This window comes from Bombina bombina, chromosome 6, assembly GCF_027579735.1.
Source record: "Bombina bombina isolate aBomBom1 chromosome 6, aBomBom1.pri, whole genome shotgun sequence".
NCBI classification, from domain to species: domain Eukaryota; kingdom Metazoa; phylum Chordata; class Amphibia; order Anura; family Bombinatoridae; genus Bombina; species Bombina bombina.
The window spans coordinates 802,426,112-802,570,290 of record NC_069504.1 but is presented as its reverse complement, the minus strand read 5'-3'; the positions used below and the strand labels follow the sequence as shown (position 1 = coordinate 802,570,290).

General features: G+C 38.3%; 1 protein-coding gene across 1 annotated transcript; it reads right to left on the bottom strand.

Moving 5' to 3' along the window:
* Window positions 1–51,491: 51,491 nt before the first annotated feature.
* Window positions 51,492–115,438, bottom strand: RETSAT (retinol saturase). Its single transcript, XM_053718132.1, has 11 exons — window positions 115,223–115,438; window positions 108,244–108,426; window positions 107,867–108,108; window positions 104,387–104,588; window positions 80,740–80,937; window positions 79,995–80,117; window positions 74,951–75,089; window positions 63,581–63,690; window positions 61,961–62,127; window positions 54,928–55,087; window positions 51,492–52,057 (listed from the first exon to the last, which is right to left on the bottom strand). The coding sequence occupies exons 1-11, from the start codon at window positions 115,377–115,379 to the stop codon at window positions 51,912–51,914; spliced, it is 1,827 nt and encodes a 608-aa protein (XP_053574107.1). The 5' UTR covers window positions 115,380–115,438; the 3' UTR covers window positions 51,492–51,911.
* Window positions 115,439–144,179: the final 28,741 nt, after the last annotated feature.

The following is a 144,179-nucleotide window of genomic DNA, read 5'->3' as shown; positions in this document are numbered from 1 at the left end:
TCAGCTGATTACTTCACCTGTGCACTGATTCAGCAATAATGAAAACCTGGCCTGTTGGGGGTACTTGAGGACCATTGTTGAGAAACACGACACTAAAGCACCAGCTCATCGGAAATGTATTGATTACCTGGAGAATAAAGCACACATACTCTGCTCACTGACACCCACACACACTCTGCTCACATACACACTCACACAATTCTATGGCACAGTGCCAGTTACTAAGCAATTAGAATGATACACAATCTCTTCTCTACTCACTACTGTCTTGTAAAAATAGAAATAATTTACCATACAAGTTTTACACAAAGGACAAGTTATCAATACTGCCAACACATCTGCTGCAATATGGTGTTCAAGAAACGCACGTGCACATCCCACTTAGGTATGCTCTTAAACAAAGGACACCAAAGGATACCAGAAGAATGAAGTACATAATAATAAAAGTAAAATAGAAAGTTTATTTATTTATTTTTTGTGTGCAATTTCTATCTGAATGATGGAAATGTAATTATGACTTTCATGTTCCTTTCAAAAACTGATTTGCTGACATGGGGCCAGTAACAGTTGATGCTAATTCTCAAAATATAAATAACTAGAAAAGTCTATTAAAATAGCATGCTCTACCTCAATCATGAAAGTTTAATTTTAAATCTCTCCCTTTGACTATGTGTTTAACCGGTTACTTTACAGTGGCATTATTTCTAAAAACATTTAACTGCAATAATTACATATATTTTCTAAATGACTCATTATCTCCTTTTATTAATATAAACTTGTATAAAAGCAGCACATATTAAAAACACAATGCAACAGCTTTCAATTGATTTGTGAATTACAAGTTAACAGCAGTCTTTAAATAAATGGAGACACAGAGAAAAATAAAATAGATACTGCATCCTCTGACTGAACAGACATAACATATATGGAGTTTGTACCTAATTAAATCAAATAACCATGAAAAAGGGAGGCTTAGCAATATTCAATGTCAAAAACTTTAATTTAAATAATGTGGACACTGCACACAACTTCAAACTCTGGGTTTTAAATTATGGATTTAAATTTGAATTGACCCTTTGACTTCCTGTCAGTATTGGGTTATGCTCACTTACTGTCTCCCCCTGTTAATGAGCTGTATCTGAACACAAATTGTGAATCACAAGAGATGTAGAATACTACTTTACTCTTCTGCTTGGTGTCATCTTTTCTTAGGTTACCTCAGCTTCCAGTTGTGTCACATGACCCTGCTCACTGCATCCTCCTTCTGATTAATCTATATATCCTTCACTTGCTAGGAGGCATCAAGAGGGGTGCCTCCTGTTGGTCCCAATTTTTGCTGCTAATATATTGACAGAACACAGGTGGTGCTACAGCACAGCTTTTCCTTTGACCCATGTACTGCAATGGAGAGAAGCGTTCCTGTACCTGCCTCTCCATAGCATTACATAGGGCTTAATTAAGCTTTGGCCACATATGGCAGGGTAGGCACTGCCTCCCCTGCCTCCTATGAGTGCACGTCCCATGACTGCATTTCATAGATTTGAAAATATAACTATCTATAACAGTTGCAATAAATGTATATTATAATATTCCAAATTCTTACATCTTAATTAATAAACACTAATAGAATTCACTTGATTCAACATATATTTAGTTTAAAACAATTTTCACATGGTGAGGCCTGATGACGTTAACTAATCAAATGCAAGATAATCTCAGTACTATTGGCAATCAAAAATCTGATAAAAAGTCAAAATGGATAGGAAAAAAATAAGTATTTCTTTTATATAAAATTTCTAAATTATTATAATTATATTCTCTGTGAAAAAAAATTATTATTTTCTCAAAGTATTGATGGCTAGAATTTTTTAAAGGGATATGAAACCCAATTTTTTTCTTTCATAATTCAGACAGAGCAGGCAATTTTAAGCAACTTTCTAATTTACTCCTATTATCAATTTTTCTTCGTTCTCTTGGTAACTTTATTTTAAAAAGCAGGAATGTAAGCTTAGCAGCTGGCCCGTTTCTGGTTCAGCACCCTAGGTAGTGCTTGCTGATTGGTAGCTCCATTAAGCCACCAATCAGCAAGCACTACCCAAGGGATGAATAAAAAATGGGCCGGCTCCTAAGCTTATATTTCTGCTTTTAAATAAAGATACCAAGAGAATTAAGCAAATTTAAAATAGGAGTAAATTAGAAAGTTTCTTCAAATTTCTCTCTCTGAACAATGAAACAAATCAAAATTGGGTTTCATATCCCTTTTAGCGTTGTTTTTAATAGTTTTATTCACAATAAAATGTATCAAAATGTAAATTTGGAACAGATTAAATAACAATGTTGTATGTGGGCTACAAGCTCATGTAATGAACTCTTTCCACTTTTCATGGGGTGTTGTCTCTCACCCCAATGATCTATAGGGTTGATACAGCTTCTCTGATGGCTTAAGCAGGTGTCCCCTTTTTCTTTTACAGATACTTTCTCCATCATGCTTTATGATCCTCCTATAAGGTAAGTAATCCGTGGTAAGGTGGAATATCATCCCTAGATTGCAATGAAATAAGCTCCCCTGCTAGAAACTCCAAATTATTCAAAGTCCAATGTACGAGAAACGTAGGGTAGTCAAGCTCCAAGTCTACAGACACATCCAAGTTAGGCGCCATATCGCAATGCGCTTCTTTTGTCATTTATTACAACATTGTTATTAATCTCAGTTTGATTATTTGTTGCTTAGTATCTCTTTGTACTAATGCACATAAAGATTATTTCTACCATGAACAAATCCTTCTTTAGTTCCTATCATAGATAAGCTGATAGTTTTGCATCTAATTACTTAGCCTTATCAGGCCTACACCATGCGCTGTATTGATTCTATGACACTTTTTTATTTTTTTAGAAGACTATAAAGTTTTATTAAAATTCTTAAATCTTAGAATTGTGTAATATACAAATAGTGCAAATGTATTTGAATTACAATACTTAAAACAAATTACACTGATATTTTCAATATGTCTCTGTAATAACAAAGTCCATAACTCAATTCAAAATGACTCAACAGATAAAAAAATTTTTTTCCAAACGATGCATTAACAGTAAAAAAGGGTTAATTTATCTACCACAAATAGCCACATTAAAAAACAGAATTTATGTCTTACCTGATAAATTCCTTTCTCCTACGGTGTGTCCGGTCCACGGCTTCATCCTTACTTGTGGGATATTCTCTTCCCTAACAGGAAATGGCAAAGAGGCACACAGCAAAAGCTGTCCATATAGCCCCTCCTCTGGCTCCGCCCCCCAGTCATTCGACCGACGGTTAGGAGAAAAAGGAGAAACCATAGGGTGCCGTGGTGACTGTAGTGTATAGATATAAAAAATATTAAACCTGACAAAAAGCCAGGGCGGGCCATGGACCGGACACACCGTAGGAGAAAGGAATTTATCAGGTAAGACATAAATTCTGTTTTCTCCTACATTGGTGTGTCCGGTCCACGGCTTCATCCTTACTTGTGGGAACCAATACCAAAGCTTTAGGACACGGATGAAGGGAGGGAACAAGTCAGGTAACCTAAACGGAAGGCACCACGGCTTGCAAAACCTTTCTCCCAAAAACAGCCTCCGAAGAAGCAAAAGTATCGAATTTGTAAAATTTGGTAAAAGTGTGCAGTGAAGACCAAGTCGCTGCCTTACAGATCTGATCAACAGAAGCCTCGTTCTTGAAGGCCCATGTGGAAGCCACAGCCCTAGTAGAGTGAGCTGTAATTCGTTCAGGAGACTGCCGTCCGGCAGTCTCATAAGCCAATCGGATGATGCTTTTCAGCCAAAAGGAAAGAGAGGTAGCAGTAGCTTTCTGCCCTCTCCTCTTACCAGAATAAACGACAAACAAGGATGATGTCTGTTTGAAATCCTTAGTTGCTTCTAAATAGAATTTTAAAGCACGGACCACATCTAGGTTGTGTAATAAACGTTCCTTCTTCGAAACTGGATTCGGACACAAAGAAGGAACAACTATTTCCTGGTTAATATTCCTGTTGGAAACCACTTTTGGAAGAAAACCAGGCTTGGTACGTAAAACTACCTTATCTGTATGGAATACCAGATAGGGTGAAGTACACTGCAAAGCAGACAATTCAGAAACTCTTCTAGCAGAAGAAATAGCAACCAAAAACAGAACTTTCCAAGATAGTAACTTAATATCTATGGAATGTAAGGGTTCAAACGGAACCCCTTGAAGAACTGAAAGGACTAAGTTTAGACTCCATGGAGGAGTCATAGGTCTGTAGACAGGCTTGATTCTAACTAACGCCTGTACAAACACCTGCACATCTGGCACGGCTGCCAGACGTTTGTGCAAAAAAACAGACAGAGCAGATATCCGTCCTTTTAAAGAACTAGCTGACAAACCTTTATCCAAACCCTCTTGGAGAAAGGAAAGTATTCTAGGAATTTTGAGTTTACTCCAAGAAAATCCCTTGGATTCGCACCAACGGATATATTTTAGCCATATCTTATGGTAAATTTTCCTAGTCACCGGTTTTCTGGCTTGAACCAGAGTATCTATAACTGAGTCTGAAAACCCACGCTTAGATAGAATCAAGCGTTCAATTTCCAAGCAGTCAGTTGTAGAGAGACTAGATTTGGATGTTTGAATGGACCTTGCACTAGAAGATCCTGCCTCAAAGGTAGCTTCCATGGTGGAACAGTTGACATATTCACCAGGTCTGCATACCAAGTCCTGCTTGGCCATGCAGGAGCTATTAGAATCACCGAGGCCTTCTCCTGCTTGATCATGGCTGCAAGCCTGGGAAGGAGAGGGAACGGTGGAAACACATAAGCCAGATTGAACGACCAGGGCGCCACCAATGCATCCACTAGTGTCGCCCTTGGATCCCTGGATCTGGACCCGTAGCGAGGAACCTTGGAGTTCTGATGGGACGCCATCAGATCCATATCTGGAGTGCCCCATAGTTGGGTTAACTGGGCAAAAACCTCCGGGTGAAGTTCCCACTCCCCCGGATGGAAAGTCTGACGACTCAGATAATCCGCCTCCCAGTTGTCTACTCCTGGGATGTGAATTGCAGATAGATGGCAGGAGTGATCCTCCGCCCATTTGATGATCTTGGATACCTCTCTCATCGCCAAGGAACTCTTTGTTCCCCCCTGATGATTGATGTACGCTACAGTCGTCATGTTGTCCGACTGAAATCTTATAAACCTGGCCTTCGCTAGTTGAGGCCAAGCCAGGAGCGCATTGAATATCGCTCTCAGTTCCAAAATGTTTATCGGGAGAAGAGACTCTTCCCGAGACCATAGACCCTGAGCTTTCAGAGAGTCCCAGACCGCGCCCCAGCCCAAGAGACTGGCGTCGGTCGTGACAATGACCCACTCTGGTCTGCGGAAACTCATTCCCTGCGACAGGTGATCCTGAGTCAACCACCAGAGGAGTGAGTCTCTGGTTACCTGGTCTACTTGAATTTGGGAAGACAAATCTGCATAATCCCCATTCCACTGTTTGAGCATGCTCAGCTGCAATGGTCTTAAATGAATTCGAGCAAAAGGAACCACGTCCATTGCTGCAACCATTAGTCCTATAACTTCCATGCACTGAGCTATGGAAGGCTGAGGAATAGAATGAAGAACTCGACAAGGTTTTAGAAGTTTTAACTTTCTGGCCTCTGTCAGAGAAATCTTCATTTCCACAGAATCTATTATGGTTCCCAGAAAGGGAAACCTTGTGGACGGGGACAGGGAACTTTTTTCTATGTTCACCTTCCACCCGTGAGATCTTAGAAAGGCTAAAACAATGTCTGTATGAGCCCTTGCTTTGGAAAGAGACGACGCTTGGATTAGAATGTCGTCCAGGTAAGGTGCTACAGCAATGCCTAGTACCTTTGTGAAAATTCTGGGAGCAGTGGCTAAACCGAATGGAAGAGCCACAAACTGGTAATGTTTGTCCAGAAAGGCGAACCTTAGGAGCTGATGGGGATCTTTGTGGATAGGAATATGCAGGTACGCATCCTTTAAGTCCACGGTAGTCATATATTGACCCTCCTGGATTGTTGGTAAGATCGTTCGAATGGTTTCCATTTTGAATGATGGAACTCTGAGGAATTTGTTTAGTATTTTTAAATCCAGAATTGGCCTGAAAGTTCCCTCTTTTTTGGGAACTACAAACAGGTTTGAGTAAAAACCCAGACCTTGTTCCGCTGTTAGAACTGGGTGTATCACTCCCATCTTTAATAGGTCTCCTACGCAATGTAAGAATGCCTGTCTCTTTATCTGGTCTGAAGATAAGCGAGACATGTGGAACCTTCCCCTTGGAGGGAGTTCCTTGAACTCTAGAAGATACCCCTGAGAGACAATTTCTAGTGCCCAGGGATCCGGAACATCTCTTGCCCAAGCCTGAGCAAAGAGAGAAAGTCTGCCCCCTACTAGATCCGGTCCCGGATCGGGGGCTACCCTTTCATGCTGTCTTGGTAGCAGCAGCAGGCTTCTTGGCCTGTTTACCCTTGTTCCAGCCTTGCAATGGTTTCCATGCTGGTTTAGGCTGGGAAGCGTTACCATCTTGTCTAGAGGCTGCAGAGTTAGAAGCCGGTCCGTTCCTGAAATTGCGAAAGGAACGAAAATTAGACTTGTTCTTAGCCTTGAAAGGCCTATCCTGTGGGAGGGCATGGCCCTTTCCCCCAGTGATGTCAGAAATAATCTCCTTCAATTCTGGCCCGAAAAGGGTGTTACCTTTGAAAGGAATATTAAGTAATTTTGTTTTGGACGACACATCCGCCGACCAAGATTTTAGCCAAAGCGCCCTGCGCGCCACTATTGCAAAACCTGAGTTTTTTGCCGCTAATTTTGCTAATTGAAAAGCGGCATCCAAAATAAAGGAATTAGCCAACTTTAGTGCGTGAATTCTGTCCATGACTTCATCATATGGAGTCTCCTTTTGGAGCGAACTTTCTAGTTCCACGAACCAAAAAGACGCCGCCGAGGTGACAGGAATAATGCACGAAATTGGTTGAAGAAGGAAACCTTGCTGAACAAAAATCTTCTTAAGCAATCCTTCCAATTTTTCATCCATAGGATCTTTGAAAGCGCAACTGTCCTCTATAGGAATAGTTGTGCGCTTTGCTAACGTTGAAACTGCCCCCTCTACCTTAGGGACCGTCTGCCATGCGTCCCTTCTGGGGTCAACAATGGGGAACATTTTCTTAAATATAGGAGGTGGAACAAAAGGTATACCTGGCTTCTCCCACTCCTTATTCACTATGTCCGCTACCCTCTTGGGTATCGGAAAAGCATCAGCGTGCACTGGGATCTCTAAGAACTTGTCCATTTTGCACAACTTCTCTGGAATTACCAAAGAATCACAATCATCAAGAGTAGCTAGCACCTCCTTAAGCAGGGCGCGGAGATGTTCTAGCTTAAATTTAAATGCCACGATATCAGGTTCTGCCTGCTGAGAAATTTTTCCTGAATCTGAAATTTCTACCTCGGACAGACCCTCCCTCACTGCCAATTCAGATTGATGTGAGGCTATAACAGATAAATTATCGTCAGCGCCTGCTTGGTCATCCTCTGTATTTAAAACTGAGCAATCACGCTTTCTGGGAAATGCTGGCAGTTTGGATAAAAGATTTGCTATAGAATTATCCATGACTGCTGTTAATTGCTGCATAGAAATAAGCATTGGCGCGCTAGATGTACTAGGTATCGCCTGTGCGGGCAAAACTGGTGTTGACACAGAAGGAGAGGATGATGAACTATCCCCACTACCTTCATTTGAAGAATCATCTTGGGCAACCTTATTAAATGTGACAGTACTGTCCTTACTTTGTTTGGACGCCATGGCACAATTTGCACATACATTTAAAGGGGGAACCACCTTGGCCTCCATACACACAGAACATATGCTATCTGAAGGTACAGACATGTTTGGCAGATTTAGGCAGGATATTAATGCAATAAAAACGATTTTATACAAAAATGTTACTGTCTCTTTAAATAATAAAAGGAACACACTTTATTTCTGAATGTTCAAAAAACTATGAAGGAAATATCCGATCTTTATAAAATTTACACCCCAGTGTCTTAATGCTTTGAAAGTATTGCACACCAAATATGAAGTTTCTAGACCCTTAAATAAGCAAACCGGAGCTAATTGTTCAATTTAACTGGTTTGAACACACCACAGTCCCTGCCACAGCTTTGCTGCGGCTTTTACCTTCCTTAGGAGTTATTCACCACAGAAATAAGCCTTCCGGAGTCTGTTTCTCAGCCACAGGACCCTCTCACATGAAGCTGCATGCAGTGCCCTTGGAAGTAACTGCGCAACTGAGGCGCGAAAATGAGGCCTCCTCCCTCTGCATACCAGAGTGAAGGGGCCTTTCTGACTAGAATAGTCGTCTAAACCAATGCCAGGCATAATTAAAACGTTCCCAAAAGTGTTTCTAAGTTCATAAAAACACTCCATATGTCATAAGAATATGATATAAGCAAATCGATTTAGCCCACAATAGTGTCAACCAGTATAGAGCCCAATATATAAGCCTTTAATCTGTTACTCAGTCTAAGAAAATGGCTTACCGGTCCCATGAGGGAAAAAACTGACTGTCTTCTAGCATTACTATGTGTTGTTAGAAAAGAGACTGGTCATACCTGAAGCAGATAAGTCTGCAAACTGTTACCCCCAACTGAAGTTCTCTGGTTTCAACAGTCCTGCGTGGTAACAGCAATGGATTCTAGTTACTGGTGCTAAAATCATACTCCTCTTAACAGAACTCTTCATCACTTTCTGTTGTAGAGTAAATAGTACAAACCGGCACTATTTTAAAATAACAAACTCTTGATAGAAGAAATAAAACTACAACTAACACCACATACTCTTTACCATCCCCGTGGAGATGCTACTTGTTCAGAGCAGGCAAAGAGAATGACTGGGGGGCGGAGCCAGAGGAGGGGCTATATGGACAGCTTTTGCTGTGTGCCTCTTTGCCATTTCCTGTTAGGGAAGAGAATATCCCACAAGTAAGGATGAAGCCGTGGACCGGACACACCAATGTAGGAGAAATAGCCACATTAAATATATAATTTATGTTGCAAACACTATTTGGGGTATAGACAAATCTCAAATTCCAGCTGCTTACCTGGTTAACTAAATTAACGTTTTGGCCTTAAAGGGACACTGAACCCAATTTTTTTTTTCATGATTCAGATAGAGAGGCCTATTTATCATATGTCTGTCGGACCTGATCTGACACTGCGGATCAGGTCCGACAGACATCGCTGAATGCGGAGAGCAATACGCTCTTCGTATTCAGCATTGCACCAGCAGCTCACAAGAGCTGCTGGTGCAATGCCGCCCCTGCAGATTCGCGGCCAATGGGCCGCCAGCAGGGAGGTGTCAATCAACTCGATCGTACTCGATCGGGTTGAATTGCGGCGATTCCTGTCCGCCTGCTCAGAGCAGGCGGACAGGGTTATGGTGCAGCGGTCTTTAGACCGCTGCTCCATAACTTGTGTTTCTGGCGAGTCTGAAGACTCGCCAGAAACACAGGCCCTCAAGCTCCGTTCGGAGCTTGATAAATGGGCCTCAGAGCATGAAATTTTAAGCAACTTTCTAATTTACTCCTATTATCAAATTTTCTTCATTCTCTTGGTATCATTATTTGAAAAGCAAGAATGTAAGTTTAGATGCCGGCCCATTTTTGGGGAACAACCTGGGTTGTTCTTGCTGATTGATGGATAAATTCAACCCACCAATAAACAAGTGTGGTCCAGGGTCTGAACCAAAAATTGGCTGCCTCCTTAGCTTAGATACCTTCTTTTTCAAATAAAGATAGCAAGAGAACGAAGAAAAATTGATAATAGGAGTAAATTAGAAAGTTGCTTAAAATTGCATGCTCTATCTGAATCACAAAAGGAAAAAAATGGGTTCAGTGTCCCTTTAAGGCCAAAAGGTTAATTTAGTTAACCAGGTAGGCAGCTGGAATTTGAGATTTGTCGTCACCCCAAAATTTTACTGTCATACAGGAGATTATTCCACAATATAGAAAAAGGAAAACAGGTATCACAAACACCCTCAACAGCTTAGCCAGCTCTCTATTCCAAAGTGTTTCTCTCAAAGTGTTTTTTTCTTTTTCAAGAAAGTGTAGCGCATTTTTGTCTGCTAACTTAGCTCCTCCCTCTTTTTTAATCATCCACTGAAAACATTTTAGGTGTGAGCAACAGCTCTCATTGGTCACTGCTTTGCCCTCCTAGTGTTACTTAATTTCCTTAAGGTTATATTTATATATTTAGCAATTACAAAATTATAATTAATATTGGCAGCGGTTATATAATATTAATAGTTTTTAATGAGGACATTCTAATGGTATTATTTGATTTTTTATTTTATATATTGTATAAATATGTATTCATGTACTTGACTGCATTTCATAGATGTGAAAATGTAACTATCTATAACAGTTGCAATAAATGTATATCATAATAATCCAAATTCTTACATCTTAATTAATAAACACTAATAGAATTCACTTGATTCAACATATATTTAGTTTAAAACAATTTTCACATGGTGAGGCCTGATGACGTTAACTAATCAAATGCAAGATAATTTCAGTACTATTGGCAATCAAAAATCTGATAAAAAGTCAAAATGGATAGGAAAAAAATAAGTATTTCTTTTATAAATTTTTTTATAAATTATTCTAATTATATTCTCTGTGAAAAAAAATAATTATTTTCTCAAAGTATTGATGGCTAGAATAATTTAAAGGGATATGAAGCCCTTTTCTTTCATAATTCAGACAGAGCAGGCAATTTTAAGCAACTTTCTAATTTACTCCTATTATCAATTTTTCTTCGTTCTCTTGGTAACTTTATTTTAAAAAGCAGGAATGTAAGCTTAGCAGCTGGCCCGTTTCTGGTTCAGCACCCTAGGTAGTGCTTGCTGATTGGTAGCTCCATTAAGCCACCAATCAGCAAGCACTACCCAAGGGATGAATAAAAAATGGGCCGGCTCCTAAGCTTATATTTCTGCTTTTTAAATAAAGATACCAAGAGAATGAAGCAAAATTTAAAATAGGAGTAAATTAGAAAGTTTCTTAAAATTTCTCTATCTGAACAATGAAACAAAAAATTTGAATTTCATATCCCTTTTAGCGTTGTTTTTCATAGTTTTATTCACAATAAAATGTATAAAAATGTAAATTTGGAACAGATTAAATAACAATGTTGTATGTGGACTACAAGCTCATGTAATGAACTCTTTCCACCTTTCATGGGGTGTTGTCTCTCACCCCAATGATCTATAGGGTTTATACAGCTTCTCTGATGGCTTAAGCAGGTGTCCCCGTTTTCTTTTACAGATACTTTCTCCATCACGCTTTATGATCCTCCTATAAGGTAAGTAATCCGTGGTAAGGTGGAATATCATCCCTAGATTGCAATGAAATAAGCTCCCCTGCTAGAAACTCCAAATTATTCAAAGTCCAATGTACGAGAAATGTAGGGTAGTCAAGCTCCAAGTCTACAGACACATCCAAGTTAGGCGCCATATCGCAATGCGCTTCTTTTGTCATTTATTACAACATTGTTATTAATCTCAGTTTGATTATTTGTTGCTTAGTATCTCTTTGTACTAATGCACATAAAGATTATTTCTACCATGAACAAATCCTTCTTTAGTTCCTATCATAGATATGCTGATTGTTTTGCATCTAATTACTTAGCCTTATCAGGGCTACACCATGTGCTGTATTGATTCTATGACACTTTTTTTTATTTTTTTCAGAAAACTATAAAGTTTTATTAAAATTCTAAAATCTTAGAATTTTGTAATATACAAATAGTATTTGAATTACAATACTTAAAAAACAAATTACACTGATATTTTCAATATGTCTCTGTAATAACAAAGTCCATAACTCAATTCACGACTCAACAGATAAAAATGTTTTTTTCCAAAAGATGCATTAACAGTTAAAAAAATGGTTAATTAATCTACCACAGATAGCCACATTAAAAATAGCCACATTAAATATATATTTTATGTTTCAAACACTATTTGGGGTGAAGACAAATCTCAAATTCCAGCTGCCTACCTGGTTAACTAAATTAACCTTTTGGCCTTAAAGGGACACTGAACCCAATTTTTTATTTTGTGAATCAGATAGAGCATGCAATTTTATGCAACTTTCTAATTTACTCTTGTAATCAAATTTTCTTCATTCTCTTGGTATCTTTATGCTTTTCAAGAGAATGAAGAAAAAATGATAATAGCAGTAAATTAGAAAAGTTGCTTAAAATTGCATGCTCTATCTGAATCATTAAAGCAATTATTTGGGTTTAGTATCCCTTTAATAGCTTCTCTGATATATAGGGACTTGGTTACAGTATTGTTTTTCTACATACCTTATATCCATATTTCTTCAAAGCAGAATTTTCTTCTTACCTTACCTTATCTTTGAGATTTCTGACTACTGCTATCTGTGATCTTTATTCCTCCTAGATTCAAACTTACCATGTTTTGACCTGTCATTATAAGAAAGGATAACTTGATGAAATCTGTTATGTGTCTTTCTTTCTTTCTTTTTAATGACGAGTCCACGGATCATGGAGGCGGCAAAGAGCACCACAGCAAAGCTGTTAAATAGCTCCTCCCTTCCCTCCCACCCCAGTCATTCTCTTTGCCTACGTTAGTGATAGGAAGTGGTAAAGTGAGGTGTTAGAAAAAGATTCTTCAATCAAGAGTTTATTATTTTTAAAGTGGTGCAAGATTGTGCTGCTTTGTTCTAGGGTGTAGCCATAGTCCATATCAGTCTCATCAGTAGAGCAGTGGTGGCTTTAGAGCAATGGGAACTTGTGGGACATAATTCTCACTGCACCTCCCATATATTGTTGCTGCCCTTACCTTGAAAACCTGAGGGATCTTACTCAGGACTTTCATTTATTTACAGGTCCATGAGAGGGAGAAGACCTCTCAAACCTGGGAACTGCCTTGCTGCCAGGCAGAAGATGAGGTAAGTGCTGACTTTATTTCTGGGGGTTGAAGGAACTCAGAAAAAGTTTGGGCACTTTATTATTTTTATTCAGACCTCATTGAACTTGGGCTCTTGTTAATGGGTTACACAGATTCTCCTAGTGTATTAGGGGAGACCATGGCAGTTAGGACGCAGGCATTGGAACTGAATGTGGCATGTGACTCATCTCCCGGCGGTCTCATAACTAATAATAGCCGACTGGGAGATTACATATTGGGATTATTTATTGAGACTCCATTGAGTTGTTTGGCGGGAGCAAGCTCAGTGTGGATAAGTTCTGGCAATTGAACTAAGCAGCTGTTTAATCTGAAGCTGTTCAGTCTATTCCTTTGCTCCTGGTGACTGCACTTACATAATGGCGACCGGGAGATGCCTATTGAAACGCCCATGAGGGGCGGGGCTTGTGAATGGCGCCAATTTCGTTGCGCACCTACTTCCTAGCCCTGCCGGTTAACGGAAGGAGCGGAGAAATTTGAGTCTAAGAATTTACACTTAGCAGACAGATCCTCCTTCTTTACTCTTCCGGTTATCGGAAGGAACAAAGGAATTTATGTCTGCGTGTTTGCGCTTAAGACAGAACCAGTTGAGTCAGGATATTGAACAGAGAGGCTGACTGACACCTCAGCTGGGTTAAGCTGAGGTGTAGAGGAGTGTGATAGTATAAAAAGTTTTGTAGTACCCAAGTTCCTCATGTACATTTTCAGCCACCTCATAAAAAATAAAAAAGGTTACATTTTAACATTTAAAGAGACAGTAATGTTTGTTATATGTTAATTTTTGTTAACAAAGGGTTAAGACTTTTATTTAATTATTCTTCCATATGAGCGTCAGATTGATTAAGAAAGTGTCCATAAATTTTTATAGCCCACACATGCAGTGCCCTGCGGTTCCTCGCAAACTCCACCTGGAGTTACTTTGCAAGACATCGCTTCTTTAATGTCATGGCGATATCTGTTGCATTGTCTGCTTTTCCCATACTACAGGGAAAACCCCAGATGAAATGTATTTAATCAGATACAGTTATAGCTACTCCGAATGATTCTTCCCTGAGCCTGAAGAGGAAGATACTTCAGTAGTATATAAGGGGAAAGTCTCAGACTCTGTCTGGGAATTACCTTTATCTGATACTGAAGTTGTCTCTTTCAGTTTAATTTGAACACCTCCATTTGTTGTCTGAGGAGGTTCTAACTTTTCTGAATGGCTCCAACATTACTGCATAGGCAATCCTTATCAGTACAGTAAAATTAAACGTATTTTGATGTGTGCTCCATGGTGTACGTAATTTTGGGTACCAGAAATGGCTACAGAGAGTCTGGGTACCCCCTTTTCTCCATCTCCTAACGTTAATGGATACTTTTTGTGTCAGGCTCTATTGAAGAGTCTTGGCTGACGGTTCCCTAGGAGGTAAAATAATGTATGTTCACCAGGGTTTACAATGGCTACCTTCATTGTTATCTTCTCTAGTGTGGTAGTAAAAAAAAATAATTACTTAATGTGTTGTCTATTCCTATCGAATAGACACTCCCCTTAAAATGGCCTTTAAGTTATCCAACTTCCTTTCTGCTGATGCTCGCTTTCAGGGGGAGTTAAGATTTCAGGCAGAACGTTATGGTTAAGATCCTGATCTGCGGATGTCTCATCTAAGTCTAACCTTTTGGTGGGAGTTAAATCGGACATCAGAGTAATTTTATTTCCTTTCGAATTTTCAAGGAAAATCCTCCACTCCCTCTTCCAAGCGGGAGCAGTCCAAGCTTTCCTGGAGGACCCAATCGGTCTTGGAATAGGGGAATGCAATTCAAAAAGCCTGCTATTGAATCAAAGGCAGCAAGAAGAGTCTGCCCCCGATCCGGGACAGGATCTTGTGGGGGGCAGGTTTTCCTTCTTTGTTCAAACTTGGTTTTGAGATTCAAACTGGAGTTTAAGATCTTCCTCCTAAGGTTCTGTCTTCAAGATTTTCAGTAGACCAGACAGAAGGAGAGGCACTCTTACACTTGTAGGGAGCGATAGTTTCTATTCCTTTCTGTTCGTGGTCCCTGAGAAGGGAACTGTCAGACCAATATTATTCATGAGTCTAATCAAGATGGAAGCTATTCGTTCCATTCTTCCTTGGACCCAAGAGGGTCAATTCATGGCATGTAGGACGTGTACCTACATATTCCTATTCACTAGGATCATCACAAGTTTAAAGGGTTTGCCTTTCACTTCCAATTTGTGGCTCTTCCCTTCGGTCTTGCTACAGCTCCCAGAATTTTTCTACAAGGGTTTGGGGTTGCTGTTAGTAGTGCTCGGTTATGGGGCATTGCAGTGGCGCCCTATCGGGATGACATCCGGCTCCATGCGCCATCCTTTCAACAAGCCACATTTCCCACAGCAATGTTGTCTTCCTTTCTGCGATCTCACAGTCGGAAGGTGAATTTGGAAAAGAGCTGCTTAATTCCAAAAAGGCTATCTTTTTTAGGATCATTGTAGTTTTTTTCTGACAGAAGTCAGGAAATATAGGGTTTCGATTCTGGTCTAGTTCTGCAGTCCACTCCTTGGCCATCAGTGGCTCAGTGCATGGAGGTATCAGGCTGATGGTGACTGCAATGGACATCAACCCGTTTGTTCGGGTTCACCTCAGTCCTCTGCAGTTAAACATATTCAAACAATGGAATGGAGTTTATGCGGACTTGTCTCCTCAGATAATACTGGAGCAGGAGGCAAAGGTTTTTCTTCAATAGTGGCTGTCTTTCTGGCATAGCTTAGTGGCTAGCACAGCTGCTTGGAAAGCAGAAGGTTGGGAGTTCAAATCCACCCCCAGGTGCTGGTACTTTGAAATTGTGTCCAGATCATCTTCCCTAGGGATCCTGCTTTCATGGATCATCTTGGGTGATTGTGTCAACAATCGCCAGCCTTCTAGAATGGAGGCTGGGGATCTCTAAGGGCTTTGGGACTTTCGACTTAGTCAGAGTCTGTTCTTCCTATAAATATTCTAGAGCTGAGAGAAATCTTCAATGCTCTTCTGGCCTGGCCCCAGTGAGACTCGGTCCAGTTTATCTGGTTCCAATCGGACGATTACATCAATCGTCTGGGAGGAACGAGGAGTTCCTTAGCAAGGTTAGAGATAACCAAATTAATCCAGTGGGCGGAAACCCACCCCTGCTGTCTGTCAGGGATCCACATCCTAGGAGTGTTCTACTGGGAAGCGGACTTTCTGAGCAGACAGACCTGAGCAGGCAGATCCAGGGGCACCTTGGACTTTCAGTCTTGCTTACCTATTTCCTCCATTTGGTTTCTTCCTAGGGTCATTGCTTAGGCATCAGACAGGAGAGGGCCTAGGTGATCCCCTGTGCTCTGGCTTGGCCTTGCAGGATTTGGTATGCAGATCAGGTGGACATGTCATCTCTGCCACCCAGGAGTCTTACGTTGGGGAAGGGCCTTCTAAATTCAGGGGCCCTTCCTTCACCCAAATCTAGTTTCTCTGAAGCTGACTGCTTGGAGATTGAACGCTTAATTTTATCCAACCGGGGGTTTTCTGACTCGGTCTTAGAGACCATGATTCAGGCTTGTAAGCCTGTAACTAGAAAGGGTTTACCATTAGATATGGAGTAAATATCTCTACGGGTGTGAATCAAGGGTTTTTCATGGGGTAGAGTTAGGATTCCAAAAATGTTGTCCTTTTCCAAATGGGTTTGGATTAAGGATTTTCGACAAGTTCCCTAAAGGGTCAAGTCTCTACCTTATCTAACTTGTTACTCAAATTAGATATAGTAGAGCCCCATTGTTTTTGTTACTCAAATGTCTGACAGATGTTCCAGATGTACATTCATTTTGTCAGGCCTGGGTAAGGATCAGGCCTGTGTTCAAACCAGTTACTCTGCTTTGGAGTCTGAATTTATTTCTTAGAACTCTTCAAGGGGCTCAGTTTGGTTCTCTGCATTCCTTAGATATTAAATTGTTATCTTGGAAAATTTTATTTATTTTGCTATTAATTCTGCTCGCAGAGTGTCAGAGCTCTTGGCATTGCAGAATGAGCCTCCCTACCTTATTTTTCATTCTGGTAAGGTTGTTTTCGTACTAAATTAGGATTTCTTCCTGAGGTAGTTTCTGAACGAAATATTAATCAGGAGATTGTTGTTCTTTCTTTGTGTCCCAATCCTACTTCTCAGAAGGATCGACTTCTGCTCAATTTGAACATGGTTCGTGCCTTAAAGTTTTTTCTGCAGCCGCCTACGGGTTTCGTCAGTCTTCTGCATTGTTTGTAGTTTCTCAGGAAAACGTGAGGGGCAGAAAGTTACAGCTACTTCTTTTTCCCTTTGGCTGAAGAGTGTCATTCGTTTTGCATATGAGACTGCTGGACAGCAGCCTCCAGAGAGAGTTACGGCTCATTCCAAAAGGGCTGTTGCTTCATCTTGGGTATTCAAGAACGAAGCTTCGAGGGAACTGATTTGCAAGGCTGCAACTTGGTCCTCTCTTCACACTTTTTCAAAATTCTTCAAGTTTGACACTTTTCTCTCGGCTGAGGCCGTTTTTTTTGGGAGAAGGGTTCTACATGCAGTGGTGCCTTCTGTTTAGGTTCCCTGTCTTGTCCCTCCCGTATCATCTGTGTTCTCTAGCTTGGGTATTGAATCCCATTAGTAATTAAGATGATCCGTGGACTCATTGTGTCATTAAAAAGAAAAGAAAATTTATGCTTACCTGATAAATTTATTTCTTTTTTGACACGATGAGTCCAAGGCCCGCCCTGTTTTTGAAAGACAGGTTGTTGGTTATTATAACTTCAGACACCTCTACACCTTGGTTTTTCCTTTCTATCCTTAACTAAGGTCGAATGACTGGAGTGGGAGGGAAGGGAGGAGCTATTTAACAGCTTTGCTGTGGTGCTCTTTGCCGCCTCCTGCTGACCAGGAGGGGAATATCCCATTAGTAATTAAGATGATCCGTGAACTCATTGTGTCAAAAAAGAAATAAATTTATCAGGTAAGCATACATTTTCTTTTTTATCAGTGTATGTAATTGCTTTCTTTTTGTGTTATCAATTTGTTTAGTAAAGGGACACTAAACCCATTTTTTTTTTCTTTCCAGATAGATCATGCAATTTTAAGCAACTTTCTAAATTACTCCTTTTACCAATTTTTCTTTGTTCTCTTGCTATCTTTATTTAAAAAGCAGGAATGTAAAGCTTACCAGCTGATCCGTTTTAATTTCAGCACCATGGATAGCGCTTGCTTACACCAATAAGCAAGCATAACCCAGGTTCTCAACCATAAATGGGTGGGCTCCTAAGTTAAACATTCCTGCTTTTTAAATAAAGATAGCAAGAGAACAAAGAAAATTGATAATAGGAGTAAATTAGAAAGTTGCTTAAAGTTGACTGCTCCATCTGAATCAGGAAAGAAAAAATTTGGGTTTAGTTTCCCTTTAACTAAAGAAAAATACTAACCAGACACACTTTTAGACTATGGGCTTGATGATCAAAAAATGGTCTAGATGGAAAGAAATCACTGTTTTGAGCATTATATTATTATCATATGAAGAGAAAGTCTAGGGGTATGGGGTAACATATTTTCATTAATTTGATTTCAAAGATTTTAGAAATTATAGGAAATTATTATTGTGCACATCACAGGAAAAGTCAACTTAGTGTGAAAGAGATAAGATACTGATAGGAAAAGTGTAGGTTAGCATATGAGCCTACCAAGGTTTAGCCTTCCACAAAGAATACCAAGAGAACAAATCAAATTTGATGATAAAAGTAAATTGGAAAGTTGTTTAAAATGTCATGCTTTATCGGAATCATTCAATTTTAAGTTTGACTTGACTGTCCCTTTAAGGGCCATCATAGTAAAAAATATTACATATAATTTTAATCAACCCGCAAAGGGATTAAACGCACAGGGTTAGATTACAAGTATCACAAAACAAATAAATGTTCCGCTTGCATGCTAACTGTTCTTGTTAAAAATGTGGCACTCAGGCGCACTAACTTCAGGACTTTTAATATTGAGGCCATGCTAACTTCTTATCCTCATAGACTTCTATAGGACAGGCTGCAAAAGAAAACTTTCAGTTATCGCACACACTCTAACCCAAGATTGCACTAGAGCAACTGCGCTAAACCCAAAGTGAGTTAGGAATACTTTACATTCCTATGTTCTTCACTAGAAAAAAATATTCTTTTTATTTTAAAATAGATATTTCTATAGCTATGATTTTTTTTAATGTAATTTATACCTATATATCTATATGAATATATACACACATATATATGCATACACAACCCCAATTCTGAAAAAGTTGGGACAGCATGGAAAATGCAAAAACAAACAAACAGAAAGTATCATTTCAAAATGCAATTCCCCCTGTGCTATATTGAAAACACATTATTAACACATTATTTGATGTTTTACTGTGTGAATTTAATGCATTTTTTAAAATATACACTAATTTCAAATCTGATGACTGCAACACGTTCCAAAAAGTTGGGACAGTTCAGTTTGGGACTAATAGAGATGTGACAAGTTGAAATAAGATGGTCATGTGAAACAGGTGAGGCAATTGTGCAATCATAGTATACAAGAAGCCTCCAAAAAAGGCCTAGTCCTTCAAGAGCAAGTATGGGTTGAGGCTCGCCAATCTGCCAACAGATGCGTCAGCGAATAATCCAACACTTTGAGACCAACATTCCCCAAAGACAAATTGGTAGGATTTTGGGCATTTCACCTTCTACAGTGCACAATATAATTAAAAGATTCAAGGAATCCAGTCAAATCTCGATGTGTAAAGGGCAAGGCCGAAAAACACTTCTGAATGCGTTTTATCTTCGATCCCTCAGATGTCACTGTCTCAAAAACCGTTATGAGTCTGTAATGGATATCCTGACATGGGCTCGGGAATACTTTGGTAAACCTTTTTCAGTTAACACCATTCGCCGCTGCATCCACAGATGCAAGTAAAGGCTTTACTATGCAAAGCAGAAGCTATACATCAACACTGTCCAGAAGCGCCGCCAACTTCTCTGGGCTCAGTCTCATCTAAAATGCAGTAGCACAATAGAATAGTGTTTTGTCCTACGAGTCAACATTTCAAATAGTTTTTGGAAAAAACAGCCGTCGTGTTCTCCGGGCCAAAGAGGAAAAGGACCATCCAAGCCAGCATCTGTCATGGTATGAGGGTGTGTCATTGCCCATGGCATGGGTAACTCGCACATCTGTGAATTCACCATTAGTGCAGAAAGATATGTATGCATGTTTGAGCAACATATGCTGCCATCCAGACATTATTCCAGTATTTTCCAGGGATTACCCTGTATTTTCCAGCAGGACAACGCCAAACCATATTCTGCCCAGATTACAAGTGCATGGTTGAGTAAGCAGAGAGTGTGGGTGCTAGCATGGCCTGCCTGCATATATATATATACTATATATACTGTTTATATATATATACACACAAATATACACATGCATACAGTATATCAACTTGCGCACTAATGTTAGTGTGGTTCAATATGTGTATGTGATATTTTCTAGTCAGCTTTTTACAGCTATGCTGCATCACTTTCAAGTGCTTCAACGTTTGGGTATCACGTCTCTTTAAAATGGCAGCAGGAGCAAAATACATAAGGTGATATGCAGCTGAGAAAAAGTAATAGAGATAGAAAACACAATACTATGGAGATATTAGGGAAGAAAAAGGTTATGTCCATAAATATTAAAGGGTTTGTAGGCGACATTTAAAATCACATATTTTTAATTTATAATTACAAAAGACCTTCATATAATTAAAATAAAAATAGTAAACAAGTGATTCATCTTGCAAAATACATGTAGGTCTGCTACAATACTGCTGCTATTGAACGATCCTGCAAAGAGTGTTGAAACATAGTCAAAAAAAAAATGTCAGGTCCTTATCATTTCACACTGATTAAACAAACAAATTCAAATTAGTCAGATGTTTCTAGAAAATAGATGCACTCTAGCCCAAAGTGCATTAAATAGCCCTTAAAAAATAGAAAACATTAATGATCAGAACAAAGAAATGAATAAAAGAGTCCTATAAAAAATATTTAAATATCCGGTTTTTTTAGAATAAATAAATATATCTATTCAAGGTTTTTATGATTTACATCATGGGGTTATCATTTTTTTTAATTTTAAGGTTGTATCTGAGTTTCTCATTGGCCAATAACTACTTGACATAAGTCACATGATGATAAACCGTCACATGAATGACCAGTACTTTACTTTGAAAAGGTTTAAAACAATTTGCTAGACAAAGTTCAAATTTAAGCTTTTTTTCTTAATTAAATGACTCTCAATTTAATGGTATGCTCTAATCTTACCTATTTGTTAATAATATCCTCTGGTTCACTTGCTTTAGAGTATTCTTTGTCCCACAAACTGTAGCAGGAGGTTATGACTTGCTCTTCCTTGCAGCCTCTTCTTTACCTGATAATTGACAGTTACAGCATCAACAGCCCATCATAATGGTGAAGCTATATGTTGCCTAGCAACAGCTCTACCTGCTTTTGTTTCAGCAAGGTAGGTTGGCATAACAATGATGATTACATTTGCTACATCAAGTTAGGTTTAAGAACCAAATATATGTAGAAAAGAAATAGAAAAGGAAGGAATAGGAAGAGACAAATAAAGGACCTCTTTAAGACTAAACTACAAGTATAAGCACATCTGTCACATTTTGTGTTTCTGTTATTGCTTGTTCCGATCAGCCAATAGAATGCAAGCTCAATCTGATTGGCTGATTGGATCAGCCAATCGGATTGAACTTGAATCTGATTGGCTGATTCCATCAGCCAATCAGATTTTTCCTACCTTAATTCCGATTGGCTGATAGGATTCTATCAGCCAATCGGAATTCGAGGGACGCCATCTTGGATGACGTCATTTAAAGGAACCTTCATTCGGACTTAGGACGTCACAAGAAGAGGATGGATCCGCGACGGAGGTCTTCAACATGGAGCCGCTTGTCACCGCTTTGAAGAAGATGGTTGCCGGTCCGGATCTACTCTTCTGCCCGGATAGCATGAAGACTTTGGAGCCTCTTCTGGACCTCTTCAGCCGTCGCTTGATAGAAGACTTCAGCCGGATGATGGATCTCCAGCCCCTGCTTGGGCTTGGATGAAGATTTCGGAGCCTGGAGCGATCGGTGATACCTGGCATGGTGAAGACAAGGTAGGAAGATCTTCATGGGCTTAGTGTTAGGTTTATTTAAGGGGGGTTTGGGTTAGATTAGGGGTATGTGGGTGGTGGGTTGTAATGTTGGGGGGGTATTGTATGTTTTCTTTTTACAGGCAAAAGAGCTGAATTCTCTGGGGCATGCCCCGCAAAGGGCCCTTTTCAGGGCTGGTAAGGTAAAAGAGCTTTTCTATTTTAATTTTAGAATAGGGTAGGGCATTTTTTTATTTTGGGGGTCTTTGTTATTTTATTAGGGGGCTTAGAGTAGGTGTAATTAGTTTAAAATTGTTGTAATATTTTTCTAATGTTTGTAAATATTTTTTTATTTTTTGTAACTTAGTTCTTTTTTATTTTTTGTACTTTAGCTAGTTTATTTCATTGTATTTATTTGTAGGAATTGTATTTAATTAATTTATTGATAGTGTAGTGTTAGGTTTAATTGTAACTTAGGTTAGGATTTATTTTACAGGTAATTTTGTAATTATTTTAACTAGGTAACTATTAAATAGTTATTAACTACAGGGAGTGCAGAATTATTAGGCAAGTTGTATTTTTGAGGATTAATTTTATTATTGAACAATAACCATGTTCTCAATGAACCCAAAAAACTCATTAATATCAAAGCTGAATAGTTTTGGAAGTAGTTTTTAGTTTGTTTTTAGTTATAGCTATTTTAGGGGGATATCTGTGTGTGCAGGTGACTATTACTGTGCATAATTATTAGGCAACTTAACAAAAAACAAATATATACCCATTTCAATTATTTATTTTTACCAGTGAAACCAATATAACATCTCAACATTCACAAATATACATTTCTGACATTCAAAAACAAAACAAAAACAAATCAGTGACCAATATAGCCACCTTTCTTTGCAAGGACATTCAAACGCCTGCCATCCATGGATTCTGTCAGTGTTTTGATCTGTTCACCATCAACATTGCGTGCAGCAGCAACCACAGCCTCCCAGACACTGTTCAGAGAGGTGTACTGTTTTCCCTCCTTGTAAATCTCACATTTGATGATGGACCACAGGTTCTCAATGGGGTTCAGATCAGGTGAACAAGGAGGCCATGTCATTAGATTTTCTTCTTTTATACCCTTTCTTGCCAGCCACGCTGTGGAGTACTTGGACGTGTGTGATGGAGCATTGTCCTGCATGAAAATCATGTTTTTCTTGAAGGATGCAGACTTCTTCCTGTACCACTGCTTGAAGAAGGTGTCTTCCAGAAACTGGCAGTAGGACTGGGAGTTGAGCTTGACTCCATCCTCAACCCGAAAAGGCCCCACAAGCTCATCTTTGATTATACCAGCCTAAACCAGTACTCCACCTCCACCTTGCTGGCGTCTGAGTCGGACTGGAGCTCTCTGCCCTTTACCAATCCAGCCACGGGCTCATCCATCTGGCCCATCAAGACTCACTCTCATTTCATCAGTCCATAAAACCTTAGAAAAATCAGTCTTGAGATATTTCTTGGCCCAGTCTTGACGTTTCAGCTTGTGTGTCTTGTTCAGTGGTGGTCGTCTTTCAGCCTTTCTTACCTTGGCCATGTCTCTGAGTATTGCACACCTTGTGCTTTTGGGCACTCCAGTGATGTTGCAGCTCTGAAATATGGCCAAACTGGTGGCAAGTGGCATCTTGGCAGCTGTATGCTTGACTTTTCTCAGTTCATGGGCAGTTATTTTGCGCCTTGGTTTTTCCACACGCTTCTTGCGACCCTGTTAACTATTTTGAATGAAAAGCTTGATTGTTCGATGATCACGCTTCAGAAGCTTTGCAATTTTAAGAGTGCTGCATCCCTCTGCAAGATATCTCACTATTTTTGACTTTTCTGAGCCTGTCAAGTCCTTCTTTTGACCCATTTTGCCAAAGGAAAGGAAGTTGCCTAATAATTATGCACACCTGATATAGGGTGTTGATGTCATTAGACCACACCCCTTCTCATTACAGAGATGCACATCACCTAATATGCTTAATTGGTAGTAGGCTTTCGAGCCTATACAGCTTGGAGTAAGACAACATGCATAAAGAGGATGATGTGGTCAAAATACTAATTTGCCTAATAATTCTGCACTCCCTGTATTTAATAGCTATTGTACCTGGTTAAAATAATTACAAAGTTGCCTGTAAAATAAATATTAATCCTAAAATAGCTACAATATAATTATAATTTATATTTCAGCTATATTAGGGTTTATTTTACAGGTAAGTATTTAGCTTTAAATAGGAATAATTTATTTAATAAGAGTTAATTTATTTCGTTAGATTTAAATTATATTTAACTTAGGGGGGGGTGTTAGTGTTAGGGTTAGACTTAGCTTTAGGGGTTAATACATTTATTATAGTAGCGGTGTGGTCCGGTCGGCAGATTAGGGGTTAATAATTGTAGGTAGGTGGAGGCGATGTTGGCGGCGGCAGATTAGGGGGTAATAAATATAATATAGGGGTCGGCTGTGTTAGGGGCAGCAGATTAGGGGTACATAGGTATAATGTAGGTTGCGGCGGTGTACGGAGCGGCAGATTAGGGGTTAAAAAAAATATGCAGGTGTCAGCGATAGCGGGGTGGCAGATTAGGGGTTAATAAATATTATGTAGGTGTCGGCGGTATTAGGGGCAGCAGATTAGGGGTACATAGGGATAACGTAGGTGGCAGCGGTGTGCGGTCGGCAGATTAGGGGTTAAAAAATTTTAATAGAGTGGCGGTGATGTGGGGGGACCTCGGTTTAGGGGTACATAGGTAGTTTATGGGTGTTAGTGTACTTTAGAGCACAGTAGTTAAGAGCTTTATGAACTGGCGTTAGCCCAGAAAGCTCTTAACTCCTGGCTTTTCTCTGCGGCTGGAGTCTTGTCGTTAGATTTCTATCGCTCACTTCAGCCAAGACTCTAAATACCGGCATTAGAAAGATCCCATTGAAAGATAGGATACGCAAATGGCGTAGGGGGATCTGCGGTATGGAAAAGTCACGGCTGGAAAGTGAGCGTTAGACCCTTTCCTGACTGACTCCAAATACCAGCGGTAGCCCAAAACCAGTGTTAGGAGCCTCTAACGCTGGTTTTGACGGCTACCGCCAAACTCTAAATCTAGCCGTTAGTTTGGAGTTGGATGTTGTGTGTGTAGAACTGTCCAGAGAGGGGTCTAAAGTTAGGTTGAGATCCCCTCCTATTAGCAGGGCACCTTTTTGGTTTTCTATGATAATGTTTGATACCTTTTTAAGAAATGTGTGTTGTTTTGTGTGAGGAGCATAAAGTGACACTATTGTAATGGGAAGGCCATAGAGTAGAACTTTTAGTAGAATGTACCTGCCTTCTTTATCTATAAGTACTAATAATTCTCCTGTAGAGTGAGAATCATGGTTGCATGTTGTGATAATCCAGATTCCGCTGTGCTAAACATAGTGTTAATAACTTTTTGACTGTCCTCTAGGTCTTCAAGTCTGGAGCCTAGGGTGTTGATTTCTTTTTTAACAGTGGAGATCTCTGATTGTATGAACGATTTGAGGTCTGCTATATCAGATTTAGATGGCAACTTTTCAATAGTGGCTTGCAACGTAATAAAATGTTGTTGTGTGATCGAATGGTCTGGTGTTTGCAGTGAGTCAGCCTGCAAGTGATCTTTCGTCAGGGAGGCAGCTACTGATTTATTATGGTCTGAAGGAGAGAAAAATGCAGATACTGATGCCATTTGAGAGGAAGTTTTCCCATTTTTCTCAGGTCTTGTAGACTTTCTGTTCAACATGGTCCCTCAGCAATATATAAACTGTAGGATAAAATCACTGTAATCTGTGGTAAACTATGAGCAATATGACTACCACCTCTATATTCCTGATAGCTCTTGTTCCCCTTTTTAAAGAGAGGGATGCATTGAGTAGTGCGTCAGAGTGTTATCTAAAGACAGGGGCTGTTATGAGCATACACAGTGATAAGGCCTCCCATAAAGAGGTATCAAAGTGGGTTCATTATTGAAGGAGCGCTTAAATTATCCTCCCATAGAAAGCCTCTCACCGCTCTGGTTATTGCGAGATATCAGAAGATTAACACCCTTTTATTGCAGTGGTTAGCTTTGCTCTGTCCCCATAATTCCCAGCTACATGTAAACTAAGTAAAATTATAGGAACATGTTAGCCCTTTACTGTCAGGGCTGAAGAGATGTAGTAGTTGCTGCACATAGATTTAATCTGACCCCTCTCACCGTCTTACCCCCTTTGCATAGCTTGGGGGTGCACAACTGTCTTCTGTTCCCTGCGGTGTTACCCAGAGTAGGTCTCAGCTGGTATAGTCTCAGTTATGGTAGTAACCTAGTTGCTACCATGTGGTCGGTGCCTTTGCTCTGCTTTGTAGATGAGGATGCAGTGTGTAGCGGGACTCGTAGAGCAGTGGGTCTTAATTGTCCCTACAGGCGTTATGAAGCGCTACCTTACTGTACTCCACGTAGCAATGTCACAGTGTACGGGTCATGGGAGTCCTCCGGTCTGGGCCCACTCATTGATGTCAATGTCTCTGGGATTCCACTTCTCTTCAAGAGCCTCCTGGTGTGCTAGGGTGTATATGCAGCATTTTTAAGGTCTCTTAATAAAAGCAAGAGCCTGTGAACCGGGAAGGAGTTGCTCCGGAGCTCCTGTTCTATGCGACCATGTTCTAGCACGGCCAAACTCCGCCCAAAAAGTTAACAATATTTTTAATATGATTGCATTTGGTGGTGAAACAGTGGCATCAAATATACCAAAATGGACCTATACCTTGGGTTGTCTACTAACAAATATATATAGTTTTAATAGGTAATTAAAAAATATTTTTATTTAAATTGAGTGATAGCAAACATGCTAAAATTTCTCTGGTCATTTTGGCAAGTTTCTCTCTGAAATTCCTGGTCCTTAGCGGGTTAACAGGTGCCAGTCCTGTTTTACTATCACACTCCAGATTATTGAGACTTAACACATTTATAGGATATTTTTTTAGCAATGGTCATAGTTGTGACGGATAAACAGGAACCAGTGGTCTGTAAATCTTCAGGTAAGTTATCCTTTTCCATGTCCTTATCAGTAGAGTACAGGGCGTATTACGGCCTACGCCAACAAGGCCCGTGCCTAGGGCGGCAGACTTGGGAGGGGCGGCAGATTTGGGAGGGCGGCAAGCACCATTCACCTAAGGCTTGCTTGATTATCCCATGCGCGCTTGCGCTGCGCACATTGAAAGGACTGAAGAGACTGAGACGCATATTCAAGGTAAGTGTCTCCCACTGACACCAATGCTTTTTATTGTCTAGTCTACTCAGTCTCTCAAGAAACAATTTTGTGGCTGCAGCAAGTCGGTTAGTTTATGTGACATCACCAAGCCAATCGGCACAGCGAGAGAAATGGAGCCTGTCTCACAGATCAGTCAGTGTACTGTAATCAAACTGGAAGCCGCAGTGCCATAAGACAAAAATTTGTGGCTCCCGGTCCCACCTCCAGCAAAGGAAAGAAGAAACTATATAAAGTTAAAATTAAGCGTTTGTTCAAGTACAGAATGTGCTTTAATAAATGCTTCATTTTAACATTATATAGTTTCTTCTTCACTTTGCTGGAGGCGGGACCGGGAGCCACTCATTTTTATCGTATGGCGCTGCGGCTTCCAGTTTGATTACAGTACACTGACTGATCTGTGAGACAGGCTCCATTTCTCACGCTGTGCCGATTGGCTTGGTGATGTTACATAAACTACAGTATCAGTAGCAGTCCAGTTAGCAGAGAGTGCTGAGGGGAAGAGAAAGTTAAGCAGTACTGCAGCAAGATAGGACCCTGCACCTGGTAAGTGATAGATCCATACTAGTTAAGCTCCTGAGTGGAAAGTCTTCTTTTACAAGCCGGATGTCAACCTTCCAGGCAAGTTACTCTCCTGATAAGCTGTGGCCCATGGGCATATTTAAATACATATCCCTTGACCTGAGATCAGGATCCTGGACTTAGATAGTTGAGATTCTGTTATTCAGGAACTGGAAAACAAATCTATGCAACATATTCAGGCTTCATGGAAAACAGGTAGTATTGCATGACGAACACAGCAAAAGATCCTGGCAACTGAGATATGCTGCAGGACACAGAGTGTACAAAATGGCTGAAGCAGAAGACTGTAAATCACAATAATACTTACACTGGTAATTGTGATGTTGCAGGATTCAGAATGTATGATATAGCTGTTAGCAAATGACTGAATAATAACAGAAATACAAAATTAGTAGCTGCAGGGTTCAGAGTGCAAGCAGTAGCTGAAGCAGATGACTGGACAATAACAGCAAAAAGATTGGTAACTAAAATATAATGCAGTTCAGAGTATGATACAGTTGTAGCAGATTAATGAACGTGCACAGCAATACAGACTATATACAGAGTATACAAAATAGATGTGTCTAGGACACAAAGCAGAATATATCTGGGTACTTGCAGTTAGTAGAAAACAGGCATAACTCATCAAGCAGAACAGTAAACTTGAAATTTACAAGGCAAAGGAAGCTGGAACAGACACAGAGAAATCTGCTTTCAGAATCAACATCAAAGCTGGTGCATTGAACCTAGGCCTGAAGATTTCCTAAATAGAGGCTGCAGGAATCAGGTGGAGGATGATTAATTAGGCAGGTAAGTTACAGCAGTAGAATGAATGAAGACTACGCCCCAAACAGCTTGATTGACAGCTGCAGAAAAGCAGTCTTAAAGTGACAGCAACAGCATGCAGGCAAGCATGACAACATGTCTGCGTTCTACCCAAACTAGAGGGTGATCCCAACCTCACCTCCTCATATCGACCTATATAATTGCTTAACAGCAACTATAAGTTGCATACAAAGATTCTGGCTGATTGGCTTGTGTCCTGCATCTTTTAGTAAACTCTGAACTACACCTTATACATTTAGCATACTTACCCCATGTACAAATTGCTTCCTACATGTGGTAAACAAAATATTCCTTATAGAGATCCCTTGATGGTCTGAGCCAGGATATGCAAATGGTGGGGTGTGCAACGTGGAGTGAGTAAATATTTATCTATTCAAGGGAATCCTTGTATTTTGTTTTTCCTGGCTTCACAACAGAAGCATTCAGGCTATGGCACACTCAGGGACTTAACATTATAGCACAATTAATAAACCCTGTAACTTTTCAAGTTCACCCCTTTAGAGACATACAAAATCAATATGATTTGCCTAACACACAAATTTGCTGATGGAGGTAACAAATATTGATAGACTCTGTAACTTAGCAAAGGAAGGTTATTATTCCATATCGTATGTGTATAGACTAGTAGTTATGCATTTTGAATCCTCTTCCTTGCAAAATCTTTTAATTAAATGGCAGGATATGAGGCTTCTTGATGTTACTAAAAAAGGAAGTATTTCAGCACCCTGACCAATTTGCACGTTACCCAGAGACCACTGCCCAGGTCTCCATAAAATCCATATAAAAAAGCAAGCGGGTAACAGCAAATTCAATTTAATTTATTGTAATAAGACAAAAAAGGTGACGTTTCATTACCTTAATCCCTTAATCATACCATACCTCTTACAAACAAACAAGTGGTTTATATACAGGTGTACCACAAGGTGGTGCTAGAGAGCCATTAACCCATTAGTGGTTGGAGTTAATATTTAACTATCAGTATATCCAAATTCAATTATAAGTACCTCTTGAAAATTCTAAAATAAATAATAAGCAGATGTAATACTTTAACAATTATCGCAATTATTGTAATATTTAACATAATCTGAATCCAACAATGTTACATAAATACAGAAAGATCCCAATCTTTGTTCATTCCTTTAGGTTCAAGGCATTCAAGCTCATAAATCCAGTAAGCCTCTCTTTGTTTAAGGAGATTTTCCCTATTGCCTCCTCGCCTTGGACTGATAATACTATCTATAATCTGAAATTTTAATTGACTAATAGAGTGGCCTGCTTTTAAATAATGGGCTGCTACAGGGGCTTTAATATTGCCTGTCCGAATATTACTCTTGTGCTCAATGATTCTATCTTTGGCAGCCCTTGTCGATTCACCAATATAAATCCAACCACATGGGCATTTGATCATGTAAATTATAAAAGAACTTAAGCACGTAAAGAAATTTTTAATATCATATTTTTTACCCGTATGGGGATGATAGAACACTGCCCCCTTAGTCATATTACTGCAACAAGAGCAATTCAGACAGGGGTAACAGCCTTTGTTTTTAGAAGTAATATAGCTAGGCCCTGATTTTTTATCAGAACCAATATCTGCTCTCACTAATTTACTCTGAATATTAGTGCCTCTCTTAAAGGCTGACATAGGGGGCTGTTGAAATTCAAGGATAGATGGATTGCACTCTGATAGAATGCTCCAATGTTTATTAATAATACGTAGTATCTCTTTACTTTGAGCATTATATTGTGATACAAAAATTAATCTGTCAGACTTATCATTTCCATCTTTATCCTTGCACCTCAACAGCTTAGATCTGGGAATTAATTTAACTGTTTCTATTTCATCAGAGATTAATTTAGAGGGGTAACCCCTTTCAATAAATTTTTCACCCATTTCAGTCAGTCTTTGAACTAATATGTTCTCATCAGATATAATTTTGCGAACACGCAACATTTGGCTATGTGGCAATGACTTAAGTAAAGAAGGAGGATGAGCACTTTCAAATCTTAACAAACTATTCCGATCTGTTTTTTTCTGAAAGAGATCGGTCTTAAAGCCATTATCCTTTTTAATTACTCTCACGTCCAGGAAGTCTATCTGTTCTTCACTCCAAACTAATTTAAACTTAATGTAATTAGTAGATGAATTTAAATCATTAACCAAAGATTCCAAGGTTCCAACGTCGCCCAACCAAACACCAAAAATATCGTCGATATAGCGCCACCAAGTGGCGCCATATCGAACAAATAAAGGATTTGAAAAAACAAATCTTTCCTCAAAAAAATTCATAAAAATATTAGCGTAATTGGGGGCGACGTTGGAACCCATAGCTGTCCCTTGGAGTTGAAGAAAGAAGTCGTCCTGAAAGAGAAAATAATTGCCACAGAGTACAATAGTGAGAAGTTGTATAAAAAAGTCTACCTGTGCTGAAGTATATTTATTATCAGTCCTTAATAGGGAGTCTACTGCATCTAATCCACTAGTGTGTTTTATATTAGTATAAAGACTTTCCACGTCTAAACTAAATATAATAAATTTATTAGTGGGTAGGTCAAGAGAGTCTAATTTCCTAAGGAAATCCCCTGTATCCTTTACAAAGGAGCTAGATAGTTCCACATAAGGGCGTAAAATTTTATCAAGAAATATAGAAATGTTTGTACAAACAGAGTTAGTAGAAGCCACAATAGGGCGACCGGGGGGCTTTTTAATATCCTTATGCACTTTGGGAAGAGCATATATTACAGGGGTGCAGGGGTTCTCAACAATCAAAAAAGTAACAATATCTTTACTGATTAATCCCCTATTCTCTGCTTTGTATACAATTTGTTTTATTTCTTTTTGTAACAAAAATATGGGGTTATAATCTAGTTTTTTATATACAGAAGTATTGCTTAATTGATCTTTAATCTCCTTAATATAGCTATTCCTATCAAGTACCACCGTTGCACCACCCTTATCGGCTCTTTTTAAAATAATGTCAGCTTGCTGTTGTAAATTCTGTAATGCTATACGTTGTTCAATGGACATATTATTACCCTTTTGTTTAAAAAATTTTCCAACATTTTTATATTTTTCAACTTTCGTCTGGAGTTTAGCAATATCTCTTTGAACTAAAGTGGTAAAGGTACTGATGCTATGATTATTAATATTAGGATTATACTTGCTTTTATTCCTAAGACCCAATTCTTTTAAATGGATAGTTGAACTCTCATTAACAGGGGCAGGAGCATCAGCCCAATTTAAAGTTTTCAGTTTCAAAGTCCTTATAAATTTAAACAAGTCCTTTTGAAGTTGAAAAAAGTCACAGTTTTTTTCAGGGCAAAAGGAAAGTCCTTTATTGAGTACTTCCATTTCAGATTGAGATAATTCATGCTTTGAGATATTAATAACATTATTACAGTGCCAAGCTGTGGGGGAATCCCCTTCCTGAGTGCCCAAAGTGCAGGAGCTTACCCTCGGTACTTCAAAGCCTCCACTGGCTCCTTTCAACGACCGCGTCTTGTTCGCAGTGGCCTGACCACTTTCTTTTTCACCTCCTTGCTGGAACTGCCGCTGGCGGTGCTTACGTCCGCCACGTCTTTTTCTTGTTCTGATTCCCCCGGCGAGGTATCTTGCGACTCGGAACTGCTGCTGTGCGCGGACCCTTGATTCTGACGTCTTCGAGTGTGCGACGTGTAGCGCCGTCGGGCGCCCTCTGGGTCATAGCGCCACCTGTAAACTCTCCCGGAGGAATAATCCTGCTCGTCCCGAGAGAATTTTGTGCGCTTCCTCTCCTCAATCGTCTTCTTTAGCTCTGCAATCTTAGTATTTGTTTCCAGCAGTAATTTATCAAGTTCCTCAGAAGGTAAGGATTTTTTAAGATTATTCTCCATTTCGGAAAGTTTGATATTCTGTTCATCTATCTCCTGGTTCAGGCACTCCACGGTCAAGACGATAATATCCATTGAACATTTGTTAAGTATATGTTCAAATCTGTTGCAATAATTCTGATTGTCCTTCATTAATGTAGGTCTCGCTCCCATCCGCAAACCTCTAGGAATCCGCTTAACGCGGTGATATTCAGCCAAGGTATTAGCATGCAGGTTAAATGCCAAATTCTTTTTTGATAATTTCATATACTCTTGGGCTGTATGTTCGGATGGAGCAGTCTTCAAAAAATCCCTTGAGCCCTTGGTTAGAGTAGTGATTCTTGCTGCTTCTACCTCAGAGTAAGAGAAAGTGATGCAGGTGTCTTGTCTTTCTTCCATTTTGATAAGTCAGGTGCACGAAAATAGGCAGGTAAGCAATATAGTAAAAAAGGAAGTATTTCAGCACCCTGACCAATTTGCACATTACCCAGAGACCACTGCCCAGGTCTCCATAAAATCCATATAAAAAAGCAAGCGGGTAACAGCAAATTCAATTTAATTTATTGTAATAAGACAAAAAAGGTGACGTTTCGGGACCTTAATCCCTTAATCATACCATACCTCTTACAAACAAACAAGTGGTTTATATACAGGTGTACCACAAGGTGGTGCTAGAGAGCCATTAACCCATTTTTTATACAACTTCTCACTATTGTACTCTGTGGCAATTATTTTCTCATTCAGGACGACTTCTTTCTTCAACTCCAAGGGACAGCTATGGGTTCCAACGTCGCCCCCAATTACGCTAATATTGGTGGCGCTATATCGACGATATTTTTGGTGTTTGGTTGGGCGATGTTGGAACCTTGGAATCTTTGGTTAATGATTTAAATTCATCTACTAATTACATTAAGTTTAAATTAGTTTGGAGTGAAGAACAGATAGACTTCCTGGACGTGAGAGTAATTAAAAAGGATAATGGCTTTAAGACCGATCTCTTTCAGAAAAAAACAGATCGGAATAGTTTGTTAAGATTTGAAAGTGCTCATCCTCCTTCTTTACTTAAGTCATTGCCACATAGCCAAATGTTGCGTGTTCGCAAAATTATATCTGATGAGAACATATTAGTTCAAAGACTGACTGAAATGGGTGAAAAATTTATTGAAAGGGGTTACCCCTCTAAATTAATCTCTGATGAAATAGAAACAGTTAAATTAATTCCCAGATCTAAGCTGTTGAGGTGCAAGGATAAAGATGGAAATGATAAGTCTGACAGATTAATTTTTGTATCACAATATAATGCTCAAAGTAAAGAGATACTACGTATTATTAATAAACATTGGAGCATTCTATCAGAGTGCAATCCATCTATCCTTGAATTTCAACAGCCCCCTATGTCAGCCTTTAAGAGAGGCACTAATATTCAGAGTAAATTAGTGAGAGCAGATATTGGTTCTGATAAAAAATCAGGGCCTAGCTATATTACTTCTAAAAACAAAGGCTGTTACCCCTGTCTGAATTGCTCTTGTTGCAGTAATATGACTAAGGGGGCAGTGTTCTATCATCCCCATACGGGTAAAAAATATGATATTAAAAATTTCTTTACGTGCTTAAGTTCTTTTATAATTTACATGATCAAATGCCCATGTGGTTGGATTTATATTGGTGAATCGACAAGGGCTGCCAAAGATAGAATCATTGAGCACAAGAGTAATATTCGGACAGGCAATATTAAAGCCCCTGTAGCAGCCCATTATTTAAAAGCAGGCCACTCTATTAGTCAATTAAAATTTCAGATTATAGATAGTATTATCAGTCCAAGGCGAGGAGGCAATAGGGAAAATCTCCTTAAACAAAGAGAGGCTTACTGGATTTATGAGCTTGAATGCCTTGAACCTAAAGGAATGAACAAAGATTGGGATCTTTCTGTATTTATGTAACATTGTTGGATTCAGATTATGTTAAATATTACAATAATTGCGATAATTGTTAAAGTATTACATCTGCTTATTATTTATTTTAGAATTTTCAAGAGGTACTTATAATTGAATTTGGATATACTGATAGTTAAATATTAACTCCAACCACTAATGGGTTAATGGCTCTCTAGCACCACCTTGTGGTACACCTGTATATAAACCACTTGTTTGTTTGTAAGAGGTATGGTATGATTAAGGGATTAAGGTGCCAAAACGTCACCTTTTTTGTCTTATTACAATAAATTAAATTGAATTTGCTGTTACCCGCTTGCTTTTTTATATTTTTTTTTTATATTCTTGATGTTACTGCCAGTGATATTACTTGCAGTTTTACTAAAGCTAAAGAAGCCACTTTGTCTGGAAGCTTAAAGGGACATTAAACCCAAAACAATTATTTCATGATTCAGATGGAGAATACCATTTTAAACAACTTTCTAATTTACTTCATTCTCTTGATATTCTTTCCTGAAAAGCATATCTAGATAGGCTCAGTAGCTTCTGATTGGTGGCTGCATATAGATGCCTCATGTGATTGGCTCACCTATGTGCATTGCTATTTCTTTAACAAAAGATATCTAAATAATGAAGCAAATTAGATAATAGAAGTAAATTGGATTGTTGTTTAAAATTGTATTTTCTATCTGAATCATGAAAGAAAATTTTGGGGTTTAATGTCCCTTTAAGGAAGTCTCACACACAAATAATTCATCAAGCATATATCACACCTAGGTCGAGTTCTAAATGGGTGCCTGGGGCGACAGACACAGGCACTAAGGGGTATATTTATCAAAGCGTCAACTGACAATACGCTTGAATCCCACGTCGTATTTGACGCAAGATTGATCCGCCATAGTTAACAAAGCTCCCGCAATCTCAATTCGACGTTGATCGAAGCTTGTGTTATTTGAGTGGAAAACTGTGGTATTCGAGCGGAATTCTGATAATTCGCCCTCCTAATCGACACTATTTGAACCTCTTACAAAGTTATCAAAAATTCAACAGTTACGCTCGCGTCTACTCTGACGCAGCGTACCTATCGTTCAAACCGTCACCTCCGAGGCCGCAGATGCCATAGAACTCAATGGGTTTGAGCAATGATGACTGCACGTGTTTCCTTACAGGTAACCAACCATGGTTAATAGAGGAAGAACAATGATTTCAAGCACCACCCTCCTTTTAAAGCTTCCAATTTTAACTCAATCAGCATGACAGAGTGGTCTCCAGCCTTGTCCTTGTCAACACTGACACCTGTGTTAACGAGAGAATCACTGACATGATGTCAGCTGGTCCTTTTGTGGCAGGGCTGAAATGCAGTGGAAATTTTTTTTTGGGGGGGATTAAGTTCATTTTCATGGCAAAGAGGGACTTTGCAATTAATTGCAATTAGTCTGATCACTCTTCATAACATTCTAGAGTATATGCAAATTGCCATCATAAAAACTGAAGCAGCAGACTTTGTGAAAATTAATATTTGTGTCATTCTTAAAACTTTTGGCCAGGACTGTATGTAGGTAGGTGGGGGATACCAAAAGAGCGAAGCAGGTTGGATGTTGGGAGTAAATTGGATAATTATTTGGGGTTGCACACTCTATATGAACCATGAAAGTTTAATTTTGACTTTACTGTCGCTTTAATTTGAATCTGGGCTTTAATTATTATAGTTCCTATTTGTAATTTTGTAATATCATTAGTTTACTGGTATAACTATCGATCATAATATTTTAATTTTCAATTAAAGTACATAACTCAACAAGCACACATGCTCACTATACCAATAATGTTGCACTTTGAATCCCTTAAAGGGACATACACATAGGGTTGCCACCTGTCTGGACAGTTTCGGTTTCCATTTGTCTGTCCAGGTTTGAAGCGGAGTCAGTCCGTTTGGAGGGAAACAGTCACAGACAAAAAAGTGACATGTATTTACAACATACTGCACATGCCTACAGCTATTTCTCTCTTGCATGTGTGTCTTTGTGTGGGAGTGTGTCTGTGAGTGTGTCTTTTTGTCTGTGAGAGTTGTGTGTCTTTGTGTTTGTTAGTGTCTTGTGAGTCTGTGTGTGAAATAGTGAGTGTATTTGTGTGTGTGTGTGTGTGAGAGAGAGAGAGTGTGTTATTGTGCGTGAGTGTTAGTGTCTTTGTGTGCGTGAGAGAGTATATTTGTGAGTGTTAGTGTATGGGAGAAAGTGAGTGTGTGAGAGAGTATGTTTGTGTGTGAGTGAGTGTGTTAGAGTATGTAAGTGTGTGTATATACATAGTCTGTATAGAGTTAACTAAGTTTATGTTAATATTGTATTGTGAGGTTTACGAATAAGGGTTTAATGTGTGGGAGTGTCTGTTCCCCCCCCCCCCCCACTGATTAACCAATGACTGAGTAAGACACCCTTTTTAAGCATGTTCACTACTTAGTGTCAGCAGGTTTATGATTACGGCATTGCCGAAACTAGTCAGACCAGCCTGCATTTTTTACCTTTGAGCTGGGATGTTTTAATAGAATGAATAAAGGATTGGATTTTTAACATTCAAGAAAAAGCTGCCTCCACTTTTGATTTCATATTTTCCCGGGACTACAAGGAGTCCTATTTTGGCAGCATTTCTTTTTGGATCCTCACACTCTAATAGCTATGGTAGTGGCGGTTGAAGTTCATCAAGGACTAAGCTTTGTTTCTCTTTGAAACTGATTGGCCAGCCACAACACACCCTCGTCCTCACACACCCCCGATGACGTCACACGCTGTACTGCACAGACCCGGAAGATAGAAGCTAGCCGGAACGGAGAGGAGATAGTGGTTCAGGGGAACTGGAAATTCAGCCTGTATCTGTCCCCACGCTAGGAGAATCTACCTCTGAGGAGTTCCAGCTACTGAAAACCGGATGTGTCCAATAGCTTCACGGCAGAAGGGTGAGTGATTTGATCCCTACTCCGAATAGTGGATGCCGCTTGAGGATTGGGGTTTCATTGTGAGTAGGGTGTTTTTTTTGCGTATTTATGGCCAGTTACAGCACATCTCTTGTTTAATGCCACTGCAAGAACAGACTATGAGTGCTTAATATCTGCTTTTTATGTTGATTTGTGACTGGGAACTGTTCTCTTTTGGATGTTTATTGTTTCCTTGAACCCAGCATTTCTCCAACATTAAGGATTTGAGGACTGTTTGTTTAACAATCATCTCTGACATCTAACCATTTATTATGGAAGCACAAGGTATTGCACAGTACTATTCCCTTTTACCTCCCAGTGACTCTGACTATGATGGCCTAGAACTAGAAGATTTTTTTCGCAAAGAATCACAGGATATAAAACTTGGGGACTTGTTTTACTCCTTGGAAATCCTGAGACTTAAAGAGCTAGACCGAAGAAAACTAATTTAATCACACAAAAACCTTCCACAATTGACTCCCAAATGAGTATGGATAGAGCCAGAGAAAATACTAATACTAGCCAGACCAACAATGAAAATACTCATGAAAATACTCAGGTTTTTCAGCCTGTATTGAAACAAACCGCAGGCGGGGGGAGGGACCCCCACACATACAACACAGATATTCCCTCAGGGAGAACAAGAATGGCAACCGACTCCTCTAGGTAGTGTGGTAAATTTATCTTCACATGTACTCACAAAGGCAGAATGTAGTGTGTTAAACTATGGGCTGGGATTTAGTCCCAACAACAGTTTTAACTTGTTTCATACCATAATAGACATTAATAAATTCATTAGGAAACTAACCCTCGACAAACATTTTTCTATGGATACAGATGTATCAAGTAATATGGTCCCTGAATCAGAACAAGGTGATACAACAGCATCTAATAATAATAATAATAATTTTTTGGAAACTTGTGATATCATCACACTAGAGAGCCTTTACCAAGAATCTAATGTTACTAGAAATTCTACACCAATTCTTTTTCCCAAATTCAAAAGACCGTCTGTATTCTATCCCATACATAGCCGAGGTAAAGCCTTGGAACTGTTTCATAAGCGGGTAGTAGAAGATCTTACACATTTATATCATTCCAATAGAGCCAAACAGCACAACTTATCAGTAAATGAAAAATTGGCTTTGAATAGTCTCAAGAATAATCAGTCTATTGTGATAAAGAATTCTGATAAGGGGGGAAGTGTGGTCCTATTGGATAAAACAGCATATATTGCAGAAGCAAAAAGACAGCTAGAGGATACTAACATCTATACTACTCTTACTTGTAACCCTGTAAATACATTTCAGAAGGAACTTTACAATTTGTTGGATGATGGTGTACACTGTAGTATCTTGGATGTTGAAACTTTGAACTATCTTAATGTAGTTAATCCCATTACCCCAGTGTTTCACCATTTACTGAAAGGGCATAAAAGTCTAATGAATGTAAAAGGACGTCCAATTGTCTCAGGCATTGGCTCCCTTTTGGAGCCACTGTCTGAGTGGTTGGATGCTGTACTACAACCGATTTTGTTGGCCTTACACAGCCATATTAAAGATACCACACGTGTTTTGCAGATATTTGAGGATTTTATTTGGACCCTTGATTACAGTTGGCTTACCATAGACGTAGTATCGATATATTCCAGTATTCCTCACCATCTGGGTATTATGGCAATCAAATATTTTTTGGAATTACACTATGACATGGATAGAAGTGCAATTGACTTTATGCTTAGGGTCACCACCTTCTTGTTACAACATAACTATTTTTTATTTGAGGGGACTTACTACCTGCAGAGGCAAGGCACAGCCATGGGGGCAAAATTTGCCCCGTCCTATGCAAACATATTTATGGGATGGCTTGAGAGGTGCTTTGTTTATGCAGACAGCAACCCCTATATTGATCATATTCGCCTTTACAAACGCTTCATAGATGACCTGCTTATAGTATGGACATCTAATGAAAAGGAAGCTGAAGGGTTTGTACGATATCTAAATGAAAGTGAGAATGGTGTTAATTTCACTTTCGAGTGGAACAAACAGACCATAAATTTTCTCGACATTACACTTGAGGGTAATATTCTATCTAGAAAAATTATCACTAGATTGTACAGGAAGCCTATCTCTGGCAACACATTGTTGCATAGTAAAAGTGCACATCCCAAGCATGTTTTCCGAGGCATAGCGAAGGGACAGCTTTTTCGGACTAGACGGATTTGTAATACAGATGTTGACTTTAGGGAAGGGAGTACTGATATGGTGAACAGACTTGTTGAAAGGGGATACCAGCCCAGGATGGTTGGTAATGTGGCTAAGGAAGTGAGTGGTATGGACAGACAGGATGCCTTTACCCACCGGCCAAGGGGAACCAAAGACAAGCGAACACTGTTCATTACACAGTACTCTTCTGAGTACTATGAAATTTGTAAAATAATAAAGAGATATTTCCCTCTCCTGTATGGAGATAAGGGCTTGAAGGGCACTGTTGAGAAAGGATTTAAATGTGTATACTCCAGGGGTTTGACCCTAGGTAATATTTTATCCCCCTCTCAACTCCCACACAAGGAACGTCCGGGCTACATGGCTGAGTGTCAATGGCACTTATGGGTGTGGGAGTGGCAGATGAAAGGCTTGTGATTCCATTGTAGAGGGTAAGAACTTCTACTCATGTGTCACTAACCAGACTTTTGACACCAAAGGATGTGTGAAATGCTCTACATCTTTTGTCGTGTACCTGATTGAATGTACTCAACACCGGCGACAATATGTTGGCATGACCACAAGAGACGTACGAACTAGAGTACGAGAACATCTTGGCTATATCAAGAATGAGAAGCCATGTTCTGCCCTGTCAAAACACTTCATTGAGGTACACGAGGGAGATGTAAAAGCATTTAAATGGAGGGCAATTGAAACCGTCAGGCAACCACCTAGAGGGGGGGCAACAAGGATGAGCTTTTAGCTAGACAGGAGGCCTTCTGGATTTTGAAACTTCAGACACAAGTACCTGATGGCTTCAATTCCAAATTTGATTTAATTAATCACTGGCAATGATTTATGGCCCTCATATAGTTATATGGGCCTAGATAATTTACCTATAGTGTCATTTTGGGGAGCTTATTATAATTCTTAAAACAGTCAATTTTAGCTATATATAGAGCATCCTGTTTAAGTCTATCCTATCTACACTGTTACCCTTTACACATTCCCCCGTGCTGGGCAGCTATCCCCCCTAATATTAAATATGAAATATTAATTAAACATTATTTATTGTGGCTTTCTTTATATATATATACAGGTAGCCCTCAGTTTACGCCTGGGTTAGGTTCCAGAAGGAATGGTTGTAAATCGAAACCGTTGTAAATTGAAACCCAGTTTATAATGCAAGTCAATGGGAAGTGAGGGAGATAGGTTCCAGGCCCCTCTCAAAATTGTCATAAGTAACACCTAATATATTATTTTTAAAGCTTTGAAATGTAGACTTTAAATGCTAAACAGCATTATAAACCTAATAAAATAATCACACAACACAGAATATATAATTAAACTAAGTTAAATGAACAAAAACATTTGCTAAACAGCATCATAAACCTAATAAAATAATCACACAACACAGACTTCACTTGCATTTTTCTGCAAACAGTTCTTTCTATGCATTCCAATCTGGACTGATTTATAAACAGGAAGATCTTGTTCCCTTGAAATCTGCTCGATAGCTCAGGTCTGGTTAAACTGATTAATTTCAGCTTGCTTGGCTTTGCTGCAACACAAGCGGACAGCTCCACCTACTGGCTATTTTAATAAATGCACTGCTTCTCAATGCTTTTCAATAGCAGTCACATCACTGGAAAAAAAGGTTGTTATTCTGAAACTGTGTAAATTGAACCGTTGTAAAACGAGGGCCACCTGTGTGTATATATATATATATATATATATATATATATATATATATATATATATATATATATATATATATATATATAACATAGAAACATAGAAACATAGATATTGACGGCAGATAAGAGCCATAGGCCCAGCAAGTCTGCCCCACCTTACCTAACAGTATAAACTTATCTAGTTCGTAGGATAGCCCTATGCTTGTCCCATGCATTTTTAAAATCCCCCACAGTGTTTGTTGCTACTACCTCTTGAGGAAGTTTATTCCATAAATCAATCACTCTTTCTGTAAAGAAGTGCTTTATAGTTGCACAAGATGTATTATAAACATCTCTACCTAAAGACACCAATGAGGGTCATCCACAGGGCTATAAAGTGCATTGCCTAAGTATTAGCAACTATACATGTATTCTCTGTGTATTTTCTGTATATATCAGCAATAATGCACTGTCATCTATTGCATGTATTAGGCAGCTTCCACCCTCACTCTATTGTGCTCCTTTTTAATTGGGAGAAAGTAAATACAAAAACAGTTAAATCATGGTGTTTAGTGACGATAATACACAATGCTATTTTATGTATTTTATTTATTTATTTATTTTTATTTTTTTTTATTATATATTTTTATTGAGGTTCTTTTTCAAGCATACAAATAGCAAGTGTTAACACACATTATAAAGGAAAATAAATTGTTGTAGCGTAGATTGCACATAGGTACACCATACAGAAAAATGACAAAGTACACGTCAAATACAATCATTAAGCACTGTTCAAACAGTATACCCACAATGAGATCTATGCGGCCACTCTTGGGCCACAAATATGTTATCGACATACTGTAAGGTGGGTAAACAGTGATGTGACAGGGCCACTCATGGACCCCAAACGAAGAACCTCTTTTTAACTTTTTTAGAATTATAACTTCCTTGGAACAGATAGAGTGTTTAAAATATATCAAGTGTACATAAAACAATATAATATATAATATGACATCAGACTCCTATAGTAATAAGTAAAATCTATAATGAGAGATCGGAACAAGCACCTCAATAGAGGCAACCCAAAGCTATGTTGAAAGTATATGTATAGGTGGCAGGTGAGAATAATCCGTCCTGCTGTTTTAGGTGGTCATACAGATTCAATGTTTTGGTATTATGTAGGAGTGAAAATTTAGGAAGTAATAAAATAATAGTAACTAGGATGCGGTATATACGAGACAAACCGCCTATTGAGCCCCTCTAGAATGGAGGGTACATTATGGGGGGGGGAGGTGGTGGTTTAGTTATGTTAAGTTTAGGCAAGTCACAAGAAGGTACAGTAAGGTGGGGGGGAGGCGATGGAATAGTAATGGTAATCAAGACATATGGGTATGATGTTAAATCTGTGGTGGGAGTTTCAAGGGCACGTGGATTGTTGGAAGACAAACAGGAACATGTCAATTATATAATGGGTCTATGCTATCTCTTGCATAAGAAGTTTAAGGAACCTAAGGTTATAGCTTCAACACTGGGTAAGCTGTTATTTTATAGTACTGTTAAGAGAGAGACTATACATATAAGCACAGTTTAGAGGAGGCCGATACTATATGGGGGTGGGAGTGGTTATTTAAACGTGAGAAGTAGTATGCACCGATAGTGGCACTTTCATATAGAAACAAGACGGCCCAATATATCATGGATAATATTAGATAACACTGGCGCAGGTCCAGCCTGCGTTAGAGCCGAATGATACTAGAGTATATAGGTGAACACAACATTTAGTGAGATACTTGGGCCGAGCAGCTACAAATATGGCAATCTCACTGTTGTGTTATTAGTTGAATAATACTAAAAATGTGAAGATGAAATGCGCATAAGGAAGGTCTATCCTGTCAGAGAAAATAAGATCATGTGTGAAAACCATTAGGCATGTATTAAGATCGCCACATCTATCGCCCACCAGTTCTCTTCCAGACAACCACTCTTAAAAATATAAAATAGTCACTGCAAGCGCCAATAACAGTCAGTTTTAAGAGGGAATATCTAACAGTTTTTACACAAGCACCTGGGAGTGTAACCATAGCCTGTATATATAGTTTATGTATGCTCCCTAACTATAGTAAAGAGGCTGCAGTTTTCCTACTGGTATAGCTAAACCTTGCTGGCCAGGTAGGGCCCTATACCTAGCTCAAGTTCAGCATATCAATAAATAGATAGCCTCTGGCTAATGGAGAAAAGCAAACAGCATAATCTATACGGGTCAAGTGGAGTTAAATGTATAAAGGATTATGATACAGGCGTCTCCTATATAAACAATATAAGGGTAAAAAAATGAGTATGATCCCAGTTGCAGTGAAACGGTTGCAAGTATGGTTATGAAGCTCTCATGTGCTTTTGCTTTCTAGGCATGACAATCTATGTAGAGCGCTCTCCTCTAGTGAAACATAGATAAGGCCTAATGAGACCTAACATAGAAACAGGGTAACACACCAATAAGGAAAATATATAGTTCCCAGCTCAATTAACCTGTAGCCTCTAAAGGTATATTCAAATATTATATAGAACCTCAGCAGTACATGCAAGATAAACTTTTTTTCTTTTTTTTTTTTATCAGCCTCATATTAACCTAGACAGTGCTTGTATAGTCTCCAAAAAATTAGAACATATAAATGGAACTTAGAACTAGGAATAGAAAAGCAAATCATATAGAAGATGGCAAAAAGAGCACCCCTAAAATGAGAATTACTGACTCCCATATTTAGAGCTCATGGTAAATACAAGGATGACATTATGTTTGCCAAAAGTCAGAGTTCTGAGTAAATGAGGATCCTTGTAGTGCTGTCATCCCGAAGGAGCAGGGTAGAAAGGATAGAACAGGTCTAATTGGAGGTACAGCAACAAAGTCAACTTATGGACTGCGTGTGGCACAATCCGACGCCATATTTGGGCCTCTCAAGTCCTATAGATGCTCAGAGATCTAACCTTCACCCTTTTTTAATGTTCGCGGTGCAGCTGTGTATATCCTCAGGATGTTAGCGAGTCGGCTGAAAGTTACCTTTGGATAGCCTGTTGATCTGTTACTCAGCGTGATTTCACACGATCGCGGCTTTCCTCCCCGATATGATGCCTTCCAGACTCGCTCAGGCTGTATATTGAGGCTCACAGCCGATATGTGCACCGGAATACACAGGCTTATAGGGGACGCCATGCTTTTTCCTCTCTGCTCCTGTTGTCTATCATATACAGCCGCATCGGCCATAGTCTGCTGCTGCTGCGGGTCCCAGTCAGAAACGATTTCCCTCAGTGCAGCTGCACTTACAGTCTGCGTAGGCTCGGATTGAGCTGATTCAGCCATTCTCGAGTGTATCAGTCCTTCCTTAAGTTTTAAGTCTGGGGCGGCTTCCAACCCCATCGGTAAGGTTTGATGTGCATCGTGCTGCCTATCAGTTCTCACAGTACCTTCCCACACCATCAATAAGCTCTTTTCAAGCCTGTCAAAGTGATCATTCAATAGGCTGCGCACTGCCTCTAGAAAAGTAAGACTCAGAGGTTCTGTTGTTGGCCTGATTTGTTCCGCCAGGTTACTTGCCGCCATTCTGAGAAGGTTCGCTATCCTGGAGTGCCCTCAAGACTTGGGGCTCTCCAGCTGTATTACTTAAGTCTTTGGTCGCCTTATTTTTGAAATTTGAACTGAACCAAGCGGTCAATTATATGTTTATTAATAAGAAATAGCCGGAGCTATACAAGCTTGCGACCGCTCAGTTTCAGTGCTGGCTCCGCCCCCCCGTATTTTATTTATTTAAGTACCCAATATCAAGAATGAAGCATTTATATATGTTTTAGGTGTAAGCGTGTACTATTTTTCTATGATGGTTAAGCCACAATGTCTAGACAGTGACTCACGACATGCAGGCATTGTGTGGAACCTGGCTGTAAAAAGGTAATATTTTTATGTAGGTATAAGGCTGTTCTCCATATATATGTATATATAACATCTGAGAAATATGTATTGCTCAAGACCCATTAAGGTTATGTAAACAATGTGCCCCATATTCATCACTTTTCCATTAATCCATATGTATAGAGTTAATTAAGTTTATGTTAATATTGTATTGTGAGGTTTACGAATAAGGGGTTAATGTGTGGGAGTGTCTGTTCCCCCCCCACACTGATTAACCAATGACTGTGTAAGACACCCTTTTTAAGCATGTTCACCACTTAGTGTCAGCAGGTTTATGATTACGGCATTTCCGAAACTAGTCAGACCAGCCTGCATTTTTTACCTTTGAGCTGTGATGTTTTAATAGAATGAATAAAGGATTTGATTTTTAACATTCAAGAAAAAGCTGCCTCCACTTTTGATTTCATGTGTTAGAGTATGTAAGTATGTGTGTGTGCATGCGTGAGTGTGCGTGAATATCTATGTGAGAGTTTGTGTTTATGTGCTATTATACATCGTGTATACTCTGCAAAAAAAACTTTGCTGTGCTGTGCAAGGTGCAAGAGTGTTCGGGTTTATTCTGAACTAAAGGAAGCAACCCTACATACACACAACTATGCTTTTGGAGCACAGCAGTTTAATTGCACACAAAATAAATCAACATAGAAGCCCTTTAACCTATGATGCAATTGCTAAACCTATGAAATTACCATTTTGTTTGTTGTTAATCATGCCGATTTGCATTTTGGATAACAAAATCGTAAGGTTAACAATACATATTGTTCTCCAAAGAAAATGCCAGCCAGGTGGTATTATGAAGTAGCCAGGTGGCATTATGAAGTAGCCGGTGGTATTATGAAGCAGTCGGGTGGCATTATGAAGCAGTCGAGTGGTATTATGAAGCAGTCGGGTGGTATTATGAAGCAGTCGGGTGGTATTATGAAGCAGTCGAGTGGCATTATGAAGCAGTCGAGTGGTATTATGAAGCAGTCGGTTGGCATTATGAAGCAGTAGGGTGGTATTATGAAGCAGTCGGGTGGCATTATGAAGCAGTCGGGTGGCATTATGAAGCAGTAGAGTGGTATTATGAAGCAGTCGGGTGGCATTATGAAGTAATTGGGTGGTATTATGAAGCAGTAGGGTGGTATTATGAAGCAGTCGGGTGGCATTATGAAGCAGTCGGGTGGCATTATGAAGTAATTGGGTGGTATTATGAAGCAGTCGGGTGGCATTATGAAGCAGTCGGGTGGCATTATGAAGTAATTGGGTGGTATTATGAAGCAGTAGGGTGGTATTATGAAGCAGTCGGGTGGCATTATGAAGTAATTGGGTGGTATTATGAAGCAGTCGGGTGGCATTATGAAGCAGTCGGGTGGCATTATGAAGTAATTGGGTGGTATTATGAAGCAGTCGGGTGGCATTATGAAGCAGTCGGGTGGTATTATGAAGCAGTCGGGTGGCATTATGAAGCAGTCGGGTGGTATTATGAAGCAGTCGGGTGGCATTATGAAGCAGTCGGGTGGCATTATGAAGCAGTCAGGTGGCATTATGAAGCAGTCGGTTGGCATTATGAAGCAGTCAGGTGGTATTATGAAGCAGTCGGGTGGCAATATGAAGCAGTCGGGTGGCATTATGAAGCAGTCGGGTGGTATTATGAAGCAGTCGGGTGGCATTATGAAGCAGTCGGGTGGCATTATGAAGCAATCGGGTGGCATTATGAAGCAATCGGGTGGCATTATGAAGCAGTCGGGTGGCATTATGAAGCAGTCGGTTGGCATTATGAAGCAGTCGGGTGGTATTATGAAGCAGTCGGGTGGCATTATGAAGCAGTCGGGTGGCATTATGAAGCAGTCGGTTGGTATTATGAAGCAGTCGGGTGGCATTATGAAGCAGTCGGGTGGCATTATGAAGCAGTCGGGTGGCATTATGAAGCAGTCGGGTGGTATTATGAAGCAGTCGGGTGGCATTATGAAGCAGCCGGTTGGCATTATGAAGCAGTCGGGTGGCATTATGAAGCAGTCGGGTGGTATTATGAAGCAGTCGGGTGGTATTATGAAGCAGTCGGGTGGCATTATGAAGCAGTCGGGTGGCATTATGAAGCAGTCGGTTGGTATTATGAAGCAGTCGGGTGGTATTATGAAGCAGTCGGGTGGTATTATGAAGCAGTCAGGTGGCATTATGAAGCAGTCAGGTGGCATTATGAAGCAGTCGGGTGGTATTATGAAGCAGTCAGGTGGTATTATGAAGTAGCCAGGTGGCATTATGAAGTAGCCAGGTGGTATTATGAAGCAGTCGGGTGGCATTATGAAGCAGTCGGGTGGCATTATGAAGCAGTCGGGTGGCATTATGAAGCAGTCGGGTGGCATTATAATGCTTTCTAATACAATAATAGTTTCTGCTATTCAAAGCACAAATGAATTGCATATTCTAACACATAAATTTATTTCATGATTATTTGTGCAATAAACATTTAAATGCTGGTAAAACATTGAAAAATGTTACTATTAGCTCATTTAGCCTAGTATAAGCTTACATTTTAGCCTGGTGGTCAGAAACATCAGCTAGGTGGTGCACCCATTACAAAAAGTCCTGGGAAGACTGATACAGATAACTATGTTGTGCTGTTTTCAGGCGGTAGCGATTTTGAGCTTTAAACGGCCGAAGTCCAGAAATCATTATCTACAGACAACAAGTTTGTGAACAACCTCTTAAAGGGATATAAGAACCAATATTTTTCTTTCATGATTTAGATAGAGCGTGTGTGATTTTAAACAACTTTCTATTTCACTTCTATTATGACTTTTTCTTTGTTCCTTTGATATCTTTTGTTGAAAAGCAGGATCGTAAGCTTAGAAGCCGGCCCATTTCTGAAGCAATATAAGGCAGCAGTTTTGCAAGAACGTTATCCATTTACAAGAGCACTAGATGGCAGAACTATTTCCTGTCATGTAGTGCTCCAAATACCAATACCTAGGTATCTCTTCAACAAAGAATATTGTGGGAACTAAGTAAATTCTTCAACAAAGAATATTGTGGGAACTAAGTAAATTTGATATTAGAAGTAAATTGGATGGTATGCTCTGTCTGAATCACAAAATAAAATATTTGGATTTCATATTCATTTAATCCCAAACATTTCACCTACACCACAGAAATATTTGAACTCTCTCTTTAATTTAGTCTTTCATAAGTGAAATACCACAGCTGTGATATAGCAACACAGATAATGCAAAACCAAAAGGTAAGGTACCTAATGTTGCAGGGTTAGCCTCATAAGTCTGCCATGTGCGCTTTCAGTTGTCATAATTTGAAAACTTTTCATTTATTACACAAACATTTTATTAAACACAATTTTACAATGTTCTGTGTCCTTTTAACTATATAACAAATTCCAAATCGGATCCATATTCCACAGCAAATTTTAATGAAAGTGATACTAAAGGGCATTCAGTATCCTGAAAGCTTTCAACCTAAATCTATTCAATTATCTAAACAGGTTCAGCCAAGAGTTATTCTTGAGGGTTGTAAGCAAACCAGATTTTCAGGATATATCTGTGTGAAAAGTGCTTGTGCAGTAATTTACTGATATTTTTAAAAAGAAATCTGTATTTAGCCCTTAGGGATTCGCACTGTACAACTGAATTAAAGGTACTGCGTAAAAAAGTATGACTTTTATTTATGAACTTCAACAGTGTAAGTTTTCACAAAACAGGGTTTCCATTCCTGTATCAATATTATATATTGTGCATTTTCTATATTTGATTTTTTTTTTTTTTTTTTTTTATTGACACACACAAGATTAACCATTTTAGTTACTGCTACAATATGTGGTCACATAAGAAGTAAAACAGATTCTACTATTGCACAAATGCAATCAGGAGAAAAAATTATAGCTTTAAAGGGACACTGAACCCAATTTTTTTCTTTTGTGATTCAGATAGAGCATGCAATTTTAAGCAACTTTCTAATTTACTCCTATTATTAATTTGTAGTCGTTCATATGCTATCTTTATTTGAAAAAGAAGGCATCTAAGCTTCTTTTTTTGGTTCAGCACTTTTTTATTGGTAAATTAATTTATCCACCAATCAGCAAGAATAACCCAGGTTATTCACCAAAAATGGTCTGGCATCTTAACTTACATTCTTGCATTTCAAATAAAGTTACCAAGAGAATGAAGAAAATTTGATAATAGGAGTAAATTAGAAAGTTGCTTAAAATTGCATGCTCTATCTGAATCACAAAAGAAAAAATTTGGATTCAGTGTCCCTTTAAGCCTGGGGTCCAATTACATTTTATGTGTACATGATACAGTTACCCAGGCCCCTCTGCTTTCTGTTTTTATATGGGATAATTGTTCATTAGGTTGGGCCTCTTTACCCAGCTCTACCCAGCAATCATTTTAGACTTTGCATATTATGCAAGACATTGAAACTGAGTAAATTAATAAAAAAGTCAAAAAAGTTATATATCTGTCTTGTCAGTAACAATACCTGGAATCTTTAAACAATCAGACTATTCAATATCCTCCATGCTAGTAACATTAATACATTCTATTTATCATTCATGAGTTTAGATCAGTCTACTTTACAAATAAAAAAAAGATGTTCTATAAAGAATTTAAATATATTTTACCATAAAATACTAACATCTAAATCATATTTGTTTGAAATGAAGTGATGTTCTATAACAAGAGAGCATGTATATAAAAAAATAAACATGGTATGTTAAGTGGCGTTAAAGGGATATGGAAGTCAAAATGAAATTTCCAAAATTCAAAGCACTGTAATTCACAGTGCAGAGTGTCATAGAAAAGAACTAAGATTTAAAGTGATGGTAAACTTTGCCATTTGTTACAACAGATCCGGAATTGTAGCAATATTTTAGATGGAGTTTAATGTAGTGCAAAAATTCAAATACCCCACCCTTCGGCTGCCAACTTCAAAAGTAATTATTTTTGTGAGCTAATGGTTTGAACTGTTTTCCAATCAGTGCTCTAGTTACTAAAAAAAAATTGTGTGAGTGCCGTATGGCTAGAGTGCTGATTGGAGAACAGTTCAAACCATTAGCTCATAAAACAATTACTATTAAAGTGGGTGGCTAGAGCGTGGGGTATTTGAATTTCAGTACTACATTAAAAAGTAAAGTTCATCACGTTAACATAACTTAACAGATGATACAATAAGAAAGCAGCTTATTTGATGACAGAAGTAAATTAGAAAGCTTTTTTTTATAAACTGTATACTATCTGAAACATGAAAGTTTAATTACAACACTTTAAATGAGCCACCATAAAATTATGGAATACAGATACAGTACAGCCCCCAGTAGAGATGTATGGAATAATACAGTAAAAGGATTCAGTGATGCTTAGTATTTTAGGTCAATCAGAAACTGCTGTTTTCGTTTTTGTGCATTACTTACATTTCTAAGCTTTTATTTAGTGCAAAAATTATTCTTTTCCTAAATCTCAGTGTCTCTGTTAGAGAATTTAAAGGTTAATGTCAAGAAGTCTTGAAATTTTCTTGTGATACAAGACTTATAGGGCAGAAGACTTGGTGGAACTGGCTGATAAACCCTTATCCAGACCATCCTGCAAAAAATTGTAGAATTTAAGGAATTCTATAAGAGTTCCAGCGATAATTCATAAGGGCATATTTATCAATGTGCTAGCGGACATGATACGAAGTAGCGTATCATGTTTGCCGCACATCGATAAATGCCGAAAGATTACGCTGTCGGCATTTATCATAGCACCAGCAGTTCTTGTGAACTCCTAACAGGGGGTGTCAATCAACCGCTAGCAGGGGGTGTCAATCAACCCGATCATATTCGATCGGGTTGATTTCTGTCTGTGGCCTCAGAGCAGGTGGACAAGTTATGGAGTAGCGGTCTTTAGACTCACATCAGAAAAAGGAAACTTTCCAGACTTTGTGATAAATATGTCTTGTCACAGGCTTTCTGGCCTGAATCAAAGTGTCTGAAAAAAACGTCTTTGAGACAAGATTAGGCGTCCAATCGCCATGCAATCAGATTAAGAGATTTGAGGTCTTAATTGAAGAAGAACAGACCTGCTAAATAAGTGTTCTTTAATTCATTAAAAAAATTACCAAGAAAAGTTATGATCCCTTTTAAAATGATAAGAAATACTGTATGAGTCAGTTCAGTGCCACAGGGAAAACTAGAACAGTTTCTTAAATGTATCTAATGATACAGTATATGGATGCAAACTGGGAGACATTCACTGTAATATATATATATTGTTAGTAGGCACTTTTGAGGGTGAACATGGAAATCTGGTAAATTCAATCTGGTTTATATCATCATTTTTGTACCATCATATTCATTCTACCAAGATAAAATTTATCTTCACACTTGGCCAACATTTGAAAAGGATAACAGTGACAGAAAAGGTACATTTATTGCACCTCATAACTGTCTTTTTGTTATGACTTTATTCTCTACGTGGTGCATTCTTCATCAGAAATCACATCACTCCACTTTCTTGGCTGTATTCTTTTTTATCTTCTTCCGCAGGTTGAATAGGTCGATATACAAATTGCGCCCCAAGACTTCAGAAGCACAAATCATAGCTCCACCCAGTGCCCCTGCAAATCCACACAGCATAATGTCCTGACCTGAAAGACAAGAATATTATAATGAATACTCCATTGGATGAAACGAAATAGATTCAGTACACTGCTCTGTGAAACCATAACACTGCTCTTCCATAGCACACCACACAGCTCTCTAATTAGTATATATTACATACATATGTACAGTATATGCAGTGAAAGCAGGGCAAGGTTTTACTCAATTTAAGCAGCAAAATAGCTAATATATGTATATTGCAAACTGTATCTACATCTAAAGCTTTATTCAAATAGCCCAAATATCTTTTTGAGTACACTGTCCCTTTAGTTATTTTTATATATGTAAAGTAACACAGGCAACTAAGAATTATTGTTGTGTACAAAATAAATGTTTTAAAAACATTTTTAAACTGTCAATAGGTAGGGTTTTGCAAATCCAAAGCAGTACAAGGATATTCTCCTTGAAAATGCTGATAGAATTTATTTTCCTTATTTCTATTGCTGTGGTCAACAAGAAACCATATGTAAATGAGCTTGTGCAATGCTCTCAGCAGTGTAAGTAAATCACTGTGTAGTAATGCACAGAGAAGAGCTCATGCAAACTACAGCATATCCTGTATGTAAAAATTTTTATTGAGAAGTAAAATTACAGTAGAAACAGGCATTTTACTTAAAGGAACAGTAAACTTAAAAAATAATGTTATATAATTCTGCACATAGTGCAGAATTAGATAACATCTTAGCGCCAGCTTTCAAAATCAAAAGCTTGGAGAGATTTTTGCTATCAAAGTTGCACTTACCTGGTTCTCCTCTCCAGGCTTTTCTGATCGGGTCTTTGTTTTCAAAAGCACTTCACGGGCACGCTGGGATTAGATTGCGCTATTGAACTGACCAGAGCGGGAGCGAGCTACATTTAGTTCAATGGCACAATCGGGTGCGCTGTGATTAGACAGCGTGCCCGCAAAGTGCTCTTGAAAACCAAGACCCGATCAGAAGAGCCTGGAGAGAAGACCAGGTAAGTTCAACTTTAATAGCACTATGTGCAGAATTATATAACATTATTCTTTAAGTTTACTGTCCCTTTAAAGGGACATGAAACTCAATTTTTTTTCTTGATTTATGATTCAGAGAGAGCTTGCAATTTTAAACAACTTTTCAATTTACATCTATTATCTAATTTGTTTCATTCTCTTGGTATCCTTTGTTGAAAAGCATACCTAGATAGGTTCAGGAGCTGCTGATTGGTGGCTGCACATATGTGCCTCATGTTATTGACTCATCTGTGTGCATTGCTGTTTCTTAAACAAAAAATACAAAGAGAATGAAGAAAATTTGAATCCTTTAATGAATGTGAAATGTATTGATTTTACTACATTTAAAGGGTCAAAATTACACTTTCATGATTGAGATTGAAATTTGTTTTAATATTTTTATTCTTGTACACAATATTATCAAAAGAGGGCATACTGAGGTAGGCTCAAGTGCACATCCCCTAAGCATTATATGGGAGCAGTGTGTGCAAGAATGTTTGTAGAAATAATTATATATATATACATGCATATAATATATATACACACATATAATATATATATATATATATATATATATATATATATATTTATATATATATATATATATATATATACACACACACACACATATAATATATATATATATATATATATATACACACATATAATATATATATATATATATATATATATATACACACACACATATAATAAATATATATATATATATATATATATTGCTCAAGACACATGCCAGCTCAGTATGCTCTTGTGACAAGGAGTTTCAACAAAGGAAACCAAGAGAAAGGAGTAAATATAGTTACTATTGTAAACAGAAGTAACATCACAAATTTTAAGTATTATTTTTTTTTTTAGTTGTTTGCGGTATATCATTGTTTTTTAACTCCAGGCCTCAAAGAAAACCAACAGGCCAGATTTTCATGATACCTGATCTAGAGCACATGTGAACTAATCAACTGACCAGTAACCTTGGTTACTAACCTGCTCTCACCCATCAGCTGATAATATGACTGTGCTCTAGTTCAAGTATCATGAAAATCTGGCATGATGGTATGACGTGAGAACTGGAGTTGAGGAACACTGCTCTATATGAATCATAGTATTTTCATTTCAGCTTCCATGTCCCTTTAACATTTTATGTGGGATTACATTTTGTTTGAAGTCCCTTTAAATACTAATACAGTACAGGATTTACCCTTTACTTTCTATCTTTATGACTTTAAAGGGACAGCCAAGTCCAAAAAAAACTTTCATGATTCAAATAGGGCATGTTATTTTAAACAACTGTCCAATTTACTTTTATCACCAATTTTGCTTTGTTCTCTTGGTATTCTTAGTTGAAAGCTAAACTTAGAAGGTTCATATGCTAATTTCTTAGACCTTAAAGGCTGCCTCTAATCTAAATGCATTTTGACAGTTTTTCACCACTAGATGGCATTAGTTCATGTGTTTCATATAGATAACATTGAACTCATGCACCGGAATTTACAGAGGAGTGAGCATTGATTTCCCTAAAATGCAAGTCTGTCAAAAGCACTGAAATAAGGGGGCAGTCTGCAGAGGCTTAGATACAAGTTAATTACAGAGAAAACATGTGTATTATTATAACTGTGTTGGTTATGCAAAACTGGGGAATGGGTAATGAAGGTATTATCTATCTTTTAAAACAACAACAATTCTGGTGTTGACTATCCCTTTAAATATTGCTATAATCAATATCACCCAATGCATTTTGAGAAATATCTATCAGTCTCATCCCCTAGTTTTCATAACTTGCTGTCACTATCGTCTAACTGGATACCTCTCTCTGTAAATGGTGAATTTATGCAACAAGAAGAGTGACCTCACATTGTTCTCACCCACCTGACATATAAAGTCCTTTTATGGGGGTAGCTGCTCTCAAACTTAAGGTAGTTTCAGGACTCATCCTAGAAATATCATGGTCTATCCCATAGAATTCGCCCCTTGATGCACCCAGGTAATGGTCGTTGGTCAACGGGGAGCCACTGGTATAGCAATCAATCTGTAGATGAAAAAAAGAATACACATATATACATACACACATTTTAATATTTTTATAATATTTTTGGGCTACTAGAAATATCGAACCCTTTTTAATTGTAAGACATTGTTGTAGTCTTCTTGTAAACGAACACATCAGCCAAGTATGAAAACTTTATGACTGTATTAACATTTTGAAATAACTCCCTCATCACCTGTCTTATTTGGTGGAGCCAATATGGACTTACTAGAGTACTCACTGCCAAATCTGCATGGTTTGCAGTACCCTTTTACAAGTCTCTTTTTCATCCTGCTTGTGAAGTCTGGACCTCACCCTAAGCCCCATAAAATATTTGCAATGCAGATCATATACCTGAGAATTTATTAAAGGGACATTAAACACTTTGAGTTGGTAAAATAAAATGATAAATCATATATATATATATATATATATATATATATATATATATATATATATATATATATATATATATATATATACTCATATATACAACTATGTAATATATTTTTATTGTTTATTTTGTCCCCTTTTCATGCAATTCCACTCTGAAATTGTGAGCTTTTCAGTTCCTGATAGAAATGGAAGTGCAGAACACTGTTATATTCCACACAGCCATTGGCTGCACATTCTAGTGAACTATTTATAACTATCTCTAATTGACCACAGCAGAAAAGGTAACCTAAGTTTTAGACAGCTAATGAAACTTTTAAAAAAATAATTCTTCTACATGTTATTCTCAGACTAATCTTTTCTTTGAATACATAATTCTAGCTAGCATTTATTTATTGTTTAATGTCCCTTTTCTGGTCAGTAAAAGAGAACCTATTAACCCTCATTATGCCAGAAACACACATATATGTAAATACATATAAATGTTCAAGATAATTAGCATTGGATGTTAGTTATGATTAAAGGAAGAACTTCTTTGCACAGAAGTAACTCTTCCCTGTCTCTCTCCTACCGGTGAGAATAAAACCATAGAGCAGCTCTTCTCTGGTAGCGAGGAGCTCTTTGATTGGCTGCTGTTCCTTGAAGTAGCAATATTACATTAAAGAGGAGAACGTATCTATTGTATCTAGTTAGCTGCTGTAATGGGGGCTTTACTGAGAAAAAACTTGGGGATTAAGCCCTGAGAAAAAGCTTTCCCTGTTTTCATTAAAGGGACAGTCTACACCAAAATTGTTATTGATTAAAAAGATAGATAACACCTTTAATACCCATTGCCTAACTTTGTACAACCAACATTGCTATATCAATATATGTTATAACCAGGTATGGGCACAGACAAAGGCTGTGGCGGAGATTTTCCAAAGTACAGTCCTTAGTGAAGGACACCAAGGTATATTTGAAATTAAAAACATTTTTATAGTGCTTGGTATTATTATACTGATGCAGATACCACTGATCCTATAACCAGCCCTTCTCTGGCTATACCCATGTGCCAGTGTCACTACTGTGTCATTATATAGTGCTGGGTGTTATTATACTGATGCAGATACCACTGATCCTATAACCAACCTTCCTCTGGCTATACCCATGTGCCAGTGTCACTGCTGTGTCATTATATAGCGCTGGGTGTGTTATTATACTGATGCAGATACCACTGATTCTATAACCAGTCCTCCTCTGGCTATACACATGTGCCAGTGTCACTACTGTGTCATTATATAGTGCTGGGTGTTATACTGATGCAGATACCACTGACCCTATAACCAGCCCTTCTCTGGCTATACCCATGTGCCAGTGTCACTGCTGTGTCATTATATAGCGCTGGGTGTGTTATTATACTGATGCAGATACCACTGATCCTATAACCAGTCCTCCTCTGGCTATACACATGTGCCAGTGTCACTACTGTGTCTTTGTATAGTGTTTGGTGTTATTATACTGATGCAGATACCACTGACCCTATAACCAGCCCTTATCTGGCTATACCCATGTGCCAGTGTCACTACTGTGTCATTATATAGTGCTGGGTGTTATACTGATGCAGATACCACTGACCCTATAACCAGCCCTTCTCTGGCTATACCCATGTGCCAGTGTCACTACTGTGTCATTATATAGTGCTTGGTGTTATTATACTGATGCAGATACCACTGATTCTATAACCAGCCCTCCTCTGGCTATACCCATGTGCCAGTGTCACTAATGTGTCATTATATAGTGCTGGGTGTTATACTGATGCAGATACCACTGACCCTATAACCAGCCCTTCTCTGGCTATACCCATGTGCCAGTGACACTACTGTGTCATTATATAGCGCTGCATGTAATTATACTGATGCAGATACCACTGACCCTATAACCAGCCCTTCTCTGGCTATACCCATGTGCCAGTGTCACTACTGTGTCATTATATAGTGCTTGGTTTTATTATACTGATGCAGATACCACTGATTCTATAACCAGCCCTCCTCTGGCTATACCCATGTGCCAGTGTCACTACTGTGTTATTATATAGTGCTGGGTGTTATACTGATGCAGATACCACTGACCCTATAACCAGCCCTTCTCTGGCTATACCAATGTGCCAGTGTCACTACTGTGTCATTATATAGCGCTGGGTGTATTTATACTGATGCAGATACCACTGACCCTATAACCAGCCCTTCTCTGGCTATACCCATGTGCCAGTGTCACTACTGTGTCATTATATAGTGCTTGGCGTTATTATACTGATGCAGATACCACTGACCGCATAACCAGCCCTTCCCTTGTCTGGCTATACGCATGTGCCAGTGTCACTACTGTGTCTTTGTATAGTGTTTGGTGTTTTTATACTGATGCAGATACAGCTGATTCTATAACCAGCCCTCCTCTGGCTATACCCATGTGCCAGTGTCACTACTGTGTCATTATATAGTGCTGGGTTTTATTATACTGATGCAGATACCACTGATTCTATAACCAGCCCTCCTATGGCTATACCCAGGACCGTCTTTAACACAGGGCAAAAGGGGCAGCTGCCCTGGGCCCAGTCTTTGTTGAGGGGCCCTATAGTCCTAAAAAAAAAAAAAAAATTTTTTTTTTTTAAGTTCATGCCAGACTGCTGATGTCATGTAACATGGGGGACACACACAGTCAGTCCTAATATTGTCACAGTAAAACCTTCTCTATATTTATTTGTGAGAAAAGGTGCCAGACCGTGCCAATGTCATGTGACATTCCAAGCTAGTGCCATGTGCTGTTTTAGATGTGCACTGTGCAGCACTGGATGCTAAACCCTAACTAGGCATCCAGTCAATCCCACTGCATCAGAAAAGGTCCTGCTGGGGTTACCACTGTTACCAGGTAACTGCTCTGGTGGTGGGGATTGTTTCTGGGTAGGGCTGACTATAGGCGCATGCAGCCGAAAGCTGGAGTGTCAGGCACGTGAGGATTTGAGCATCTGTGCAGCTGCACACACTGCTCTCTTCAGTCTTGAGGCTGTGTGACTCGTCTGTATCCATGCAGCCTTGGGCAGACAACATGCAGTCTGCTGGTCCCCTTATCCCTGCTCTTTCTGCTGTGGCTCTAAGGTCAACTAACTGAAGTTTGTTAGGAAAACAGTGCTTTGTAGAAAGGTGTCAGTGGGAAGAATAAGTGAGTGTACACATGCCCCTCCCCCATGCAGCATTGTCTAGTGCAGGATGAGAGGGAACTTGTTCCTAGCAAAGTAGTGACATGTGCTGCTGTGGCTGATGTATAGTGTCATGCTGATACTTCACACATTAAGGTAAGGTTTATTTTTATAGTTTTTATTTCTCTCTGTTTTAGATTTTACAGCTTCCCATAGTAGTTCTACTGTTCCAGTCAGTAAACTTATATCTGTCTGCACCTCTATGCTTCCGCCTGAGTCTTTACCTTGCTTTGCTCCTGTTGGCTGCTCTAAATCTCTTTAACCAGCTAACCTCACACCAGAATCACATTCAAAAGCATATTAAATTAATCCAAAGTGGAGGAATTTATATATTTATTTACTTATTAGTACTGCTTAGGTCCAGTTTCACATATTGCAATTTTTTTTAATGATTAGCCCAGCAGTGGATGATCCACTGCTGGGCTAATAATTAAAAAAAAAAAAAAAAATTGATTTAGTTGTTTTTTTGGAATGTTGGGGTGGAGAGCGAAATTGCATGGGAGGGGGGCCCAAGAAAATGTTTGCCCGGGGTCCAGTCAATATTAAAGACGGCCCTGGCTATACCCATGTGCCAGTGTCACTACTGTGTCATTATATAGTGCTGGGTGTTATTATACTGATGCAGATACCACTGATCCTATAACCAGCCCTCCTCTGGCTATACCCATGTGCCAGTGTCACTACTGTGTCATTATATAGTGCTGGGTGTTATACTGATGCAGATACCACTGATTCTATAACCAGCCCTCCTCTGGCTATACCCATGTGCCAGTGTCACTAATGTGTCATTATATAGCGCTGGGTGTTATTATACTGATGCAGATACCACTGATCCTATAACCAGCTCTCCTCTGGCTATACCCATGTGCCAGTGTCACTACTGTGTCATTATACAGTGCTGGGTGTTATTATATTGATGCAGATACCACTGATCCTATAACCAGCCCTTGTCTGGCTATACGCATGTGCCAGTGTCACTACGGTGTCATTATATAGTGCTGGGTATTATTATACTGATGCAGATACCACTGATCCTATAACCAGCCATCCTCTGGCTATACCCATGTGCCAGTGTCACTACTGTGTCATTATATAGTGCTGGGTGTTATACTGATGCAAATACCACTGATTCTATAACCAGCCCTCCTCTGGCTATACCCGTGTGCTAATGTCACTACTGTGTCATTATATAGCGCTGGGTGTTATTATACTGATGCAGATACCACTGACCCTATAACCAGCCCTCCTCTGGCTATACCCATGTGCCAGTGTCACTACTGTGTCATTATATAGTGCTGGGTGTTATTATACTGATGCAGATACCACTGATCCTATAACCAGCCCTCCTCTGGCTATACCCATGTGCCAGTGTCACTACTGTGTCATTATATAGCTCTGGGTGTTATTATACTGATGCAGATACCACTGATCCTATAACCAGCTCTCCTCTGGCTATACCCATGTGACAGTGTCAAGACTGTGTCATTATAAAGTGCTGGGTGTTATTATACTGATGCAGATATCACTGACCCTATAACCAGCCCTTGTCTGGCTATACCCATGTTGTGCCAGTGTCACTACTGTGTCATTATATAGCGCTGGGTGTTATTATACTGATGCAGATACCACTGATCCTATAACCAGCTCTCCTCTGGCTATACCCATGTGCCAGTGTCACTACTGTGTCATTATACAGTGCTGGGTGTTATTATATTGATGCAGATACCACTGATCCTATAACCAGCCCTTGTCTAACTATACGCATGTGCCAGTGTCACTACTGTGTCATTATATAGCGCTGGGTATTATTATACTGATGCAGATACCACTGATCCTATAACCAGCCCTCCTCTGGCTTTACCCATGTGCCAGTGTCACTACTGTGTCATTATATAGTACTGGGTGTTATACTGATGCAGATACCACTGATTCTATAACCAGCCCTCCTCTGGCTATACCCATGTGCTAATGTCACTACTGTGTCTTTGTATAGCGCTGGGTGTTATTATACTGATGCAGATACCACTGACCCTATAACCAGCCCTCCTCTGGCTATACCCATGTGCCAGTGTCACTTCTGTGTCATTATATAGTGCTGGGTTTTATTATACTGATGCAGATACCACTGACCCTATAACCAGCCCTCCTCTGGCTATACCCATGTGCCAGTGTCACTACTGTGTCATTATATAGTGCTGGGTGTTATTATACTGATGCAGATACCACTGATCCTATAGCCAGCCCTTGTCTAACTATACGCATGTGCCAGTGTCACTACTGTGTCATTATATAGCGCTGGGTGTTATGATACTGATGCAGATACCACTGATCCTATAGCCAGCCCTTGTCTAACTATACGCATGTGCCAGTGTCACTACTGTGTCATTATATAGCGCTGGGTATTATTATACTGATGCAGATACCACTGATTCTATAACCAGCCCTCCTCTGGCTATACACATGTGACAGTGTCACGACTGTGTCATTATAAAGTGCTGGGTGTTATTATACTGATGCAGATATCACTGACCCTATAACCAGCCCTTGTCTGGCTATACCCATGTGCCAGTGTCTCTACTGTGTCTTTGTATAGAGCTGGGTGTTATTATACAAATGCAGATACACAACCAGTATTTCACTCAGGCTTTATTTATTCCATAACTTATCACCCAATATCGCTAGCAGTCTCTTGACAAGCCACTAACTTTATTCACACTACATATTTTTTTGTATTCCTATTATTTAATCTGAAAGAAAAGATATACTAAGGTTGTGGCAGACACTGCAAGGGCTAGTCACAGACACCTTGCCTATCCCTGGTTATAACATTTAAACCTCTAAATTTCTGCATGTTTCTAAGCCACTACAGACAGCCTCTTATCATGTTTTTTTAATTAGCTTTTCACAACAGGACACTGCCATGTGGGCCATATAGATAACATTGTGCTCAAACCTGTGAAGTTGTGCAGGACACAGCACTAATTGGATAAAATGCAAGTAAATAAATAATAAATAAAAAGGTCATGTGATCAGGGGGCAGTCTGCAGAGGCTTAGATACAAGGTAATCATAGAGCTAAAACTATATTAATATAACCGTGTTGGTTATGCAAAACTAGGGAATGGGTAATAAAGGGATATCTATCTTTCTAAGCAATAACATTTTTGGAGTAGACTGTCGCTTTAAGATATGTTCCCTCCCCTGTCCTCATTCCGTTACGTTCCTACATTAGTTTCTCACTGTTTCTCTCACCTTATCTCGAATCTGAGGAAATATCTGAATAACGGTTTCAAGCATGGCTTCAGCAAAAGCTCCCTTCGTACTCTCATAATCCATTCCTCTCTTCTGTACTTTTTTGTCCTTCCACTCCTCAAACCACTCATATCGGGAAAACGTTAGAGCAGTCAAAGTGGACTTCCCTTAGGATTGTGAAAAAAAAATTAAAAAAATGATGGTCTTGGGAATATTTTATTAGCAATTTGGAGCAATAAAACAATGTTCTGTAATTCAAATTATTAGCAACTCTTTTATTAAAAATGGTGACTGATTACAAAATATTGTATGTGCGCAAAAAATGTAATTACATTTCATTGCATTAGCTGTTTAACTATTGACAAAATAAGTGTAAAGTTTTAGTGTCTATAAAACAATGGGAGCCACCATGTTGTAACTTAGGTTACCTTCTCTGCTGTGGCCAATTAGGGACAGTTATAAATAGATCACTAGAGTGTGCAGCCAATGGCTGTGTGGAATATAAGTGTTCTGCACTTCCATCTCAAACAGGAACTAAAAAGCTCACAATTTCAGAATTGAAGTTTTTTGTATGTATACAATTTATCATTTTATATTACCATCTCAAAGTGTTTAATGTCCCTTTAAGGGATACAAAGGTCAACATTCAAATGTGGATAGGTGCATTTCAATTTTAAATAGAAGATTTTTTGCAATATAATTTGATTAGAAAAATAACTCTAGTAAAAGGTATTACTGTTTTTCAGAAGCATACGCACATATGCTGCAGTGCAACGTGCAACAGCATTCAAACACCAAACCTTCTCAGAGAGTCAGCAGTGGATTGTATGAAACAATTTAAAGGGACATGAAACACATTTTTTTTCCGATTCAGATAGAGCATATCATTTTAAACAATCTTTTAATTTACTTCTATTATAAAATTTGCTTCATTCTTTTGATATCCTTTGCTGAAGGAGCAGTAATGCAGTACTGGGAGCTAGCTGAACACATTTAAAGGGACACTATACCCAAACATTTTCTTTCATGATTAAGGTAGAGAATACAATTTTAAACAACATTCTAATTTACTTCTATTACCTAATTTGCTTCATTCTATAGATATACTTTAATGAAGAAATAACAATGCACATGATGAACCAATCACAGGAGGCATCTATGTGCAGCTACCAATCAGCAGCTACTAAGCATATCTAGATATGCTTTTCAGCAAAGAATATCAAGAGAATGAAGCAAAATAGATAATAGAAGTAAATTAGAAAGTTGTTTATAATTGTATGCTCTTTCTAAATCATGAAAGAAAAAATGTGGGTTTCGTGTCCCTTTAATGAGCCAATGACAAGTGGTATATATATATATATATATATATACACACATACATATACAGCCACCATTCAGCACCTAGCTCCCAGTACTGCATTGTTGCTGCCGAGCCTACCTAGGTATCCTTTCAACTAAGGATACCAAGAGACATAAGTAAATTTGACATCAAATAAAAAAATGTGGGTTTAGTATCCCTTTAATGAACAGTGCTCTTGTGGTAATGTTTTAATGCGTACGACTTGAGTTAGTATATGTTGGTGTGACTAATTTGGTACAGAATATATTCAAGGAGTTTACCTGGACAACGCTCCTCATGGGTGGGATCTTTTGCAGATGGAGAGGAAATGTACAACATTGGTATATGATTTGGAGCATCATCTGGGGATGCATCATTAAAGCGTTTTCCCCTGAAATAAAAATAAGTAATAGACCTTAAATAAATGTATCAGTGGTTTTAAAATAAGTAGGTTTTGATAGTAATTCCATTTATTATATTATCTATCTAATTTTAGCCAATTAGTGCTGTGTCCTGCACAACTCCACGGGAGTTAGCACAATGTTATCTATAGGGCCCACATGAGCTAGCAGTCCCCTTTTGTGAAAAGCTAATAAAAAATCATGTGATAAGAGGCTGTCTGTAGTGGCTTGGAAATATGCAAAAATCTAGAGGTTTAAATGTTATAATAAAGTATATTAATATATCAATATTACTTGTGCAAAGCTGGGGAATGGGTAGTAAAGGCTGTATCAGTTGTGTACATCCTACTAATGTTCATTGGTACTTCCTGCTAAATTTCATATTGATATGTTATAATACTTTGGTCCTGCATGTTGTACAGATGTTTTAGATGAGCTAGGATGTGAAATACATCTCAGCTGGGCTTCGTGAAATAGATGAAGTTTGTATGCAGGCAGTGGTCAAATGCTTTAGGTCAGTGGCCTCAATTACCCCCAACAGGTCAGGTTTTCATTATAGCTGAACTAGAGCACAGGTGAAATAATCAGATGATCAGTAACCACGGTTACTAACTTGCTCTCGCCCATCACCTGATATCAGCAGTACATCACTTATGGTTTAGAAACCATTAAACAAAGTAATATTGCTACAGAGCTGAACTTCCTATAAATGAAAATGTTCCTACTACCCCATATGTGCATAACAATGCTTATTGTGGTTGGGACTGGGAGTGTACTTTATTTTTTAAAATGTAATTAATAATATTTCACTTTATAGACTTTATGTTTAATTCCAAAATGTTGATGAAATATACAGACCAACAATTTCTAGAGAGACTATAAATACCTCATATCTACTTGAGGTCAAGGCATCTGTTTACTACAATAGTCTAAGCAGGCACAACTGATAATGTGTGCCATAATACTTTGTGCAAACAATAACAGAAGATCGGGTATTAAAAATTGTTGGTTAAAATGCATTTTAGCGTCAGCATCTTAAAAGAACCCAATACCTAAATAACGTGCCCTATACCTTGAATGTAAAGCAGTTGTAGCACGATCATTAGCTACAGTTAAGTGTTGACCTTGCACACAATCCAAAATAACAATTTCACATTTAGTGCTTTTGAAAACCAGGTATTATTTATCACTTTGTATTATGCAATGAAAAATTCCCAATGCAATGTGCCTAGATTGACATTGGTGCACCTCACTGAGGAGGCCCACAAAAGACCAAAACGATAGTCTAGAGTTGTCATGTTCATCATTCAGAGGAGGATTGCCTGGTATTTTGGGCCTTTACTGTCCTTTTTATGTGGGATCAGACTGATATACTGTACTTCAGGAAAGTTCTCTGTAAAATTCACAATTGAGCTAAAAGAGGTTGCTTCAAAGTGCTGACCTACCAAAGAACAAAATACTGAGCAATTGTTAAATTCTGGTTGAGCGCTTCTGTCTGTATAAATCATTAGATCTACCAGAGATTGTGGTTTAGGTCTCACCAAACATCAAAGATTATTGTGAAGCAGTTACACTTCAAATAATTTTAGATTGGCACTGCTATGAGGACTCAAAAACCTAGATATTCATTGATTCACATATTCTAAAAGTCCCCACTGTAGGCACATTATGCTGGGTCCCAAATGAACTTCGACACCCAACTTGTCACTTCTCAGAGATCCATAGACACCTGTTCCATACCTGGGACTCCATTTTTTCGAGCACATACATTACAACAAAAAGATCTACTCTATTCCCAATCCCACTAAATGCAGACATGACGGGTGGCCTTGATAGTGGTATTCAATGCTTGAAGGAATGGGACCATACAGTACCTTTAGCATTTTTTATAGAGAAAGGGAAATTGAAAGAGAGAAATCAACTTAATGAAATTTCAGGGGGACTGTTCACTAGTTGGCTTAAGTAAGCCCAGCTATCTCACTTCTGACTTTCTTAAAATAATGACACCCTTTGAGATCTTATGTCTCAAAAGGGAAACCATCAAAAGTCCTCTCTCCTTTTCCCATAAATTATTACAATCTAAACACAAAAACACCCTTCCAACATATACTTCCCGTTGCCAAATGGAACTAAACACACATTTAACTGATAAAGATTGGGAAAGACTTTTCCATATATACCCGGAAATCATCTACCTCCCCTCAAGAAGTCAGCTATAATTGTCTTACTGCGATTGTATTTAACCCCAATGGGGCTTAATATAATATGGCTCAATGAGTGAATACTTCACTCTCCTACTTCAACGGCATAAATCAGATTGTACTTTTCTTTTTTTTAACTGTCCCATGGATTACACGCTAATCTTTACACCCGATAGTGAGCTGATTATCTCATTGTTATTTAACAGTTTGTTAATAAGGTCATATGGATACTATTATTATTTATGTGGCAATTTATTATATTACTGTATTACCTTTAAGATTAATAAAAGAACTGAAAATAAAAAATAAAATAAAAATATGTAAGGTGTATAGCAAATAACAACCAAAAACTACATTACTTAAAAGGACAGTCAAGCCAAAATTAAACTTAGGGCATACAATTTTAAACAACTTTCCAATTTACTTTTATAATCAAATTGTCTTTGTTCTCTTGATATTCTTTTTTGAAAGCTAAATTTAGGTAGGCTCAAACTGATTTCTAAACCAATGAAGGCCGCCTCTTATCTCAGTGCGTTTTGATAGTTTTTCACAGTTAGACAATGCTAGCTCATGTGTGTCATATAGATAACATTGTACTCACTCCCGTGGAGTTATCTATAAGTCAGCACTGATTGACTAAAATGCAAGTCTGCCAAAAGAACTGAGATAAGGGGGCCGTCTGCAGAGGCTTAGATACAAGGTAATCACAGAGGTAAAAAGTATATTAATATAATAGTGTTGGTTATACAAAAATAGGGAATTGGTAATAAAGGGATTATCTATCTTTTTTAAACAATAACATTTTTAAAGTAGACTGTCCCTTTAAGCAAAATTGTTGGGCTCCATCGACATAGAACTCAAGTTTTATCTGATATGAATTTTAATGTAGACCCTCATAGAAACCTATTATCTGAGGAAAAGGACACACCTGCTCTATCGGACAGAACTAATTATCCCTTATAGTACCCACTGTCTCATATAAAAGCTGCTAATAGTAAAAATATAAAATGGTGGATCAGTTACAGCTATTGGCCAAGAGATTATAAACCCAAGTGACTCTCCACGTCCCCTCCAGTACTAGGTTCCCTAAAGCCAGACTTCCATGCTAGCTTTTAATTTATAATTGCACTTCTGAGGGTAACTCTAGCTAGATGTGGATTCCCTTGAAACTACATACGAAGCATGGCAAAGGAAGCACGTTCACACCATGCCAGCATGGAAGGTTGGAGTTAAAGGGACATAATACTCATATGCTAAATCACTTGAAACTGATGCAGCATAACTGTAAAAAGCTGAAAGGAAAATATCACCTGAGCATCTCTATGTAAAAAAGGAAGATATTTTAACTTACAATTTCCTCAGCTCAGCAGAGTAAGTTCTGTGTAAAAAGTTATACTTAGCTGCTGCCCAGCTGCAGGTAAAAAAATAAATAAATGAAGAAATGAACAGCAGCCAATCAGCATCAGCAGTGCTGAGGTCATGAACTCTTTTACTGTGAGCTCATGAGATTTCACTTAACTCTCATGAGATTTCATTGTAAACTTCCTTACACTGAATAGGGAAATAAGATGAGAGTGCACGAGGCTCAACCCTTCGGCTGTCCTGGGACAGACATACTGATTTGCTGCTTAGAAGTCCTTTACAATGGGATGTGGCTACTGAGAAACTTTTGAGGTAAAGTATCTTTCTTTTTTACATAGAGATGTTCAGGTAATATTTTCTAGTCAGCTTTTTACAGCTATGCTGCAGCACTTTCAAGTGTTTAAACATTTGGGTATTATGGCCCTTTAATACCCAAGGACTGCATATTCTTTTTTTTTAAGTGGGCAAGCAAGAAGAAATAGGGATAGATAAATGTTTTAGCTATCATTAATGAAGTTTGGCATCCTTTATTGCAATTGAATGTCTATATGTTTGATGAACATTGATTTTAAACACAAGTTAACATAACAATTTTTCAATATTACTTAGGATTTAAAGGGACATGAAAAACATTTTTTTATTTCATGATTTAGATAGAGAATATGAATTTAAACAACTATCCTTTTTTACTTCTATTATCAATTTTGCTTCCTTCTCTTAGTATCTTTTGTTGAAGAAAAGTCAATACACATGGATGAGCCAATAACAATCAGCAGCTCCGAGTCTATCTAGATATACTTTTCAACAAAGGATACCAAGTGAACAAAACAAATTAGATAATAGAAATAAATTGCAAAGTTGTTTAAAAATGCATGCTTTCTCTGAATGACGAAAGAAAAAAAAAAAACTTGGGCTTCATGTCCCAATAATAAAAACAACCAAGGTAGCGAAATTAAAGTTCCAGTGTTGATTCTCACAGGAGTTGAGAATCAACATTTGAATGTTCTTTTAGAATAGCGAAAAGTTAGAAGTGATATACAAAAACATTTGTTAGAATCAAAAGTAATTTGCATTTGCTCACCCATTTGAATTGACAATTACTAGAACAGAAGCAATTTTACTTTTCACAAAATGTAAAATAAATGCAACAGAGTTTTAGAAACATTTTACCAATTGTATAACTGCATTTTGACAAAAAAAATTTTTTTACCTTTAATAACGTAATCTTGCATGAATCCAGTTTACATAATATGAATATTTTAGGGAGTTAAAGGGTCAGGAAACCCCAACATTTTCTTTTGTAATTTGGATAGAACATACAATTTTAATCAACTTTCCAATTTACTTCTATTATCAAATTTGCTTCATTGTCTTGTTATCCTTTGTTGAAGGAACATTGGCAGCTAGCTGAACACAATGTTCTTGTTATCGGCTGGTGCAATACCGCCCCGTGCAGATTGGCGGCCGCTAGCAGGGGGTGTCAATCAACCCAATCGTATTCGATCGGGCTGATTGCTGTCCGCCACCTAAAAAGTGGCAGATGAGTTAAGGTTCTTAACTTCCACTGAAGCGGAAGGTTCTTAACTTCCGCTTCAGGCGGAACTGAAGCGGAGTGGGTCGGCAGCATTCGCTGCTTCATAAATCGACCCCTGTATGTCAGGCAATAATTATTTCACTGTTGTAAAGAAAAACATAATTTATGTAAGAACTTACCTGATAAATTCATTTCTTTCATATTAGCAAGAGTCCATGAGCTAGTGACGTATGGGATATACATTCCTACCAGGAGGGGCAAAGTTTCCCAAACCTCAAAATGCCTACAAATACACCCCTCACCACACCCACAAATCAGTTTAATGAATAGCCAAGAAGTGGGGTGATAAGAAAAAAGTGCGAAAGCATAAAAAATAAGGAATTGGAATAATTGTGCTTTATACAAAAAAATCATAACCACCACAAAAAGGGCCTCATGGACTCTTGCTAATATGAAAGAAATGAATTTATCAGGTAAGTTCTTACATAAATTATGTTTTCTTTCATGTAATTAGCAAGAGTCCATGAGCTAGTGACGTATGGGATAATGACTACCCAAGATGTGGATCTTTCCACGCAAGAGTCACTAGAGAGGGAGGGATAAAATAAAGACAGCCAATTCCGCTGAAAAATAATCCACACCCAAAATAATTTAAATTTTATAATGAAAAAAACTGAAAATATAAGCAGAAGATTCAAACTGAAACAGCTGCCTGAAGTACTTTTCTACCAAAAACAGCTTCAGAAGAAGAAAACACATCAAAATGGTAGAATTTAGTAAAAGTATGCAAAGAAGACCAAGTTGCTGCTTTGCAAATCTGATCAACCGAAGCTTCATTCCTAAACGCCCAGGAAGTAGAAACTGACCTAGTAGAATGAGCTGTAATCCTTTGAGGCAGAGTTTTACCCGACTCGACATAAGCATGATGGATTAAAGATTTCAACCAAGATGCCAAAGAAATGGCAGAGGCCTTCTGACCTTTCCTAGAACCGGAAAAGATAACAAATAGACTAGAAGTCTTTCGGAAAGTCTTAGTAGCTTCAACATAATATTTCAAAGCTCTAACTACATCCAAAGAATGCAATGATTTCTCCTTAGAATTCTTAGGATTAGGACATAATGAAGGAACCACAATTTCTCTACTAATGTTGTTGGAATTCACAACCTTAGGTAAAAATTCAAAAGAAGTTCGCAACACCGCCTTATCCTGGTGAAAAATCAGAAAAGGAGACTCACAAGAAAGAGCAGATAATTCAGAAACTCTTCTGGCAGAAGAGATGGCCAAAAGGAACAAAACTTTCCAAGAAAGTAATTTAATGTCCAATGAATGCATAGGTTCAAATGGAGGAGCTTGAAGAGCCCCCAGAACCAAATTCAAACTCCAAGGAGGAGAAATTGACTTAATAACAGGTTTTATACGAACCAAAGCTTGTACAAAACAATGAATATCAGGAAGAATAGCAATCTTTCTGTGAAAAAGAACAGAAAGAGCAGAGATTTGTCCTTTCAAGGAACTTGCGGACAAACCTTTATCTAAACCATCCTGAAGAAACTGTAAAATTCTCGGAATTCTAAAAGAATGCCAGGAAAAATGATGAGAAAGACACCAAGAAATATAAGTCTTCCAGACTCTATAATATATCTCCCTAGATACAGATTTACGAGCCTGTAACATAGTATTAATCACAGAGTCAGAGAAACCTCTTTGACTAAGAATCAAGCGTTCAATCTCCATACCTTTAAATTTAAGGATTTGAGATCCTGATGGAAAAAAGGACCTTGCGACAGAAGGTCTGGTCTTAACGGAAGAGTCCACGGTCGGCAAGAAGCCATCCGGACAAGATCCGCATACCAAAACCTGTGAGGCCATGCTGGAGCTACCAGCAGAACAAACGAGCATTCCTTCAGAATCTTGGAGATCACTCTTGGAAGAAGAACTAGAGGCGGAAAGATATAGGCAGGATGATACTTCCAAGGAAGTGACAATGCATCCACTGCTTCCGCTTGAGGATCCCTGGATCTGGACAGATACCTGGGAAGTTTCTTGTTTAGATGAGAGGCCATCAGATCTATTTCTGGAAGTCCCCACATTTGAACAATCTGAAGAAATACCTCTGGGTGAAGAGACCATTCGCCCGGATGCAACGTTTGACGACTGAGATAATCCGCTTCCCAATTGTCTATACCTGGGATATGAACCGCAGAAACTAGACAGGAGCTGGATTCCGCCCAAACCAGAATTCGAGATACTTCTTTCATAGCTAGAGGACTGTGAGTCCCTCCTTGATGATTGATGTATGCCACAGTTGTGACATTATCTGTCTGAAAACAAATGAACGATTCTCTCTTCAGAAGAGGCCAAGACTGAAGAGCTCTGAAAATTGCACGGAGTTCCAAAATATTGATCGGTAATCTCACCTCCTGAGATTCCCAAACCCCTTGTGCCGTCAGAGACCCCCACACAGCTCCCCAACCTGTAAGACTTGCATCTGTTGAAATTACAGTCCAGGTCGGAAGAACAAAAGAAGCCCCCTGAACTAAACGATGGTGATCTGTCCACCACATCAGAGAGTGACGTACAATCGGTTTTAAAGATATTATTTGAGATATCTTTGTGTAATCCCTGCACCATTGGTTCAGCATACAGAGCTGAAGAGGTCGCATGTGAAAACGAGCAAAGGGGATCGCGTCCGATGCAGCAGTCATAAGACCTAGAATTTCCATGCATAAGGCTACCGAAGGGAATGATTGTGACTGAAGGTTTCGACAAGCTGATATCAATTTTAGACGTCTCTTGTCTGTCAAAGATAGAGTCATGGACACTGAATCTATCTGGAAACCCAAAAAGGTTACCCTTGTCTGAGGAATCAATGAACTTTTTGGTAAATTGATCCTCCAACCATGATCTTGAAGAAACAACACAAGTCGATTTGTATGAGATTCTGCTAAATGTAAAGACTGAGCAAGTACCAAGATATCGTCCAAATAAGGAAATACCACAATACCCTGTTCTCTGATTACAGACAGAAGGGCACCGAGAACCTTTGTAAAAATTCTTGGGGCTGTTGCTAGGCCAAACGGCAGAGCCACAAACTGGTAATGCTTGTCTAGGAAAGAGAATCTCAGAAACTGATAGTGATCTGGATGAATCGGAATATGCAGATATGCATCCTGTAAATCTATTGTAGACATATAATGCCCTTGCTGAACAAAAGGCAGGATAGTCCTTACAGTTACCATTTTGAATGTTGGTATCCTTACATAACGATTCAATATTTTTAGATCCAGAACTGGTCTGAAGGAATTCTCCTTCTTTGGTACAATGAAGAGATTTGAATAAAACCCCATCCCCTGTTCCAGAAATTGAACTGGCATAATTACTCCAGCTAACTCTAGATCTGAAACACATTTCAGAAATGCTTGAGCCTTCGCTGGATTTACTGGGACACGGGAAAGAAAAAATCTCTTTGCAGGAGGTCTTATCTTGAAACCAATTCTGTACCCTTCTGAAATAATATTCTGAATCCAAAGATTGTGAACGGAATTGATCCAAATTTCTTTGAAAAAACGTAATCTGCCCCCTACCAGCTGAGCTGGAATGAGGGCCGCACCTTCATGTGGACTTAGGAGCTGGCTTTGATTTTCTAAAAGGCTTGGATTTATTCCAGACTGGAGATGGTTTCCAAACTGAAACCGCTCCTGAGGATGAAGGATCAGGCTTTTGTTCCTTGTTGTGATGAAAGGAACGAAAACGATTATTAGACCTGAATTTACCTTTAGATTTTTTATCCTGTGGTAAAAAAGTTCCTTTCCCTCCAGTAACAGTTGAGATAATAGAGTCCAACTGAGAACCAAATAATGTATTACCCTGGAAAGAAAGGGAAAGCAGAGTAGACTTAGAAGACATATCAGCATTCCAAGTTTTAAGCCATAAAGCTCTTCTAGCTAAAATAGCTAGAGACATATACCTGACATCAACTCTAATGATATCAAAGATGCCATCACAAATAAAATTATTAGCATGTTGAAGAAGAATAATAATGCTATGAGAATTATGATATGTTACTTGTTGCGCTAAAGCTTCCAACCAAAAAGTTGAAGCTGCAGCAACATCAGCCAATGATATAGCAGGTCTAAGAAGATTACCTGAACACAAATAAGCTTTTCTTAGAAAGGATTCAATTTTCCTATCTAAAGGATCCTTAAAGGAAGTACCATCTGCCGTAGGAATAGTAGTACGCTTAGCAAGAGTAGAGACAGCCCCATCAACCTTAGGAATTTTGTCCCAAAACTCTAATCTGTCAGATGGCACAGGATATAATTGCTTAAAACGTTTAGGAGTAAATGAATTACCCAAATTATTCCACTCTCTGGAAATTACTTCAGAAATAGCACCAGGAACAGGAAAAACTTCTGGAATAACTACAGGAGATTTAAAAACCTTATCTAAACGTTTAGATTTAGTATCAAGAGGACCAGAATCCTCAATTTCTAAAGCAATTAGGACTTCTTTAAGTAAAGAACGAATAAATTCCATTTTAAATAAATATGAAGATTTATCAGCATCAACCTCTGAGACAGAATCCTCTGAACCAGAAGAACCATTATCAGAATCAGAATGATGATGTTCATTTAAAAATTCATCTGAACAATGAGAAGTTTTAAAAGACTTTTTATGCATACTAGAAGGAGGAATAACAGACATAGCCTTCTTAATGGATTTAGAAACAAAATCTCTTATGTTATCAGGAACACTCTGAGTATTAGATGTTGACGGAACAGCAACAGGTAATGGAACTTTACTAAAGGAAATATTATCTGCATTAATAAGTTTGTCATGACATGCAATACAAACAACAGCTGGAGGAACAGCTACCAAAAGTTTACAGCAGATACACTTAGCTTTGGTAGCTCCAGCACCAGGCAGCGATTTTCCAGAAGTATCTTCTGACTCAGTTGCAACGTGGGACATCTTGCAATATGTAAAAGAAAAAACAACATATAAAGCAAAATTGATCAAATTCCTTAAATGACAGTTTCAGGAATGGGAAAAAATGCCAGTGAACAAGCTTCTAGCAACCAGAAGCAATAAATAATGAGACTTAAATAATGTGGAGACAAAAGAGACGCCCATATTTTTTTAGCGCCCAATAAGACGCCCACATTATTTGGCGCCTAAATGCTTTTGGCGCCAAAAAAGACGCCACATCCGGAACACCGACACTTTTGGCGCAAAAGAACGTCAAAAATGACGCAACTTCCGGCGACACGTATGACGCCGGAAACAGAAAAAAAAATTTGCGCCAAAAAAAGTCTGCGCCAAGAATGACGCAATAAAATGAAGCATTTTCAGCCCCCGCGAGCCTAACAGCCCACAGGGAAAAAGTCAAATTTTAAGGTAAGAAAAAAATGATTGATTCAAATGCATTATCCCAAATATGAAACTGACTGTCTGAAATAAGGAATGTTGAACATCCTGAGTCAAGGCAAATAAATGTTTGAATACATATACTTAGAACTTTATAAAAAAGTGCCCAACCATAGCTTAGAGTGTCATAGAAAATAAGACTTACTTACCCCAGGACACTCATCTACATGTTGTAGAAAGCCAAACCAGTACTGAAACGAAGATCAGCAGAGGTAATGGTATATATATATATAAGAGTATATCGTCGATCTGAAAAGGGAGGTAAGAGATGAATCTCTACGACCGATAACAGAGAACCTATGAAATAGACCCCGTAGAAGGAGATCATTGAATTGAAATAGGCAATACTCTCTTCACATCCCTCTGACATTCACTGCACGCTGAGAGGAAAACCGGGCTCCAACCTGCTGCGGAGCGCATATCAACGTAGAATCTAGCACAAACTTACTTCACCATCTCCATAGGAGGCAAAGTTTGTAAAACTGATTTGTGGGTGTGGTGAGGGGTGTATTTGTAGGCATTTTGAGGTTTGGGAAACTTTGCCCCTCCTGGTAGGAATGTATATCCCATACGTCACTAGCTCATGGACTCTTGCTAATTACATGAAAGAAAAGTGGCATTTTCCCTTGGCATGGCCAGTTTTAAGTGAAGATGCAACATATACTAGCAAAATAATCCCTCCCTGACATGGTTAGCTGTGTGTAGAGTAATGGGAAAGTACCTACAGCTTCTCCAGGTTGTTTTCTGGAAGGTAGATATAATTGGTGGCTGGAAGATTAAGATCTTCCTTTGTGCCTTTAATTCCAACGAAAAGGCTAAAGCCTCCTGGGCCGTGCTTCACCCTGCTGAGCTGTGACTGGATTTCTGGGGGAAGAGAAAAAAATCAGATGGAAAGTTGCTATACAAAAACACTTATATTGAATAAAATGCATAAATTATCAACAATATGAGGACTGCATCATAAAATATTGAAAATTCAGATCATGAAAACCATATACTCATAAATATATTAACATCTTTCTGACTTCAAAGTCCCAATATTAGTGATGCACAGTTTTATAAACCATAAAAACACAAGCACAAAAACGTACTCAAAAAACTCTTCAGTGTTTATTTGGATAAGCTAAAGGCACTACTCCCAAAAGCACTTTAGGGTTGCCAGGTGTTCAGTATTTAACCGGAGCCTCCAGTATTTTAGCAGGCTGTCCACTAAAATCTTCACAAAAACTTACAAATGTTCAGGTTTTTTAAGTGTTAACTAAATATAAATGGCCTCCTTGTGTCTAAATAAATTACAAATATGGACCAGAAAGAATTAGGGGCAGTGAAGGGATGAAATTACTTCTGTTTTTGTTTGCTACCCCCAACCAAAGAGATAAAATTGTTGATTTCTATGTTACTGGCAGCTAAAAGGTAAAATCACTGTTCAACTGTGAAAAGTATACTTTATGGGATCAAAAGTAGAAGCCAAGGTAAAACTTTTGGAGGAGAACTGTGGGACCTCACCTACAAATCGTGCCCAGTCACCTACAGATTGTCCAGTATTGTTGTGAATCATGACAGCTGGCATTCCTATGTCCCACTCCCATTCAAATCCAAGCGGCCTACCATTATGCTCAGATTGGCTTTGGACTGGCTCTGAAGATTCCTACAGTTTTTTTTGAGAACCAATATTATTGTATTGGCTGGAAGCATGCAATTGGAAGGCAATGGAAAGCACTGGAGGCAATGAAGCCTTTGATAAGTTTAAATGACCTACCAGAGTAGATTTCTCAGTGGTTTTAAGTCCATGTTCACACTTGTGTTCTTATGCTCTATACAATTTTTTATCACTAAAATGTGGACTAAAATCTCCCTTTAATATCATACCTTTGTACTGCACCACCCTACACACCCATTTTTTTTTCTAAAAATGCTGACGACCAAGATCTAAGTTAGAATGGTTAATCAAATAATAGAAAAATCCCTCTCAAAATTTCCCTCTCAGTCAGCATGCATCTAATGTTCTAAAATGGTGCAATAGGGCAGCTCTCATTTGGTATGACGCATTTGTCTAAATGATCAAAACTGACCAACATACCTAAACTCATCTTTATGATTTCCTGTGCTTGATATGACCTGGTATAATGTATCTCTCATTTGCATATCTAACCCAGAACAGTACTAAGCAGCAAAGCAAACCTATCTTCTGCGGATAAGAACGAACACAGCAAGTAGCCAGTGTTAGCTTTACTAGGTTTACAAACAAATGTCTCACAATCTCAAAAAAATAAAAATATATATGATTATTATTATTATTATTAATAAAATAAGAGCATACAACAAAATGAACAATTAAAAACAAATAAAAACTAAAATAAAGAGCGCACCGCTCATTTGTTGTGTTCTCTTTTTAATTTTTTTTTATTGCTCAGTTAATTATTTATTTTCCCCCTATATATATATATATATATATATATATATATATATATATATAGGCATTTACACCTATCGATTCAGGTATATTTGCATTTTGTATTGGGTACATTTTGCAATGAAGTTTTTTTGTACTTTTTAGACGTGTGCTAGGTTTATTATTTTATCTTTTAACTTTGGAATGTACTTTCATGACTTATTTTGCCTTCTTTTTATATGCAATTTAGGTCTGAACATTTTCTAATTCTCAGGACTAAAAATGCACTCTTCTGATTTCCAAAGGCTAACCCTGCTACATAGATTTCCCTAATTTGCTTTAGCTGATAGCTGACAAATGATATACTCTATACTAATATTGTAACCAAGGCTAGCATTGAAGGTAAGAGCAAAGTACCTCTGGACGTATATAAACGCACAAATAGCTTAAAGGGACATGAAACCCAAAAGTTTTCTTTCATGCTTCAGGTAGAGAATAGAATTTTAAACATTTTAATTTTCTTCTATTATTTAATTTGCTTCAGTCTTTAGATATCCTTTTTTCAAGAAATAGCAGTGCACATGGGTGCACCAATCACATGAGGCATCTATGTGCAGCCACCAATCAGCAACTACTCAGCCTATTTAGATATGCTTTTCAACAAAGGATACCAAGAGAACGAAGCAAATTAGGTAATAGAAGAAAATTGGAAAGATGTTTAAAATTGCATGTTCTTTCTAAATCATGAAATAAAAATGTGGGTTTCATGTCCCTTTAAGATGTAAACAAGGGAAAATTCAGGATGTTGGTAAAAAAATTTATTCTATTGTGCCATTGACAGATATATACAGGTGAAACTCGAAAAATTAGAATATCGTGCAAAAGTTAATTTATTTCACTAATGCAACTTAAAAGGTGAAACTAATATATGAGATAGACTCATTACATACAAAGCAAGATAGTTCAAGCCGTTATTTGTCATAATTGTGATGATTATGGCTTACAGCTCATGAAAACCCCAAATCCACAATCTCAGAAAATTAGAATATTGTGAAAAGGTGCAATATTCTAGGCTCAAAGTGTCCCACTCTAGGAATCACAATCATGGGAAAGACTGCTGACCTGACAGTTGTGCAGAAAACCATCATTGACATCCTCCATAAGGAGGGAAAGCCACAAAAGGTAATTGCAAAAGAAGTTGGATGTTCCCAAAGTGCTGTATCAAAGCACATTAATGGAAAGTTATGTGGAAGAGAAAAGTGTGGAAGAAAAAGGTGCACAAGCAGCAGGGATGACCGCAGCCTGGAGAGGATTGTCAGGAAAAGGCCATTCAAAAGTGTTGGGGACTTTCACAAGAGCCACCACATACTGACGGATCCTGGACATGGGCTTCAAATGTCGTATTCCTCTTGTCAAGCCACTCCTGAACAACAAACAATATCAGAAGCGTCTTACCTGGGCTAAAGAAAAACAGACCTGGTCTGTTCAGTGGTCCAAAGTCCTCTTTTCTGATGAGAGCAAATTTTGCATCTCATTTGGAAACCAAGGACCCAGAGTATGGAGGAAGAATGGAGAGGCACACACTGCAAGATGCTTGAAGTCCAGTGTGAAGTTTCCACAGTCTGTGTTGATTTGGGGAGCCATGTCATCTGCTGGTGTTGGTCCACTGTGCTTCATTAAGTCCAGGGTCAACGCAGCTGTCTACAAGGAGATTTTGGAGCACTTCATGCTTCCTTCCGTAAACGAGCTCTATGGGGTTGCTGACTTCATTTTCCAGCAGGACTTGGCACCTGCCCACACTGCCAAAAGCACCAAAACCTGGATCAATGACCGTGGGATTACTGTGCTTGAATGGCCAGCAAACTCGCCTGACCTGAACCCCATAGAGAATCTATGGGGCATTGTCAAGAGAAAGATGAGAGACCGAACAATGCAGAAGAGCTGAAGGCCGCTATTGAAGCATCCTGGTCTTCCATAACACCTCAGCAGTGCCACAGGCTGATAGCTTCCATGCCACGCCGCATTGAGGCAGTAATTGCTGCAAAAGGGGCCCAAACCAAGTACTGAGTACATACAGTATGCATGTTTATACTTTTCAGAGGTCCGATATTGTTCTACAGGTATGTACAATCCTTGTTTTATTGATTGCATGTAATATTCTAATTTTCTGAGTTTGTGGATTTGGGGTTTTCATGAGCTGTAAGCCATAATCATCACAATTATGACAAATCACGTCTTGAACTATTTTGCTTTGCATGTAATAAGTCTATCTCATATATTAGTTTTACCTTTTAAGTTGCATTAATGAAATAAATTAAGTTTTGCACAATATTCTAATTTTTCGAGTTTCACCTGTACTATGAACTACCCATTATGAATGCTACCAGCCAATCAAGTAACAACCTCAGATAATTGTGCAAATGATCACATTATACTTTAATGTTAAGTTAATTTATCAGACAATTGTATTTAAACAAACGTAACACTGTTTATATAAACTGGGTTATTTGGTACATGCATACTAATTTTTAATACAAATTTAATAATATACTGGAAAGTTAACTCCTAGCACCAGTCTGGAAATGTGTAAATACTGATGCTAATAATCTATAGGTGCAATTAATATCACTAAACAGGAGTATGATAAGTTATTTAAAAAATGCTATTGCCAAATAAGCCAGTTTAAAAAAAATGTTTTATGTCACTTTAAAGGGATATGATACAGTGCTCCTTTAGTAAAAACAAATATCTTAAATCAAAGTAATCATGAAATGAAACAGGTTGTGTAAAAAAGAACAAACAACTTACATGTTTTCTTGCTAAATTCTCAGTGTAGCCACTGCCCTCATGGAGATTCTGTCTCTTCTGAGCATGGGCAAAACTGACTACCTGTTTATCTGTCCTTAGCTTAATAATAACCCAGCTCATGTTACTCTAGAGAAGTTTTATGACCACGCTAGATATTCCTTACTATAGAGTCCTCAGCTCCTGTGTAGAGGTATGACAGGAAGTAATGGACACTGCCCAAATAAAGTTTTTTAAAAAAGAAATACAAGATATAATCCTTTTTAAAACACAGCTAAGTGCCTATCTTATTACAACAATGAAACAGACGGTTTAATATCCCTTTAAGTACAATTAGTGATGAATGCCATGCTAAAAACTGATTTAAAACAAATCCCCTCACTACATATATAAATATATTCCTACATGTCGTTTCAAATTTCCCATGTTTCAGATGCAGAATTACAATCTACAGCTGCAAATATATATTCATGTAAATATGAGGAAATAAGGACTGTTTGCTTGTATGTTTTCCTTTCTATCCCCATACAGTGCTGTAATTTCACTTCAGTCTTTTCTCAACGAGTACTTACCTGGTATTACTTTCAATTCAGGGGGCAAAAGCTTCTCATACGTGTTGAAGATTCCAGCTGCGGAAATCACAATGGGGGCATATATATTCATAGGGTCAAGCCCCTTGCCCCTTACAACAACCCCTGGAAACAAAAATATAAATGAACTAAAAGATGATCAATTCAGTTGTTTTAGTAAAAGTGATGCATTAAAGCTGGTAAAGGATGTCTATAGCACTCAGCTATGAGTTGCAATGTCTTTATAGGAGGTAAGTAGTATGTATCCCAGTGTCTGAATGAGGATGAGAGGAATGTCTCCTGATATCTGTATAAGCGGTAAGAGGTATGTCTCCTGATATCTGTATAAGCGGTAAGAGGTATGTCTCCTGATATCTGTATAAGCGGTAAGAGGTATGTATCCTGATGTCTGTATAAGCGGTAAGAGGGATGTATCCTGATATCTGTATAAGCGGTAAGAGGTATGTATCCTGATGTCTGTATAAGCGGTAAGAGGGATGTATCCTGATATCTGTATAATCGGTAAGAGGGATGTGTCCTGATATCTGTATAAGCGGAAAGAGGTATGCGTCCTGATATCTGTATAAGCGGTAAGAGGTATGTATCCTGATATCTGTATAAGCAGTAAGAGGGATGTGTCCTGATATCTGTATAAGCGGTAAGAGGTATGTATCCTGAGGTCTCTATAGGGAGGTGAGTGAACTAAAGTATGTGCATTATAAAAAAGTGAGGCACAGTCATTCCTTACCGCATGCTTTCCTGTCCTCATTGATCAAAATTTTCTCCACTGTAGCTCTTGAAAGAACAACTCCTCCTCCCCTCTCAATGACCGGCACAAGATGGAAGGTGATTTCACTGGCTCCTCCTTTGGGATACCAAGCACCGCGCAGATAATGGTCAATCAGTACAGAATGCATTGCAAAGCTCCCCTTGTCTGGGAATACACCTGTGGACACAAAACATCTGGAATGTCAAGGTGGTTTTGTGCAATCACTGCTTCGTTTCATAGAATATCCCCTAAGGCAAAAATTTACCTTAGTGAATAACCTGTCATATCTTATTTCTTTCTAAAAAGCAGTAACTCTGAGAACATGTTGTCTATTCATTTTTTTTACTAAAATGTGAATTAGGTATGCATACTTGGCACGACACATCCAATCATTTCTAAACGGATTAAGGTTCACATAGTTCTGTGTTAGCATGTAGACAAGTACACCCAGCTAAATTAAAGGGATACTAAACACAGTTTTTTTCTTTAATGATTCGAATAGAGCATGCAATTTTAACCCCTCAGTGACCAGACCATTTTTCAATTTTCTTACTGTTGGGGACCAGATCTATTTTTACATTTCTGCAGTGTTTGTGTTTAGCTGTAATTTTCCTGTTACTCATTTACTGTACCCACACATATTATATACTGTTTTTCTCGCCATTAAATGGACTTTCTAAAGATACCTTTATTTTCATCATATCTTATAATTTACTATAAAACAAATATAAAATATGATGAAAAAATGAAAAAAAAACACACTTTTTCTAACTTTGACCCCCAAAATCTGTTACACATCTACAACCACCAAAAAACACCCATGCTAAATAGTTTCTAATTTTTTTCCTGAGTTTAGAAATACCCAATGTTTACATGTTCTTTGCAAGTTATAGGGCAATAAGTACAAGTAGCACTTTACTAGTTCCAAACCATTTTTTTTGCTACATTTTAACACTGTCGGGATTTCCTGAATAACTCTTCACATGTATATATTTTTTTTAGTAGACAACCCAAAGTATTGATCTAGGCCCATTTTGGTATATTTCATGCCACCATTTCACCGCCAACTGCGATCAAATAAAAAAAATGGTTACCTTTTTTACTAACTTTAGGTTTCTCACTGAAATTATTTACAAACAGCTTGTGCAATTATGGCACAAATGATTGTAAATGCTTCTCTGGGATCCCCTTTGTTCAGAAATAGCTGACATATATGGCTTTGGCATTGCTTTTTGGTAATAAGAAGGCCGCTAAATGCCGCTGCGCACCACACTTGTATTATGCCCAGTAGTGAATGGGTTAATTAGGTAGTTTGTAGGGTTAATTTTAGCTTTGGGAATCCAAAAGTAGTGCGCTCTGGCTCCCAGCAAAGGACAATCCACTAACGGATAAAATCTTCAAAAATGTATTAATCCAAAGTTAAAAACATAAAAGGTGAAGCTCCATGTAAAAACGAACACAGGTAAGTGTGGTTTAGTTCCAACGCAGATGCGTTTCGTGCGCATGCGCATTTGGTCACTGCATGCCGGTGACTAGACCACCCACACTTAAATATCCAAATTTTAATGGTATATGTATACCAATATTATATATGTATTATGCCTGGTTATAATACATATATATTGCACATCAAGTTGATTTGCCTATTTCAATTTATCCAAAAATATATATTGCAAGTTATTACTATCACAAAATATCTAATTAAATGAACACATAGTAAACTACATCGTTTTAAGAATTTACAAAGAAGGTAATAATAACATCTGTAATTAAACGTCGCTCGTGATGTTATAACTTGTACACTATTTGTTCACTGGTGTGTTAATCCTATGGAAATGAATCAAAAGAAGGGAATTTATACATAATTGTTAATGCACAAAATCCATATGAATAAACCCCTAGTACCTACATTGTTTAAAAGAGATATAATGGAGCAGACAATGTTATCTACAGTTGATTATTACCCTTACTTGCATTTCTGATTGATACATTTTGTAAAAAATACTTTGTCAAAAAACAAAATGTTTATGTGAACAGATCAAGATCCCTCCTCATGTTAATACCTAAAGGACTTGAGGTTTTTAGGGGGGGGAAATCCAATAGACCTCTCTCTTGTTTAAAGGGACAGTCTACCATAGAATTGTTATCGTTTTAAAAGATAGATAATCCCTTTATTACCCATTCCCCAGTTTTGCATAACCAACACAATTATATTAATATACTTTTTACCTCTGTGATTACCTTGTATCTAAGAACCTTCTTCCAGCCCCCTGATCACATGACTGTGAATGTTTATTATCTATTGTCTTGCATTTAGCATTGTGTTGTGCTAAATCTTAAATAACCCCCTGTTCCTGAACACAGTGTTATCTATATGGCCCACGTGTACTTTCTGTCTCTGTGTTGAAAAGAGATTTAAAAAGCATGTGATAAGAGGCAGCCCTCAAAGGCTTAGAAATTAGCATATGAGCCTACCTATGTTTAGTTTAAACTAAGAATACCAAGAGAAAAAAGCAAATTTGATGATAAAAGTAAATTGGAAAGTTGATTAAAATTAAAAGTCCAATCTGAATAATGAAAGTTTAATTTATTCTAGACTGTCCCTTTAATTTGCTCTCCCTATTTCCCCCTCTCTTCCATATAGGGATGTGATCAATACCTTGTAAGGTTAATGAAGATGTGCCTGAATTGTGCAGAATTTTAAAGTGTCTAGAGAGACAGGAGTGTCTGATTTTGGATCTTCTATAGATCTGAGATGTTCCAGGAATCTATCCTTTATGGCCCTTTTAGTTTTTCCTATATACTGTTTCTGACACAGCTGACAGGTTAATAGATAAACCACATGAGTGGTATAACAATTGATGTAATATTTGATATTATGTTCATGTCCTGTTATACTGGACTTAAATGTATCTCCTTCCGTTATGTAGTTGCATGTTTTACATGAATTTTTTCTACATTTGAAAAAGTATTTTCTACCTGTGGTCCTTGTGTTCGTAGGGAGTTCTGAGGGAGATAAATAATTTGCCAATGTTTTAGCCTTTTTGGGGACAAAATCAAAACCATCTTGTGTTATTTGTTTAATCACTGTGTCAGAATGTAAAATAGAGATAGTGTCCTTAATTATATTACAGATTGTTTTGAATTCTGTACTGAAAGTTGTGATAAATTTAACTTTCTGATTTTTATTAGTACTGTTAGGTTGCTTATATTTTAAAAGTTGGTCTCTAGTCATTGTATCTACATTTTCTTGAGCCTTGCCAAATATAGTCTCTGAGTATCCTCTTAATGTTAGCCTGTCTGTGATAATTTGTGCTTGTTTAATATATTCCTCATTGGTGGAGCAATTTCTTTTTGCTCTTATAAACTCCCCTTTGGGAATTCCTCTCACCACATGTCTGGGATGGTATGAATCGAATTGTAGTATTGTATTCCCCGCTGTGGGTTTTCTATAGAGTTTGGTTTCCACTGTCTGTCTATCCTCACTCACATAGATTGTAATATCTAGGACATTTATAGAATCAGAATTGTGCTCTCCTACCAATTTAATCCCACAATGGTTGTCATTCAGATATTTGCAGAATAAGTCTGTTTTGTCACTATCACCATCAAAGATGAAAAACAGATCATCAATGTATCTGTAAAAATATTTGACATTGGTTCTAAAAGGATTACCCTCTCCAGAAACATGGAACAGCTCCCACCAACCCATGAAAAGGTTGGCGTTTGAGGGGGTACATTTTGCCCCCATGGCTGTTCCACGCTTCTGGAGAAAGAAATCACTTCCGAACATAGAGAAATTATGTGTCAACAAATATTCCACAGCACTCACCAAAAAACGTAAAAACGTTTAGTTGCTGGTTCATAGTTACTATGTGTAGCCAGAAAAAATTCCAAAGCTGTAATTCCCTTTGTGTGTTGTATACATGTGTAGAGGGATGCTACATCAATGACTAAAAATCTATAGGATGATTCCCACTTTATTTTTATACCAAGGGTTGTAGGAAAGTGTCTACCAAATCAGAAAGGGGTTCATTGAGGGAATCTATCCCTGCAATAATGGGACTACCTGGGGGATGTAAAGGGTCTTTGTGTAATTTGGGAAAATAATGAAAAATGGGAGTGACTGGATATAAAGGTATGAGAGACTCTTTAGTTTGTTGGTCGATTACATTATTGTGTTCAGCTAACAGGATTATACCAATCATTTCATTTTTGAACTGTTGTGTAGGGTTGGATTTTAATTCCATATAAACCTCTGAATCACTAAGTTGTTTTGTTGCCTCTGTGATGTAATCAGATCTATTTAAGATAACCACGTTTCCTCCCTTATTGGATGGCCTGATCACAATTTCATTATTTTCACTCAAAATTTGTAAAGCTTGCTTTTCTTTAAAAGTGATATTTTTCTGCCCGTTTTTATACTCCTTAGTTTTTCCTTTACCGTTTTCTGAAAGACATCCAGTACTTTTGGTCTTGAAAAGTTACTTTTTGTCTTTTTATGTAAATGTTTTACATCTTTTTCTTCGATTAGGTCAGGTCCCTCTTGTGTGTTTTCATTTGCAAGATGTTGTAAGTCTTGTACTGCACACCAATCAGAAAATGTTAGTATTTCATCATTGTCACATCCTTTAGCTGTCTCAGTTCTCATTTGTGTCATCTTATTCATACCAAAAAAAAACTTTTTTAGCGTAATTTTTCAAACATTTGTTAACGTCTAAAATTGTTTCGAATAAGTTGAAATGAGTAGATGGCACAACATTGAGCCCTTTAGATAACAATCATACCTTTTGATTCTTTTAATATTATTTTCGTTAAGTTAATTACATTCTGATCTAAGTGTATTTTTGATTCATTTGGCCTTGTGATCTGGTCAAATATTTCTTCTGTATCCCCATCTTTTGTGACTGTTGGTGGGTGAAATATTTTTGGCTGTTGAAATTGTTTTTGTTTGTGTTTACTACCCTTGCCCCTGCCTCCTCTGTGTGTGTTTTTTTCTTGTAGATAGTGTCTGGGGGTCCCCGTTTTTTTGACTGTTAATTAGCAGTTGTGTGTAACTCTGTGTCTTGAGGCGTCTGTAATACAGTAGGGATTGTATTCTCATCTGTATTTTCCTTGTCAGAGGAATCAATATAATCTGTATCTGAGAATGTAAGTATTTTTTCATTTTTCAGATTATTAAACCTCCTTTGATTTCTTCTAAAAAAATCTGGGTCTCCCTTTAAACTGTTCATCATGTATCCACTTATAAATTTGTTTTGAATCATAATCTTTCTTATCTCTCTGCATTTTTCTTGATTTAAATTGCCTTGTTCTTGTTTGTTTTGGGTTTTTTTTTGCATTTTTCTTGATTTAAATTGCCTTGTTCTTGTTTGAAAGAATTCATGTTAGCCTCAAACTGCTTGTCATAATTATGAAATTCTGTATCTTTTTGGAAAACTTTTAGTTTGTGTTGTACATCCTTCATTTAATTTAATAACTCTGACCTTTGTTTCCTTTTATATTCTATTAATAAATCTTTTAGAGCAAAAGGAACAAACGGATAAAATCTTAAAAAATTAATTAAAAGTTAAAAACATAAGAGGTGAAGCTCCTTGTAAAAGCAAACACAGGTAAGTGTGGTCTAGTTCCAACACAGACGCATTTTGTGCACATGCGCTCTTGGTCACTGCATACCAGCGATTAGACCACCCACACTTAAATATCCAAATTTTAAAAGGTATATGTATACCAATATTATATATGTATTATGCCTGGTTAGCGGCTTATTGTAATATATCCTGAACATATATTGCACATCAAGTTGATTTGCCTATTTCAATTTATCCAAAAATATATATTGCAAGTCAATTAATTAGATATTTTGTGATAGTATTAAACACATAGTAAACTACATCGTTTTAAGAATTTACAAAGAAGGTAATAATAACATCTATAATTAAACATAGCACATGATGTTATAACTAGTACACTCTATTAACTATTAATTATAGGTTAAAAATTAAGGATAAAATGTATGAATTAATCTTTTCTAATATTTGAGTTCCAAAATCTGAAATACACTCAGACATAACGTGTACTACAATAAGCTAGAGGGTTTTTGGTGGTTGTAGATCCCTATTCATACTCTGAGAATAAACTGTCTTATAGTCTTTTAACAATGGAACAATCAGAAGAAAATTCATATGTATTAGGCAACTTCAGTGAAGAAACTGGCAATGATTATGAACAGTCTATACATTGGATAGCCTGTTTTTTTTAAATAGACATGTTAAGGAAAAGGGATATCAAATCAGAACTAGATATTAAATCGTTTATGCTATATAAATATGACAAACGTATTCCCAGAGGTCTAAGAGTGAGAAAATGTCCTTCTTTCACAGTAAATGATTCTGAATTCATTTCAAAATGGAATAACATTCTAGACATCTGTTCCTTTGCTCTAATAGATTTATTAATCAAATATAAAAGGAAAACAAAGGTCAGAGTTATTAAATGAAATGAAGGATGTACAACACAAATTAAAAGTTTTCAAAAAAGATACAGAATTTCATAATTATGACAAGCAGTCAAACAAGAAATGTGGCAATTTAAATTAAGAAAAATGCAGAGAGATAAGAGAGATTATGATTCAAAACAAATTTAGAAGTGGACACATGGGGGGCGGAGTTAACCGCCATAGCTATCGGATGCACTGATGAGGAGCTCCTGACTTCAACCTCATAAAATATGATTTATTTCTGACAACGCTATCCTATTCAGCTTATATCTAAAAAGTATCGATAAAGGAGGAAGCTGGGGATGTGTGGATAAAGAATTGGTGGCTGTGTGCCTCATACTGAGCTGAAAAAACGGTGAGGAGACTCCCTATCACAGGCTGAAGCGCCATTTTGGAGGTGGATGTACTGCTGCCTGTGATGGAGGCCCAAGTACTGTACACCAGCATCAGAAATCTAGTGGAGGAGTACGGGAGGAGAATATGTGAGAGATTGGATGCTATTCTTGTTAAAGTCCAAGCAGCACGAGCATGCAGCGCTACCATTGCTGAGGAACAAGGCACAGCACCGGAGTCACAGAGTGACGCAGTACCTAGGGTTCCCCAGCTGTGCTCCCCGTCACTGGTGTCTGAGAGTGCGGGTCCCAAGCTGGAGTCCCACTTTTTCCCTGTCACCACAGTTGGATCGCACACACGGGGGGTCACACAGTATGGCCGCTTGTACATGGGGACTAGCTCTGTGGTGCGCTGCAGTGCTCATGCATTGTCCCGCTCGTTTCTCCCTGACATCGGCTCGGCGGACTTGTCACAGCAAGTCTGCTGGGGAAGTTACCAAAGTTTCCAAATGCATCGGATGGGTATCGGATAAAAGGTCACTTCCACACATACTCAAGGCACCCTGGTTTTTTAAACTTACAGCATAACAGGGGACACAGATCGCTCAGGCCTGATATAATACTCTGACTCTAATGAACACTTTGCATTGAGCCTGTAATACAGGCGAATGACTGCAGCTACAGTTGAGGGCTCTACACTTGCAAACAAAAAATGCCTGAAATGGTGTGGTTTCCTGCATCTGTGTCTTTTCTATGTTTTCACTTGCTGCAGATCTAAAATAAGTTTATAGTGAGAGAGGTGCCAGCTCCTGCTTATGTTTGAGGATTTTATATTGATGAAGCCACGTATTCTGATCTCAGATAAGCCCCCCATACATACATATTCTAGATAGAATTTAATGCTGTACTGCTTATTTCAGTAAATACACCTGTGTTTAAAGTCCTTCTATAACAGTTCAGGATTGTATAAAACTATGCGACTTAAACCTTCTCTACTGATTCCTTGCTGGCTAGGGAAACATTCATTGCATGCTAGCTTACTATGCATTACTAATAGGGGAAAGCAGCGAGTTATAATCTAAAATATTGTTCAACCTTTTAGCTGCACTTGGTGTTCGTATGTGTACTAAGCAGTACCAATGGGCTGTTGCAGTAATGTATTATTTATGAATATTGTTATTCTTCATTAGTGGAACATGACCTTCTGAAGACATAGGACATGTGGGACAAGTGTGAAGACTCCTGAGAGGACTCAAAGTGTATAATTTTTTTCTTTGTCTCACTTTATAGTGCAATAGAGGGATAATATGCGCTGTGGCTTTAGTTATATACGCAGAGATAATTAATTCCCCTTATTACTATGGGATACTTTACTTTTTTCTTCAGCCCTAGTATTTAGCCATATGTACATAGTCATGCATCTTCTGCTAATAATGCGGGGCCTGGTATTAGGTATTCCATTTCTTTTCAATGTGTGGCTATCTTAAATTCATAGACCTTACAGAACCACACTACAGCCCCTAGAAATGCCCTTCAGAGATAACTATACTGGTCTTATGGGACATACAAATAGTCCTCTGAGAGAATCATACTGAATCTTGTTAATGTGTGCTGTTTTTTCATGATAGTATTATACTCATCTTCGCTGTTCTAAATATTTAACTATATACTGTTTGATGCCCTGCAGTTATTTGTATTAATTGCTAGATAGCTCTGAACTACTTGTATGAACATAGTATTTAACTCTAGACCTGACTCTGTTTGCGGTGACACAGTAATCACTGTTGGTCCAAACTGTATGCCTACCCTTGAGCAGCATTGTCTACATTTCATGCTAGTAGTGGGGTGGGCCCTTATCCCTGGCATAAACTCTCCTGTTGAGGTATTATAGAACTACAGCATGGGTGAGTTTTTTATAAATCACACCACAGTTGATCCCTAGAAATGCTCTGTGGAGATATAAAATGTTATGTTATTCTATAACTTATGTTAATAAGCCCTCCTATAAGCTGGATATCTACAAAGTTTTAATATAATTCCATGTTCGACCTCAGTTCTTTGCATATTGTTACCTACTTATTAGTTATATCTGACTTGTACAAATATGTTTGTGTATTCTATACGATTGACAATTTAGGCCCAAAAGTGGTCTATATTGAGCAACAACCCTCAGTTAGTATGTGATGTATTTGAAGGTCCAAAAGTGGCCTGAGCAATCCTGGAGGGGCAAAAATAGAGGGTAGTTAAGAGGTTGCTCCCTAACTGGTTTATTATACTTAGAGATGTGTATGTTGGTCATTGTATATCTATCTATTTCATTGAGTAACCTGTATGTTATATATTTTATTACCCTCAATAAAAAAATATAAATATTTAAAAAAAAAAAAAAAAAAAAAAAAGAAGAAGTGGACACATGATGAACAGTTTAAAGGGAGACCCAGATTTTTTAGAAGAAATCAAAGGAGGTTTAATAATAAGAAAAACAGAAAAACAGTTACATTCTCAGATACAGATTATGATATTGATTCCTCTGACAATTAAAATATAGATGAGGATACAATCCCTACTGTATTATAGACACCTCAAGACACAGAGTTACACACAACTGCTAATCAACAGTCAAAAAACGGGGATCCCCAGACACTATCTACAAGAAAAAAAAACACACAGAGGAGGCAGGGGCAAGGGTAGTAAACACAAACAAAAACCAAAACAATTTCAACAGCCAAAAATATTTCACCCCTAAGGCCAAATGAATAAAAAATACACTTAGATCAGAATGTAATTAACTTATTGAAAATAACATTAAAAGAATCAGAGGTATGATTGTCATCTAAAGGACTCAATTTTGTGCCATCTACTCATTTCAACTTATTCAAAACAATTTTAGATATTAACAAATTTGTTAAAAAATTACGTTAAAAAAAACATTTTTTTTTTTTGTATGAATGATGAGATGACACAAATAAGAACTGAGACAGCTAAAGGATGTGACAATTATGAAATACTAACATTTTCTGATTGGTGTGCAGTACAAGACTTACAACATCTTGCAAAGGGCCCTGACCTAATTGAAGAAAAAGATGTAAAACATTTACATAAAAAGACAAAAAGTAACTTTTATCTAATTTACACAAGACCAAAAGTACTGGATGTCTTTCAGAAATCGGTAAAGGAAAAACTAAGGAATCTCGATGAAAAACTCAAGAAATCTAAAAACGGGCAGAAAAATATCACTTTTAAAGAAAAGCAAGCTTTACAAATTTTGAGTGAAAATAATGAAATTGTGATCAGGCCATCTGATAAGGGAGGAAACATGGTTATCTTAAATAGATCTGATTACATCACAGAGGCAACAAAACAACTTAGTGATTCAGAGGTTTACATGAATTTAAAATCCAACCCTACACAACAGTTCAAAAATGAAATGGTTGGTATAATCCTGTTAGCCAAACACAATAATGTAATCAACCAACAAACTAAAGAGTCTCTAATACCTTTATTTCCAGTCACTCCCATTTTTCATTATTTTTCCAAACTACACAAAGACCCTTTACATCCCGCAGGTAGTCCCATTATTGCAGGGATAGATTCCCTCAATGAACCCCTTTCTGATTTGGTAGACACTTTCCTACAACCCTTGGTATAAAAATAAAGTGGGAATAATCCTATAGATTTTTAGTCATTGATGTAGCATCCCTCTACACATGTATACAACACACAAAGGGAATTACAGCTTTGGAATTTTTTCTGGCTACACATAGTAACTATGAACCAGCAACTAAACATTTTTTGGTGAGTGCTGTGGAATATTTGTTGACACATAATTTCTCTATGTTCTGAAGTGATTTCTTTCTCCAAAAGCATGGAACAGCCATGGGGGCAAAATTTACCCCCTCATATGCCAACCTTTTCATGGGTTGGTGGGAGCTGTTCCATGTTTTTGGAGAGGATAATCCTTTTAGAACCTATGTCAAATATTTTTACAGATACATTGATGGTCTGTTTTTCATCTTTGATGGTGATAGTGACAAAACAGACTTATTCTGCAAATATCTGAATGACATTCATTGTGGGATTAAATTGGTAGGAGAGCACAATTCTGATTCTATAAATGTCCTAGATATTACAATCTATGTGAGTGAGGATAGACAGACAGTGGAAACCAAACTCTATAGAAAACCCACAGCGGAGAATACAATACTACAATTCGATTCATGCCATCCCAGACATGTGGTGAGAGGAATTCCCAAAGGGGAGTTTATAAGAGCAAAAATAAATTGCTCCACCAATGAGGAATATATTAAACAAGCACAAATCATCACAGACAGACTAATAATAAGAGGATATTCAGAGACTATATTTGGCAAGGCTAAAGAAAATGTAGATACAATGACTAGAGACCAACTTTTAAAATATAAGCAACCTAACAGTACTAATAAAAATCAGAAAGTTAAATTTATCACAACTTTCAGTACAGAATTCAAAATAATCTATAATATAATTAAGGACAATATCCCTATTTTACATTCTGACACAGTGATAAACAAATAACACAAGATGGTTTTGATTTCGTCCCCCAAAAGGCTAAAACATTGGCAAATTATTTATCTCCCCCAGAACTCCCTAAAAACACAAGGACTACATGGCTCAAAGGTAGAAAATACTTTTTCAAATGTAGAAAAAATTCATGTAAAACATGCAACTACATAACGGAAGGAGATACATTTAAGTCCAGTATAACAGGACATGAACATAATATCAAATATTACATCAATTGTTATACCAATCATGTGGTTTATCTATTAACCTGGCAACTGTGTCAGAAACAGTATATAGGAATAACTAAAAGGACCATAAAGGATAGATTCCTGGAACATCTCAGATCTATAGAAGATCCAAAATCAGACACTCCTGTCTCTAGACACTTTAAAATTCTGCACAATTCAGACACATCCTCATTAACCTTACAAGGTATTGATCACATCCCTATATGGAAGAGAGGGGGAAATAGGGAGAGCAAATTAAACAAGAGAGAGGTCTATTGGATTTTTTCCCTAAAAACCTCAAGTCCTTTAGGGATTAACATGAGGAGGGATCTTGATCTGTTCACATAAACATTTTGTTTTTTGACAAAGGTTTCTTGTATTTACTTATTAGAAAATGTACTTACAAAATGTATCAAACAGAAATGCAAGTAAAGGTAATAATCAACTATAGATAACATTGTCTGCTCAATTGTATCTCTTTTAAACAATGTAGGTACTAGGGGTTTATTCATATGGATTTTGTGCATTAACAATTACTTATAAAATCCCTTCTTTTGATTCATTTCCATAGGATTAACACACCAATGAACAAATAGTGTACAAGTTATAACATCATGAGCAACGTTTAATTATAGATGTTATTATTACCTTCTTTGTAAATTCTTAAAACAATGTAGTTTACTATGTGTTCATTTAATTAGATATTTTGTGATAGTAATAACTTGCAATATATATTTTTGGATAAATTGAAATAGGCAAATCAACTTGATGTGCAATATATGTTCAGGATATATTACGACCAGGCATAATACATATATAAAATTGGTATACATATACCTTTAACATGTGGATATTTAAGTGTGGGCGGTCTAGTCACAGGCATGCAGTGACCAAATGCGCATGTGCACGAAACACGTCTGCGTTGGAACTAGACCACACTTACCTGTGTTTGCTTTTACATGGAGCTTCACCTCTTATGTTTTTAACTTTGGATTAATAAATTTTTGAAGATTTTATCCGTTTGTGGATTGTCCTTTGTTGGGAGCCAGAGCGCACTACTTTTGGATTCCTGTTGCTAGTTTTTGTGTGGAGTAGACACACCTGTTGCAGCACTTAACGCCCAGCACCTGAAGGATACAGCTACAACCACTCTCCATTGAGCCGCTAACTACTGGTACATGGACAGCGCTTTTTCCCTACAGAATCTGTTTGTAATTTTAGCTTTAGTGTAGAGATTAGCCTCCCACCTGACACATCCCAACCCTTGATCCCTCCCTAACCCCTCTCAAACAGCTCTCTTCTCTTCCCCCACCTCACAATTGTCACCGCCATCTTAAGTACTGGCAGAAAGTTATTTTTTTCTGTTTTATATATATAATGCAGTGTTGGATCCCCCTTAGTCCCCAACCTCCCTGATCCCCCCACAACAGCTCTCTAACCCTCCCCCCTCTACCTATTTTCCACCATATTGCATACTGGCAGCTGTCTGCCAGTACCCAGTTTGCTAAAAAATTAGCCTTATAATAGAAATACCCCATTTTTCTGTAGTGTAACTGCCCCCCTCAATACCCTACCCCCCTCCCAGATCCCTTTCACAACACTTATTAATTGTTCCCTCCTCCCTCTCCCTCACTATAGCAGTTAATAGCACGTGCGCGATGCTCCCGCCCCCAAATGCGCACTGCCGGAACTGGATGCAGCGATGGGTCGCCCACCCGCCTCCCTCGTATCACCACCAACGATCGGCACCATCGCTGGATGCCCTCTCTGCATCGGTTTGCTTAAAAAGGGTATTGCACAATTCCTCAATATTGAGGCATCACTGCAATACCGTGAAGGTGGCTGGAAGCGATCACGCTGGAAAACCCAGAGGACCGTTTTTTGTAGGACGTGCCTGACATGTCCTTGGTCGTTAAGGGGTTAAAAAGCTGAAATTTAAAGCTTTGGAGCTAACCCATTTTAGATTCAGCACCATGGATAGTGCTTGCTTATTTGTGGCTACATTTAGCAAACCAAAATTGCATGCTCTATCTGAATCATTAAAAAAAACCATTTGGGCTTAGTATCCTTTTAACTACGCTAGAATAGAGTATGCAATTGCATTAAAAAATTATCCAATTTACTTCTATTATCAAATTTGCTTTGTTTTTTTAATATCCTTTGTTGAAGATGTAGCCCCTACAGGAGCTCAAAAACATACAAGTGTCTTTAGCATACTAGCAGTTTTCAACAATATATAACATTGCTACAAACATGGTTGCAAACCAAAAGGGATGGAAAAGTCAAAATTGAAATTACTGTTTTTCAGCAGCATACTTATATATCCTATGTGGACTTGTGCACCAGTATTCAGATAGCATGCATGCTCAGAGAGCTGGCAGTGGTGTGTATTGCTTCTGAAAACGTAATTTGTGAAAACCACTGCTGACTCTATTATAGAAATATACACATGCACTTTAATGCTTTTAGCCTAGATTTGAACACCCAAACGATTGCTGACTTTTTTGTGTGTGTATATGTATATATATATATACTAGGCGATAAGACTGCCCAGAGGGCAGTCTATGTTTAAAAAATACAAACCCCCAAGCTAAAGTTACAAAAAATAAAAAAGTAAAATTACAGAAAAAATAAACAAAGCTATCCAAAATAAAAAATGTAAACCTAAACTAATACCCCTATAAAAATAAAAAATCCCCCACCAACATAAAAAACACCCCCTAATCTAATACTAAAACTACCAATAGCCCTTAAAAGGGCCTTTTGTAGGGCATTGCCCTTTTTTAAACAGTATTTTTTAGAGGTAAAAAAACTAAGTCCTCCCTAACAGTAAAAAACGCCCACACACCAAATACCCCAAAATAAAAAAACTTAACACTAAAAAAAAACTAAACTACCCATTGCCCCTAAAGGGGCATTTGTATGGGCATTGCCCTTAAAAGGGCATTCAGCTCTTTTACTGCCATTAAAAGGGCAATCAGCTCTTTTTCAAGCCCCAAAAACCCTAATTTAAAAAAAAAAAACACCCCAAAAATTAAAAAGCCTAAACCTAAGCCCCATATAGGTAATCACTGTTCCTGAAGTCCAGCGGAGAAGGTCTTCTTCCAGATGGATCCATCATCTTCTATCTTCAGTCTGAGTGAAGGCGGCGAGGAGCGGATGTGCAGAACTGTGTTCCTGATGCCTGGATCCTCAACGGCGGCGGTCCTTGGCGGCATGGAGGCTTCTCTTCATCCGATATCCGTCGTAGACTGAAGATTGAATGCAAGGTACCGCAATCAATTCGGGGTACCTTGCATTCCTATTGGCTGAAATTTTGAAATCAGTTTATAGGATTAGAGCTACTGAAATCCTATTGGCTGTTCAAATCAGCCAATAAGATTTCAGTAGCTCTCATCCTATTGGCTGAATTCCAAATTTCAGCCAATAGGAATGCAAGGTACCCCAATAAATATGGGGTACCTTGCATTCAATCTTCAGTGTGCGGACGATCGCATGAAGAGGAGCTTCCACGCCGCCAAGGACCACCACCGTTGAGGATCCAAGCATCGGGAACACAGTTCCGCACCTCCGCTACGCGCGCCTTCACTCCAGATGGAGGTAGAAGATGATGGATCCGTCGGGAAGAAGACCTTCTCTGCCGGACTTCAGGAACCGTGAGTACCTATTTGGGGCTTAGGTTTAGGCTTTTTTATTTAAATTTTTGGGGTGTTTTTTTTTTAGATTAGGGTTTTTTTGGGCTTGAAAAGGAACTAATTGGCTTTTTAAGGGTAGTAAAAGAGCTGAATACCCATACAAATGTCCCTTTAGGGGCAATGGGTAGTTAAGTTTTTTTAGAGTTAGGTTTTTTTATTTTGTGGGGTTTTGGTGGGTGGGTTTTTTTTTTACTGTTAGGGGGGACTTTTTTATTTTTTAGAGGTAAAAGAGCTGTTTAACTTAATGCCCTACAAAAGGCCCTTTTAATGGCTATTGGTAGTTTAGATTAGGTGGTGTTTTTATTTGGGGGGGGCTTTTTTATTTTCTTAGGGATTAGGTATAATTTTTTTTATTTTGTTCTGTAATGTTAGTCTTTTTTATTTTAAATTGTAATTTAGTAGTAATTGGGGTTAATTTAGGGGGTGTTAGGTTAGGTGGCTTAGTAATTAAATGAGTTATTTGCATTGTGGGGGAGTTGGCGGTACAGGGGTTAATATATTAATTAGGGTTATTGCGATGTGGGGGGTTGGCGGTAGGGTTTAATATTTTAATTATGTTATTTGCGGATTAGGGGTTAATTACTTTATTATTTTGCGATGTGGGGGTTGACGGATTAGGTGTTTGTTAATACTTCGTGCGGGAGGTTAGTTTTTTTTTGTTTTACTTCGTGCGGGTGGTTACGTGTTTTTATTTCTATTTCTTGCGGGTGGTTACGTGTTTTTTAATTATTTTGTGCGGGCAGTTGCATGCTTCTTTTTTTTAAAGGCTTAGGGTTTGCCTACGCTGCATCCAGGCGGATTCCGAAAATGGCAGGGTGGTGAAAGAATCCACCTTTGGCGACACTGACGGACGCGTTACAAACGCGATTATAGTATAGATATATATACACACACACACACACAGTATATATATATATATATATACACACACACACACACACAAAGAATAAACAGCAGGCATCCTCTTCAACTGATATGTTTTGGCTGGAATAGCCTTAATCATAGACATACCTAATTAAAAATACATCTATTATTTAAAATCAATGCTGCAAGTTCATTGAATCAACAATTAACACAGAGTAACCGATAGCATCATTATTCACAACACTGCCTACTTAACCCATGATACACTGAGTGAAAAACAATTGTACATCAAACTATTTCATAAACTTAACTAAATGAGCTTAAATATGTATAAATCATGTATGTGTATATATATATATATAAAAATATAAATAATATATATATATATATATATATATATATATATATACACATATACACACAGTATATATACACACACACACACATGTATATAATGCATAGTATGTAACAACATAATACAAAGCACAAATAATACAAAACACGTATAATAACCTTGATAAAGGCCAATGAGTTCAAAATTTCATCCAATGCATACAAATATAAGGGCATATGAAGTAGATTAAATAAGTATGAATTTTATGCATACAGCTCTGTACTCCATAATGGTAAAACAAACCAGTAGTGCTGTTCTACACCATATTTATATAATGTCCTCAATTGTACAAATGGTAACCCATATTAACATATTACCTGCCAATCCTATCTGTAGATTCCAGACTGAGTTAACCTCATTGCTTGATGACGGTTTGTACTTGGGTCATATTGACCATAATACATTAGATTTTTTGATGGTTAAGAATCCAATAACTCCGATTTTTTATATACTCCCCAAAGTCCACAAGTCCTTAGTGGCAGTTAAGGGAAGACCTATTGTCTCTGGCATTGGTTCTCTGCGTGAGCCACTCTCAGAGTGGCTTGACAGTATCCTCCAACCATTAGTGTTAAATAGCTATCTTAAAGATACAGAGCATTTATTACAGAAAATAGAAAATCTTGCCTGGGACACCAATTATGGTTGGCTAACCGTGGATGTGGTATCCTTCTATTTGTCCATACCGCATGATATGGGAATAGAGGCGATAACATTTTTTGTATACTATGACTAATTATTCAGCTGAGTTTGTGGAATATTTGTTTTCTGTAACACGCTTCCTCCTGAAACACAACTATTTTTCCTTTGAAAATACTTGTTACTTGCAGACCCGTGGCACCGCCATGGGTGCTAAATTTGCCCCCTCTTACGCAAATCTGGTAATGGGGTGGTGGGAGGCCACATATATTTATGGAGATGCCAACTATTGTCACAGGGATATTATTATTTATCATCGCTTTATTGATGATCTTATTTTTGTGTGGTCAGGGGGAAGAGAAAAAGCTGCTAACTTTGTTGAACATTTAAACAACAATCCTTGTGGTTTGAAGTTCACCTTTGAATTTGAAAATGAGAAAAATCAATTATCTTGATGAGACATTGGTAGCCAATACTGTTACTTGTAAAGTAGACACTACTATTTATAGGAAGCCCATATCGGGCAATACCTTGTTGCACGGTAGAAGTTGTCATCCAAAAAGGGTACCCTATGCTATAGCAAAAGGTCAGTTCATCCAAACCAAACACAATTGCTCCAACCAATGGGTCTATGGGAAACAGAGTCAGGACTTGGTAAATAGACTTACAGTAAGGGTCTACCAAAGGGACACCATTATGAGAGCCAAAATTGAGGTGGATAGTTTAGACAGGAAGACACTGTTAAGGGATGTAGAAAAAAGGAGGAGTTTTACATCATCATCTAGACAGCCCATCACCTTATAAAGCGACGTTTCGGACCTACATGGTCCTTAATCATGCATTGCATGATTAAGGACCATTTAGGTCCGAAACGTCGCTTTATAAGGTTGTGATATCCAAATAAAGAGAATTTTTCACCTTTAAAGAAAAAGTTTGTACTGTGGTGCTGTCACACTTTGTGCATAGATTATATATATATATATATATATATATATATATATATATATATATATACATACATACACACACACACACACGATCTTTAAATATTTAAGCTCATTTAGTTAAGTTTATTAAATAGTTTGATATACAATTGTTTTTCACTCAGTATACCATGGGTTAAGTGTTTGTAAATGATGATGCTATTGGTTACACCTTGTAGCATTGATTTTAAATATCAGATGTATTTTTAATTAGGTACGTCTATGATTAAGGCTATACCAGCCAAAACATGTCAGACACTACCTGACTGTTATTTTAAATACAACTAATAAAGTACTTAATTTTACCAGTTGAAGAGGGTGTCGGCTGTTTCTTCTTTGTACAACAAACTTTCTCCTTTTGCCGGGCACCTCCCATTTTCTTCAAACTCTGGATCGGATAATAGTCATTCCTATTGGTGCTTAGTGGTCACGTGGGGTATTTTGGACTATTGCAAGTTGGCAGCAGCAGTAAGCATTGAATGGAGCGGATGTTTCTTGTGGCAAAAAGAGGCTAGAACAACTACGGAAGACGGATCATCAGGTCAGAATATCCAGCAGACTCAGGAGGAGGTGTGTGGTCCTGAAACCGAGGCTCAGCTATACCCAGGGGATTGGCATCGAGCCGGCTGCCAGGTTGGTAAGCTTTTTCCAGGTTTTTTTCCATGGTGTCCCCTTTGTACCGGCCAGTCTAGGCTTATCTGGATAGGTTTGTTCTATACCGCCTGATGACTCATAACCACATCTGTCTCTATCACGCCATGCTAGTTTATCCATCCTTTGCCATTACCATTACCCGCCTTTGTCCTGCTTGACTGCAATTCTACCTGCCTTTACCCTCATGCTTTTGGTGTTTTGAATCAAATGGTTGTGTGCATTACTGCCCAGTTGATGTTATTTTGCTTACTAGATATATATATATATATATATATATATATATATATATATATATATATATATATATATATATATATATATATATATATATATATATATATATCCCAAACAGATAGCACTCCAGGCTTAATATAGAAAAACCCAGGGTGCTGCAAAGTGGTAGATAGTCAGCAGAATTTCACTTATGTCTAAGGACGGGCTGTGTGGCCCGAAACTTTCACATTAAAGTGACACATTTGAAAATTATTCCCATTGGAGTGCGCTTTATTCTGCTGACTAATATATATATATATATATATATATATATATATATATATATATATATATATATATATATATATATATATATATATATATATATATATATATATATATATATATATATATATATATATATATATATATATATATATATATATATATATATATATATATATATATATATATATATATATATAAGCAACAAAGTCCTGGCGCTTTGTCAAAGATCTTATACTCCATAACAGTTATTTATGTGCCTTCTACACGTCTGCATTCTACCTCACCTTGGGTTTACCGCAAAGGGGAACTTTTCCTTGTAAATGTACAAATAATTCCACAAAGTGAAACAAATATAACATAAATGGGAAAAATAGTGGTTTAAACTAAAAAGTTCATTCAATAATGGTAGGATATATCCGTTCCTAGAGGAACTTCCTGGGACTGTGGTCTTCAAAAAAGTCCTCAAATAGAATGAGAAAAAGCACAAAATTGGGTGACTAGCACGTTTTGACGTAATGGTGAGAAAAAATTCTGACATACGTTTTGCTTTGCAGCTTTATCAAAGATTCCTTGACAAAGCTTTAAAGCGAAATGTATGTCGGAACTCTTTTCTCACCATTACATCAAAACGTGCTATTATCAATTTTTCTTTGTTCTCTTAGTATATTTAGTTGAATAAAAGGGATGCAAGCACTGGAGTCTGCCCATTTCTGATGCATTATATGAAAGCAGTTTTGCAAGAATGTTATTCATTTGCAAGAACACTAGAGGGCAGCACTATTTCCTGCAATGTAGTGCTCAAGATGCCTACCTAGGTATTTTTCAACAAAGAATACCATGGGAACGAAACAAAATTTGATAATAGAAGTAAACTGGAACCTTTTTTAAAATTGTATGCTCTGTCTGAATCACAAAAGAAATTTTTTGGATTTCATATCCCTTTAAATGTTCTACTTTTGTAGTGCTAGTTAGCCACAAAAATAATAATTTTCAGCCATTTATATTCCAGTCTTTTTTTGTGCTTTGCCTAAAGCCAATGCGACTAGAGATTTAACAATTTTCTTAGGCTAAACTCAAACACTCTCTATTATGTAAGAATTATAAGCAGACTGATCATTTCCTACTGAATGTTAACACAAAACTCACTGGGGCCTATCTATCAAGCTCCGAATGAAGCTTGATGCCCCGTGTTTCTTGCGAGCCTGCAGGCTCGCAAGAAACAGCAGTTATGAAGCAGCAGTCACAAAGACGACTGCTCCATAACCTGTCCGCCTGCTCTGAGCAGGCGGACAGACATCTACGGAAATCAACCCGATCAAATACGATCGGGTTGATTGACACCCCCCCTGCTGGCGGCCAATTGGCCGCGAGTCTGCAGGGGGCGGCGTTGCACCAGCAGCTCTTGTGAGCTGCTGGTGCAATGCTGAATACGGCGAGCGTATTGCTCGCCGTATTCAGCGAGGTCTGGCGGACCTGATCCGACACTGCGAATCAGGTCCGCCAGACTTTGATAAATATAGGCCATTGACTTACATATCTACACAAACTTTACCCTTCCACTTTATTCTAAATTTTTCTTGGCACCACAAATGCAGAATGTAGAATATCCTGAGTGGTGCAATAAATAGGCAAACTGCCATGCATGTCCAAGGTTGGAGTATATTCCTATTTTGATATGGTTTTCTAAAACTAATGTTTTTTTTTCTTCATTCAGTATCCAAATTATGTTACAAAAGACCTTGAAATCTACTTTTAACTCTGTCAAAATTGTTCCCAATCATAAAAAATAAAATTGCATTTTCTCTAGGCCCACTCATCTCAAGCAGAATTTTAGACCCACCAATAAATAATATAAAAAAAAAGTTTATTGCTAGTCTTTACAGGTAGATTCAGAAAGATCTGCTGCTATAATACGTATCCATATGCCAGTTCTGTATGGTTACCTATTATAGAAATATATACATGGGCTCCAGAAGTGGGTTAGAGCCAGTTCTAGGTTATTGCTGTCACCTAGCACAGCTGAAGGTTGTTGGCTGTTACACATTTTTTAACCCCTGCAGGGGCTCAGGTGAGGTCTGCTGTCACTCTGGACCTTGTTTGGTTAGTTATAGTACAAACTATTTTCTATTAAATCTATGAAAAAGACTCCCCACTGCCACACATCCAGTAAATACATAGCTGCTCCCCACAACTGTACACATCAAACATAATGTGTGACACAATATCTGGCTACAATCCCAATAAACCCACTATCTGCTACATCTCCTAGACCAGACATCCTCAAACTTAGCCCTCCAGAGGTTTTGGAACTACATTTCCCATGATGCTCAGCCAGCTGATATGTTTGAGGATGTCTGTTCTAGATCAGTCTCTTAAAGGACCAGTCAACACATTAGATTTGCATAATCAACAAATGCAAGATAACAAGACAATGCAATAGCACTTAGTCTGAGCTTCAAATGAGTAGTAGATTTTTTTATAACAAATTTCAAAGTTATGTATATTTCCACTCCCCTTGTACCATGTGATAGCAATCAGCCAATCACAAATGCATATACGTATAGTCTGTGAATTCTTGCACATGCTCAGTGGGATCTGGTGACTCAAAAAGTGTAAATATAAAAGACTGTGTACATTTTGTTTAGTGGAAGTAAATTGGAAAGTTATTTATAATTACATGCTGTATATGAATCATGTAAATTTAATTTTACCTGAGTGTCCCTTTAACCTTTTATACTGTACAATAGTGTTCTCTAGCAAAGGATTTAAAGGGACAGTGTGCTGTAAAATTGTTTTGCCCTTAAAGGGACATTAAACACTTTGAGATGGTAATATAAAATGATAAATCGTACATTTTTTAAAAAAAAAACACCTGTAATATACTTGTATAATTTATTTTGTCCCCATTTCTTTTAATTCCATTCTGAAATTGTGGGATTTTCAGTTCCTGATAGAAATGGAAGTGCAGAACACTGTTCTATTCCTCACAGCCATTGACTGCACACTCTAGTGACCTATTTATAACTGTCCCTGATTGGCCACAGCAGAGAAGGTAACCTAAGTTACAACATGGCAGCTCCCATTGTTTTATAGACTCTAAAACGTTACACTTATTTTGTCAATATTTAAACAGCTAATGAAACTTTAAAAAATACATCTACATGTTATTCTTAGACTAATCTTTTCTTCATCATTTTATTTAGCATTTATTTGGTGTCTAATGTCCCTTTAATGTGTTCCCAATAAATTGTTATACCAGTTGCAGAGTATAACATGTATGATAAATTACTCCTTAATTTTGTAAATTAAATAGCTGGATTTATTCTTTGAAACCACAACCCTTAAAAATAGGCTAAGCTTGTAGAGAGATCAGACAGCCTTAACTTATCACTCAATTGCTTCTATTTCTTATCTCTGTCTGTATACAATACTAAGAAAGAACAATTAAAAATAAACATTTTAGAACATTATCTCTCCCACTGGGAGTGTAATTTATTTTGCTGGCTGTGTTTACATAACTGATTTTTCAATACTTAAAGGGACAGGAAGCCTCAACATTTTCTTTTATGATTCGGATAGAACATACAATTTCAAACAACTTTCCAATTTACTTCTATTATTTTTGCTTTATTCTATTGTTATCCGTTGCTGAAGGAACAGCATTGCACCACTGGCAGCTAGCTGAACACATCTAGTTAGCCAATCACGAGACACATACGTGTGCAGGCACCAATCAGCATCTAGCTCCCACTAGTGTAGGATATGTGCATATTCTTTTTCAACAAGGGATACCAATAGAACAAAGGACATTTAAAAATAGAAGTGAATTTAAAAGGGTCTTAAAATGTCATGCTCTATCTGAATTATGCAAGTTTATTTTTGACTTTCCTATTCTTTTCAGTATTGGCTATAAACAAGCTATTTTAAATTACAAAATAAAGGTAAAAGTAGCTATTTGTAAACAATTGAATACACTCTGGCGGGTAAAATGGATCATTAGGAACACATTAAAAGGCAAGAACACTTTGACCTTTACGGAATTATATGGAGGACTCCAGTCAGGTTTTTGAACCACTGCCACAAAATTGCAAACCAGTACTGTTTCCTACAGAAAAACCCACGCCTAGGTAGGAGATCCGGATGCTCTACACTACACATGGTGGATACGCTGTATGCTTGATGGTTGCTAAACATATTTCATACCGTTTTCAGATATGTTGGCCATTCATATTGGTTGTTTAATCAAACCAATCCTTTCTTTACCCCAGCACTATTCCCAACCTCAATACTATCTCTTACCATAAGTTCCAAATATGTAACCAAATACAGCACGTAGTTCTTGATTCTCAGTAAGCCCATTTATCACTTCTGACACACTGCGGCGGGCGTATTGAAAGAATGGAGAAAACATATGCACCAGACCAGACCAGCATAAAAAACGAGCAACAGGCAGGGGCAACATCTTTAAGATGACCATGTCCTGGACACGTCCGGCCACTTTCTGCAAGAAAACGGGAAAAAAAGGGTTTCATCATCAAAAATAAAAGTATACAATGAGACAGGAGTCAGTCCCTTCAAAGGGCTAAGTAAAAACAAATATTGGACATATTTTGATTGTAAGATCATCAGTCTGTCCTATAGATCATTAAATGGTTCACAGGTAACAGTAAACAGTAAATGTTTTTTTCATTTCTGTACGCCACAACTTATACCTAATTTGATAGCAGTGTGCAATATGTTGGCGCTTTATTAAAGGGACATAAAACCTAAATTTTTTCTTTCATGACATAGAATATACAATTTTAAACAACGTTCTAGTTTACTTATATTAATAAATGTACTTCATTCTCTTGGAATAATTTATTGAAGGAGCAGCAATGCACTACTGGTTTCTAACTGAACAAATGGGTGAGCCAATGAAAATCAGTATATATATATATATATATATATATATATATACTGTATGTATATATGTGTGTATATATATATATATGTCACCAATCGCAAATTAAATAATAAAAGTAAATTGGAAAGTTATTTAAAATAGTTTGCTCTGTCTGAATCATGCATGTCTAATTATGACGTTACTGTCCCTTTCATGATACTAAGAAATCTATCTTACTTTCACAGTGGACATCTGCGTGTCTGTAAAGTATAGGCACGCAGTGTATGCATATTAAAAAGTGACATTAAAGTTTTTTGTTTTTTCCCATTTCTGCATAAAAAGGAAGCATTAAAAATATATTACATTTCTTTTAAAAATGGATATTCTTGTGTTGAACAAACAGGTTATTTTGTTTTTATGCTTAACGGGCATGACACTTTGCCAAACAGGCTATTGGAGTTTTATCCGCAATGCTGAAATCATTCTGAAATCTGGGGACTTCATGCCGCTATCTTGGCCATCAGATGACCTAGCATTACAGTCAGCCACGTGTCCCCTTTTTAGGAGTCTTATGTTTCCAGCCCAGATTGGAACTCACATGGATGCATTAAACTTTTGAATAGAAGCATTTTTGCAATATACATGAATTAGCAAAAATGCTTCTAATAAACACTAAAGCTGTTTTAAAACAAACTGTATTTAAAGTATGCACCGTGCACCAGCATTGTAAACACTGCACTTGCTTAGAGAGCCTTAGGTGCTTGTACCATCTGGTAATGCTTCAATTTACATCATTGCTCACATGATACAAACCCCACTGGCCCTCTGAGTAGCTGTAGAATTTAAAATGCTGGTGCACTGAGAATATCTAGAACGTCACAGGCACATTCAAAGAAAAATGTGAATACTATGCCAGTAAGACATTTTATTAGATGCATTTTTGCCAATGTACGTATATTGTAAATATGTTTCTATTAAAGTACTTGAAAGTGATGGAGCATAGATATTACAAGCTGACTAGAATATATCACCTAAACATCTCTATGTAAAAAAGGAAGATATTTTACCTCAAATTTCCTAAGTATTCATACCCCACTTTAAAGAGACTTTAAGCAGCCAGTCATTAGGCTTGTTCCAGGACAAGCTAGGAAGTGTGCATCTGGCATGTGCAGGCACAGTCATGTTATTTTCCTTTTCAGTTTAGTGTGAAATCTAATGAGATTACTGCAAAGAAATGCAAGACCTCATCTGATTGGCTATTGTGTTTTCTTTTTTTTTTCAACTTGCAGCTTTACAGCAGCTCTAACTGTTCAAAAAACATTTATTCTGGCGAGCTAAATACAGTTTGAGGTAAATATCTTCCCTTTTTACATAGAGATGTTTAGGTGATATTTTCATGTCGGCTTTTTACAGCTATTCTGCATCACTTTCAAGTGATTTAGCATATGAATATTATGTCCCTTTAAGCTTGATTTCTGTGATAACATCATTCACAGAGTAAGCTGACCCCCTGCATTTTATACATGTGGTAGCTTACTGATTGAAAACACACCTCAGCTTACAGTAGCATCAGGTTTTTGTGATATGTACTGTATTACTATGATGTTACAATAATGTTTGTTTTAAAGGGATAGGGAAAAATTAAACTTTCATGATTCGGATAGAGCATTCAATTTTAAACAACCCTTCAATTTACTTCCATTAACAAAATGTGAGTTACCAACTCCTACTGAGCATGTGCAAGAATTCACAGAATATACGTATATGCATTTGTAATTGGCTGATAGCTGTCACATGATACAGGAGGAGGGGAAATAGACATAACATAAAATTTGTAAAAAAAAAAAAAAAAATCGACTACTCATTTGAAGTTCAGATTAAGTGCTATTGCATTGTCTTTTTATTATGCATGTGTTGATTATGCAAATCTACTGTATGTACTGGTCTATTAATTAAACTTGCACAATTCATATAGAGCATGCTATTTTAAGACACTTTGACATTCACTTCAATTTTCAAATGGGCTTCATTCTCTTGGTATCCCTTTTTGAAAAATAATACGCAGATACTAATCAGCTGATTATTTCATCTGTTCTCCAGTTCAGATATCCTCAAATTGCGTATATACTAACAATATAGGTATAACCAATCCAATATATCTAATCATATCCAAGTACATACCCATACGCTTACATCCCTATGGGAAGTGTGGGGGGTGCCCCAGTGGTAAAAAATGTAAACCTCAAAAAGAAAAGTAACCACTCTCTAGGCACACACTTACAGACAAAATAGGTATAACCTAATAAAAAGGACCATAAATAAAAAAATGTTTATTCCAATAAATAATGTTACATTTTATTTATGGTCCTTTTCATTAGGTTATACCTATTTGTCTGTAAGTTTGTGCTTAGATAGTGGTTACTTTTCTTTTTCTTTTTGAGATCCTCAAAATGTGGCCTGGTTTGAAAACAAGTGAGATAGAGTATACAATTTTTAAACAACTTTCCAATTTACTTCTATGATCTAATATGCTTTGTTTTCTTGGTATCCTTTTTTTCAAAAAGGATACCTAAGTAGGCTCAGGAGCTGGGAGCTAGCTGCTGATTGGTAGCTGAACATACATGCCTCTTGTCATTGGTTTACAGATGTGTTCAGCTAGTTCTCACTAGTGCATTGCTGCATACCAAGACAAGGAAGCAAAATTCTTAAGAGAAGTCAAATGGAAAGTTGTTTAAAATGACATGCTCAGGAAATAAAACATTTGGGTTACATGTCCTTTTAAACAAAGTTAACGTTTATCCATCCCTGTATTTAAAGGTAGTACTAAATTCCAATACTGCACAAAACAAGCCACAGTGACACAATAATATAGTCTGTATCTAAAGCAAATCTACCTTGACTAGATGCATGAAGTTGTCAATGGCTTTTTCCTCTCCTGGAAAGGCCTTCTTCAGCTCCTCTGTGTACCTTTGCTGCCCACTGTGCATGTTGTATCGGCGCCCATTTCCTGTGTCTCCCAGCAGCACCACATCAAAGGGGTCATCCATCTTTGCCCACTCCAGTTGTCCATCTGTTAGCTGATCTATAATCAACCTGAATGGAGATTGCTCATTCAACTGCCCAATATAATGAATTCCTAAGAAACAAGACAGTAATGGTCAAGCTCATTTAGTATCACTATATTTCCTCTGCTTATACCTAAGACTGTATATCCTATGTTTTCTCTGAAGACATTACTTTATTCCCAGCAGGCACTGCTCTGGATACTTACCTACATCAAATTCGTAACCCTTCTCATTAAATGTGTGACAGCAACCTCCAAGTTTTCCCAGCTGTTCCAGGACGAGCACTCGTTTGCCAGCTTTAGAAAGGAGGGCAGCTGCTGCCTGTCCCCCAATACCACTACCAATGATGATGGCATCCAACTTCTGGGGGACTTTCTCTGGGGAGAAAACTGAAAAATACAGAACAGTATAAGTGGGGTTATTGGAGAAAAGCCAGCAACAAGGAGAGGGATACAGAAGAATAATAGATTTGATTGCAGAAGGCCCATCAAGTCTGCCAACAGTACCTTCTAACGTAAGCCTTCAATTAGAGGGGCCTACTACTCAATTGAGTTCTATCATAAAAGAGCAGATGTTAAACACATTTCAATATTTCTGTGCATGAAAAAGGGTTGTTACAGCAGTTTACTTGAACACAGTCCTTATATTTGGAAAATAATCACATTATGATTGTGATTTCACAGCCACAAAAAGACACCTAACATTTTGTAATAGATCTAAGAATTGTTTCATCAAGGCCAGAGATAAGAATGTTTTATTTTATTTATGTATAAAATTAATATTTACAAGTTTTGGTTAGAATACTTTTAATTTTTTTTTTTACTTTAGAGGGTTAGTTTAGATGGTTGGTTTAGAGAGGGGGGTGTTAGGTGTTAGTGTAGTTCTAGTTTGTGTTGGGAGGTGGAGGTTTAAACCTTAATCTCCTAACCACCCCCCATACCTGTATGGTGGTTGATTAGATGATTGTTAGTTAGTATTTAGTAGGCCTTAATCTCCTAACCCTGCCCCATACCTGTATGGGGGTTGATTAGGTGATTATTGATGGTTACCATTTATTAGGCCTTAAAGGGTCACTGAACCTAAATATTTTCTTTTGTGATTCAGAAAGAGCATGAAATTTTAAGCAACTTTCTAATTTACTCCTAGTATCAAGTTTTCTTCATTCTCTTGGTATCTTTATTTGAAATGCAAGAATGTAAGTTTAGATGCCGTCCCATTTTTGATGAACAACCTGGGTTGTCCTTGCTGATTGGTGGATAAAGTCACCCACCAATAAAAAGTGCTGTCCAGAGTTCTTAGATGCCTTCTTTTTTAAATATATATAGCAAGAGAACAAAGAAAAATTGATAATAGGAGTAAATTAGAAAGTTGCTTAAAATTGCATGCTCTGTCTGAATCACAAAAGAAAAAACTTGGGTTCAGTGTCCCTTTAATTTCCTTACTACCCCTAATACCAGTATGGGGGTTGATTATGTTATTATTGATAATTTATTAGGCCTAGGTGATTAGGTTAGGGCAGTTTAGGGGTTAATAGAGCATTTATCTATCATTTTAAAAATATTGCATTTATGTATGATGCATATTCTTTTAAGTATTGTATATAAATAAAATAAATAAATAAATATGTACTTATTTTTTCTTGTTGTGTTTTTTATTTTAAACATGAATATATATTTTAAAAATTATATTCATATTATAAAAGGCATTAGTATTACAATAGTTTTTTTTACATAACATGCATGCAGTTATGTAATACTATAATTGAAATGCAACTGTCTTTTATACTTTTATAACAAATATTTTAAAAATATATTTATATTTACCATCTGATCACAATATGTATAAATGCAATGTTTCTGTCTATTTAAATAATGTATTTAATAATTATATATATATATATATATATATATATATATATATATACACACACACATATATATATATATATATATATATATATATATATATATATATATATATATATATATATATATATATATATATATATGTGTGTGTATATTACAATAATAAATCCATCAAGCAAGAATATCTACATTTTAATTTATATATCCATTATACATGACCATTAAATTTATTTCAAAGATTGTAGATATAATGTAGTCAGGCCTTGCATTGATATTCAATATTTAAACAGTTATGCATGTATATTGCATCATGGTTTAAGTAATGCATTTACATTAAAATGTATTTATATTAGCTTGCTTTTTTATTTGTGATAACAAATATATATATATATATATATATATATATATATATATATATATATATATATATTCCTATATATTTATGTTATAGTAGTCAATTGCATTAAATTATATTTTTACGTTACAGGCATGTAGTTATGTAGAACTATAATGTCTAATTAGCAATAATAAACACAACAAGCAACATTAATTACATTTTAATTTATATGCAAATATTTAAACATTCTACATAACAATGCATCATTTTAAATATTGAATATTTATGTGTAGGGTCTTAGCTTATACAGTTAGTTTTAGGTTATTGCAGACTAGGGGTAAATGTTTAAATGATATGCATAGTCATGTACAATGCATATTGTTTAAAGTATTGTAGATATCTTTAAAGGGATTTAATGGTTGCTTGCTTTTTTTAAACATAAACTTATATTTTCAAATATATATTTATGTTTGAATAGCAAGCAACTATTAAACCACTTTTAATATATCTACAATACTTAAAATAATCTACATTGTACATGCCAATGCATATTTTGTCAATGAGATTAGGTAAACGCCAGAGGGCCAGAAAAGCTAGCCGGACTCCTGGAACTCAGTGCCAGACTGGAATTGAGCCCTGGTAAGCCGCTTCTTAAAAGGGTGCAGGTATTATTGCAAAATAATGAGTATTATGTTTTTAATGCCTAATTATAATATATTTCAGTTTTCACAATGGGACGTCATAAAAAAAATAAGATTTGTAAAACATTGCCAGTAAGGAATTATTTATCTCTTAAAGGTTTATTTACTACTAAAATTAGTCATTTTGAATGCTTCTGGATCATCTTATTCTAAAAAAAAATAATTAAGTAATACAGGTGAAACTTGAAAAATTAGAATATCATGCAAAAGTTAATTTATTTCACTAATGCAACTTAAAAGGTGAAACTAATATATGAAATAGACTCATCACATGCAAAGCAAGATAGTTCAAGCCATGATTTGCCATAATTGTGATGATTATGGCTTACAGCTCATGAACACCCCAAATCCACAATCTCAGAAAATTAGAATATTGATTAAAAAGGTGCAATATTCTAGGCTCAAAGTGTCCCACTCTAATCAGCTAATTAAACCATAACACCTGCAAAGGGTTCCTGAGCCTTTAAATAGTCTCTCAGTCTAGTTCAGTAGGAATCACAATCATGGGAAAGACTGCTGACCTGACAGTTGTGCAGAAAACCATAATTGACACCCTCCATAAGGAGGGAAAGCCTCAAAAGGTAATTGCAAAAGAAGTTGGATGATCCCAAAGTGCTGTATCAAAGCACATTAATAGAAAGTTATGTGGAAGGGAAAAGTGTGGAAGAAAAAGGTGCACAAGCAGCAGGGATGACCACAGCCTGGAGAGGATTGTCAGGAAAAGGCCATTCAAAAGTGTTGGGGACTTTCACAAGGAGTGGTCTGAGTCTGGAGTCAGTGCATCAAGAGCCACCACACACAGACGGATCCAGAACATGGGCTTCAAATGTCGGATTCCTCTTGTCAAGCCACTCTTGAACAACAAACAACGTCAGAAGCGTCTTACCTGGGCTAAAGAAAAACAGACCTGGTCTGTTGCTCAGTGGTACAAAGTCCTCTTTTCTGATGAGAGCAAATTTTGCATCTCATTTGGAAACCAGTGACCCAGAGTATGGAGGAAGAATGGAGAGGCACACACTGCAAGATGCTTGAAGTCCAGTGTGAAGTTTCCACAGTCTGTGTTGATTTGGGGAGCCATGTCATCTGCTGGTGTTGGTCCACTGTGCTTCATTAAGTCCAGGGTCAACGCAGCCATCTACCAGGAGATTTTGGAGCACTTCATGCTTCCTTCCACAGATGAGCTCTATGGGGATGCTGACTTCATTTTCCAGCAGGACTTGGCACCTGCCCACACTGCCAAAAGCACCAAAACCTGGTTCAATGACCGTGGGATTACTGTGCTTGATTGGCCAGCAAACTCGCCTGACCTGAACCCCATAGAGAATCTATGGGGCATTGCCAAGAGAAAGATGAGAGACATGAGACCGAACAATGCAGAAGAGCTGAAGGCCGCTATTGAAGCATCCTGGTCTACCATAACACCTCAGCAGTGCCACAGGCTGATAGCTTCCATGCCACGCCGCATTGAGGCAGTAATTGCTGCAAAAGGGGCCCAAACCAAGTACTGAGTACATACAGTATTCATGCTTATACTTTTCAGAGGTCCGATATTGTTCTACAGGTATGTACAATCCTTGTTTGATTGATTGCATGTAATATTCTAATTTTCTGATATTGTGGATTTGGGGTTTTCATGAGCTGTAAGCCATAATCATCACAATTATGACAAATCACGCCTTGAACTATCTTGCTTTGCATGTAATGAGTCTATCTCATATATTAGTTTCACCTTTTAAGTTGAATTAGTGAAATAAATGAACTTTTGCACGATATTCTAATTTTTCGAGTTTCACCTTTAGATTACAAAAACATATTACGTAAAAATCTTACATGATTTAAATTTAAACTAAAAGCAGATGGGACCAAGGTGTATATCATTGTAGGTGTTTTTCTGTGATGGCAGTTTCTGTGAACTAAAATAATGCTTACTATGGGCACAATTCTCTAAACCTCTCTGGTCAAGATTCTATAAGAATCCATATTATGAAACAACTCAGATTCTTTTAAAGGCAATTTTTACCTTGTCAGAAATTTGATGAGGCACCTAGGGATACAACTTGTGTGGGGTGCTACCTGCTTCTGGGAGGAATGGGGGGCAGGATTTGAAGTGTCCACCATGTTCCCAGAAGGTCGGTTTTAAATATCAGGGCCTGAGTGCTTTTGTATTATCTTGTTATCTTGCATATCTACTGCATTTAGTAGTTCTTTAAAGGGACATTCCGGTCACAATTTAAATGCACATAGATGAATTACATCCTGGAATAGAAACATATTTGCAATATAAATGTACTGGCAAAAATGCTTCTAGTAAAAGTCATCACTATTTTAGTGTAAACATTTTTCTCTGCACGTGCATGTGAAGCATAGCTAGATATTGTCACTGCACCCACATTCTAAATAATGCAGCTGCTCAGATCATCAGTGGGGCTTGTATCATGTCAGCAAGTAACAAATTGAGTCATTACTAGATGATACAAGCACTTAAGGCTCTCTGAGCAAGTGCTGTGTTTATAATGCTGGTGCACGGTGCATACTTAAATACACTTTTTAAACAGCTATAGCTTTTATTAGAAACATTTTTGCTAATACATGTATATTACAAAAAATGCTTCTTTTCAAAAGTGAAAAGCATCCATGTGGATTCCAATTTTGGCTGGAATGTCCCTTTAAGATTTCTCAATGCACCAGCATTTTAAACACAGCACTTGCTCAGTGAGCCTAAGGAGTTTGTATCTGGTAATGACTCTATTTTTTTATATTATGACGTGAGACAAGCCGCACTGGCTCTCTGACCAACTGCAGTAGACAAAATGCTGGTGCCCTGAGAATATCTAACTATGCTTCACGTGCATGCGCAGTGGAAAATGCATTAAACTAGTGATAACTTTTACTTGATGCAATATATATATGTATTGGCAAAAATGCAAATACGGGCATACCTCATTTTATTGCGCTTCACAGATATTGCTCTTTTTACAGATTTAAGGTTTATGGCAACTGTGTTGAGCAAATCTATTAGCGCCATTTTCCCAACATATATACATAGTGTATATAAACACCTAAATAAACATGAATACACATACATCTATATATACGCACACAACACCCACAAAAAGATTATGACTCACTGATGGTTAGCATTTTTTAGCAATAAAGTATTGTTTAATAAATGTAGGTACAATGTTTTATTTTAGATATAATGCTGATGCACACTTATGGACTACCGTATAGTGTAAATATAACTTTTATATGCAATGGGAAACAAAAAAATGAGTGTGACTCACTTTATTGCTAAATTCGCTTTATTGTGGATGTCTGGAACCAAACCCACAATATCTCCGAGGTACGCCTGTATGTTTCTTTTCAAAGATGTGATTCATCTATGTGCATTTCAATTTTGACCAGAATGTCCCTTTAAAGAGACTGTAATAGACATTTTAAACAACTTTCCAATGCACTTTTATTATTAATTGTGCTTAGTTATCTTGGCATCGTAGGTGCGCTCAGCAGAATGCACGTGTCTTTAGCCATCTAGCGGCAGTGTTTGTAATACATAGTAGCAAGCACTGCTGCCATAGAATGTTAAAGACACGTGCACACTCCTGAGCTCATATTCGCCTACCTAGGTTTACTCTTCAACAAAGAGACCAAGAGAACAAAGCAAATGTGATACAAGAAGTAAACTGGAAAGTTGTTTAAAATTGTATGCGTTATCTGTATCATGAACCTTTTACTTTACTGGCCCTTTAACTATGTGTTTAACCTCAAAGTTCTCTTCAAGCAATAGTACAATAATAATAAAATTCTCCAGCACATTGGAGCATTTTATTTTTGCGCTGTTATATCTTTTTTAATTCAAACAATGCATTTTCTGAATTGCTTTCTCATCTGCCAGCCCTACTGTGTCACATTAAGACAAGTACCAATAATAACGGAGCTACACCAGAGGTGAACTTTCAATTGGTTAACCATCGACTGAGTTGATAGTGACTTACTAGAACAAAGGTGACAGACTCAGTTATTGTGTATAACAATTGGTTATCGTCACTATGATTGATACATTCATTATTATAAGTTATTTTTATAGCACCGCAAAATTCCTTAGAGCCGATTCATTGAGTAGATTGCTAGCAAAGATTATAAGAAAGCTACGAAAACAATCCCTATCACCTGAATGTACAGTACAGTATATAATGCACTAATATAATATAGTTAAAAGTCATACAGGTCATTCGTTAAGATACAGTTAGATTAACCTATTTAAAAATAAAAATTGTATTACCATTTTTAATCACTTTTCTTCGCACTCCTTTGTCAAAAACCAAAGGTTTTGGGGGCCTTCTTGTGTCCACAGCAAAAGGGTTAGGTGCTCGGCCTTGTAGCCATTTCCAGACAAGTAAAAGGGTGGCCAGTAGCCCTGCTATTACATAAAGCCACATGCCGACTGCCTGTGTCAGTTCTCAGTGCTTGCTTGTTACTGCTTCCTGGAGACTCAGTGTATTCGCAGACACACAATGGGCTGGACTTGACTGGCTGTCACACCTCCTTAACCCTCACCCCACTGGTGATTTCATAAGACAAAATGACAAAGCTCTGAGTGTTATAAAACATGAAACAATTAGGAACGTGTATGATCAGATTTCATTATATAAGCTCAATGTAGCAAGAAATTGTATAAGTCATTTAAACCGTGAGCTTTCTCTGAAACAAGACTGTCAGATACTTTTATTTTACCTGAGCTTTATTTATTCATTTACCTCAGTTTTATTCAGCATGCAGATGTATAGCGATGAGGAACATACACACACACATATATATATATATACACACACACATACACACACACACATATATATATATATACACACACACACATACACACACACACACACACATATATATATATATACACACACACATACATACACAAACACACACATATATATATATATACACACACACACACACACACATATATATATATATATATATATATATATATATATATATATATAAGTCTCCACAGTGTTTTTAAATACATAGTTGTTTGGAGTTGTCTAGACCCACTTTGAGACAGTGTGACACGGTATCTGGGGTCGGTTCTGCATGTCAAACTATGTATCAGTAAAATCCCACAAAGCACTTCCTGTGTGATTTGCACTAAAATGTAAAATAAACTGGTAAATTACCTTACAAAATCAGATTTTATAAACTTTATTTAGTTTTAATATAGAGAATTATATTTTCCTAAGTAGGATTATTGCAAAATAATCAGTATTATCTTTTTAATGCCTAATTTAAAATATATTTCAGTTTTCACAATGGGACTTTATTTTTTTTTATTTTTTTTTAAGATTTGTAAAACATTGCCAGTAAGAAAAAATATATATAAATTATATATATGTGTATTGTATACTAAAAAATAGTTATATTACAAAAGCTCCTGGATCATCTAATTCTAAAAAAAATAATTAAGTAATAGCTTACAAAAATAGGTTATGTAAAAATCTTAAATGAAGATTTAAACATAAATTAAAAATAGGTGGAACCAATGTGTATCATTGCAGGTGTCTTTCTGTGATGGCAGTTTCTGTGAACCAAAATAATGCATACTGGGCTGGATTATGTGGTGAGCTAATTTGCGGGCGCGCAATAAATAACCAGCTATTACAAGTGACTGGTTATTGCTACCACAAGCTCGCGGTAGCAATTAACGCTTTTAAAATAAGCCTAGATCAGATCTCTGGTTAACTTTATAAATGTCCACAAAATGCCCCCCAAATCAAGTGTGATATATTTTATTAAAAAATAAAGATAGTATCATCTTTAATTTTTTAATAAAATAACTGCAAAAAAGCAGTTTTTAGGGGTCTAAAGTTGGAGGGTGTGGGGTGAAAAAAGAAAACAGCACTGAAAAGTGCGTTTGCATTGCAGTCTATGGGAACTGTGTGTTCCCAGTAAATATATGTATGTGCTTATATACATATTTATTCATGTGTTAATATGTGTATATACACTTGTTTAAAATGTTAAATTAGCACAAAAGTGTTTACCTAGTAGCACTCCACAACAATTATACCACCTACTAGTGGGTTACCACAATCTATATAATGAAAATGTGAGGCAAAGTTAAAACATAACTTTTAATGAGAAAATATTAAAATGGGTTAATAAAACTAAAAATGTAATTATGAGAGGTGTGATATATGTATCTACTGTATATATAAAATTCAATACCTGTTGCACTTAAAGTAATACATTTATATTGCTGGGTTAAAAGAGTAGTAAAGCTATGACTGTGTAGATCTGCACAGAAAACTTTTCAGTGTTAAAGGGATAGTCTAATCAAAATTAAACTTTCATGATTCAGATTTTAAATACCTTTCCAGTTCACTTTATTCATCAAATTTGCTTTGTTCTCTTGGTATTCTTAGTTGAAAGCGAAACCTAGGTAGGCTCATATGATCATTTCTAAGCCCTTTAAGGCTGGCTCTTATCTCAATGCATTAGACAGTTTTTCACAGATATAGAGCATTAGTTCATGTGTGTTATATAGATAACATTGTGCTCACTCCCGTGGAGTTATTTATGAGTCAGCACTGATTGGCTAAAATGCAAGTCTGTCAAAAGAACTGAAATAAGGGAGCAGTCTACAGGGGCTTAGATACAAGGTAATCACAGAGATAAAAAGTGTATTAATATAACTGTGTTGGTTATGCAAAACTGGGGAATGGGTAATAAAGGGGTTTTTCTATCTTTTCAAACAATGATAATTCTGGAGTAGACTGCCCCTTTAAGATTATTAATTGGCTGGTTGCCAACATTTAAATGGTTGTATTATTCAAAGTCAAAGCTAGTATTTAGATAAGTTGCCACTGTAAAACTTATATCTGAGTAAGTCATATACAATGTACTTTAAGTCACAGTAGATACATATTTGAGTTATATTAATTTATGCTAAAGATTAAATGCGACCAGCACTATGCTGTGACTATAGCTATAAAACCCTGCCGGATACTAAAGCTTAAAACAACCAGAGTCAACCTCATTCATAACCCCTAGAGAGAGCACAATGTATCATAATGATGTACCAAATAATACCGGAAGAACTATGCAGTATATCAGAGCGAGTAAATCTCTTTACTGCGCCCCTCAGGGAAAATATAATATATACTTATGACCACGGAGTTCTCATTATTACCTAAAAGTGCAACTGAGGCCTTTAACAAAGCTGTTTATAGCGAAAAATGTTAGGGGAGTTTTAAGGGGATTATGGGATCCCTGTTTTAATATAATTATGAAAGCTGTTTGGTACTGATTATATCTATCTTGATTGCACTTTTAGATAATAATGAGAACTTAGTGAGCAAAAGTATATATTATATTTTTCCTGAGGGGCACAGTAAAGAGATTAACTCTGGTTGCTCTGATATACTGCATAATTCTTCCGGCATTATTTGGTACATAATTATGATACATTGTGCTCTCTCTGAGGGTTATGAAGGAGATTGACTCCAGTTGTTCTAAGTTTTAGTATCCAGCAGGGTTTTATAGCCACAGCATAGTGCTGGTCACATTTAATCTGTAGCAAATATCAAAATAACTCAAATATGGATCTACTGTGACTAAAATTACATTGTATATGATTTACTCAGATATGTTTTATAGTGGCAACTTATCTAGCTTGAAGCTGTTACTTTGAATACAAGTTAAATGTTGGCAATCATCTAATTAATCATCTTAAAGGAATAGTCTAGTCAAAATGAAACTTTCATGATTTCATATTTTAAAGAACTTTGTTATTTAGTCCTATTATCAATTTTTCTTAATTCTCTTGGTATTTTTATTTGAAAAAGAAAGGATTTAAGCATAGGAGCCAGCCCTGTTTCAGCACCTGGATAGCGCTGTCTGATTGGTGTCTAAATGTAGCCACCAATCAGCAAGCGCTACCCAGGTGCTGAGCCAAAAATGGGCCGACTCCTAAGTTTACATTCAAATAAACTAGAAGAGGAAAAAACACAGAGGCGCCTCTGTGTTTTTTCCTCTTCTAGATCGTTTGAAGCTCCAGGATCCTGACCTTCCTACGACAGACAGCTGCCTTTACTCCTGTTGTTGTATCTGTTTTGGACTTTATTATATGGTTTATAATTAATAATTTTTATTACTTTTTATTTATTTTTTTATTGCATATTTTGCACATTTGTGAAGAGCCCCCTCTAGAGGACAAGTGTGCAAGACTTTATTATATGGTTTATAATTAATAATTTTTATTACTTTTTATTTATTTTTTATTGCATATTTTGCACATTTGTGAAGAGCCCCCTCTAGAGGACAAGTGTGCGAGCACTTTGTTTTCCTTTTTTTTTTTTTTTACATTCAAATACAGGTAGCAAGAGAATGAATAAAAATTGATAATAGGAATAAATTAGAAATTTGCTTAAAATTGCATGCTCTATCTGAATCATGACAGTTTAATTTTGATTAGAATAATCCTTTAACATTGACAAGTTCTCTGTGCAGATCTGTACAGTCATAGCTCCACTACTCTTTTAACCCAGCAATATAAATGTATTACTTGAAGTGCAATGGGTATTGCAGTTTATCCATAGATACATATGCGATGATGTTCATGCGTATGTGTCACTAAGATTTACAGTACACCAATCACACCTCCTATAATTCAATTTTTAATTGTATTATTTTCTTATTAAAAGTTATGTTTTAACATTGCCTCACACTTTCATTATATAGATTGTGGTAACCCACTAGTAGGTGATATAATTGGTGTGGAGTGCTGCTATGTATACACTTTTGTGCTAATTTACCATTTTAAACAAGTGTATATACACATATTTAGTGATGTCGTGAACAGTTCCCGGCGAACATAGCTTGTTCGCGTTCGCCGCTGCGGGCGAACATATGCGATGTTCGATCCGCCCCCTATTCGTTATTAGTGATGTCGCAAACCTAAAATTTTCGGCTCGCGAACGGCGGACTCGAACTTCCGGTATTGTTCGTGAACCCGCGAACCGCCATTGAATTCAATAGGCAGGTGAACTTTAAAACCTACAAGGACTCTTTCTGGCCACAATAGTGATGGAAAAGTTGTTTCAAGGGTATTAACACCTGGACTGTCGCATGTAAATATTTTTCAAGTAGGCCTGGCACACAGGCTTGGAAGGCAGGAGAAAAGTGCAATTCTAGGGCACGAGCAAACTGAGGATTAAGATCAACAATCAAGAATTTTGTAATTTTAATTAGTAACTATACTGTGACAACAATTAGGATTGGTGTAAATAGTTGGCAAGACGGCCTGGCACAAAAGGCTGGCAGGCAAGAGGTAAATGCAATTCAAGGACACTAGGAGACTGAATACTGACAGTCAAAACAGTGATGAATGACAATTTTTGCAATACTGTTAAAAGAAATATGATTGCTGGCAATAATTGGCTAGGTGGGCCTGGCACACAGCAGTCTGCAAGGCAGGAGGAAAGTGCAATTCACTGGCACCAGCAAACTGAGGATTCGCCACAAATAGTGACGTGAGTCGTTATGAGTCGTGGATGGTAGGTAGGGCAGCAATTTAACACAGTATGCTGTGTAAGTGACAAAAACACAGGCCTGATAGAAAATTAAGTTAGATTACACTAGCAAAATATTTTAAAATTTTAAATTTTAATATTAAAATAATGTTAAGAAGTGCAATGCACATATTAGTGGTCGCACTGGCTGGCTGCTACGTAGGGCAGCAATTAACAACAGTATGCTTTGCAAGTCAGATAGACAGTTAAACACAGGCCTGATAGAAAATAAAATTAGATTACACTAGCATAATGATTTAAAGACTTTTTTTTGGCAATTTAAAGAAAAAGGTTAAGCACATAAATATGAGTCGTGGCTGTCTAGCCTTGGAAGGGCAGCTATTAAAAACAGTAGGCTATGTAAGTCAGATACTGTAATGTCTGGAAAGAAGACAAAAAATAGGAGTTGGACCACAGCTGCTGATATATAAAATTTAAGAGGTTGTTGCTAAGTATGTAGCAGGAAGTTACATGAGCATTACCCCGGTGTAACAAGTAAAATCCCAGCACACACACATGAAGCAGTTTGTTATATGATATGCAAGTTGCAGCAGATTTAACTATGGCTGACGCAGCAAGTAAGAATTAAGGTTTTCAGCAGTGTATCTTGCTTCCTTGTAATCACTAATAGAATATATGAAAAACAGTAAATATGCGCAAAATGGAGATATAATGGCCAATGAGTAAGGTAACAAAATCAGCGGAGGGTCAGGCAAAAACAAAGTGTCAGAAAAAATGGGGAATGGTACTTTGGTAAGGAATTAGCACTAAAGACAGGTTGATAAAACTTATGAGAGATCTTCTTAGTAATGGTACCTTTAGCGGGCTGTAGTAGAGAGTAAACCGCAGCAGCGGAGTCAGCGGTGAGAGCAGTGAGAGCTGGCTTGTGGCGGCTGAGTTCGGCGTGTGACGTCACAGAGGCCAAGTTCTGGATTAGCGAATCAGGTCTGTGTGAAGTTAGGAAGGCACAGGCTGTCAGTATCCGAACTGAATGATCACCAAACAGGTTGGGAGGTTTGGGTGGAGCTTGGGCGGACAGAGAATCAATACCAAGCACTGACATAAGGTTGAGGGAGGTATTTAAAGGAATTTGTATTAGGATCTTAAAGGGACAGTATTATACAATAACGGTGAATTGCATATGTGTGACAGGATACCCCCTCCAAGGAGCGGCACCGAAGCTCAAGATCGAGGCCGATCAGGAAACCTCTGATGGAATCGGGATATCAGCCTGGGTGCGGAGATGTTAGAAGAAGGTTCCCAAGAGTTATGTTCCAAAGGGTAGTTTTTCCATTTAATAAGATATTGCAACACACCCCTCGATAGTCTGCTGTCCAAAATATCCTCAACCTCATATTCCAGGTTAGGGTCCACAGAAACAGGAGGCAAGGTGGCATCTAAGCCACGGTCACGAACATGGCGGTAGGGTTTTAGAAGAGAGACGTGGAAGGTAGGATGTATTTTTAAGCTGGTTGGCAGAGTGAGGCGAACTGCGTTACAATTTATGACCTTTTGTATAGGAAAAGGTCCTATGAAGAGTGGTGAGAGTTTCCTAGATGGTGTGGATAATCGAAGATTCTTGGTAGAGAGCCATACGAGATCTCCAACAGAGTATGCAGGTGGAGGTGTACGGCGTAAGTCATAGTATCTTTTCTGTATAAGTTTTGCGTCTTCAATGGCATGTTTCACAGTAGTGAAATTTGAGTCCATGGTGGAGGTTAGGTCTGATATGTGAGGATGGGTTGCGGCTAAGTCTGGAAGATATTGGAATTTTGGATGAAAACCATAGTTGGTATAGAAGGGTGTCTGTTTAGTGGTTGAGTGTATAGTATTGTTGAAGACGAATTCAGCAAAGTGTAACTGTTGGGACCAAGAATGTTGGTTATTATGACAAAATGTTCGTAGGAACTGCTCCACCCATTGGTTGCACCTCTCTGTCTGTCCGTTTGTCTGAGGATGATATGAAGAGGACAGGGATTTGTCAATGGAGAACTGTTTACAGAAAGCAGACCATAAAGAGCTAGTGAACTGAGACCCACGGTCAGTTAATATTTTACTAGGAAGTCCATGTAGTTTAATGACATTCACAAGCAACAAATGGATTGTCTCAGCAGCAGTTGGGAGCTTGTGATAAGGTATCAGGTGGAGCATTTTACTAAACAGATCTACTACAACAAGTATAGTTGTGTTTTTGTCTGATTTTGGAAGATCTACTATATAGTCCAAAGCGATTTCTTGCCAGGGTTTATCAGGAGTAGGTGTGGTAAGCAGAAGTCCGAAGGGAGGCCTCTTACTTCTTTTCAAGATGGTACAGGCTCGACAGGTGTTTATGAACTGAGTAACATCAGGAAGGATGGTAGGCCACCAATATGACCTCTGTAGAAGTTCTTTCGTTTTTTGCAACCCACAATGTCCACCCAGAGGTGAGTCATGTGCAGAGCGTAGAAGTTGGTCACGTAGAGAAGGGGGAACATAGAACTTCTGGTTGTGGCAATAAACACCGTCGTTATTCTTCCGTAACAGATGTAGAGGTTTTAATGGGTCTTTGATTTGTTCGGACCGAAGAAGTGGTAGGGAGTCTATCAAGAAGAGAAGGAAGTTATTTTCTGGGATAACGTGCCGGTTAAAGGTATGATCTACCAATGTGTGTGGTATCCGAGAGAGAGCATCTGCTTTGCCATTTTTGCTCGCAGGTCTGTAAGTGATGAGGAAGTTGAAGCGTGATAGGAAAAGATTCCAGCGGACTTGGCGGGCAGAAAGCGTTCTAGTGGATTTAAGAAACTGTAAATTCCTGTGGTCAGTGTATACAATGGTAGGTGTTGAGGCTCCTTCAAGTAGGTGTCTCCATTGTTCAAAAGCAGCCTTTATGGCAAGGAGCTCCTTCTCACCCACTGGGTAATGTCTTTCTGCAGAGGTCAAGGACCTAGAGTAGTAAGCTACTGGGTGCAGTGGTTGTTGGTGAGACTCTCTTTGCGACAGGATGGCTCCAAGAGCGAAGTCTGAGGCATCTACTTCAAGGGTGAATGGGAGTTCGGTGTTAGGATACCTAAGGATAGGAGCAGATGTGAAAGTTGTCTTCAGTTTGTCGAAAGCTTCATGGGCGGTGTTGGACCAGACAAATTTGATATTTTGTTTTGTGAGGTCAGTGAGTGGTTTTGCCAGAGTAGAATAGTTCTTAATAAATTTTCTGTAAAAGTTGGCGAAACCAAGAAAACTTTGAACTTGTTTTCTGGTTGTGGGAACAGGCCAATCTAATACTGTTTTGATCTTATTTTCGTCCATGCGTATTCCCATATCAGATATGATGTAGCCCAGGAAAGGAATACTGTTTACGTGGAACGTACATTTTTCGGCCTTCACAAATAATGAATTGTTTCGTAGACGTGTAAGAACCTGACGGACATGCATCTTGTGCTCAGCGAGGGTTTTTGAGAATATTAAAATGTCGTCCAAGTAAATAACGACGTAGGTGTCTAGCACATCCTTGAAGATGTCATTGATCAGGTGCTGGAAGGTGGCAGGGGCATTGCAGAGACCGAATGGCATAACTACATATTCGTATAACCCATAACGGGTACGAAAAGCAGTCAGCCATTCGTCTCCTGCCCGCATCCTGATCAAGTTGTACGCGCCCCTAAGATCTAACTTGGTGAAGATCTTAGAGCCTACCAACCGCTCAATTAGTTCCGAAATCAGCGGTAAGGGGTAACGGTTTTTTATGGTTATTTTATTTAACTGCCTATAATCCACTATAGGTCTTAAGGAACCGTCCTTATTTTTTACAAAAAAGATACCTGCTGCAGCAGGGGAGGTTGATGGCCTGATGAAGCCTTTCTTCAAATTTTCGTCGATGTAGGATCTGAGGTGAAGTAATTCCGGTTTGGAGAGAGGGAATATGTGACCACATGGTATGACTGCTCCAGGTAGTAAATCTATGGGGCAGTCATACGGCCTGTGTGGAGGAAGAGTTTCAGATTGGGTTTTACTAAATACATCTTTGAACTCTGCATATTCCATAGGTACATTTGACTGTAAATTCTCTGAGGTGTTTTGTAGAAGTAGATGTGGGAAACAGGTAGTTTTGCAGTACTCAGAGTTAAATTGTAAGGAGAGTGAGGACCATGATATCAAGGGATCATGTTGCCGAAGCCACTGTAACCCTAATATCAAAGGAAAATCAGGAGAGGTAATAACGTCAAATTTAATATACTCCCTGTGATGGCATTCTGTTGACATTAAGATGGGAATGGTTTCGAAGGTAACTGGACCAGTGGAGAGAACCTTACCATCAATTCCCCTTAAGTAGACAGGAGACAGTTTTTTATGCAAGGGTATATTATTTATTTTACAGAAAGTAGCGTCAATGTAAGAGAGAGAGGCACCGGAGTCAATGATCCCTTGAAGTGTCACCCGAGTTTGGTCCCACTGTAAGACAAGAGGAATTTTACAGTAATGAGCAGATTTGAGAATGCTTTTTATTGAGGAAGTGAGAGTAAGCAACTTACCCTTTCTTTGACGGGTTAAGTTGGGACAGTCTCTGACCCCATGGTCTTCTGATGCGCAGTACATGCACAGATTATTTGTGCGACGCCTTAATTTTTCCTGGGAGCTCAGAGGACCTCGTAGGAAAGCGATATCCATAGGTTCAGCTGGGGATTTTGAATGTGTTGTGGGTGGAGTTGATGTGGTTTTTTGCCTATAGGGTGTGTCGTGACTACTTCTTTCATGATGTCTTTCCCTAAGCCTCCTATCTATACAAATACTGAGATCTATTAGTTGTTCAAGAGTAGGGGGTATTTGGGTACGTGATAGTTCATCCTTGATGGCTTCTGACAACCCTAGGCGAAATTGGTTTCGCAGAGACAAGTTGTTCCATTGGGTGTCAGGAGCCCATCTTTTAAATTCGGAGATATATTCCTCAACCTCTCTTTTCCTCTGCTTTAGAGACCTCATAGCTGTTTTCAGCCGTCTGTTGTTTAAAGGGGTCATCATAGATTTGTGCAAGGGCAGAGAAAAAGGAGTCTAAGGAATTAAGGATCTCATCGTTATGCTCCAGAAAGGTGTTTGCCCATGCTCTGGGCTCTGCTCTTAAGTAAGATATGGTGGTCATAACCTTTATCCTATCATTAGGATAGGTATATGGTTTGAGGGTAAACAATAGATAACATGAGTTCTTAAATTCTCTGAAAGTTTTTCTATCACCTGTAAAAGGTTCAGGAGCACTAATTTGGGGTTCCTGGGGAGGGGGTTTTCTATCCACTACCTCCTTTATGTATGTTTTTAAATTATCATTCTCTAATTTGAGTGCTGTGAGCCCTTCAGTTAACATATCTACTTTAGTGCTTAATGTTTGCATATGAGCTGACATATCAGTTGGGTCCATTTTAATTAAAGGCTTGGTATTTCTGTAATGTCTGGAAAGAAGACAAAAAATAGGAGTTGGACCACAGCTGCTGATATATAAAATTTAAGAGGTTGTTGCTAAGTATGTAGCAGGAAGTTACATGAGCATTACCCCGGTGTAACAAGTAAAATCCCAGCACACACACATGAAGCAGTTTGTTATATGATATGCAAGTTGCAGCAGATTTAACTATGGCTGACGCAGCAAGTAAGAATTAAGGTTTTCAGCAGTGTATCTTGCTTCCTTGTAATCACTAATAGAATATATGAAAAACAGTAAATATGCGCAAAATGGAGATATAATGGCCAATGAGTAAGGTAACAAAATCAGCGGAGGGTCAGGCAAAAACAAAGTGTCAGAAAAAATGGGGAATGGTACTTTGGTAAGGAATTAGCACTAAAGACAGGTTGATAAAACTTATGAGAGATCTTCTTAGTAATGGTACCTTTAGCGGGCTGTAGTAGAGAGTAAACCGCAGCAGCGGAGTCAGCGGTGAGAGCAGTGAGAGCTGGCTTGTGGCGGCTGAGTTCGGCGTGTGACGTCACAGAGGCCAAGTTCCGGATTAGCGAAGCAGGTCTGTGTGAAGTTAGGAAGGCACAGGCTGTCAGTATCCGAACTGAATGATCACCAAACAGGTTGGGAGGTTTGGGTGGAGCTTGGGCGGACAGAGAATCAATACCAAGCACTGACATAAGGTTGAGGGAGGTATTTAAAGGAATTTGTATTAGGATCTTAAAGGGACAGTATTATACAATAACGGTGAATTGCAGATGTGTGACAGATACACACACGCCTGATAGAAAATACTATTAGATTACACTAGAAAAATGATTTAAATTATTTTTTTGGGGGGGGGAATTAAAAAAAGGTTAAACACATATGAGTCGTGGCTCATAGACTAGGGAGGGCAGCAAGTAAACACAGTAGGCTCTGTATGCCAGCAAAACACACAGGCCTGATAGAAAATTATATTAGATTACACTATCAAACAAATTTAAACATTTATTTTTTTAAATTTAAATTAAGGTGAAGAAGATATGAGTGCTGGGTGGATGCCTGGCACAGACCAATTAACCAAAAGACTGAAAAAAATGAGGTATATTAATGCTGAGTGAGCCTGACAGACACAGGCCTGATAGTAAATGTAATTAGATTACACTAGCAAAATATTTTTATTTTTTTTTAAATTTAAAATAATGTTATAAACGGATATTAACACTGGTGGCTGGCACAGAGCAATGAACCAGAGTATATGCTGTGTGACACAGGCCTGATAGAAAATGAAAAAAAATTACACTAGCAAAATAATTAAATTTTTTGGTTAGTTAAATTTAAACTAATGTTGTTAGGGAGATATCAGTGGTGGCAGTAATCACAGCAGCATATGCTGTGAGCCTTAAACACACAGCCTGAAAGCCAGGCAAATGCTAATAAAAAAAAAAACGAAAAAAAAAAAAAAAACCGGCACGAAATATAGCCCTAAAAAGGGCTTTTTGGGCTGCTGTGCTTGCAGCAGAGATGAGTGGAGTCCTTCTGGACTGTAAATACACTAGCCTAGCTATGTTTTTCCTATTAATGTCAGGAGCAAAAACACAACATGTCCTCTCATTAAGAAAGCAAGGTCGTTATGAGTCTAAAATGGCGGATTCCGAGTAGCTGGGAGGGTCTGTGAGGGAGTGTCTGATGTTGATTGGCTCTAATGTGTCAGACGGCTGTGACATAAAGGGTCAAAGTTTCCTCAATGATGACACATAGGGGCGGATCGAACATCGCCATGTGTTCGCCCACAAACGCGAACAAGCTATGTTCGCTGTGAACCGTTCGCGGGCGAACAGTTCGGGACATCACTATTCGTCATCATTGAGGAAACTTTGACCCTGTATCTCACAGCCTTCTGACACATTTGAGCCAATCAGCAGCAGACACTCCCTCACAACCCTCCCAGCTCCTGGGCAGCAGCCATTTTAGATTCATTACGATCTTGCTTTCTTAGTGAGAGGAGCTTTAGTTTTGCTGCTGCTGACATTATATGGAAATAGATAGCTAGGCTAGTGTATTTAGTGTCCACTACAGTCCTGAATGACTCATCTAATCTCTGCTGTAAGGAGAGCACCCCAAAAAGCCCTTTTTAGGACTAGAACTTCAGCCCAAAAAGCCCTTTTTAGGGCTAGAACTTTGTTTGTTTTTTTGCTTTTTTTTTTTTTTTTTTGTATTTGCATATTTGCCTGGCTGTCAGCCTGTGTGTGAGGCTCACAGCATATACTGTGATTAGTGCCACCACTGATATCTGCTTAACATTAGTGTAAATTTAAACAAAAAAAACTTTTAAATCATTTTGCTAGTGTAATCTAATTTCATTTTCTATCAGGCCTGTGTGTCAGGCTTACACAGCATATACTGTGGTTAATTGCTGTGCCAGCCACCACTCATATCTGCTTAACATTATTGTAAATTTAAAAAAAAAAATTAAATCATTTTGCTAGTGTAATCTAATTTCATTTTCTATCAGGCCTGTGTCTCAGGCTCACACAGCATATACTGTGGTTCATTGCTCTGTGCCAGCCACCACTCATATCTGCTTAACATTAGTGTAAATTTAAACCAAAAAACTTTTAAATCATTTTGCTAGTGTAATCTAATTTCATTTTCTATCAGGCCTGTGTGTCAGGCTTACACAGCATATACTGTGGTTAATTGCTGTGCCAGCCACCACTCATATCTGCTTCACATTATTGTAAATTTTTTAAAAAAAACTTTTAAATCATTTTGCTAGTGTAATCTAATTTCATTTTCTATCAGGCCTGTGTCTCAGGCTCACACAGCATATACTGTGGTTCATTGCTCTGTGCCAGCCACCACTCATATCTGCTTAACAATACGTTAGTGTAAATTTAAACCAAAAAACTTTTAAATCATTTTGCTAGTGTAATCTAATTTCATTTTCTATCAGGCCTCTGTGTCAGGCTTACACAGCATATACTGTGGTTAATTGCTGAACCAGCTACCACTCATATCTGCTTAACATTATTGTAAATTTAAACAAAAAAACTTTTAAATCATTTTGCTAGTGTAATCTAATTTAATTTTCCATCAGGCCTGTGTGTCAGGCCCACATCATATAGTGTGATTAATAGCTCTTTTTTCCACCACTTATATCTGGTGTAACATTAGTGTAAATTTTTTTTTATTTTTTTTTTACATCAGTCCTCTTCTAGTGTTATTTAATTTTAGTTGCCAGGCCAGCCTGGCTGCCATTATTGCCAGCCTGTGTGTCAGGCTGCCAGCATATACTGTGCCTACTTCCATCCTCAGTGCCAGTCCACCACTCCTATCTGGTGTAACATTAGTTTAAATTTTGTAAAAAAAAACTTTTACATCAGTCTTCTAGTGTTATTTAATTTTAGTTGCCAGGCCAGCCTGCCACTAGTGCCAGCCTGTGTGTCAGGCTGCCAGCACATACTGTGCCTACTTCTATCCTGAGTGCCATCACTCCTATCTGTTGTAACATTAGTGTAACTTTTTAAAAAAAAACTTTTACATCAATCTGCTATTGTTATTTAATTTCAGTTGCCTGTCTGCCAGCGTGTGTGCCAGACCCACTTTCCAACTAGTGCCGCGAATCATATTTGTTATAACAGTAGTGTAATTATTTAAAATAAAAACTTTTTTGACTGTGAATCATCAGTCTGCTAGTGCAATTAAATTGCAGTTGCCTGCCTGCCAGCGTGTGTGCCAGGCCCACTTGCCAACTAGTGCCACCAATCATATTCGTTATAACAGTATTGTAAATATTTAAAATAAAAACTTTTTTGACTGAGAAACATCAGTCATCTAGTGTAATCTAATTGCAGTTGCCTTCCCCCCAGCGTGTGTGCCAGGCCCACTTGCCTGCCAACTAGTGACACCAATCATATTTGTTATAACAGTAGTGTAAATATGTAAAAAAAAATATTTTTTGACTGTGAAAGATCAGTCTGCTAGTGTAATCTAAATGAAGATGCCTGCCTGCCAGCGTGTGTGCCAGGCCCACTTGCTGCCAACTATTGCCACCAATCATATTTGTTATAACAGTTTTGAAAATATTTAAAATCAAAACTTTTTTGACTGTGAATCATCAGTCTGCTAGTGCAATTGAATTGCAGTTGCCTGGCTGCCAGCGTGTTTGCCAGGCCCACTTGCTAACTAGTGCCACCAATCATATTCGTTATAACACTATTGTAAATATTTAAAATAAAAACTTTTTTGACTGAGAAACATCAGTCATCTAGTGTAATCTAATTGCAGTTGCCTTCCCCCCAGCGTGTGTGCCAGGCCCACTTGCATGCCAACTAGTGACAATAATCATATTTGTTATAACAGTAGTGTAAATATTTTAAAAAGATATTTTTTGGCTGTGAAAGATCAGTCTGCTAGTGTAATCTAATTGAAGTTGCCTGCCTGCCAGCGTGTGTGCCAGGCCCACTTGCTGCCAACTATTGCCACCAATCATATTTGTTATAACAGTATTGAAATTATTTAAAATCAAAACTTTTTTGACTGTGAATCATCAGTCTGCTAGTGCAATTGAATTGCAGTTGCCTGCCTGCCAGCGTGTGTGCCAGGCCCACTTGCCAACTAGTGCCACCAATCAAATTTGTTATAACAGTATTGTAAATATTTAAAATAAAAACTTTTTTGACTGTGAATCATCAGTCTGCTAGTGCAATTGAATTGCAGTTTCCTGCCTGCCAGCGTGTGTGCCAGGCACACTTGCCAACTAGTGCCACCAATCATATTTGTTATTACAGTAGTGTTAATATTTAAAATTAAAACTTTTTTGACTGTGAATCATCAGTCTGCTAGTGCAATTGAATTGCAGTTTCCTGCCTGCCAGCGTGTGTGCCAGGCCCACTTGCCAACTAGTGCCACCAATCATATTTGTTATAACAGTATTTAAAATATTTTAAAAAAAAACTTTTTTGACTGTGAAGCATCAGTCAGCTAGTGTAATCTAATTGCAGTTGCCTTCCTCCCAGCGTGTGTGCCAGGCCCACTTCCCAACTAGTGCCACCAATCATATTTGTTATAACAGTAGTGTAAATATTTACAATAAAAACTTTTTTGACTGTGAATCATCAGTCTGCTAGTGCAATTGAATAGCAGTTGCCTGCCTGCCAGCGTGTGTGCCAGGCCAAATTGCCAACTAGTGCCACCAATCATATTTGTTATTACAGTAGTGTTAATATTTAAAATAAAAACTTTTTTGACTGTGAATCATCAGTCTGCTAGTGCAATTGAATTGCAGTTTCCTGCCTGCCAGCGTGTGTGCCAGGCCCACTAGCCAACTAGTGCCACCAATCATATTTGTTCTAACAGTATTGTAAATATTTTAAATAAAACCTTTTTTGACTGTGAATCATCAATCTGCTAGTGCAATTGAATTGCAGTTGCCTGCCTGCCTGCCAGCGTGTGTGCCAGGCCCACTTGCCAACTAGTGCCACCAATCATATTTGTTATAACAGTATTGTAAATATTTAAAATAAAAACTTTTTTGACTGAGAAACATCAGTCATCTAGTGTAATCGAATTGCAGTTGCCTTCCTCCCAGTGTGTGTGCCAGGCCCACTTGCCAACTAGTGCCACCAATCATATTAGTTATAACAGTTTTGAAAATATTTAAAATAAAAACTTTTTTGACTGTGAATCATCAGTCTGCTAGTGTAATCTAATTGCAGTTGCCTTCCTCCCAGCGTGTGTGCCAGGCCCACTTGCCAACTAGTGCCACCAATCATATTTGTTATAACAGTAGTGTAAATATTTACAATAAAAACTTTTTTGACTGTGAATCATCAGTCTGCTAGTGCAATTGAATTGCAGTTGCCTGCCTGCCTGCCTGCCAGCGTGTGTGCCAGGCCCACTTGCCAACTAGTGCCACCAATCATATTTGTTATTACAGTAGTGTTAATATTTAAAATTAAAACTTTTTTGACTATGAATCATCAGTCTGCAAGTGCAATTGAATTGCAGTTTCCTGCCTGCCAGAGTGTGTGCCAGGCCCACTAGCCAACTAGTGCCACCAATCATATTTGTTGTCACAGTACTTTTAATATTTAAAAAAAAAACATTTTTGACTTTGAAACATCAGTCTGCTTTTTTGTGTCAGGCTCACAGCGTATACTGTGCCCACTTGCCCAGTGCCACCACTCATAATTTGTATAATAGTATTGTAAGTGTACATTTTAAAAAAAATGACAGGCAGAGGCAGGCCACCCCGCAGGTGCCGTCGTGGTCGTGGTGCTGTGATTCCTTTAGACCCTACAAATATGCACATTGTTCAGAGGCCAGGTGCCAGGGACGCAAAAAGTTCTGAGGAGGACCTAGTTGAATGGCTAACACAGGACACCCAATCTTCTACAGCTGCCGCTCCTAGTCCTAACCTTGACGCACAATCCACCTCCAGCTGTGCTTTGGTCACCTCTCAAGTGACCAGTGCCACTCGCCCGCCTGTCGCCACCACCAACACTAGCACCACAGCCGCTTCACTTGATCTGTCACAGGAGTTATTGACACATCAGTTGGAAGAAATGAGTGATGCGCAACCATCATTGACAGAGGATGTAGATAACAGTGATATGTCTCAGTCAGGCAGCATTACAGACATGGAGGTACGGTGTGATGATGATGATGTTGTACCCGCTGCTGCTTCCTTTGTTGATGTGTCAGATACAAGTGAAGTGGTTGATGATGATGTGTCCGTGGATGTCACGTGGGTGCCCGCTAGAAGAGAAGAAGAAGAGGGGGAAAGTTCAGATGGGAAGACAGAGAGGAGGAGGAGGAGACGAGTTGGAAGCAGGGGGAGGTCGTCGCAAGGAGCTAGTGGCACAGTCAGACAGCATGCATCGGCACCCGGGGTCAGCCAGACAGCACACCGACGCCAATCAACGCATGCTGTTGACACCACCAGAATGCCGTCATCACAGAGCTCAGCAGTGTGGCATTTTTTGTGTGTGTCTGACTCTGACAACAGCGATGCCATTTGCAACCTGTGCCAAAAGAAACTGAGTCGTGGGAAGTCCAACACCCACCTAGGTACAACTGCTTTGCGAAGGCACATGGTCTCACATCACAAACGCTGATGGGATGAACACATGAGTAGAAGCAGCACACAAACTCAAAGCCGCCCTCCTCCTCCTGGTCCAGCATCTTCAGCCACGTCAACCACTGCTGTCCTCCTTGCCCCCTCTCAACCATCCTCCACTCAGTCTCTCTTACGTAGCAGTTCCTGGTCATCTGCCCACAGTCAGGTGTCTGTCAAGGACATGTTTGAGCGTAAGAAGCCAATTTCCCAAAGTCACCCCCTTGCCCGGCATCTGACAGCTGGCTTGTCTGAACTCTTAGCCCGCCAGCTTTTACCATACAAGCTGGTGGAGTCTCAGGCTTTCAAAAAATTTGTATCTTTTGGGACACCGCAGTGGAAGGTACCTGGCCGAAATTTCTTTTCACAAAAGGCAATCCCAAACCTGTACTTGATTGTGCGAAAGGAAGTAATGGCTTGTCTGGCACACAGCATTGGGGCAAGGGTCCATATGACCACTGATAGCTAATCTGCAAAGCATGGTCAGCGCAGGTATATCACCTACACTGCGCATTGGGTAAACCTGCTGACGGCTGACAAGCATGGAATGCGTGGCTCTGCAGAGGAGTTGGTGACACCGCCACGACTTGCAGGCAGGCCTGCTGCTACCTCCTCTACTCCTCCTACTTCATCCTCTTCCATAACCTCTTCCTTGGCTGAGTCCTCTTCTGCTGCTGTGTCTTGCTCCACATCAACGGCACCCCCCCCAGCTCCCCAGGTACTATTCAACATCCCAGATACGGCAGTGTCACGCCGTCTTGGGGTTGACTTGCCTGAAAGCCGAGAGTCACACCGCACCAGCACTCCTGTCCGCCCTGAACGCACAGGTGACTCAGTGGCTGACTCCGCACCAACTGGAGATTGGCAAGTTTGTTTCTGACAATGGAAGTAATTTGGTGGCGGCATTGAAATTGGGCAAGTTGACACATGTGCCGTGCATGGCACATGTGTGTAATCTGATTGTACAATGCTTTGTGCATAAGTACCCAGGCTTACAGGACGTCCTGAAGCAGGCCAGGAAGGTGTGTGGGCATTTCAGGCGTTCCTACACGGCCATGGCGCACTTGTCCGATATCCAGCGTCGAAACAACTTGCCAGTGAGGCGCTTGATTTGCGACAGCCCGACACGTTGGAATTCAACACTCCTAATGTTCGACCGCCTGCTCCAACAAGAAAAAGCTGTTAATGAGTATTTGTATGACCGGGGTGCTAGGACAGCCTCTGGGGAGCTGGGGATTTTTTTGCCAAATTACTGGACGCTCATGCGCAATGCCTGTAGGCTCATGCGTCCTTTTGAGGAGGTGACAAACCTTGTCAGTCGCACCGAAGGCACCATCAGCGACATCATACCATTTGTTTTCTTCCTGGAGCATGCCCTGCGAAGAGTGCTGGATCAGGCCGTAGATGAGCGTGAAGAGGAAGAGTTGTGGTTCCATCACCACCAGAAACAGCCTTATCAGCATCGCTTGCTGGACCTGCGGCAACGCAGGAAGAGGATTGTGAGGAAGAGGAGTCAGAGGAGGAATGTGGCTTTGAGGAGGAGGAGGAGGAAGACCAAGCACAACAGGCATCCCAGGGTGCTCGTTGTTGTCACCTATCTGGTACCCGTGGTGTTGTACGTGGCTGGGGGGAAGAAGATACCTTCAGTGACATCAGTGAGGACGAGGAACGGGGCATGATTAGCTCGGCATCCAACCTTGTGCAAATGGTGTCTTTCATGCTGTTGTGCCTGTTGAGGGACCCTCGTATAAAAAAGCTGAAGGAGAACGACCTGTACTGGGTGTCCACGCTACTAGACCCCCGGTATAAGCATAAAGTGACTGAAATGTTACCAAATTCCCGCAAGTCGGAAAGGATGGAGCAGTTCAAAAATAAATTAAAAACTATGCTTTACACAGCATATAAGGGTGATGTCACAGCACAACGGGAATCTAACAGGGGAAGAGATGAAAGTAAGCCTCCTCCCACGACCACGGCGGCAAGGACAGGACGCTTTCCTGACGTGTTGTTGATGGAGGACATGCGGACCTTTTTAACTCCTATGCATCGCCAGAGCCTTTCGGGATCCAGCCTCAGAGAAAGACTCAACCGATAGGTAGCAGACTACCTAGCATTAACTGCGGATCTCGACACTCTGAGGAGCGATGGACCCCTTGACTACTGGGTGTGAAGGCTTGACCTGTGGCCTGAGCTATCCCAATTTGGCCTGCCCCGCTTCAAGTGTCCTGTCAGAAAGTACCTTCAGTGCAGCAGGAGGTTTGTCACTGAGAAGAGAAGTCACCTAGGTCAAAAAAGTCTTGATTATCTCACCTTTATTAAAATGAATGAGGGATGGATCCCGAAGGGACTGACATTGGGCGATACATTTGAGTAAAAAAGGCCTGATGATGAGCTGCCTTGGGCTACAAATGGTACACACGCTGGCGTATTTTTTCTTAGAATGCAGGATGACTTGCGTGACTTATCCGCCAACAACTAGTGTTCAAGCCGCAAGGTTTTAGGGCACTTTCTAACTGTTTTACAAACATCAATTTTTCTGGCCGCTGCTACAGCAGCGACTGCAACAATACCGAATTTTTCAGGCATTTTGACATGCCTAATTTTTCTGGCCTCTGGTGCTGCACTGTGGCTACAAAACCCAAACCAAAAAACGGCACATAACAGTGATGAAACTGTTAAGAATAGTACTCAGTCATTAACACACCACTCATATCTGGTGGCACAGTAGATTGCACTCGCAGTGCCCCAAATTTGAAGTAGGAGGACCGACCAAGCATCTTTTTCCATCTCACGGTTCCGAAAAATTATCTATGGGTTCCTAAAAACGATGCCATACCTGTACTCGATTGTGCAAAAGGATGTCATATGTGGTGTTTAATGCTGTTGTGCCTGTTGAGGGTCGTGGACCATTGTATAAAAAGACTGAAGGAGAACGACCTTTACCGGGTGTCCAAGCATGGTTTTTTGTTCAATTTCCCGGTTCCTAAAAATTATCTCCGGGTTACTAAAATCAATGCCATATCTGTAATCTATTGTGCAAAAGGATGGCATATGTGGTGTTTCATGCTGTTGTTTCTGTTGAGGGTCCTGGACCCTCGTATAAAAAGGCTGAAGGAGAACGAAGTGTACTGGTTGTCCAAGCATCTTTTTCCATCTCCCGGTTCCTAAAAATTATCTCCGGGTTCCTAAAATGGATGCCATACCTGTATTGGATTGTTCAAAAGGATGGCATATGTGGTGTTGTTTCTGTTGAGGATGCTGGACCCTCTTATAAAAAGGCTGAAGGAGAACAACCTGTACTGGGTGTCCACGCTACTAGAGCCCCGGTATAGGCATAAAGTGACTGAAATTTTACCAAATTCCCGCAAGTCGGAAAGGATGGAGCAGTTCAAAAATAAATTAAAAACTATGCTTTACACAGCATATAAGGGTGATGTCACAGCACAACGGGAATCTAACAGGGGAAGAGATGAAAGTAAGCCTCCTCCCACGACCACGGCGGCAAGGACAGGACGCTTTCCTGACGTGTTGTTGATGGAGGACATGCGGACCTTTTTAACTCCTATGCATCGCCAGAGCCTTTTTGGATCCAGCCTCAGAGAAAGACTCAACCGATAGGTAGCAGACTACCTAGCATTAACTGCGGATCTCAACACTCTGAGGAGCGATGGACCCCTTGACTACTGGGTGTGCAGGCTTGACCTGTGGCCTGAGCTATCCCAATTTGGCCTGCCCCGCTTCAAGTGTCCTGTCAGAAAGGACCTTCAGTGCAGCAGGAGGTTTGTCACTGAGAAGAGAAGTCGCCTTGGTCAAAAAAGTCTTGATTATCTCACCTTTATTAAAATGAATGAGGGATGGATCCCGAAGGGACTGACATTGGGCGATACATTTGAGTAAAAAAGGCCTGATGATGAGATGAGCTGCCTTGGGCTACAAATGGTACACACGCTGGCATATTTTTTCTTAGAATGCAGGATGACTTGCGTGACTTATCCGCCAACAACTAGTGTTCAAGCCGCAAGGTTTTAGGGCACTTTCTAACTGTTTTACAAACATCAATTTTTCTGGCCGTTGCTACAGCAGCAGCTGCAACAATACCGAATTTTTCAGGCATTTTGACATGCCTAATTTTTCTGGCCTCTGGTGCTGCACTGTGGCTACAAAACCCAAACCAAAAAACGGCACATAACAGTGATGAAACTGTTAAGAATAGTACTCAGTCATTAACACACCACTCATATCTGGTGGCACAGTAGATTGCACTCGCAGTGCCCCAAATTTGAAGTAGGAGGACCGACCAAGCATCTTTTTCCATCTCACGGTTCCGAAAAATTATCTATGGGTTCCTAAAAACGATGCCATACCTGTACTCGATTGTGCAAAAGGATGTCATATGTGGTGTTTAATGCTGTTGTGCCTGTTGAGGGTCGTGGACCATTGTATAAAAAGACTGAAGGAGAACGACCTGTACCGGGTGTCCAAGCATGGTTTTTTGTTCAATTTCCTGGTTCCTAAAAATTATCTCCGGGTTACTAAAATCAATGCCATATCTGTAATCTATTGTGCAAAAGGATGGCATATGTGGTGTTTCATGCTGTTGTTTCTGTTGAGGGTCCTGGACCCTCGTCTAAAAAGGCTGAAGGAGAACGACCTGTACTGGGTGTCCAAGCATCTTTTTCCATCTACCGGTTCCTAAAAATTATCTCCGGGTTCCTAAAATGGATGCCATACCTGTACTCTATTGTTCAAAAGGATGGCATATGTGGTGTTTCATGCTGTTGTTTCTGTTGAGGGTCCTGGACCCTCATCTAAAAAGGCTGAAGGAGAACGACCTGTACTGGTTGTCCAAGCATCTTTTTCCATCTCCAGGTTCCTAAAAATTATCTCCGGGTTCCTAAAATGGATGCCATACCTGTACTCTATTGTTCAAAAGGATGGCATATGTGGTGTTTCATGCTGTTGTTTCTGTTGAGGGTCCTGGACCCTCGTCTAAAAAGGCTGAAGGAGAACGACCTGTACTGGTTGTCCAAGCATCTTTTTCCATCTCCCGGTTCCTAAAAATTATATCCGGGTTCCTAAAATGGATGCTATACCTGTACTCTATTGTTCAAAAGAATGGCATATGTGGTGTTTCATGCTGTTGTTTCTGTTGAGGGTCCTGGACCCTCGTCTAAAAAGGCTGAAGGAGAACGACCTGTACTGGGTGTCCAAGCATCTTTTTCCATCTCCCGGTTCCTAAAAATTATCTCTGGGTTCCTAAAATGGATGCCATACCTGTACTCTATTGTTCAAAAGGATGGCATATGTGGTGTTTCATGCTCTTGTGCCTGTTGAGGGTCCTGGACCCTCGTCTAAAAAGGCTGAAGGAGAACGACCTGTACTGGTTGTCCAAGCATCTTTTTCCATCTCCCGGTTCCTAAAAATGATCTCCGGGTTCCTAAAATGGATGCCATACCTGTACTGGATTGTTCAAAAGAATGGCATATGTGGTGTTTCATGCTGTTGTTTCTGTTGAGGGTCCTGGACCCTCGTCTAAAAAGGCTGAAGGAGAACGACCTGTACTGGGTGTCCAAGCATCTTTTTCCATCTCCCGGTTCCTAAAAATTATCTCCGGGTTCCTAAAATCAATGCCATACCGGTACTCTATTGTGCAAAAGGATGGCATATGTGGTGTTTCATGCTGTTGTGCCTGTTGAGGGTCGGGGACACCCATCTAAAAAGGCTGAAAGAGAACGACCTGTACTGGGTGTTCAAGCATCTTTTTCCATCTCCCGGTTCTGAAAAATTATCTCCGGCTTCCTAAAATCAATGCCATACCTGTACTCTATTGTTCAAAAGGATGGCATATGTGGTATTTCATGCTGTTGTGCCTGTTGAGGGTCGGGGACCCTCGTATAAAAAGGCTGACGGAGAACGACCTGTACTGGGTGTCCAAACATCTTTTTGCATCTCCCGGATGTAGCATTACTCCACTAGGTGGTCTCCCTTCCTCTGTCCAAACCCAGGGGTGGCCACCATATAGTGGGACCAGAGATATAGTTGCTGAGACTGGGGTCAAGCCAGCGGGTGTATCTCCCGCAGCTGGGCTGGTCTCAGTGGACTCCCAGTCAGGTAGCATCCTCTCTGCACTGCAGCTCTTTCTTGGCAGGTATCGTCCCCTCTGCCTGTATGCTTCTAAGCAGGAATAAATCCCCCTGCCAGGCTGCTTCTTGGCAGGAATTGATCCCTCTGCCTCCAAATAGTGGGACCAGGGCTATCGTGGCTGAGACCGGGGTCAAGCCAGCGGCTGTATCTCCCCCAGCTGGGCTGGTCTCAGTGGGCTCCCAGGCAGGTAGCGTCCCCTCTGCCTGTCTGCTTCTAGGCAGGAATAGATCCCTCTTCCTCACTGCACACTTCCAGCAGGTATCGTGCCCTCTGGTTTCTTATAGGCATGAATCAATCCCTCTGCCTTGCTGCTCCTTCCAGGCAGGCCAGCTCTTTGCATACAGGCCCACAGACTCTGTAACAGATCTCTCTTGCAGGGAGAGGTGCAGCCAGAATGCAGGGTCAGAACCTCGGCAACTGGTATACCTGAAAGAATCAAACAGCACAAAAAGTCAATCCCGGACCCCAACCTGTACTCGATTATGCAAAAGGAAGTAACCTTACCATGGGTCTCAGACCGCATGTCTTATTGTTATACTCTGTCACTGAAATTATATATCTATCAAATCTATCTATTTATCTATCTAATCTATCTATCTATCTAATCTATCTAACTATCAATCGTATCTATCAAATATATATTGCATCTATCGATCTCTGTATTTCTTATCTATCAAATGTATATAGCATCTTTTGATCTGCCTTGCTGCTCCTTTCAGGCAGGCCAGCTCTTTGCATACAGGCCCACAGACTCTGTAACAGATCCCTCTTTTAGGGAGAGGTGCAGCCATAATGCAGGGTCAGAACCTCTGCAACTGGTATACTTGATTGTGCAAAAGGAAGTAACCTTACCATGGTTCCCTGACCGCACGTCTTGTAATACTCTGTCATTGAAATTATATATCTATCAAATCTATCTATCTATTTATCTATCTAATCTATCAATCTATCTAATCTATCTAACTATCAATCGTATCTATCAAATATATATTGCATCTATCGATCTCTGTATTTCTTATATATCAAATGTATATAGCATCTTTTGATCTGCCTTGCTGCTCCTTTCAGGCAGGCCAGCTCTTTGCATACAGGCACACAGACTCTGTAACAGATCCCTCTTTTAGGGAGAGGTGCAGCCATAATGCAGGGTCAGAACCTCTGCAACTGGTATACTTGATTGTGCAAAAGTAAGTAACCTTACCATCGGTCCCAGCCCGCATGTCTTGTTGTTATATTTGGTGAGGGTAATCAGGCAGGCCGTATAGACCTCCCCTGATAGGGGGAGTAAAAGGGATTAAAGTGCTAAGAATAGTACTAATATAAAGACAACTTAGTTACCATGGGTCCCAGACCGCATGTCTTGTTGTTATATTTGGTCAGGGTAATCAGGCAGGCCGTATAGACCTCCCCCAATAGGGGGAGTAAAAGGGATTAAAGTGCTAAGAATAGTACTACTTAAAACACAACCTAGTTACCATGGGTCCCAGACCGCATGTCTTATTATTATATTTTGTCAGGGTAATCATGCAGGCCGTATAGACCTCCCCCGATAGGGGGAGTAAAAGGGATTAAAGTGCTAAGAATAGTACTAATATAAACACAACCTAGTTACCATGGGTCCCAGACCGCATGTCTTGTTGTTATATTTGGTCAGGGTAATCATGCAGGACATATAGACCTCTCCCGATAGGGTGAGTAACAGGTATTAAACTAATAAGAACAGTACCACTTAACACAACCTAGTTACCATGGGTCCCAGACCGCATGTCTTGTTGTTATATTTGGTGAGGGTAATCAGGCAGGCCGTATAGACCTCCCCCGATAGGGGGAGTAACAGGGATTAAAGTGCTAAGAATAGTACTACTTAACACAACCTAGTTACCATGGGTCCCAGACCGCATGTCTTATTATTATATTTTTTCAGGGTAATCATGCAGGCCATATAGACCTCCCCGATAGGGGGAGTAACAGGGATTAAAGTGCTAAGAATAGTACTACTTAACACAACCTAGTTACCATGGGTCCCAGACCGCATGTCTTATTATTATATTTTGTCAGGGTAATCATGCAGGCCATATAGACCTCCCCCGATAGGGGGAGTAACAGGTATTAAACTGCTAAGAACAGTACTACTTAACACAACCTAGTTACCATGGGTCCCAGACCGCATGTCTTATTATTATATTTTGTCAGGGTAATCATGCAGGCCATATAGACCTCCCCCGATAGGGGGAGTAACAGGGATTAAAGTGCTAAGAATAGTACTACTTAACACAACCTTACCATGGGTCTCAGACCGCATGTCTTATTATATTTTGTCAGGGTAATCATGCAGGCCATATAGACCTCCCCCGATAGGGGGAGTAACAGGGATTAAAGTGCTAAGAATAGTACTACTTAACGTAACCTAGTTACCATGGGTCCCAGACCGCATGTTTTATTATTATTATACTTTGTCAGGGTAATTATATATCTATCAAATCTATCTATTTATCTTCTATCGATTCTATCTAACTATCAATCTATGTATATCTATCTATCAAATCTATCTATCTCGTGGCCGGATTGTTTTGAGACAGCCACTTGTGTTTAGGCCAAATTTGAAGTAGGAGGACAGATCAATCATCTTCTTCCATCTCCCTGTTCCAAAAATGCAGCCCATATAGACCTCCCCCGATAGGGGGAGTAACAGGTAGTAAACTGCTAAGAATAATACTACTTAACACACCACGGGTCCCAGACCGCATGTCTTATTATTATATTTTGTCAGGGTAATCATGCAGGCCATATAGACCTCCCCCGATAGGGGGAGTAACAGGGATTAAAGTGCTAAGAATAGTACTACTTAACACACCACGGGTCCCAGACCGCATGTCTTATTATTATATTTTGTCAGGGTAATCATGCAGGCCATATAGACCTCCCCCGATAGGGGGAGTAACAGGGATTAAAGTGCTAAGAATAGTACTACTTAACGCAACCTAGTTACCATGGGTCCCAGACCGCATGTCTTATTATTATATTTTTTCAGGGTAATCATGCAGGCCATATAGACCTCCCCGATAGGGGGAGTAACAGGGATTAAAGTGCTAAGAATAGTACTACTTAACACAACCTAGTTACCATGGGTCCCAGACCGCATGTCTTATTATTATATTTTTTCAGGGTAATCATGCAGGCCATATAGACCTCCCCGATAGGGGGAGTAACAGGGATTAAAGTGCTAAGAATAGTACTACTTAACACAACCTAGTTACCATGGGTCCCAGACCGCATGTCTTATTATTATATTTTGTCAGGGTAATCATGCAGGCCATATAGACCTCCCCCGATAGGGGGAGTAACAGGTATTAAACTGCTAAGAACAGTACTACTTAACACAACCTAGTTACCATGGGTCCCAGACCGCATGTCTTATTATTATATTTTGTCAGGGTAATCATGCAGGCCATATAGACCTCCCCCGATAGGTGGAGTAACAGGGATTAAAGTGCTAAGAATAGTACTACTTAACACAACCTTACCATGGGTCTCAGACCGCATGTCTTATTATATTTTGTCAGGGTAATCATGCAGGCCATATAGACCTCCCCCAATAGGGGGAGTAACAGGGATTAAAGTGCTAAGAATAGTACTACTTAACACAACCTAGTTACCATGGGTCCCAGACCGCATGTTTTATTATTATTATACTTTGTCAGGGTAATTATATATCTATCAAATCTATCTATTTATCTTCTATCGATTCTATCTAACTATCAATCTATGTATATCTATCTATCAAATCTATCTATCTCGTGGCCGGATTGTTTTGAGACAGCCACTTGTGTTTAGGCCAAATTTGAAGTAGGAGGACAGATCAATCATCTTCTTCCATCTCCCTGTTCCAAAAATGCAGCCCATATAGACCTCCCCCGATAGGGGGAGTAACAGGTAGTAAACTGCTAAGAATAATACTACTTAACACACCACGGGTCCCAGACCGCATGTCTTATTATTATATTTTGTCAGGGTAATCATGCAGGCCATATAGACCTCCCCCGATAGGGGGAGTAACAGGGATTAAAGTGCTAAGAATAGTACTACTTAACACACCACGGGTCCCAGACCGCATGTCTTATTATTATATTTTGTCAGGGTAATCATGCAGGCCATATAGACCTCCCCCGATAGGGGGAGTAACAGGGATTAAAGTGCTAAGAATAGTACTACTTAACGCAACCTAGTTACCATGGGTCCCAGACCGCATGTCTTATTATTATATTTTTTCAGGGTAATCATGCAGGCCATATAGACCTCCCCGATAGGGGGAGTAACAGGGATTAAAGTGCTAAGAATAGTACTACTTAACACAACCTAGTTACCATGGGTCCCAGACCGCATGTCTTATTATTATATTTTGTCAGGGTAATCATGCAGGCCATATAGACCTCCCCCGATAGGGGGAGTAACAGGTATTAAACTGCTAAGAACAGTACTACTTAACACAACCTAGTTACCATGGGTCCCAGACCGCATGTCTTATTATTATATTTTGTCAGGGTAATCATGCAGGCCATATAGACCTCCCCCGATAGGGGGAGTAACAGGGATTAAAGTGCTAAGAATAGTACTACTTAACGTAACCTAGTTACCATGGGTCCCAGACCGCATGTTTTATTATTATTATACTTTGTCAGGGTAATTATATATCTATCAAATCTATCTATTTATCTTCTATCGATTCTATCTAACTATCAATCTATGTATATCTATCTATCAAATCTATCTATCTCGTGGCCGGATTGTTTTGAGACAGCCACTTGTGTTTAGGCCAAATTTGAAGTAGGAGGACAGATCAATCATCTTCTTCCATCTCCCTGTTCCAAAAATGCAGCCCATATAGACCTCCCCCGATAGGGGGAGTAACAGGTAGTAAACTGCTAAGAATAATACTACTTAACACACCACGGGTCCCAGACCGCATGTCTTATTATTATATTTTGTCAGGGTAATC

What these genes read in the sequence shown, in the direction of transcription:
- RETSAT (XM_053718132.1), bottom strand. Translation starts at nt 115,379, where the DNA reads ATGTGGCTTTATGTAATAGCAGGGCTACTGGCCACCCTTTTACTTGTC. An exon ending in ACTTCATGCATCTAGTCAAG is followed by an intron (nt 104,589 to 107,866) that starts GTAGATTTGCTT and finishes GTTTTCTTGCAG; the next exon opens with AAAGTGGCCGGACGTGTCCA. An exon ending in TGAATTGAAAGTAATACCAG is followed by an intron (nt 75,090 to 79,994) that starts GTAAGTACTCGT and finishes CTCTTCCCCCAG; the next exon opens with AAATCCAGTCACAGCTCAGC.